This window comes from Lupinus angustifolius, chromosome LG16 (assembly GCF_001865875.1).
Source record: "Lupinus angustifolius cultivar Tanjil chromosome LG16, LupAngTanjil_v1.0, whole genome shotgun sequence".
In the NCBI taxonomy this organism is placed as follows: Eukaryota; Viridiplantae; Streptophyta; class Magnoliopsida; order Fabales; family Fabaceae; genus Lupinus; species Lupinus angustifolius.
The window spans coordinates 1,266,929-1,411,107 of record NC_032024.1 but is presented as its reverse complement, the minus strand read 5'-3'; the positions used below and the strand labels follow the sequence as shown (position 1 = coordinate 1,411,107).

Sequence of the window (144,179 nt, the reverse complement as noted above, 5' to 3'; positions counted from 1 at the left end):
TAATTTTTTAACCAACATGGTTGGTCTTACCGGTATCCAAATTTATGTGTTAGAAAAATACTACCAAAAGAAATAAAAATATAAACTAAGAAACAAAAAAAAACTGCTTCATTTTTAAGGCCAATAACTAGCCGAACTATAAATGGAAAATGAATTTGATGCAATCACTTTTGTAATTGCATGCAATCTCAGACCTAAAAGTTATACAGTTTGTGAGAAAAATTGAAAATGTGTGAACATTTTATTTTGAAAATTGCAGAGAGTTAATTCTTAAATTAATTAATAGTATAAAAAATATGAAAGTATAATTACTTAATAAAGGTAAAAGCAGGAAAAAATATTTTTAACTAAGCCTTGAAATTTAGAACTAATTTTTTTTGTAACAACATAAAAGCATAAAACTAAAAAAAAGAAATAAGGATATCATCAGAGTATACCAATTAAAGCTTTCTTTTAACTATGGCTAATATATAGTTTACGTAAACTATTATTATTGAGGTGTTTGGCAAAATTCCTAGGTAGTTAATTTGATAATAAAAAAATAGTTATTAAAGGTGTTTGGTTAACATATATAACTTATATGTTAAGGGCTGCATATATAATTCGTCCCTTTCAATAATTACAAAATTTGTAACCTTTTATTCTCTCCTAACATTTATTTTAATTCCACCCTTATGAACCACTTCCCACTTGACCACTCACCATAATATTTATTATTTTTATTGTCATCTTATATATATATATATATAATGCACGTTTCTTGAATACACACGCTTGTTTATTTGATTAAAAGGAACTTTCCACAACTTGTCTAAGACAACCATTAATTTATTTGTCGTTTTTAAATATTTGCTCTGAAAAACTGAAAGTAAGAAGATCTAAAAGGAGCTTCTTACTTTTATTTTCAAATGTTTTATTTTCTTATCCTAGATTTTTAAGATTGAGATTAATAAAATCACTATTCTAACTAGTTTTGATTTGACAAGTCAATAATGTGAAGTAACTTTCAAAGAAAAACAAAGGAAGCAGTCAATGCATTTAATTATGCACTAAAATTACTTTTTCTCTTACACAAGTGAGGAATAAAATTATAAAATTATAAAATATGAAGCGTGTATTATGTCAATTTTGACAAGGTAGATTGTTAGTATTTTTGACTAGGGACCAGTAATATAAGTAATTTGATATTTGGTATGAGTCTTATAGTTGATAATGACTATATAAATCTATAATAAGGTATGAAATAGTGACAAATAATGAAGACAAATGTATGAATCTGTAAATGGTATGACATAGTGTCACCGCTTCTTTTGGCTTCCATGATGTATATATTCGTCAGTTTCTTGTATGATGTTATACAATGTGTCTTCTATGTTTTGTTTTGTTTCGGACAAGGAAAAACATCATATCATATATATATATATTCACATATATATATATACATACATACTAAGTCTTGAATTAATAGTGAAAATTGGTAGACTTTAATTTCATGTGTTGTCTTAGTTATCGTCCTGTGTTCCCTAATAAGAGTTCTCTATAATTTTACTATATTATTTATTATTGTCTCTTACATAAAATAATATAAATACATGATAAATAATATATTATTGGAATCAGTTTTTGCGTTCGTGAACTTACTGAAATGATTATAGGGACTATTCTCAAAGTATTACTATAACTTCTTTTTTTTATGTTTGCAAATTGGTGTAACAATTTAAAAACTTGTATTATATTAACTTCTAAAAGATTAACTTTTGATCTTTGTCTTGTATTGGATTAGTACATTTTGTGTTGCTTTTAATACAATTTGCTTACCAAAAAAAATTATACTCTTTTTAGAAAAACGTGAAATTAGTGGTTTGAATATATAGAATGCCCACCAAGTTAGTTAACCAAAGGTAATGATCATCAAATAAGTTATAAAGTTTAAAATGATCATAACATTAGTCCTTCTAATGACTTAACAATTGGTGGTTATTTGAATCTTTCACAGAATAAATTTTTACACACATTATAGTCATTTTAAACTTTTACAGACTAATTTGATAATCATTTTATTTAGAGAATAAATTTGAATTGTTATTATATCTTTCAAGTAACAATATCAGGTTACTCAATTTCTTTTGGAATTACCTTGGTGAAGCATTAATTGGAACAACATAAATGACTTTGAATATTATTTTAGAAAATTTGAGAATAAACAACATCTGCATGACAAAACTTATTATTTATTCTTAAAATATATTTTTATTTAGCTTAGTTGTGATGGGTAAAATTTTGGTTTCCTCTTAATATATATATATATATATAGAGGATGACTTAAGTAAGAATAATTTTTATATAAAAATGATGAGAATAATAAATTTGGGTTTTACGACCAATCATGGATGGTTATGATTAAACGTTAGTTATTGATCACATAATAATCATGTTCATACATATTTTAATCTTAACCGTTTAAATAAGATTCAATGATTTATATTAATCGTTCTCATTTCTTATCATAATACATTTTTCTTACGTGAATCACTTCTTATAATATATATCAGAATATATATATATTTGTAGGCTTTTGACTAGAATATATACATTACATTTTTATGTAACTTCTATAATCCTCATGAAATCATATTTTATTGACTTTGATTTGTTGAATCAATTGTTACATAGACGGATAAAGCCACAATACTTGCTGAAGTTATAAGCCAATTGAAGGAATTGAAGAAGAATGCAATGGAAGCAAGCAAAGGTTTTCTAATCCCAACAGATTATGATGAAGTGAAAGTTGAACCACATGATAATAAAAATGGAGATGGGTCAATTTCTTACAAGGCATCAATATGTTGTGATGATCGACCTGGCCTATTATCTGACCTAAAACAAACTCTCGATACCCTTCAACTACAATTAGTGAAGGTAGAACTTTCGACTTTGGGAGAAAGGGTTAAGAATGTTTTTGTCTTTAAATGTTGCAAAGAGAACATCAATATTCATATTGAAACATGTCAACTTATTGCAATTTCTGTTCGTCAAGCACTAAGTTCTGTTATTAATAAAGCTTCTAGATCACAAGATTACTCACTAACATCATCATCACAGCCATGCAAGAAACCAAGACTATGCCTTCTTGAGACATCTACTTCCTCATGCAACCATGATTTTTGTTCATTTTGATGCCAATTATTTAATTTTCATTGTTGAACTATGCTTCATATATATTTGTTTGTACTTACTTTGATTGTGTGAAAATTATTTTATATGTAATTTTGAGGAAATTATATAATTTTACAACGTGCGTAGTATCAACGTAGATCCGTTGGTCCATGCACTCATGCCTCTGTTTTATTAGCAATTGTATTATATATTAGCAAAACCTTTCTTTTTAAAGTAGCAATGTAATCTATGGATCAAATTGTTTTATTAACTTTATAGTAAATATTTATTTCAATTTTCTCTTGTTTTTTGATCTATCAGTTTACTCCCTTTAAAAAACCAAAAATAGTACCCATAAATCAAATGTGAAACAAATTAGTATTTTTTTAGATTAAATTAATCTCTATCGAATGTTATAAAACATACTAAAAATGGATTGATTAAAGTAACATTCGATTTTTTCTGGAGACCATTTTGAGTTTTTAATTTTTGAGAGATTAAACCAGTAAAGTAAAGAGATTGAAATAAGTATTTATTCTTCATTTTATATAATCTTACTTTTCTTTTAAGATATACATTTTTGCCTTTTGGCTTTAGAAGCAAATTTACTTTAAAAAGGTTATGATTCTAGATGAAAGATATAGGTTATATATACACCCGAAAAAATGATATAGATTATATAATTATGGATAATTGTTGGATTCGAGTACGTCTAATACTCATTTAATAATAGTTTTGGCTTAGAAAAAAAATATAAATATGATGTTTGTGCAAATCAGTTGCATTATTCTTTAAAATGATGCTTGTTATCAACTTAAAATAGGAAATTAACCAAGTTATTATTTCATGTATGCTGATAAAACATGAATTTCCATACTTGAAAAGAAAGAACTCAATATAGGAATAAGAAGAGCAAAGATTCAAGCTTCATAATATCGAAGAATACTTCATAATATTTTCGTTATTAAATTGTGATTACAAAGGTATAAGACTCACATTTTATAGTAAAATCACAAACAAAACTCAGCTTAATGAAACTCATATATCACCCAAGTCGCCCAGCTTATTAAGGTTGTGAACTTTCTCTGTGTGGTTGGAGAATACGTCTTTCATATTGAATTTCCTAATATTGGTTATTTGGTTTCATTTGACAACTATCTTTTTTTTCCCACTTTTCTAAGCAAATCTTTCAACTTTTGCAGATTATGCATAATTTTTCAGCAGCCAAATTAAACATGAAAATAAATAAATGTGACAAGGAAATTTCCTCGATTTTTTAAGACATGTTTGAAGGCATGACATTTATAATTAAGAGCAATTTCCTTAGAAGATATTACATCAGTTTGTGTTTGGTTGTGTATATGCGTAGTTGAATCTGTAATATTGTATCAGAGCATATCAGCACCAGTGGTCTAGTGGTAGAATAGTACCCTGCCACGGTACAGACCCGGGTTCGATTCCCGGCTGGTGCATTATTTTTTTTGTTACTGTTCAAATTTGGAACATATAGTTTTTGAGTCATTTTTGTGGTCCGTGGGCACTTGAAAAAGATAAAGAGCACTTGGACCTTCAATTGTGTGCTTGAAATACTTTGCACACACTAGATTCTTGAACAAAATTAAGAAGCTAGTGTAGTAGTGTTGGACTCAGAAACCATGAAATAGTGTCAATGATAGTGGTTTTAGAACTTCTGATTATTCTAAGTGGGATGAGCTATTAGGAGACAATGTTCATATTGAGGCCATAATTTTCTCTTCAAGTTTATAGATTACTGATTATAAAATCTAGGGTGGTTGATTGGATTCTTTTGTTATATTCTTCATTATTATTTGTCTTAGATTAAGAATCACAATTAATATGTTTCTTTGTTAAATTTATACAAATGTTTATCTAATTGATCATTTATTTTTCTATAGTAAATGTAATCACTACATCCCACTCATTATCTTTCTTATTACCTATCCAGGACCCAGTGTAGAATTGTAAATAATGCTGTCTTGATTTTATAAAAGACAAATATAAAGGAACAAAGCTCCCCCAAAAAAAGATGATTAGAAAGGAAGATAATGAGTAATATTAAAACATTTGTTATGTCTTTTGTTGACCTGGCATTATTATTCTTTATACACAAATTACACCATTCCCATCACAAGAAGAAAAAATGGACCAAAGAAGGTACAAATGATTTGAGTGGTGTGTTGAATTTGGGTTATTGACTACTTAAGCTGACTTAGAGAATATTTGAAATAATAGTTTGTGGTCTAATTTTGACTGCTGAAACATGTTTTCCATCTTTTCTTCAGGAACAAGGCTTTGGAGGCAGGAATATATTATCTAAAGCTAACAGGTAATTGACCCTTTAAACCCTTTAGATGAAGAGAATAAAGTATCTCATAGTGTAAGGAGATAAATTATCTTCTTCGGTCACTAAAATCATGACATGTATCCTTTTTAATCATTTTCTACAAAAATATTTCTAAAACTAAACAAAACATTACACATGTCACACATGTCATACTTTTACTAGCCATATGAGATAAGTTATCTCCTTATATGAGGAGATACTTTATTCTCCATGAATCAACAATGTACATTTGCAGAGTTGCTCTTATCATTGTCATCTCTTGCAAACCAATTCTCATTTCCTTCATTAGACTTTCTCACATTACTTAGAGACATTCTTGATTCAGGCTCAAGTTTTGATACCAAAATATGATGTCTGTGTGCCTCATACAACATCTTTCATACTTTTTGGTTTACAGTGGAATTGTGCCTATCCTCTTGGAACTGTTCACAGTGAAATTTTTTCAGGGAAAGCACTTGTCAGTCTTGGGAACTTGTTGGTGACTATGATGGGAAAGAAAGGGAATAGAGAAATGTTCAATGGTGCTAGAAAGCTTTATTAGGATATTGTCAGTTTATATTTTGATGATTCTGGCTCACCAAAGCTTATCACACATAGAAAATGGGGAGCATATTTGCTGTCCCACTTTTTGTACCACTCCATGTATCATCACCTCTGATTGGTTGAAAAAATTGCAATTATTAAATATTTGTCTGACCAATCATATCTTCTAACACATGGGAGTGGCACAAAGGAGTGGACAGCAGATGTGTACCCGAGAAAATGGCACAGGCTGGGATTGTTCCTGTACTTCTTGAAGTGGTTCTATCAGGGAGCTCTTTATAGCTCATAAGAGAGCAATGAAACTATTGCAATGGGCTTACTTGTAAATCAAAGACATGTAAAAGAAGGGGAAAAGTTGATGAAGAGTTTGGTGAAACAAAGCTTGCATAGGAATATGGAAATAATGATGAAGAGGGCAAATGCAAATGGGGACTCACTCTAAGATTTTGTTGAGAAGTTAAAGAAAATAGTTGTCCAAATTAATACTTTTCTTTCCAAAAGGGGCATAAAAGATAAATACAGGGAGTTTTTTCAGGAAAAATAATTACAAACATTGTAAGCAATTATTGAAAGAGAAGATAAAATATCCAAGCAAATACAAAATTATAGAGTAGAATAATATTTACATACACATTTGTACACACGTCATGTCATATTTACAAAAAACTATCAATGACTATATCATTGATGCCCTTTCTTTTCCTACATTATATACACTTTGTGATGTCAAAACCATGCAAAGGCGGCATCCAGAAGCATTTAACTTCTAAGGAGAAGCATTTCTATATGCGTTCAAATTCCTAACAATATATCAAATCTATATATATACAAGTGTGTGAACATCTGTTTCATTGTACACAATCATTCCAAGTACATCATGCACTTCACAATTAAATCGTAAAATCATTACAAATAATTTTATTCATTTACAAAATGATACAACAAATAGCTTGTCTCCATCACTAACTTTTGTTTGGTTTTGTTACTTTATACTATTAATATTATTTTTGCCTCGTTGATATTTCTGTATATTTATATGAATAAATTACTTCAGAAAATGAAAAACATTTTTTGCACCTTATTAAAACTTACAGAGAACAATTAAGATGTATGCCTAGTCCTAGAAAATTCATTCTTCAGATGTCTAATCCTAGTTGTATGAGATATATTAAGAAGGAAAATGATATATTCTCCTAATAAATCCTCCTACCCACAAGAAAAATACATGTCACAAGATGATACTTTATTTATTAATGATTGATTTACAAATTACACGTGTCATTTTCTTGTAGGTATGAGGATATAATATTATTCATATTATCAAACTAAGCCCTACAATGATTTATTGAATATGTGAGGGATAAACAATTTATAATAATTTGGGCAACACTCTTGAGGTGGAGTTAGGACCAATTCTTTTAATATGGTACCAAATTTTGTGTAAGGGTGAGCTTGGGGCAATAATATGGTTGTTGCCTAGTAGTCATGAGGTCACAGGTTCGAATCCTGGAAATAACATCTCCGCTTGCGGAAGTAAGAATGCATACATCTACCCTTCCCATATTTCACTAAACCTCATGCATTGGACTGCCCTTCTTTTATGGCATTGAACTTTGTCTCAATGTTGAGTCACCTATAAATATTCAGTCCAACAAACTTCATGCTCCCGATGTCCAATTTCGGTCATGATATGGTTGTTTAAGATATTGAAATTTCATTGTTGCTGTACTATCCTATTATCATATGACCTTACATTTTATAAGGGTTTAAGTACCCCTTTATACTTATATTAGACATTAATATCTTTGTTTATAAAAATGTTATATTTTAAATGCTATATAGCTATCGCCCCACAGTTTAAAATGCATGGGTCCATTACTGTCACTAAGAATTTGGAGAGTAAAATTGCAATCCTAAGTCCTAACCTCAAAAGGACCATATGCAATGTGGCATCCACCGAACTACATCAAATAAAAAATGAACAAGAGAACTGACCTGGAGCAGAGATGGGCTTACCTGGTCTAGGCAGTTTCACTAGCTCCTTTCTCTACTTGAAAATTGGACTTGATGACAGAGTGCAGGGTACCTACAAAACACTCCGATGCCCTAGTCAGTGAACATAAGATGTAGGTGTAAGTGTTTAGGATTAGATAGATACCTGGGTGGCTGACCTAGCATTAAACAAGATGGTGCTATGCAGTTATGGAGATGCCTGTGAATCTAACTTGAACTCAAGTGGGGCCTAGGTGAAGGAGGTAGACACGGGCCAGTCGTCAACCATCACGTCTGATCTGTCCACTCCTGCCAGCTTAGTTGGCCATGGGTGACATAGCCTTGTTGCACATGTTCGGCCTTTAGGTAGTTTGGCCGAGATATGGAGTGGGTTGAGTATGACCTATATCCTGGAACCAACCAGTCCAGTATTAGAACCACCTTCCTGAAAAAAACATTAGCAATAGCAGTAAATAAGGAGACTCACAAGGTTAGAAACATAAGCGTCAAAATTAGAAAGCAATGGAAAACCATATCTACTTCCGAACATCAAATACTACAAGTGCAATAACTGATTATTTCACGGTAAGTAAAAACACTGTTAAATGTCTTAAATGCATGCAAGAGCTGAAGAGCATGGCAAAATATAACAGATATCTCAAGCCAAGATAATAACTCCAGCACACTAAGTCACTAAACAACTAGGTTTCATAAACGACAAAATTAGAACACGATGTAGAACCATTTAGTATCCATTTCCCAACATCAATACAAGCAAATAACTTATATTTAATACATATAGCATATTTCACGGTAAAGTAAAAACAATTAAGGTCTTAGATACAAACAAGAGCAGAAGAACATGACAAAAGATAACAGATTTCTTGAGCCAAGATAATAACTCCAGCACACTAAGTCACTGACCAAAAAGGTTTCATAAACATCAAAATTATAATACAATGTAGAACCATTTAGAATTAATTTCCCAATATCAAACAGGCACAATAAACGACACTTAATACATGTAGCATATTTCACTGTGAGTACAAACCCTCTTAATGTGTTATATGTGTGCAAGAGTTCAGCATGAAAAAAGATAACTGATTTCTCAACCAAGGTATATAACTCCAGCACACTAACCAATAACTCAGAAAAATCCAAAAAGTAACAGACTATCAAAAGTTACAAAAAATAGAACAATCCACAAGACAGCTCAGCCACACAAAAACTGATAAGGAAAATAATTTACACTTTCTGGCTTTGAATATTTGCTCCTACATTAAATTTAACAGTGCAATCAAAGGCATTCCAGAAGGGGGGGGGCACAGATGTGCCTTTGTAGTTTCTAGTTTAGACAATGAGAACACCTTTAGGCCAGCCCAATCATATAAATTGCTATTTGTGAAGCATCAGGAGTATAGAATAGTGCTTTACAAAAAATAACAGATTTCTTGAGCCAAGATAATACTTCCAGCACATTAAGTCACTGACCAATAAGGTTTCATAAACATCAAAATTATAATACAATGTAGAACCATTTAGAATTAATTTCCCAATATCAAACAGGCACAATAACCGACACGTAATACATGTAACATATTTCACGGTGAGTACAAACCCTCTTAATGTCTTATGTGTGTGCAAGAGCTCAGCATGAAAAAAGATAACTGATTTCTCAACCAAGGTATATAACTCCAGCACACCAACCAATAACTCAGAAAAATCCAAAAAGTAACAGACTATAAAAAGTTACAAAAAAAAGAACAATCTACAAGACAGCTCAGCCACACAAAAACTGATAAGGAAAATAATTAAACACTTTCTGGCTTTGAATATTTGCTCTTACATTAAATTTACCAGTGCAATCAAAGGCATTCCAGAAGAGGTCGGCGCCTCTTGCTGGTTGATGCATTGCCCGGGGGGGGTACACATATACCTTTGTAGTTTCTAGTTTAGGCAATGAGAACACCTTTAGGCCAGCCCAATCATATAAATTTCTATTTGTCAAACAGCAGATAGTATAGAATAGTAAGAATGCTTTACAAAAATAACTAATTGTTGGCCCATCATACAGCTAAGGAACTGAGTCAGAAGTCAGATGATGATTCCATTATAACTATTTCCCTGAAGAACTTAGGGTTTTCTGAATCTAGGTAGCTCATGTCTTTTTGAAATGGACTTTTCTAGGCAACCATGCCTATTTTAGTTATGAACTTTAATCTTTAGAGCATGTTATATAGTTATTGTCACACTTTATCACCTTAACATTAAAATCTTCTACTTTTATTATAAATACGTAGATTGAGAAGATAATTTATATGGAAAACTAATGCAAAACAGTCAAATATTTAACATCTTTCTTTTATAATGTTGACAATTTTCATTGTGGCGTGTGCTTTTTGATGCCTCTCACCTTAAAGTGTCAAAAGCACTTTTTGCTGGCGACTACCTTGAAATTTGCATAGCTATTCTACGTTTGCCCTACAACTCGTGACATTGTTGCAAATAACAGAAGGCCAGACGTGTCCCTAACATCAAAATAGCAGACTTGTCCATAATATGAAAAGAGAAGCTAACAGGGTCAAAATGAACTTAATTGTGAGGCACTGACTTTAGTTTAATCTATAATTCTATGTTCCAATAAGATTCTTTGATACTAAAACTATGTTTTAAACGATCATCACTCTTGAGTTGCAGAAATAAGGCACACACGGATGTTAAACACAAATAAATAAGTAGAATCCAGAGCAAAGCAAGTTGTTTATTCCTGTGAAAATACTTACTTTACAAACTCAAAGAAATGATACCTCTAACTCTAAACGAGGCATTTCATAAGTATCTAACATGCTAACAGGAGCCAACTATAGGACAAAGAAGGGATTTCTAAGGGAGTTGCCATTTCAGAACTGCATAGATGGCAGTCATTGTGCATTGTTTCTCTTGTGGTTTATTTGTTGTATTCTCTGTAATACTTCGGTAAGGATATCTTGTACTTATATTACTATAATCGTCTACTATGTTATAGAATCTTCTTTTACTGTTAAGAAAGAAAAAAGATCCAACAATGGTATCTCATCATACAACAGACGTTGCCTTAAATTATTGATGCCATGGTCCTATTGAAGATCCCTATAGCTAGCATACTAAATGAAAACGAAAAATGGTCATAATGGAATCTCTCCAAAAAATAAAAACGGATTGATCCTCTCAAAAAAAAAGAAACTACTCAGCATGCGATAGACAGAACTTGTTTGTGTAAGATGATAGAGAGTCTATATAAAAGAATGGATGACACATTTTCAAAGGACAACACACTGCAGGAGGCCAAAACTAACACACTATTCTATTTTGATTTTCATGCTTATGTTCTACTTTTAGCTCATTTATTCTCACTCTCTAGGGGGTTTATAATGGAATAAAGATAAGTAAAAAAATATAATTAGTGTTTGTTTCTTTACTTTTCTCTCTTTCATTTATTCTATAGGATGCGATCATGGAGGAGGAGCAAGGGTTGGTATTTTACGTGCACCTAGTAAGCTATAGATTCGGTAAACCATGCATGCGCACAACAAATCCAATATTTACTAGTTACATAAATGGCTTATAAAAGCCACTAGATGCAGGCTTAGATATTAGAAAAACAACCTGAATCTAATGTTTGAAATCCAAGCACTTGAGAATTTTCCAAAGGACAAGAAAACAACATCAATTTCAGGAAAAATCATTAGCAAAGCTTATCTCTAAGATGATACAGATAAGTTTATCAAAAATTGATTCAGCTGATATTCTCTCTAGAGACTTGATGCTAAATTTAATTTCAAAACAATTGGGACAAACATTTCAAGAAATACTCAAATATGCGAAGAACCCCGTCATAAAAAATGAACACTTGCAAGAGTTAGAGGTTGGAAGGCATGGAAACAAATACTTGCAGGGAACAAAAGTTGAAAGACGAGGAAATAAATACTTGCAATCCAAGGATGTCGAAAGATACGGAAATAAATACTTGCAATCCAAGGATGTCGAAAGATATGGAAATGAATACTTGCAATCCAAGGATGTCGAAAGATACGGAAATAAATACTTGCAATCCAAGGATGTCGAAAGACGTGGAAATAAATACTTGCAATGTGGAAGTTGAAAGACGTGGAAATAAATACTTGCAAGGCGTGGAAATCCAAAGCTGTACAAGTAAATACTTGCAAGCCATGTTGAAAGACATGAAGAAAGAAAAGGAAAGAAATTTCAACATTTCAAGTTGCACATACATGGGAACATGGATAGCAATAAAAGATAGAGGACATGCCAAAATGTCCAAGTTCACCACCTCAACTCTACTCAACAACTTAGAAACCTACCTAATTTAGAGAAAAACTCTCAATTAACAGCTCCACAGAATTTTCAACTTCGATATAAGTACTACATTCATAATCTATAAATTTATATAAGCTTTTAATGAACACCCATCACATATGGAAGCACAAAACATAGAAGCAGGGAGTAGCGAAACAGCAACAAATTTACAGCAGTCCATGAAACCAAAACCAAATATTTCATTGTCTGCAACTGCAAGCACGAAACCGGTAAAGCATTAGTGTCCGAGAAGCCGTCACAAACCTGAACCAAATACCTATTCAAAACTCAAGCAAATAGTTAACATTTTAATGCCACAATGAACTTTCAAAAGTTACAATCATTAATAATAATAATTTCTACCATTAATAATAATCACAATCAAAAAATATTGTTGAACCAGCATCCACTACAATAGAAAGATCCTACGACCAAATAATTTCCCAAAAAACATTAAACTTAGCTCATATCATCAAGCAATTTACAAAATGCAGATTGACAAGATGAAAGAGCCATCTGCAAGTTCATGTATAAATGCATATACATTTTAAAAGTACAATAAGATCTGATGGAGAGTGATAGAGTAATAGTTCCTCTAATGTATAAACTTGTAACAAAACTTCACTTCGTTGAAAACGATATGTGTGCAAAAAAGAGAAATTTCAGCTCTAAGGAACAGATTCATCAGCATTTATGTTATGCATGTATGGTTTCATAAGGAATTATAGTTAATGTAAGAGTGCTTCTTTTCCTTTCAAATCTTTCCATTACATCTCAGCCTTTCCTTTCTATTCCTTCAAACTAAACAAAAGGAAATATGAAATCCCCTTTACTTGTTGACTGCATCACCTGATGCGCAACCACATCATAATTGTGGTACGACACTGAATCAGTGATCAGACTGTATTTGGATTGCATTGGACCACATCAAATTCAAAAATATTTTTCTAATCACAAAAAAGTTCACACTGCAATGGCCACAATCACAATGATTGCAATCGCAGTAACCTGTTCCAATTTTCCAGTTACATCCAGCATTAGCAAGCCCAAAAAAACTTGTTCACTACACAAAAACTCATAGCTTGGGCAGTTTTCAGGATTGGAAAAAGTTTAAATGTACACAATCATAAGTGATTTAGAACTAAATTCTTTTTTTCTCTTACATAGGGCATGAAACAAGGAAACCTACAAGCACACAAAACAAACCAACAAAGCAAAAAGAAGCAAATGCACATAAAATAAAGCTATAATTAAATATCAAATAGGAAAATTTACCTCATAACTAAGGCGATTTTACATTTTACATCCCTCGGGGCAAACGTTTGCGAGCTGGCTTGGGCTGTGGTTGTTGTTCATGATGCGAAGAGCTACCTTGAGACTGAGATCCACTTGCAGTTGCAGGAGCTCCAACAGACGAACTTGGAGGAAGTGGAGCAGCACGCCTTGGATCAACATTGCTGCTACTGCCACCACCACGGCTGCTGCCGCCATAACCACCACCACTGGTATCACCAAACTGCGGCACCAGCACCATAGGAGGAGGAACATAAAATGCAGTATAACCCTGACCCTGATAAAATCCACCACCATATCCACCGTCATATCCAGCACCATATCCACTACCATATCCACCATATTCTGGTGCCATCATTTGAGTTTGTGCGTTTAGCTTCTTATACTCAACAGATAATCTACAATGCATTTTATACCCATCAATTACCTTCAAAGGTTCACGAATCGCCGCTTCCGCCCCCTCTTCCGTCTTATAAATGAAAAAAGCGAAACCCTTTTCTCTTCCACAAGCTCTATCAAAAGCAAGAGGCCCTTCCTCTACCTCACCATACCTTAAAAAATGATTCAACAACTTACCAGGAGGAATCACAAACGGAATATTCGCCACAAAGATCTTTCTAGAAGAAACATCGTCATCCCAATGTGAAACCCCAGCAGAAGCGAGATGAGAAATCGTCATTCGTCCGTTGATTCTCTTACTTGGATTCTTCAGAGCCAAGTATGCACCATCCATGTGCTTGAACGTTACGAAACCGAAACCCTTGGACTTCCCTGTTGATTTTTCAACGATCACAATCGCCTCCTCGATCTCGCCGAATGAGGAGAAGACACGGTGGAGCGTTTCGGAGGTGGTTTCGCCGCCGAGGGACCGGACGTAGAGTCTACGGAAAGTGATGTCGAGGTCGGAGAGGTCGCGAATCGCGAGGCGGACGTCGGCGTGGCGGAGAGCGGCGGAGTGGAGGAGGTTGAGGAGTTGGTCGTGGTCGAATTGTTGAAGCATTTGGTGGATGTCGTGTGGGGAGAGGGTGGAGAACGGTGGCGGAGAATCGGTGGCGGTGGTGTTGCGGTTGGCTTCGGCATTTGTCTTGGTTTGAGATTCCATGGCGAAATGGTGGCACACAGAATCAGTGACTCTCTGTGGAAAAGTGAGAAAGTGAGAAACTTAGGTGTCTTTGTCTTGACTTGGTCCACCTTAATATATAAACATATAAATAACTATCTAATCTGATAAAAATTTATAGACAATCACTATATTATATACTCTATAAATTTGAATTATTTTTTTGACAAATCAATAATAATTAAATATATTTATAGTGTATTAAATATATATTGTGGATATATAAAAAAAATTTCCTTATATATGTATACATAATTATAAAAATTTTGATAAAAATAGAGAAGAATAAATATGGATCATTCAACTACATATAAATAAATGATTAAAATTTATTGAATGATAATATATTATTTATATTTTAATTTTAGTAGGATTGAATGATTCACACTAATTATATTAACTTTTAAAAGCAAAATTATTTTCATTTAAGTAACTTACTGTATATTTAATAATAATGAAATAAATGAATTTACCTCTAGATATTACCAACCAAACAAAATATTGTATGTGGAAAAGTGAAAGTGAGGTATCCTTGTCTTTACTTGGTCCAGCTTAATATATGTACCTATGAATAGCTATTTAAAGATTTATAAAAAGTTCTCATATTTCTTATTTTAAAGTAATAAGTAATTAATTTTTATATATTTTATTTGTATAATTAAAAAAAATTATATTGTACATACTTTATATTATAATTTTTTATCTTTATTATAATGTGTAACTTATAATTAATGTATTTGATGTGATTATCTAGGATTATATGGTTTTTTTTATAGAAATTGAAAATTTTGAAGAGCAAAATAGGAATATATAAATTATTTCATGATGGTGATTACACCATATTTTAGTTTTATATAGTATAAAAGTATAGATATACATAATTATAAAAAATTGATAAATATAGATAAGAATAAATATGGATCATTCAACTTATATAAATAAATGATTAAACTTTATTGAATGATAATATATTATTGATAAATTATGTATTTATATTTAAAATTAAGTTGTTTATGTAGTTAGTATTCAATGATTCACATTAATTATATTAATTGTTTAAAGTAAAATTATTTTCATTTAAGTTACTTACTATATATTTAATAATAGAATAAATGAATTTATATTTTGATATTGCCAACCAAACAACATATTATATACCAATAAGGAGAAAATGATGTATGTATTTTGTCTTTACTTGGTTCACCTTAATATTATATACCAATAAATAATTATCAAATCAGTTAGTATAAGGATTTATAAACATTTGTTACATCCTGCATTGTTTTACTATGTATTTGTATATTTGGATTATTTATTTAGACAATTCAATAATAATTAAATATAAATACTAAATAATATATTGATAATATAAATTTTATATATTGTCAATACATACATCATTTGAAACATATAGAATTAGTGACTGTCGGTGGAAAAGTGAGAAAGTGAGGCATATGTATCCGTTGAACTTTGTCTTTACTTGTGGTCAAGCTCAATATATATACATATAAATAAATATGAAAATTTATACATTGTTAGTACATATATCATTTTCTCCTTATATATACATAATTATGAAAATTTGATAAATATAGAGAATAATATATATGGATCATTCAACTACATATAAATAAATGATTAAAAATTATTGAATGATATTATTTATAAATTATATGTATTTATATTTTAATTTCAGTTGTTTAAGTATGATTCAATGATTCACATTAATTATATTATTTTTAAAAGCAAAATTATTTTCATTTAAGTAGCTTACTCTATATTTAATAATGAAATAAATGAATTTATATCTAGATATTACCAACCAAACAAAATACTTTACTTAACAGTTAAGTGATTCTATTTTAAACTGTGAAACTAGTTAGATCAACCAAATTAAAAAATGTGATTGGATTCGGTTTACTTTTTAAGGAATCATTAAAGAATTGTTCAATTATGAAAATTGATATATTGTCACTACATATATTATTTTCTCCTTATACATACATAATTATGAAAATTTGATAAAGATAGAGAATAATAAATATGGATCATTCAACTACATATAAATAAATGACTAAAATTTATTGAATGATAATTTTTTATAAATTATATGTATTTATATTTTAATTTCAGTTGTTTAATTAGAATTCAATGATTCACAATAATTATATTAATTTTTTATAATTATGGCGAGATGATGGTACAAAATCAGTGATTGTCGGTGGAAAAGTGAGGCATATGTATCCGTTGAACTTTGTCTTTACTTGGTCCAGCTCAATATATATACCTATGAATAACTATTTACAGATTTATAGAAAAAGCTATTATTACATTTGCCGGTCGACTCATATTCTTATTTCAAGGTAATAAGTAATTAATTTTTATATTTTTTATTTTGTAGAATTAAAATATCTTTTTTATATTGCACATGCTTTATATTATAATTTTTTTGTCTTTATTAGAATATGTAACTTATAATTAATGTGTTTGAGGTAGTTATTTATGATTATATGATTTTTTATAGAAATTAAAAAAATCGAAGGATAAAATAGGAATATATAAATTATATCCTGATGGTGATTACATCATATTTTGGTTTTGTATATAATATAGAAGTATAGATATACATAATTATGAAGATTTGATAAATATAGATAGGAATAAATATGGATCATTCAATTTATATAAATAAATGATTAAAATTTATTGAATGATAATATATTATTGATAAATTGAATGTATTTATATTTTAAATTAAGTTGTTTATGTAGGATTCCATGATTCAAATTAATTATATTAATTGGTTAAAGTAAAATTATTTTCATTTAAGTGACTTACTATATATTTATATATTTAATAATGCAATAAATGAATTTATATTTTGATATTGCCAACCAAACAAAATATTATATACTAATAAGGAGAAAATGATGTATGTACTTTGTCTTTACTTGGTTCAGCTCAATATTATATACCAATAAAGAATTATCAAATCAGTTAGTATAAAGATTTATAAACAATCGTTACATCATGCATGTTGTACTGTATATTTTAATTATTTTATATTTGAATTACTTTTTTAGACAAGTCGATAACAATTGAATATGAATAGTGATTGATATAGTGATAATGTATAAAATTTATATATTGTCATGACATATATCATTTTGTCCTTATATACATAATTATGAAAATTTGATAAATATAGAGAATAATAAATATCGATCATTCAACTACATATAAATAAATGATTAAAATTTATTGAATGATATTATTTATAAATTATATATATTTATGTTTTAATTCCAGTTGTTTAAGTAGGATTCAATGATTCACATTAATTATATTATTTTTAAAAGCAAAATTATTTTCATTTAAGTAACTTACTATATATTTAATAATGCAATAAATGAATTTATATCTACATATTGCCAACTAAACAAAATACTTTATTTAACAGTTAAGTGATTCTATTTTAAACTGTAAAACTAGTTAGATCAACCAAATTGGAAAATGTGGTTGGATTCGGTTTACTTTTTAAGGAATCCTTAAAGAATTGTTCGACTCATAATACTAGGCGTTTAGGAACTACTCGAACCAAAATGTATTTTTGTAGAAAAATATTTTCATTATTTCATACAAGGCAAATGAGTAAAGAATTATTTAGTTGCTTTCTTTAGTTGTTGTGGACTTTTTCTTTAATAGAATTAGATCGATATTTGTTTGTATCAATCTTCTGCTAGGTTTTTATACATAACTAATCAATTCTATATATGAATTGTATTTTAAGTTCAAATGTTAGTTTGTTAGCTAAAATATTAATTAGAATGGTCAAATAATGTCTTATAAATACAATTTGAAGTGTTGGAGAACTACTTTTTTCAATAGAACAACTCATTAAGAAAATGAATCAAACATATATTTCCATTCGAGTTACTTCCTATATTGCAAAATAAAAAAATGAAATAAAATGGAATTATTACACCTCAAATTTTAACTTGCCTAGATGAAACTGTATTGTTATGTCAACTTCAGGGGACTTGCAGATTTGCTCAAGAGTCTTTCACCTTTATACTCAAGGTTTTTATTTAATTATAATATTTTTCTATTTTATCTGAGTTTAATTAATTTTCCAGTTTTTAAAACACTTGAAATTGGAATGATAATAAAAAGTCATATCCACTAAAAATAAGCAAAACACATTTAATTGCAATTACAACTCATTTTTTTATAACAATTATCAACATTTTATTCTTAAGATTCTATATAAAATAAACTTACAACGTTGAGAAGTTAACACCAATAGTATAAGGATAAGGATTATGAAATATTGAAAACATTATTCAATCACTATTATAAAATAGCTCATTTTTCTATATTAATGTCAATACTTGATTTGGTAGGCTTATCCTAATGTTATTAATAACTAATTTATAATTTATCATATAGTTGTTGATTACTTTTGCAAAGCCACTAATTAATGCTTTCAAAATCTCTTTTCGAAACACTATAGGACATTATTCAATTTCTTCATATACCTGAAAAAGTTATTTAAGGCAACAATTAAGATTTTCAAAAACAAAAATACTCCTCAACTTAACATAACCATTATGATAGATACAATACTTGATGTAAGTTGAGTGACCATGATACAACCGTCCTTTTATTACAACAACAACAATGTCATCAATATAAGCATATCTCGGATTAATAGCTTCTATGATTTGAATTGATATTAATTTGTGGGCTCTGCTATTATCACCTACATTCAAATGAGTTTGGGGTTAATTCATATCGTTTTTTATCTCTTTTTTTTCAATTTAAGGGTTGAAGTAAAAAGATAAGCAAATGTATTATAATAAATACAAAAATTATAACATGAAGTATATCCAATAAAAAATATTTTAATTCTCTAAAGTAAATCGGCGGTGGAGAACGGCGGCGGAGAATCAGTTAGCTTCTTGGTTTGTCTTTATTTGAGATTTCATGGCGAGATGGTGGCACAAAATCAGTGATAGTCAGTGGAAAAGTGAGGTATATGTATCCGTTGAACTTTGTCTTTACTTGGTCCAGCTCAATATATATACATATAAATAATTATCGTAATCTTTTAATATAAAGATTTATAGACATACACTATATCATGTACTCTATGTATTTGGATTACTTTTTAGACAAATCAATAATAATTAAGTATGAATGGTGAATGATATATTGATACTATATAAAATTTATATATTGTCAGTACATACATTATTTTCTCCTTATATTTACATAATTATGAAATATTGATAAATATAAAGAGGAATAAATATGGATCATTCTTGAATGATAATATATTACTTATATTTTAATATGACTTGTTTAAGTAGGATTCAATGATTCACATTAATTGTATTAATTTTTTATAATTATGGTGAGATGATGGTACAAAATCAGTGATTGTCTGTGGAAAAGTGAGGCATATGTATCTGTTGAACTTTGTCTTTACTTGGTCCTACTCAATATATATATACCCATGAATAACTATTTAAAGATTTATAAAAAGTTGTTTTATACTTGTCCGTCGACTCATATTCTTATTTCAAGGTAATAAGTAATTAATTTTTATATATTTTATTTCGTAAAATTAAAATGTCTTTTTTATATTGCACATACTTTATATTATTATTTTTTGTCTTTATTAAAATATGCAATTTGTAATTAATGTGTTTGAGGTAGTTATTTATGATTATATGGTTTTTTATAGAAATGGAAAAGAAAATGAAGGGCAAAAAGGAATATATAAATTATATCATGATAGTGATTACACCATATTTTGGTTTTGTATATAATATAGAAGTATAGATACACATAATTATGAAATTTTGATAAATATAGATAAGAATAAATATGGATCATTCAATTTATATAAATAAATGATTAAAATTTATTGAATGATAATATATTATTGATAAATTATATGTATTTATATTTTAAATTAAGTTGTTTATGTAGGATACAATGAGTCATATTAATTTTATTAATTGTTTAAAGTAAAATTATTTTCATTTAAGTGACTTACTATATGTTTATATATTTAATAATGCAATAAATGAATTTATATCTTGATATTGCCAACCAAACAAAATATTATATACCAATAAGGAAAAATTGATGTATGTACTTTGGGTTCACCTCAATATTATATACCAATAAATAGTTATCAGTTAGTATAAAAATTTATAAAAAGTCGTTAATCATGCATGTTGTACTGTATATTTGGATTACTTTTTTAGATAAGTGAATAAAAATTAAATATAAATAGTGAATGATATCTATATGTATACTATATATAAAGCCAAAACTTGAAATAACTTTCTTCATGGTGTAATTTTCATTTCCTATTTTGCCCTTCACATTATTTAATTTTTACAAAAAACTATATAATTCTAAGCAACCACTACCAATACATTAATTAACCACATATCTCACATTAAATTAAACATTATCATAAACACACAAAAATATAATATAAAGTACACCGAAAACAACAAATACATTCTAATTCAAAAAAATGAAATATATAAAAATTGAATATGTAATATCACACAATATTTGCCGGCAGACACGAAGTGTCTGTCCACACTAGTATTGATAATGTAAAAAATTTATATATTGTGAGTACATACATCAGACATGATAGTGACCGTCAACATGCAAGCATACATAATTATGAAAATTTAATAAATATAGAAAATAATAAATATGGATCATTCAACTACATATAAATAAATGATTAAAATTTATTGAATGATATTTTTTTATAAATTATATTTATGTATATTTTAATTTTAGTTGTTTAATTAGGATTCAATGATTCACATTAATTATATTAATTTTTAAAGTAAATTTATTTTCATTTAAGTAACTTACTATATATTTAATAATACAATAAATGAATTAATATCTAGATATTGCCAACCATACAAAACACTTTACTTAACGTTAAGTGATTCTAGTTTAAACTATGAAACTAGTTAGATCAACCAAACTGGAAAATGTGGTCGGATTCGGTTTATTTTTTAAGGAATCGTTAAATAATTATTCGATTCATGATTCTAGGCATTTAGGATCTGCTTGAACCAAAATGTATTTTTGTAGAAAAATATTTTCATGATTTCTTTCAAGGCAAATGAGTAAAGAATTGTTTAGCTGCTTTCTTTAGTTGTTGTGGTGTTTGTCGACTTTTTGTTTAATAGAATTAGATCGATTATTGTTTGTACTAGTCTTCTGCTAGGTTTTTATACATAACTAGTCAATTGTATATATAAATTGTATTTTAAGTTTTGAAGTTCAAATGTTAGTTTGTTAGCTAAAAATTTAATTAGAGTGGTCAAATAATGTCTTATGAAATACAATTTGAAGTATCGGATGACTGCTTTTTCAATAGAGCAACTCGTTAAAAAAGTGAACCAAACATATCTTTCCATTCAGTTTACTTCCTGAATTGCAAAAGAAAAAAATGAAATAAAATTGAATTGCTATACCTCAAATTTTAACTTGCCTATATGGACAATCACCAACTTTGAAGTGAATTAATTAAAAATGAAATTATATAGTTATGTTAACTTGAGGTGGTGACTTACAGGTTTGCTCAAGAGTCTTTCACTTTTATACTCGAGTTTCTTTTAGTTATAATATTTTTTTCCATTTTATCGGAGTTTGATTAATTTTCCAATTTTCAAAACACTTGAAATTGGAATGTTAATAAAAAGTCATATCCACTAAAATAAGCAAAACGCATTTAATTGCAATTACAACTCATTTTTAAAAAATTATCAACATTTCATTCTTAAGATAATCTATGATTCTATATAAAATAAATTACAAGGTTGAGAAGTTAACATTAATAATATAAGGAGAAGGGGTATGAAATATTGAAAACATAAATCAATCCCTATTATAAAATAGCTCATTTTTCTATATTGATGTCAATACTTGATTTGGTAGGATTATCCTATTGTTAGTAATAACTAATTTATAATTTATCTCATAGTTGTTAATTATTTTTGCAAAGTAGCCATTTGGTGGATGTCGTGTGGGGAGAGGGCGGAGAACGATGGCGGAGAATCAGTGGCAGTTGTGTTGTGGTTAGCTTCGGGTTTGTCTTTGTTTGAGATTCTATGGCGAAATGGTTGCACAGAATCAGTGAGTGTCAGTGGAAAAGTGAGGCATATGTATTAGTTGAACTTTGTCTTTACTTGGTCCAGCTGCATATAAATAATTGTGTAATCTTGTAAAGATTTCTAGACAATCACTATACTATACATTTTGTAAATTTGGATTACTTTTTTAAACAAGTCAATAATAATTAAATATGAATGTGAACAATATATTTATAGTGTATTAAATATATATTGTGGGTACATACATCATTCTTTTTAATTAATACATCTCACTTTAAGTTGAATATTATAATAAATACAAAAATTATAACATGAAGTACATCCAATAAAAAAACATTCTAATGCTCTAAGGCTTTGTTTGGGAGTTAGGAGAGAAAGGAAAGGAGAGGGATGAAAGGGTAAAGAGGGGTGAGGAAAGGAAGGAGAATGGAGGGCAAATCCAACTAAACCCCTCCCTTGTTTGGGAGTGTGAAATTTAGATAGGAGGGGATGAATGATTAATATAATACAAAAATACTATTTTATCCCTATTCTTCATTTAAAAAATCAATAGTATGTTATGTATTATATGTTATAGAATAATATTAGTAAGGGTAGTTAGGTAATTTGGCTTATTTTCCTCCCAAAACACCCCAATTTGGGGGAACTAGGTATTTTGGCATTTGGAGGGTTTGAGGGGGTTTGAAAAATCCTTCAAAACCCTTCCCTCTCCTCCACTAAACTCTCAGGCAAGGGAATCCCTCTTCTAAACCCTCCCATTCCTTCCCCCCCTCCCTCCAAAATGGTACTCCCAAACACACCCTAAAGTAAATCGATGGTGGATAATGGTGGTGGAGAATCGGTTACCTTCTTGGTTTGTCTTTGTTTGAGATTCCATGGTGAGATGGTGGCACAAAATCAGTGATTATGCGTGGAAAAGTGAGAAAGTGAGGCATATGTATTTGTTGAACTTTGTCTTTACTTGGTCTAACTCAATATATATACATATAAATAATTACTTAATCTTTTAATTTAAAGATTTATAGACACTCGCTACATTATGCACTCTGTATATTTGGATTAGATTTTTAGACAAATCAATAATAATTAAGTATGATTGATGAAAGATATATTGATAGTATATAAAATTTATATATTGTTAGTACATACATCATTTTCTCCTTATATATACATAATTATGAAATTTTGATAAATATAGAGAGGAATAAATATGGATCATTCAACTATATATAAATGATTAAAATTTGTTGAATGATAATATATTATTTATATTTTAATATGAGTTGTTTAAGTAGGATTCAATGATTCACATTAATTATATTATTTTTTTATAATTATGCCGAGATGATGGCACAAAATCAGTGATTGTCGGTGGAAATGTGAGGCATATGTATCCGTTGAACTTTGTCTTTACTTGGTCCAACTCAATATATATACATATGAATAACAATTTAAAGATTTATAAAAAGTTCTCATATTCTTATTTTAAGGTAATAAGTAATTAATTTTTATATATTTTATTTATATAATTAAAATGTTTTTTTTATATTATACATACTTTATATTATAATGTTTTTGTCTTTATTATAATGTGTAACTGATAATTAATGTATTTGATGTGGTTATCTAGGATTATATGGTTTTTTTATAGAAATTAAAAAATTTGAAGTGCAAAATAGGAATATGTAAATTATTTCATGATGGTGATTACACCATATTTTAGTTTTATATAGTATAAAAATATAGATATCCATAATTATAAAAAATTGATAAATATAGATAAGAATAAATATGGGTCATTCAACTTATATAAATAAATGACTAAACTTTATTGAATGATAATATATTATTGATAAATTATGTATTTATATTTAAAATTAAGTTGTTTATATAGGATTCAATGATTCACATTAATTATATTAATTGTTTAAAGTAAAATTATTTTCATTTAAGTTACTTACTATATATTTAATAATACAATAAATGAATTTATATCTTGATATTGCCAACCAAACAACATATTATATACCAATAAAGAGAAAATGATGTATGTACTTTGTCTTTACTTGGTTCACCTCAATATTATATACCAATAAATAATTATCAAACCAGTTAATATAAGGATTTATAAACAGTAGTTACATCCTGCATGCTGTACTATGTATTTGTATATTTGGATTACTTTTTTAGATAAGTCAATAATAATTAAATATGAATAGTGAATAATATATTGATAATGTATAAAATTTATATATTGTCAATACATACATCATTTAAAACATATAGAATCAGTGATTGTCAATGGAAAAGTGAGAAAGTGAGGCATATGTATCCGTTGAACTTTGTCTTTACTTGTGGTCCAACTCAATATATATACATATAAATAACTATTTAAATATTTATAAACAATATTTACATATATGTCGACTCATATTCTTTTTTTATGGTAATAAGTAATTAAATTTTATATATTTGTTTTCTAGAATTAGAATGTCTTTTTTATATTGCATGTACTTTATATTATAATTTTTTTGACTTTATTAGAATATGGAACTTATAATTATTGTGTTTGAGGTAGTTATTTATGATTATATGATTTTTTTATAGAAATTAAAAAAAATTGAACGAAACATATAAATTATATGATGATGGTAGTTACACATTATTTTTGCTTTATATATGGTATAGAAGTATAGATATATATAATTATGAAAATGTGATAAATATAGATAAGAATAAATATAGATCATTCAACTTATATAAATAAATGATTAAAGTTTATTGAATTGATAATATATTATTTATAAATTATATCTATTTATATTTTAATTTCAGTTGTTTAAGTAAGATTCAATAATTCACATTAATTATATTAATTTTTTAAAGTAAAATTATTTTTATTTAAGTAACTTACTATATATTTAATAATGCAATAAATGAATTTATATCTAGATATTACCAACCAAACAAAGTACTTTATTTAATGGTTAAGTGATTCTAATTTAAACTATGAAACTACTTAGGTCAAACAAACTGGAAAATGTAGTTGGATTCGGTTTATTTTTTAAGGAATTGTTAAAGAATTGTTTGATTCATGGTTCTAGGAATTCAGGAACTACTTGGACCGAAATGTATTTTTGTAGAATAATATTTTCATTATTTCATACAAGACAAATGATTAAAAAAATTGTTTAGCTGCTTTCTTTAGTTGTTGGGGAGTTTAGCAGCTTTCATAAAAAAATGTTTAGCTGCTTTCATACTTGGACCGGAAGGATCATTGTCGAAGCCTAAAAAAAAAAGAATTGTTGGGGAGTTTGTCAACTTTTTGTTTAATAGAATTAGATCGATATTTGTTTGTACTAGTCTTCTTCTGTTAGGTTTTTACACATAACTGATCAATTGTATATATGAATTGTATTCTAAGTTTTGAAGTTCAAATGTTTGCTTGTTAGCTAAAATATTAATTAGAATGGTTATATAATGTCTTATAAAATACAATTTGAAGTATAAGAAGACTGTTTTTTTCAATAGAGCAACTCGTTAAAAAAGTAAACCAAACATATCTTTCCATTTGGTTTACTTCTTGAATTGCAAAAGAAAAAATGAAATAAAATAAAATTGTTACACCTTAAATTTTAACTTGTCTAGGGGACAATCACTAACTTTGAAATGAATTAATTAGGAATGAAATTATATAGTTCTGTCAACTTGAGGTGACTTGCAGGTTTGCTCAAGAATCTTTCACTTTTATCTCAAAGTTTTTTAATTATAATGTTTTTCCATTTTATCTGAATTTAATTAATTTTCCAATTTTTAAAACACTTGAAATTTGAATGTTAATAAAAAGTCATATCCACTAAAATAAGGAAAACACATTTAATTGCAATTACAACTCATTTTTTAAAAATTATCAACAATTCATTCTTAAGATAACCTATGATTCTATATAAATAAACTTACAAGGTTGAGAAGTTAACACCAATAACATAAGGAGAATGGTCATGAAATACTGAAAACATTATTCAATCACTACTATGGATAGCTCAATTTTCTATATTAATGTCAATACTTGATTTGGTAGGCTTATCCTAATGTTGATAACTAATTTATAATTTATCTTATAGTTGTTGATTACTTTTGCAAAGCCACTAATTAATGCTTTCAAAATCTCTTTTCGAAACACTATAGGAAATTATTCAATTTCTCCATATACCTTAAAAAGTTATTTAAGGCAACAAACAAGATTTCAAAAACAAAAATACTCTTCAACTTAACATAACCATTATGATAGATACAACACTTGATGTAAGTTGAGTGACCATGATACAACGTCCTTTTATTACAGCAACAACAATGTCATCAATATAAACATATTTTCGATTAATAGCTCTTATGATTTGAATACATATCAATTTGTAAGCTCTGCTGTTATCGGCTACATTCAAATGAGTTTGAGGTTAATTCATATAATTTTTTATCTTTTTTTTTTCAATTTAATAATTAAATATTTTTCTAACCAATCACAAACAGTGACACATGAAATTATACAGTTTTTATGACAAAAGATGTTTATCCCTCTATTAGAAAATCATCTTTCTAATACTACAAATTAATAGATTATTCCCTCATTTGGAAGAGTATAAATAAGAGAAAAAGAGAATGAGATAAGAGAAGTTGAAGAGAAGTGATATATTTATCTTCTTTGGTTGAGGGAAGAGTATGAGGGGGAGAATGAAATTGATGTGGGATCCAATAAATTTCTTTTAGAGGAGAAAATAGGAGGGAAGAGTAATCTTGATTTGTTGTTTCAAAGTGTGTCACAAACCATACACTTGACCAATGAATTTGAAGTAAAAACAAAAAATAATAAATACTTAAATTTTTAGTTGACATGACATATATTCACTAATAAAAAAGTAGTTTAATATATAATTTGAGACAACACATCATTATCCAGGTTAGAGTGGGTGGAGTAAAATCACTTCTTTCTTTTATATTTCTATACAATCAAACAACACTAAAATTCCATGGCGAGATGGTTGCACAGAATCAATGATTGTCGGTGGAAAAGTGAGGCATATATATCCGTTGAACTTTGTCTTTACTTGTGGTCAAACTCAATATATATACATGTAAATAAAGATTTATCTACGGGTCGCTACTTCATACATGTTGTACTATATTATTATATATTTAGATTATTTTTTAGAAAAATCAATAATAATTAATTTTGAAAGATATATAATATTATATACATTTTATTTTGTAGAATTAGAATGTCTTTTTTTTATGTTCAACATATTTTATATTTTAATATTTTTGTCTTTATTCGAATATGCAACTTATAATTAATGTGTTTGAGGTGATTATCTAGGATTATATGATTTTTTATAGAAATTAAAAATGTGAAGGCCTAGATAAGAATATATAAATTATATCATGGTGATAGTTACACCCTATTTTGGCTTTATATATAACTAGCTTGTCGACAGACATTTCGTGTCTGCCGACTCACATTCTTATTTCCTAGTATTAAATATTTAAGAGAATCGTATTATATTTTTTATGATAAAAGAAATATGAAAATGAATTGTAATTCTTTTAAAAAACTACATTGATAATATAATATTTTTAGGTATGTAACTTTGTCTAACTCCTATTAATATTTTTTATTATGTATAAAAATATTGTAATAATAGTGAATTAGAAGGGTAAAATAGGTAATAAGAAATTACACCATATTAGGTAGTTATAGGATGTTTTGGCTTTATATATAACTAGTGTGTACATGCACTTCGTACCTGCCGGTCAATATTACATGGTACTACGTATTCAATTTTTATATATTTTATTTTTAGAATTAGAATATATTTGTTATAATTTTTATGTATATACGATAATGTTCAATTTAATGTGAAATATATAGTTAATTAATGTGTTGGTGATGTTTATTTATGATTATATGATCTTTTTGTAAAAATTAAATAATGTGAATGGCAAAATAGGAAATAGAAATTACACCACGGTGGAAGTTACACAATGTTTTGCCTTTATATATACTAGCGTGTTGACATGCACTGTCGTGCCTGTCAACCCGCTTTCCTATCGTTTGTAATGTATAGTTTGTATTTTATAAATTCAAATATAATTTTTTGCGCTAAATTTACTGTTGAATTTATTCAATTAGTCTAATATTCAATTTTTTAAATACAACTTTTAAAATAAGAAGATAATAAGGATAAAATAAGAAAATAATATTATATGGTTTTTTGGTAGAAATAAAAAGATATTAAGGGTAAAATAGGAAAACACAAATTACACCATGATGGATGGTTATTTTGTGTTTTCCCTTTATTAATAGTATAGATATAGATAATATAGAAGTATAGATATAGATTTTTTATAGAAATTAAAAAATGTGAAGGCAAATATATAAATTATATCATGGTGGTAGTTACACCCTATTTTGGCTTTATATATAACTAGCTTGTCGAGAGGCCTGCCGACTCACATTCTTATTTTCTAGTATTAAATATTTAAGAGAATCATATTATAATTTTAAATATGAAAATGAATTGTAATTCTTTTAAAAAACTACATTGATAATATAATATTTTTAGGTATGTAACTTTGTCTAACTCCTATTAATATTTTTTATTATGTATAAAAACATTGTAATAATAGTTAATTAAAATGGTAAAATAGGTAATAAGAAATTACACCATATTAGGTAGTTATAGGATGTTTTGGCTTTATATATAGTATAGATATATAGTATAGATATAGATAAATGTAGAATAAATATACATAATTATGAAAATTTGATAAATATAGTGAAGAATAAATATGAATCATTCAACTATATATAAATAAATGATTAAAATTTATTGAATGATAATATATTATTTATAAATTATATGTATATTCAATGATTCACATTAATTATATTAGATTTTTAAAGTCTTACTATATATTTAATAATGCAATAAATGAATTTATATATAGATATTACCAGCCAAACAAAATACTTTATTTAATGGTTAATGTGGTTGGATTCGGTTTATTTTTTAAGAAATCGTTAAAAAATTGTTCGATTCATGGTTCTATGCATTCAGGAATTGCTCAGACCGAAATGTATTTTTGTAAAAAAATATTTTCAAGGCAAATGAATAAAGAAGTTGGAGTGTAGTTGTTTAACTACTTTCTTTAATTGTTTTGGAGTTTCTAGACTCATGTTTTGTTTAATAGAATTAGATCGACATTTGTTTGTACAAGTCTTTTGCTAGATTTTTATACATAACTGATCAATTGTATATATAAATTGTATTTTAAGTTTTTAAGTTCAAAATGTTAGTTTTTAGCTAAAAAATTAATTAGATTGGTCAAATAATGTCTTATGAAATACAATCTGAAGTATAGGATGACTGCTTTTTCAATAGAGCAACTAGTTAAAAAAGTGAACCAAACATATATTTCCATTCAGTTTACTTCCTGAATTATAAAAAAAAAAATGAAATAAAATGAAATATTTTTTTAACTAATCACAGAAGTTATAAAGTTTCTATAACAAAAGATATTTACCCCTCTATTAAAATCATCTTTCCAATATTACAAATTAATAGATTAAAGGCACTTCAAAATAAATTTATTTTCCCCTGTTGTAATTTAACACAAAACATTTTTTATTTTACCTAAATCATTTTTTTTGCACAAATATTTGTGGACAATTCAATTATTTTTGAGTCTTGTGGATAAAAATATACACTAGAAGAATTAATCATTCGGTGGACATTCCCAACTAGTACAGGATTACCGAGAAACGTTTAAAATTTTTAAATTTTATTGTGGCACATTGATACGGTGTTAGAGTTGGATAAACAAAAAGGAAAGTGGTGAACACGCGCGGATATGGCGGATACTTGTTGGGGTCCCACATCCTTCTTCTTCTTCTGTAACACTTTTCCTCTCACTCACTCTCTTCACTCTTCTTCTTCCATGGCTTCATTTCCTTCATCTAATCGCCATCGTCGCTGTTACTCAAACCCTAACCTCGCCATTGACCCTCAGCCCGCATTGCTCGTCTTTTCCGGTGGCACTGCCTTCAACGGCGTCGTTGAGGAGCTTAAGAACTTCACTACACGTGTCGCTCACGTTCTTCCTGTTTCTGATGATGGTGGAAGTACTGCTGAAATCGTTCGCGTGCTTGGTATGGTTAATAGCAATGTTTTAGTTGTAATTATTGCAATTGCAGGAAGATGAGGAAATTGAAGCCAATGTGGCTGAAATTGTTGCCATGATGACAGATAAAACAACAATATTGTGTTCTGAATTGTGGTTACTGTGTGTTTTTTAGAATGCTGACTATTAGGGTTTGTAGATGTGGTGGTTTTGGTTGATTGTGTGGAATGTTGCGGTCTGTTATGAATTTGATTGATTTTGGATACTTCACAGGTGGCCCTGCTGTTGGAGATATACGTTCGAGGTGTTTGAGATTGTCTGATCAAAGTACAGCTGAAGCTCTTGCTGTTCGAAATCTACTCGGTCATCGGTTACCATTTGATCCATTGCTAGCTAAATCAGAATGGTATTCACTGTTTGTTATTCCTTCTTTCGATGCCTAATACTTATTTAGTTATTCTCTGTGCTTCAATTGGAAAATTTGTCATTTTGGTTCCTTTTCCTGTTACTGTGGTGATGAGGGTGATTTTTGGCCATTTGAAGGTTATTCACTCTGATTTGGCTTTGCTAAATGCAGTGTGAATTGGGATCAGTGTATATTTTTACAGGGATCATTTAGGGTAAATGTTATTTAGTGATAATATACTAACTTGTGTAATTCAGTGGTGGTGCTTTCTTGTCTAATGAGGCAGCTGCAGCTTGCAGTTCCCAAAAGTCCAAAACATTCTCGGTTAAATTACTATTTTGGTCCTTAAAAGACCTAATTAATTTGCAAGGACGTGATTACAGATTTATTTAAATACATAGATCTACTTAATTTTTTTTAATGTATAAAAACTTAAATTAACTGTTTTAAATATAAGGACCTTTTTAAAATCTGGGTGAAACTTCAGGCACTAAAAGATTAATTTGGACATCCTTTTGAATTTAACATTTCCTTATATTTATTGACCTTTATGTCTGTTTGGCACTCATAAATCTCTCTCTCTCTCTCTATCTATCTATCTATCTATCTATCTATCTATCTATCTATCTATCTATCTATCTATCTATCTATCTATCTATCTATCTATCTATCTATCTATCTATCTATCTATATATATATTAACTTAGCCCCTGGTGACATATATGTTGTATAGGTACTCTATTGTAGAAGGTGATCATCTTTTATGGAAAGGTGTGTCTAAAGCTTACAGGGAGACTATCCGAGCCTTTCTTGCTTATTTTCAGAATCAAGTGAGTTATTCTTTCTTATACTGTGCATAAATACCAATTGCGAAATTTTTCTTATATATGAATGCTGGTTTCATTATTTTACAATAACTTGTTACTCATATGGGTTATTGCTTAGATAGACTCTAGTGTGTTACTATATGCCATGCTAATCAGTGTGTCTTGTTGAGAATCTTTTATAATTTCACTCCTCCATGCGTTTTTTATAATTTTGCTTTGATACAGATTCTCCGTCGGGCTGAAGAATCATTTTGTTTCAGCAATGGCAGGTCCTTCATTCCTTCATGCGTTTATTTTTTGCTAGCACTATAAGCTTGCTTTGTTGATTATATATTCATTACACTATAACTATAATGACAAAATGGGCACCCATTCTCATTTTGCTTTCATTAATGGAGAGGGTGTAAAGTGTCTTGAATTGTGGCAGTCGCTAGTGGGTTGAGCTATGCATTTTATGTTCTGTTTTATAGCTGGTGCCTGGTGGCGAGAGTCATCAGAACTTAGTGATTTGTTCAGAAGAATTTTCAGTTTACCATAATGCAAATGTAATGGCGAAACGCGATAACTCAAACCAAATAGATATGCTTCTTGAATTGAAATAAATTAAATGTCAGAGACTTTATAACTGGTCAAGTTATTTCTTTCTTTCTTCACCTCAATGTACTATTTCTTTTTTTCGTATGATAGCTTAACTTTACAGGCTTTCAAAGAGAATTATTCTTTTCTGAAAGTGTGCCATCAATCAACTTCTTGTTACCTGAAAGAAAAAACTTTCTTGTTCTTTCAGCGAAGTTGGAAACAGTAAATTAAGAGTTGGTGGTGAGTTTAACTGCTATGAGTTTTATGTTTCTGAAGAATGGAAATAATTGCGGATCATGAGACTTAGGTCAGTTAGGTGTTTGACGTTGGAACAACTTTACTGACATTTATAAAGCATGCAGCATTGGAAATTTCTTTTTTGCAGGAGCACGTGTATTTTTTCAGTCCTTGGATGCTGCAATATTTTTGTTTTCACGTGTTTCAGAGATTCCCTTGGAAAGCTTGGTTCTCCCTGTGATTTCGACCAATGACAGGCTTACATTAGGCTGTGAATTATGGGTCTGTTACAAATCTATTTAACCATGCAATTTTCTTATGTTATCAGAGGTTAAATGCTAATTCTAAGAAGGAAACATTGTTTTCTTGTAAGAATTTGATATAGAAATTCGCAGATTATTGACCTATAATTTTAACAGTTGTTGATCTTACATTATGCTCCGAATATACATTTAGGATGGGACTGTTATACGGGGACAAAATGAAATTTCTCATCCAACCAGTGGAACAATCAAGGCAATTAATAAGGTATGTTATTGTATGTGTTGTGTGACATTATGCCTATTTTTGTACACTATTTTGCTTAAATTTTTACTGATCTGAAAGGAACTTGCCTGAAATAAAGCATGCATATATTTTCAAAACCTTGTTGAAAGATGATGAGCACTTGTTTTTCAAGGGGATATCAGAATCATTGCAAGGGTACTTTTTAGGTTAGTAATGATTTGATATGCATGCTGATGTTTTAGAGATGTTGGTATGGCATAGGAAATATTAACTGCTTGATGTTGATTGACTTTGAAATGGGCATGTGTACTTGCTGCTTTGAATTTTAGAAGATATTGATTTTCATAATTAGTTAGTTTATTCCTTTGAGTTTTCCTTTTCTTATATAAGTCCCGGTTAAGGAATTTTAGCTTCTAAACTAATAATGGCCTTTGATTCTAAATTTAAATGCAGAAAGGGTTTTTTATTTTATTTTGACTAATTATTACACAGTAGTGATTTGTCAGTTGATCTAGTGTGTATCTTAGTGTGCATGAATTTGTTGATTGACTTGATTGAGATTTTGCGTGGTGCTGCTGGTTCCTGGCATTTTTATCTTATATTTTCTTCTTTTGATGTTTTATCATTTCATGGGTAGGAAAGCCTTTCAGCCACAGCACTGCCTGCAAAAATAAAAAGAGTGTTCTACATGTCAAGTGAGGGGAAAAATTTGCTTCATGAGGTGAATGCTATGTCTTGTTTGACCTACTCCTTTCACATTTTGAAGGATTTCTGCCATGACTCTTGCATCATGAAAATTACTTTATGAACAGAACCATGCAAAGTAAGCCAAGTGAACTATTTTATTAGAAGCAGTTGTGGTATCATGATATATTTTTGAAACATCAACCATAGTCCTTCTATCTAGATGTTAGATTTAGAGTCTATATTATGTGGTGGATCTCTTTCCCCTCCTGCTTCATAAAATTGTGGGATTTTAGATTCTCGGTGGTATACTAGGAAATCCATGTTTATTCCAACTCCTCAGTCCACTTGAGGGAAATCTAAAAACATACCATTTAAAAAGTATAGAAGATAGAAGAAGATACAAATGCAGAGAGAAAATAGATGAGTAACTGAATCTTATATTCTGTTATTATATTGAATGAATCATAGAGAGATTACAGGGTTAGGTATTTATAGCTTGCTAGACACAGCTAGCTTTGCTGCTTAAAGCTGTCATTGAATAGGTGTTTATAGCTAACTGGAAGTCTGGAACTTCTTTTTCTCTTCTTTGAATAGGTCTTTCCCTCACCTAATGCAACTGTGTTAGAGCAGTTAAATAGTGTGGACTGCATTGTGTATGGCATGGGTTCCCTTTTTACTTCAATCTGCCCTTCATTGGTAAGATTCTTACAATCAGTATTAGTATGTGTTGCATTTCTTCTTGATGTTACATAACCTTTAGTTTTTTTTGTCGGGATGATGCCAATTTTGAGCATTCATCCCTCTTCCCTTTTATTGTCATTTTGATGCATGACATTCTTAATTGATAACTATTTTATTAAAAGTTTCTTGATATGGTAGTTTTCTGTGTTGTTTATCTACTGCCAAAGTCAGTGTTGTCGTTTATTGCAGCAACCTTTATGTTCATATGGACAAGAATGCACCATGTTTTTGTTATGAGAAATCAAAAGTGGATTGGGATCAGTGTTCATGTTTTGTCCTAGAGTGATATATTAGAAAGTTGACATTGTTGAATCTTTTGAAGAGTAAAATCTGGAGGTGCCCCTTAGGCGGTGGTTGGGAACATGATCCTTTACCCCCGTGAGTTGCTAAGTGCTATTCTATCTATATATGGTCCTTGTCTAAAGTGCTTTATTACTTGAGCTCCATAAGTTGAACAACTTCTGTAAGCTACTGATTAGCTGTATTTTACTCTTACTAAGCTAAACGGTAAAGAAAAAGTGCTGTAGCACTGTAATGCTATGGAACTTTTGCTAATATTTTGTGAGAATGGGTTGGGTTTTCTTTTCTCCCTCATGCTTTATTAGTGCAGCCCAAAAAGTCAAGAAATATTTGGTCTTGCCTCTAATATGATTTTTGCTATCACCTATGTCCGGCCTTTCCAATTGGCACTTAAAATATATTTGAGCAGTTGGGGTTTGAGCATGCTTGGCCTTCTCTTCTGTGGGTATTGCGAATATCATATTATATTTTGTGTCTGAATAACATGATTGTCCAACTCTTCCAGCATTTCGTTGAGGCAAATTTTGCTACATTAATCTGTAATTTTGTTGGGACAACAATTGTTTCATTCTGTAAGACAATTTAGTTGTCCCATTAGATGTTTTAATATGAACCTTGGGAATACTGTACCATAAAAAGTAGCCAATGTAGTTGGAGAATTGAGATCCCATGATAAAAAACCCTTTACTTCTGGAGTGGGACACAAGTCACATATTTGGTAATTGGATCCTAACATGTTTACTGACTTACAAATTCTTATAGGTATTATTGGGAGTTGGAGAGATTATTTCTTCGAGGTCCTGCCTCAAGGTATTTCCTTATCATGTTATGTTGCTATGCACATTTTCTTTGTTCATTGGTAGTGTAAGCCTTCGATCCTGTGATATTAGAGCTGCTTCTTTAAGTTACATGGACTCTTGTACCCTCTTTTGGAAGAAGTGAGTTGTTTAAGGTGGTCCAGCCTCTGCTTGGCTGGTGCATGATGGGGCAAAATGTTCATAAGCTGGCATCCTTTGATATGAACACAAATCCCTGGTCCCTTAATCCCTTGCTTTCTGATGCTGAACTGCTGATGAGATTTAAGCCTTATCTGTTTGAGTTGGTTTTTGAAGGGGAGGGGAAGGCTCAAGAACAATGAAATAGGAATAACTTGCGAGAGAGTTCTAAAACTTCCTGTTCCCCTTGAAAAACTAATTCACAAACAGCCCCTAAAAGTCCATCCATGTAATGGCATTAGTGTGCTGCCATCATTGAGCCACATGCCTCTGCTTTCCAATTTGTTGAGCATATGTTTCTAGATACCTGATGCTTGAAGTTAATACAACAACAATCAGGCCTTTATCCCACTAGGTGGGGTAGGCTTGATGCTTGAAGTTAATCAATGGAAAGGAATTATTGCCTTCTTGCTTAGTTTCAAATTATTTGATCCGCTCTTCCTTGCATGAGATTTGGAGTGTGCTATCTGTCATTGTGAGCCTTGTATTCTTGAATAATATTTGGCGATCTCAAACATTGATAGCTACCTCTACTTTCTTTTTTGAGTTTGTGCTAATTTGGTTTTAAAACAAATATGATAGGTACTGATGTTAAATGGCACACATGACCGGGAGACTAATGGATTTTTGGCTTCTTCTTTTGTAACTGCCATTACAGACGCTCTAAATCGAACATATGGAGATCCTTGCAATCACTTAAATAACTCTGTGAGTGACAATTCTTTCACAATTGAAACTTCTTGGTGTCAAATATAAGACTTTATATTGGTTTTGGTTCAAAATAAAGCACCTAACAGGCACATGATTCTCTAAAAAGAGCCAGTGTATAGTTTAAAATTCACACTTAACCCGTTCCAAGTAGAACACTGAATATGTACAAAATAATTTTAGTTAGCTATTTAGTCAAATGTCATTTTGCCCCTCTCTTTATTCAACTTAAAATATCTCATCAAGTGTCAATGCTATTTGTGAGCCACACTTTTCTATTTCTGTAACATCACTCCTTCCAATGAATCATTACTATCATTAGAATGAATTGTCATATCATATGAATTCAGTTCACCTTTTCTCATGCTTGTTGTAATATCCCTTGCCTATAGATGTATTTTAGCATTTGTCTGGTCTCCTTCAATATCATCTCATTACCTGGCTTGATATCTCACTATCTGTTTAATTAGTGTTTTCTAATCTTTCTCTGATACAAGATGAAATTATTCAACTTGTTAAAAACTTTCTTCAAATTAAGTACAATTATCAAAGAAAATGAAAACCAAAATGCAAAGTACAGGGAATAATGTGACCAAAGGAATTTATGTGCTGTGTATGATTCTTTTGCAGACAAATCAGTATATCAATACCCTTTTGGTGCCCAGAAATAGTGCAATTCAAGTTGATGTCGACCGCTTGGCTGCCCAAGGAATATTTGATGTGGTATGTGTGCCAAATTTGCTTATTATGGAAAATAGTGAGCAGATCAAAACTTATGCTGTTCAACTTGATGAAGATTACATTTTATCTTGGGAGTTAATTTTGATCTACTATGAGTGTAAAACTTGTTTAAACTATCATCCATTGATGCCTAATAATAAAAAAATCCCATCATGTGTTCATACATTGTTAAACTAGTTTGACTTCTCTGAAAGTTGTTATTCTAGTGAAGCTCTTCCAATGACATGAGTTGTGACTCATGATAACATGATTGATTGAATCATTGCTGTAAAGCAGCTTTACATGCCCATTTCTGGTCCCCAAGAGTCAAGTTCAGTTGCTAGAGTTGCCAGATATTTAATTGAAATCACCCAGGTTGGAATATCCCAAAGTGTGATGCCCCTCCCCTTAAAAAATGTTTGCCTATAAAAAATGCCCATATCTGTATTTTTATGATTGATCTGTGTATTATTATTTTGGTACAAAATATGGTCGTTATGTGATGCAACTTATTTTGTTTCCAGTCATCCTAAAGTTCTTATTTTTTTTATGCAGATTGTAGTTGACTCCCTACGTGATCCTAAAGTCGGTACAATATATGATCCGATGGCTTTGATCAGAGCTCTTGCTGACTTAGTAGACAGATACATGAAGACTCAGGTCAATGGCCTAATTGATATCAGGTGATAACGAGGGGCTGGTCAAATTATTATCATAAGATTGCATTTTCGTACTCTTGCATTCTTTTCTTTAGGAATTGTAGGTGAATTAGCCTGCTGTGCAAAATCTTATATCAGAAAATAATATTCTTTCCGTACCAAATTCAATCAAAAGTTCTCCCAATGCCCTATTTATTTTTGGCATAAATATTTGAGTATGTTGGGATGATCTAGTTTAAGATAAACAAAGACATGTAAATGTTGTGGTTGTGTCATTAGAATTATATATTGAGAACGAAGGAATCTCTAGTTAGTGTTATGTGCATATATGTGTACTGTGGATTATTTTTTGCTGTTCCAATAATATTATGCGTAGAGCTTCGGTCGTTCAGGGTTCTCCTTTCTTTCATTTCTTGTTCTGTATATTTTCTGCTATAATTTTCCTTTACTTCCATTCTAATTTGGTGCCGAGAGACTAAAGATTGAATTGCTGATGTTCAGCAATATCTTAGTCTTCATCAGTAATTAGTTATATCGTTTTCAAGTTGAGTTTTGGAGGAGAAAAAAATAGGAGACTTAAAAGCAATGAAGTATATTTGTGAGATGTTCAAGTCTTCCCTTTTCCTTTCTTCCTTGTCAAAATTTAACTCAAATGGATTCTAAAGCTTGGTTTGCGAGTAGAGTTTTGGGAGGAAATGATATAAATGAAAGGCTTGAAAGTCATGAAAGTCATGAAAGTCATCTGACAAGTGTATTTCATAACTCGCATTGGAAAAAACTGATCCGATGCCTTTTCTAATTCTAATAAGCCTAGAGGGGAAGAGTGGAAATCTTATTGTTAGATCTTGAGACGTTTGTCTACAGCACCCACTCGTGGAATGGGTTACATCTACATTGTTGTCAACAAACAATGTCACATCCGTTGCAACAAAAGAGAAAAAAGAAAACCACAATCAAAAGAACAATTACCGGGATAGTTAAGTTAACATAATATGAGAAATGTTACAAATGCAGGACTCGTTAGTCATACCATCAACTCAATTGGTCTCTTGTTTTTTGTACTATAATACTAAAGCTATTAAAGGTTCTTGTCTAGTCTATGTAATTATCCAATTTAGATCTAGCATACTTCCTCACATATTGAAGAATGATTCTGGTTATAAGGCTATATAGAACTTTGATCAATTTCATTTTGTAAATGACTAAAAGGACATAATGTAAATTATATTTGATTAGGGTGCAAATATTATTCTTTGAACAAAACGGCCCTGCATGACTTTGCCCCAATGGAACTAAAAAGAGCATTTCAATATTCCCCAAGTAATGCAGTAACTACTAACTACTGTAGTAAGTAACATTTGATTTTTCCCCATAAAAAACAACCTCTTCAATTTTAACCCCATATGTCACAAACACTACACTGACATATCCATCCAAATGAGTGTACTCTTGCACCCACCATGTGAACCCACCAAGGGCTTCTTTTCACTTTACTTTCTTTATTCACTCTATACATAGGACCCATAACCACACTCAACTTTTATTCACAACCATTCTTATCTCTCTCTCAGCTTTAACTCCTTAAATTATCCCATATGGGTTTCAACTTCAGGGTATATTCTCTGTTTCTGCTCTCTATGTTTATGTCCCTGAACCAAGCAATTAGAGCAGAAAAGTACTACAATGTGAGTGGCATAAGAGGGAGAAAAGCTATAACTGGGTGCAATTTGTTCATAGGAAATTGGGTACTTGACCCTTCTTTTCCTCTCTATGATTCTTCAAGCTGCCCCTTCATTGATGCTGAGTTTGATTGTCAAAAATATGGAAGACCTGATAAACAGTACCTCAAATATGCTTGGAAGCCTGATTCATGTGCATTACCCAGGTACTGCCAAAACCATGCTTTTCCAATATTCTATATTTGAAGTATTATCAATCAAATGGTAAAAGCCTAAATTTGTAGTATATGGAAACATGTTTGAATAGTATCTCATAGGCTTCATAACCTTGTTTCTCTTTTTTCTATACAAAATTCTTCAAATAGATTGAAGGAGTAATGAAGTTGGTTTTGAAAGTGTTTTGATAAATGAGGTTTGCTATTAACTCTTCCATTTGGTTTTGTGAATGAAACTAAATTACTTTATTTGGTTCAACATTTATAGTTTAATGTCACTACTCACTACTTTATAGCTAAGCAAAATGTTTCACTAATTATCTTACTAACTTACTTTCATCATGCAAATCAACCTACTAGCTATTTCTTTTTTGTCTCCATTATTCTCTGCTAATAGAAAGTGATGAGCTTGACATAAGTATTTATAAGTATCATACATTGTTAGATTATCGTTCAATAGTTTAGCCTAACAGCAACACTTGTTGTGAGGGACAGCCACGAAACCCAAAAAATATTAGTTACTTACCCAAAAGGATGAGGAGATATCGTTAGTAGTACAAAAAATAGTTTAGAAAATGTTTGATTAATATATGATTAGTGTGATGTTTTTGGTGCAGATTTGATGGGGTAGATTTCTTGAAAAGGTGGAAAGAAAAGAAGATAATGTTTGTGGGAGACTCATTGAGTCTGAACATGTGGGAATCACTGTGCTGCATGATTCACGCGTCTGTGCCTACTACCAAGACCAGCTTTTTGAGGAAAGAAGCACTGTCTTCTGTGATATTCCAGGTTTGGTTTGTTTTTCTTTTTTGTATAACTTTGTCTCATTTCATGTTTTTAGTATCCAAATCACCACTGTCCATTGCATACAACTCTTCCACAATTGTCTTCATTTGTTGGTTACTTGGGTATTTCAAACTCATAAACAATAAACAAGTCTCACATAATTTGGGTATAATAATAAGCTAATAAGGTTTTAGGGTAAAATATAGTATCAAATTTACTTATATATATTTTTATTTAGTCAATAAATAAAGACATTTCATTATTATAGATGAATATCACACGTTCTTATTTCTGTCCATACCCATATAATTAGAAAATCTCATTTTATTAAAAAATCAATATTTTTTTATTATTCTATGAAATTTGATTGATTCGAAAAATAAAGACGATATTTTTTCAGATTGTTCCATTATTTAGGACTCCCAATCCAAATAAATGGAATGCCAATAAGTAAGAACTAGGTTCTTTCTTGATTTTTTTTGTCAATAGATTCATCTAGTACTAAACTCTCAAGTATGAGTGAGAATCTGAACCCAATAATTACAAGACAAAAGCATAACAATTTAGGTGAGCATGTTAAAAGGGGAGGATATGATGATAGATTAGGGAATGTACATATAATAATAAAAAGTGGGATATTTAATAGTCCCACTATTAAGTTATTCTGTTTTAAGTGTTTCACCAACCCCAATTAAGTAAAATTTAAGCTTTGGTAACATAGATTGTGTGGTTAGAGGATGCAATGAAATAAAGTTTAAATAATAGACCTTTATCTTTATTGCATAAATAAATACACCTATGAATGAATAGTTCCAAAGCTAGGAAAAGAATCTCTTGCAATCAAAGATTCCAAATAAATAATAACACTAAAATTACTAAAACAAACCATAAAATTTGAGAAAATATCAAGATTTTGCACATAAAAGAACACACGTGGTTCTTAATTTAGTTTATTCGAAATCAATTTTTTGAGTTTTATTTTTAAGAATATATTAGTTGAAATAGTCCTTAATAACATCGTTGTCTCTATAAAATCAATCTCTAAAATAAATAATTTAGCTGATATTTGGAATTTTTGGTGAATAAGTTAGTTTCATTTTCTTATAGGGACAAAAAGGCACGTACATAACAAAAGGTAAATAATAGATAACGTATCAATATTAAAAATTTCACTCTCTATATATATTGAACTCTTTTTAAATATAGGAAGTTCTTTAGAATGTTTTTTATTTAATTTTTAAAAGAAATAATATGAAAGATGTAGTTTTTTATGTTGGTAAATCTTATTGTGATCGAAAAAGTAGACAAAACAACAAACATATATTTGTTTTAGAGCTTGTTATTTGTAGATTAATCATATCTAATATATACATTTATCTCATCTCGAACTTAGTTTTTGTATATAATTATTAGACATGCATTAAAAAAATATATTGAAAAATAGAGCTACTCCATATATTATCCCAATCATGGATGTACAAGGTTCCTTTTCCTTTATTTTATTTGCACGAAAATAATAATGTTATTTTAATAATTAAATTTTGATAATTGTAAGTTATTTTTAACTTTTGAAATGCATGAAAGTAAAAAAAAAAAATAGATTGTTTAACTTGTTACAAAAGAAGCTATTAAATTTATATGATAGGAGGCATAGGTATTGAATGAAATGAGTAATCTCCACAAGTTGACAGGCTGTGAAGTAGACCATGCCAACCTGTGATTACAAGTTGGAGGCTCCCCAATTATTTGTTGGTTTACATGAAGAGTTTAAAATCTATGTACTGATAATGTATAGTTTTTGTACATCGTTAGTATACTATCTATTATTAATTTATATTACTTTTGTTTTAGAGTAAATGGTGATTAGTAAATCAATGGTAGATGATCTGCTAACAGTATAAAAAATACTTACATTATCGATGTATATATATTAAATCCTTACTCAAATATTAATCACCCAACATAACATACCCTACTACTCTAAGTGTCATGTGGACATTGTTAAGCTATACTAGTTTTGAAACTTGGACAAATTTCAGCCTTCAATCAATGGCAAAATATTACTAACAATAGGTTGAAATATTCATATATAAATTCAGACATGTTCTTAACAATGCCCAAGGAAAAAGAGAAAATATATCAATATGATTGATCACAGTTTTCCAATTATCTAGTATTATGTTAGGGGGGAAATATTTTGTCAATATGATCATTTTCAGTGGTTCTTTAATTTTTAGATGAGTTTCTAGATATACATATAAGGGTAAAAAATGAAAAAGAAGTAACAAATAAAAGTAATTTAATTTATTATTTAGAGAAAAAAATTAAATGCTTGTTTAACGTTACTTTTTTTATCTTCTCGTCAAACTAATGAATGAGAAGTCCACTTTAATATCATTCACTTTAACCTACAAAGAAAATTATACAATATTATATTTTTTTGATACTATCAAGAGTATTATTATTCAGCTTTTTAGTAAAGAACTAATACTTTCGAGGCTTATGATTGTCCATCCTAATAAACATCGCTCATAAAAATTGAATCTTTAATATTTTGGTCATCTAAGAACTCAACAGGACAATATACTACTAGATCAACACTTTGTTGATATACAATAATATATTGATATAGAAACCCTACTAAAATACTCAGCCGTACATAACCCCAGGGATATTCCAATATTTCATAATTTATATCACATATTGATAACTCATTATTCCAAAATGTAGCATAAAGTGACAATGTGACAAGATTGCATTAATGTTTTGTTATCAACAACAACAAGTACCTCTCGTGAGTCCTCATTGTTTTGCACTTAATGTTTTGTTATCATGATTTGTCTATTACTACTTTTGTTGAGTGTGATGAACATTATTTAATCATGGCCATCCAAAATGGGTTAGTGGTGATGATAGTTGTTGGTGAGTTTGTGAAGGACTATGGAGTAACTATACATCTACACCGTACACCATACTTAGTGGACATTATTCCAGAAGATGTTGGTCGAGTTCTTACGTTAGACTCCATTGTCGCTGGAAATTCATGGAAAAACATGGACTTGTTGATTTTCAACTCTTGGCATTGGTGGACCCACAATGGAACTAAATCTCAGGGGTATGCTTTTATTTAATAAACAACTCAGTAAAAATATATGTGCATAGAAATATGTTATTTTGACCACTAATATATTGTAGACTTTTACAAAGATAAAAGATAAAGTTATTGAGAGTTAAAGAAGAGTATATGTAGTGAGGATCTACTTACTCCAAGAGTAAAAAACTTGCTCCTCATCTTAATCATCAATTTTATGGACATCTAATGGTTTAGATTTAATCACTAATTGAAACAATTAGATTTCCCTAGAATTGATGATTAGGATGAGGAGTAAATTTAAATAACTTACTGAGTAAGTGGATCCATCTTCATTTTAATAGTACAAAAAAATAGGAAAAAAATTATCTTTAGTACTGAAGAGCAAATTATTAATTTTCCTTTTGCATCTAAGGATAAAAATGTCATATCATTACATCTAAAGAGTAAAAGTGTCGTATCATACTATTTTTCCTTCTATTTTCTATATATTTCTATTACAAAAAAATCATAAGTTTTTGTGGAATTTGTAATTGAGTGGTTTGGCTCCTTGCTCATTAATGGTAGTACACAATGAATATGTATATCAAAAAGTTGATGCTTACCTAAGAAACCACCAAATTTTATGAGGACACTTATGTTGTTGGAGCTAGCATGAATATGGGTTATGCCTCAAACATATCAACACTTGTTCTTCCTAATTAAAAACTAAAAATTTGATACAATATTTTCTAACCAGTTAAACCCATAACATATAGTTATAATACACTTTCGGACAAAAGATGCTATGCATTATTATTACCTCATTCATTACTGTCCATTTTTTTTGTTGGTCCAACCTAATGGTTATTGATTTTCTTTCTTTTTTTGTATTCAGATGGGATTATATAAGAGACGGTCCTAAACTGGTTAAGGACATGGACCGTTTGGAGGCATACTCTAAAGGATTGAGCACTTGGTCTAGATGGGTTGATCTAAATATTGATCCTTCCAAAACTAAAGTCTTCTTTCAAGGCATTTCTCCTACTCATTATCAGTAAGTAACTCCTACCCTATCTTTATGTGTGTTAATTTAAAAGAAAAAAGATATAAGTACAGACAATGTAAGATCATAGGTTTTTTACTTTTTATATTTGGTAAATCTTTAGTATATAGATATTACATTCTTAATTTAATTGCAGACCATGGTTTTATTTATAATATGTAAAAATTGGTATATTAAAACTAAGAGTAAATATCTATTTGAGTCTCTCGTGTTTTTTTATATTACTAGTTTGGTCACCCAAAATGATCCCCAAAATTTTAAATGTGGATCAAATTAGTCATTTTTATTATGTTTTAAAGCACTTGGTAGGGACTAATGTGATCATAAAAGGACTAATTTGGCCCACATTTAAAAAATTTGGGATCATTTTAGATTTTTTATTTTTTTAAAGAACGAAACTGGTAAGGTTGAAAATCATAAGAGACTAAAATAGATAATTACTCTAAAACTAAAAGCATTAGACAATTTTCTATGCTAGAAAATAACTAAATTTCCTTTACAATTCTCTTTGTAGTTTATATGGTTGACATAATTGAAAATCTAGCAACATTAGTTACAATACATAATGTAAAAAGAGAGATTTAGGTACATACTATAAATCTAAATTGTATGTAATGATATCTTCTGAACTCAAACAGAGGCAAAGAGTGGAATCAACCTAAGAAAAGTTGTAGTGGAGAGCTTGAACCATTATCTGGGTCAACATATCCAGTAGGTCTACCACCAGCAAATAACATAGTAAACAATGTGTTAAAGAAAATGAAGAATCAAGTTCATCTACTTGACATTACTCTCCTCTCACAACTAAGAAAAGATGCACATCCTTCTTCCTACGGCGCCGATCGCGCCGGCAATGACTGCAGCCATTGGTGCCTACCAGGATTGCCTGATACTTGGAACCAGCTTCTATATGCAGCTCTTACAAGTTGATCCTTTTTTTTCAAACCTTGGTTATATATGTTCAGTTAGTGACTATAGGATTTCTTTATTATTTGGATAGTTGGTACTAAAAGGGGTGAAATCAATTGTAAAATTATGGCCTCTTGAAGGAAGAATAACTTAGAGAATTCTCAAATAAAATAAGTTAGTCAAGTGATTAAAATTGTTGCATATCAAGAACTTTATCATTTATGGTGTTGAACTTTATCATTTAGTCATGCATATAATGGTGTTGAACTTTATCATTTATTGATGCACATTCCATGTAAAACATTCCATACTTGTATTTGTATCAGCTACAAGCTAAGGTTATTTCTGTTAGCGAAACTGTTTCTTCTCTTCCAAGAAAGAAAAAGTGTCTTTTGCCTTTTACTACTATACATACATGATGCACCTAATAATAGTTTTACTACAATCATTTACAACTCTAGCAAGTAAACTCGGTCTTGAATGCGAGCACATCTTCTTTCTTAAAAAATGTGTCACTAAAAGTGTTATTTATTTGATTGATTAAAAAATTGTATTTAAATTAACAAATATTAATTAAGTATTTTTCTGATTAATCACAATTGAAGACACATAAATGGTAAAAATTGTGTGACATAAAATGTGATTTGATCGATTACAAAGTTTTTTTTAGCATAAGTAGGACTTTAGCTTTACATGCAATGGGCCAGACTACTAGAGTAATACGTTGATGGGTTGGGTTCAAAATAAACAAATGAGTTTGGTTTTTTTTGGGTTGACAATTGAGCTTGGTTTTAGTTTAAATATATTTGGATTGTTGTTCTTTATCGAAACAACTTTTTTTGTTTGGTGAAATAATAATATAAATAACTTGAAGTAATTCATAAAGTAGCTAACATATTTGAACTTTTTACATTTTCCTTAAATATTTCACTAAAACTGAATGGAAATTCAAATTTCAACAAGTTTTAGCTTTTAAAAGGAGAGAAATACTTGTATTCCTTTTTTATATAATTATTATTATTATTTTAATCATAAAAAAATGTATTTAAGTAATTGAATATGCATAAGAAATCGTATTTAAGGCTATGTTTGTGAGTTAAGAGAGAAAAAGAATGAGAGATATCAAAGAGCTAAGAATGAGAGGAATAGAAAGAGAAAAAAAGATAACCATCTCTCTTGTTTGTTTGGGAGTATGAAACTTAGATGAGGAGAGTAAACTAATGATAATATAAGAATATTTTTTATTTTTCATTTAAAAATTTATTTAACAATGAGAAATGAATAATAATACATAATTATATAATTTTACTAAAAATATTTAAGTACTTTGACCTTTTGTCTTTAGAAAAACTTCAAATTGGTGGAATTATAAAAATAGACATGTGAAGGGTTTTAGAAACCCTCTAAAACCTTTTTCTCTCCTTCATCAAACTTTCAAACAAGGAGAAGACTTTCCAAAGTCATCACATCGTTTCATCTCCAAAACTACACTCTCAACAAAGCTTAAGACTCAATTTTTTCAGTCCATGTGTCATGAGCTTTGATTGGTTGAAAAAAATAATTAATAATTAAACTTTTAACTTCAATATTTTTTTCTAACTAATAGAGTAATACTATCAATGTAGATTCCTTATCAAGTAACATCACATACTCATTCAAAAATAATTAATAATTAAACTTTTAACTTCAATATTTTTTTCTAACTAATAGAGTAATACTATCAATGTAGATTCCTTATCAAGTAACATCACATACTCATTCAAACGTGATAAAACTAACTCTAACTTATTTACATAATAAATGCTATATTAGGTAACTCATTGATTATGATAAAACTCTCCCAAAATGAATACTTCAAGATTAGAACTCCTAACATTTTAAATAAAATTTAATTGAGAGTGTAATCCACTTCTACCATTGAACCGGTTTTGGGTCGATATATAATTTGGGATTATCTCTTATTATATGCATATGATTTTGACTACATCGCTGGAATCTTTCAATTTATTATAAACACTTAAAGTTGAAAGGTGAACGTTTCGAATAGGGGTGGTTTCAAATTATGTTATAAATCATAACCCAAATGTAAAAATAAACAAAATAATGAATATTTGATTTTTTATTTGATATAGTATATTTTTATTGATTTGAAACATGATTTAGAATATAATTTGAAAGATAATGTGAATATCCCAATATTTTAATTAGAATAACAATATGAACATATGTTTAAAGAGTAATGATTTGATTATAGGTGGCACTTCAGCGACTTCTAAGAGGAATCTGTCAAATTATTAATAAAACCATGTGATGTGTGTGTTAATGTAATAGTCAAAGTTTAAAAAATAATAGAGGTGTTGGGTAAAATTTGCATTCTTAATTTAATAATACTGAATTTGAAAAATCTAGTTGAGAATTAAGAAATATGTTGGTATGATTAAAATGAAACAAAAAAGTTATAAAACCTAATCAAAAAACAAAGACATCTAACCTACATTACACCTTAATAGCAAAACAACAACGCTTGAAATTGTTATTCAATAGTGTTTTACAGGTGCCGTTTATATGAATACAGTAATATATATGGTTAGTTCAACAATGTTTTTGAAGCGTTGTAGAAAGTAAACATTTAGCTGTACTCACTGAAGCGAGCATTCTTAAATGTCTACTTAAGACAAAATATTTGTCAGAGATTATATTAAACACATAATAAACATGTCTAATTCTACTACAATTACAAGAGATTTGATAATAGAAACACCATTTTGAAAACTCAATTCATAAACCATAGAAAATCATAGTTCAGATTCAATATAATAAGAATCAAATCAAAATTTACATAGAAAATATGAATGTAAAAATAATAGCCAATAAAGAATTGTGAAAAAGATCTTACTTCTGACCTTGGTTAGGTTTTGATGAAGTCATTGACATAAAAAAATTGATTAAGAGCTTTAGAAAAAATGAAAACTATTTACCATCCTCTTACAATCTATACTTACAAGAAATTCATGCAATGAGTCCTCAACAATAATGATTGAATAGAGCAAGGTAGTCAACATTAATATTCATAGGAAAGACTATCAATACGAAATTGATTTAAAAGAATATTATAAATAAATTTTAGAGTTAAAAATTGTTAATGAGGAAAAGTGCTCTAACAAAGCCTAGCTTATTGTAGTATCAGAGAAGTTGATGATCGAGACTCCTATTCATTACTAGAAAGGACATTGAGATAAAAATATACTGGAAACCCAAAAGTCAATAACACTTTTATCTCTTTAATTTATATTAATATTATATTTTTTACCCTTAAAAATATATTAAAAATCTAACTGTTATCTCTAATAATGGAGAGAGCAGACTGACTCAAAATAGATATAGGAAAAGTATTAGAACTATGTAAAACAGTTGCCATAAACATTGGTATCTTAATGTGTATAGCATGGTAGGATAACAATACAAATAAAAGGCATTTTCTAAAATATTATGTTAATAAATTTATATTAAAAAATATATACATTAACTATATATAAATATATAAAACTCATATATTATCGGTATATACATTTTTTTTTTTATATTTATACAACAACAATAACCAAGGATAATTATAGTATTCTATATGTTTACAAGAAAATATTTGAATGAGTCACTCATTTATTATGAAATTTTCAATCTTTTAAACCTATCGTCATTTTTTAAAGCAATAGGTGTGAAAATAGTAGTTTAATATCATCTACATTAATCACTGACCGGGAACCTTGTAAGTAAGCCATGACTTGCGACAGAATTAAAGAGCAATATTTAATTTGGCATTATATCTTATTTTAAGCATATGATTTTAGTAGTTTATCTGCAAACATACTTACCAAAAAAATATTCGATGAGAGAGTTAATCATACATACCTATAAATATTCCTGACTCGAATATGATTATCTCTAGTACAAGAATACATGTGAGAAACAAAAAAAAAATCACACTTAGGAATGTCAAAGAAGATCAAACATTTGGGTACATGTTTGAACCTAACTCGAATCTAATGGAGAAAACTTGATATAATTAGGTTTGAGTTCGAATTTTACACGGATTCAATTTTCAGGTTCAAATATAGTAGGTCAATTTGCAATTTAAAATTTTATCTATGTCCATTTCCTTAACTTCCAATTTAACTTAAGATTGTTGTTGCTTCTTCAAACAAAAGTAAAATATTATTGGAGAAAATAGAAATGCTATAAAAAAAATGAAATGATAATTACTATCCTTGAATACATTTTATTTTTGGGTTTCCCGTGGGTTCAAGTTATTCGAAACCTAACACGTTCGAGAATAATACTTTTGTTTTTAACCCCATTAAATTTAGGTTTAGAGTCTAAATTTTAGATTCAAAATTAAGTAACTACAATCCCGACTTGGACGTGTATATTTGTTATTTCTAATCATAACATTGTCTCTTGTCAATATGTTGTAACATTTATTAACAATATAATAAAAAAAACTCTTTCATGCCACATGTCATATCCTCCGCACATGTTTTCTCTTCATGTCACATGTCATATCCTCCTCACATTTTCTCATCTTAAAATTGCCACATGTCACATCCTCCTCACATGTTTTCCCTTCATGCCACATGTCATATTCACCTCCCATTTTCTCATCTTAAAATGTTCTAAGTTATTAAAAAATTAAAAACATTCATGTCACATGTTATTACTATATACCTTCCCACACTATCCTTACTTTTTATATATTTTATATGTTAATAATTTAATATTAATTAGCGATTGGTGTATGTCGCTACCTCACCAAAATTGAGTGTTTACAATACCTATGTTTTGTTATGTTAAAATGTAATAGACATTGAGCATTAGATGAGATTGAAATCATTTTTCACATCTAAACTATTTCTTTACACTAATCTATGTATATTATTTAACGTTTACTATTCATCTAAGAATAATTGCATTTTTATACCTAATCAAAGTTTTGTAACACTTTTCCAATTAAATTTTAATATTTCAGATTCTTTAAATTTTAATTTTTCTCTATTTTAATTGAAAAATCACATTCCAAATAGAAGTTTTTTATAAATTTTAAATATATTTTTAATAAAAAAACTCATTTAGTAAAATGATTTGATTTCCATTTTTCCATTAAAAAATCGTATTTAAAATTGAAAAAATCATTTTATTTTCTATAAAGTTTAAAATATTTATTTTATTAAAAATAATATGGTATCATGATTTAGACTTTCACTTTGTTATTTCCATTGGATAATTCAAATTAAAAATTGTCATTTATTTTTCTTATGTGATTGAATATGCAAATACATAGGTAAGACGTGTATTCTTAATAATATGAATGTATAAGTAACATGTGCGTTTTAACTATGCGAATGCATGAGTAACATGTGTTTTCTTAGTAATGCGAATGTACAAGTAACATGTGTGTTTTTAGTCATGCGAATGTATGGATCACATGTGTTTCTTAACAATATGAATGTACGAGTAACATATGGTTCTTAACCATATAAATGTACATGTAATATGTATTATTAATCGTGCAGCAAAGAAGTATTGCCCCGTGCTGATGCACGGGTATGCTAGTTTAAAATTAATTATTTGATTACATAGCTGGCACTTCACCAACTTCAAGGAGGAATCTTTCAATTTATTAGACACGTATGATGAAATTGAAAAATTTAAGTGTCACATCTTCTGTTTAAAAGTTCTTTATTACAATATTTTATATATTCTTTCATTCTCATCAAATTTATATTTTATTTTTCTGATTAATAAAAAATAAGAGATATTTTCAAGTTTCTGATTATTTTCAAATTAAATAATCCAAAAACTTATAAATTATTAAAAACATGTGTTAGGATATTTTCCATTAATAATAAGACAAATACATAAAAATAGAAGTTTATGATATTTTTATCTTTTAAAATATAATAATATGATACTTCTATCAAAAAAATATATATGCAACAATTTACCTCTAAGAATAAAATCCTAATTCTAAAAAGTCCACTATGATGAGATCTCATTTCATTTAATTATAGTGTGGACAAGCATGACAGTATAGGTCATGGTATTTTATATAAATACTTTTGTATAGACTATTAGTGAAGGATGGAAGTGGATAGATCATGGTTATGTCTAAAGGCGAAAGTAAAGGAGTTTTAAACAGGTATACATATGTTATTTCATCAATTGTGTTACTATATGTACCATCAAATATGATTAGTCAAAAAATAATAAATTATTAAATTTTTAACTTCAAATTATTTTTCTAATCAACCGACCATAGGCTAATGGTACAAAAAATAACATAAGTTATAAGATATCAAATAAGCTCCCTTCTTCCTCACCTTCCAAAATTGGTGGTCATTCCCATCTCATGATTTGGCTAGGGAGTGCTCAAAACCTCACAGATACAGGTTTTTATAAGTGGGGTTGGATTATTTTTCTCTACAGGTTCAGGTCCAGCTCTGGAGCAATAAGTATGATGTAATATACAAAAATTGAAATGTGAAAGTTGAGGGTTAAAGTTAAAATCTGTGTTTTTTCTGCATTTTGCACTTCTTTTACTAAAAAAATATACAACATTAAAACAGAGTATATAATAAGTTTATAACAATAGACTTAATTTGTAGAAATTTGGGACTGAGGTACGCATAATAAGGCAAAAATGGGTAACTTTATTCGTCAAACAATAGGATAAGACTTCTAATTTTTTATACATTAGTTTTCCAGAAAACGTGTTTATTTATTAAACACTTAAATACATTATTGCTTACTATCCTCCAAATCGTCTAAGAACGAGTGTAGGTTTAAGTGATATATGTTCAAATCTTTTTAGGTAAGGTCTTGGATCCGAGTCTTATGGATGAAAAATCATATGAAGAGTTAGTCATATATACATATGGATCAGTTCAGAGAGAGGGCTCAACGATACTTATAGAAAAAACAAAAAATCCTCCAAATCACCTCTTTTTTCGGGAAAAGAACCTGGAGGATCCCGCGTGATCCGTTACCCATCAATAATATAATTGCTAATCTTATAAATATTTTACATTATTGGTAATATTAAATAGGCAAAAGATCGATTGTCCCTAAACATATCTTCATCAAATCAAAATAAAGCAAAAATAAAAAAGTTATAAATATTTAATTTTTTAACTAACATAATAAATTTTGATTGGTTCAATACAGACTTATAGACAATAGATTTTTTCTATATTAAATAGTCATGAGGTTGTTTAACACATTAATAATATTTGTACTAATTAGCTTATGACACATATAAAACATGAATAAAAACATATAATCTATATATACTATTAAATGATGAAAGAAGATCAAGTATCCAATGATCATGTCCGTATTCTTATCCCATCAAATCACGTGTTTACACATGAAATAAATATATGTAATTTTATATTCATAATAAATTTTCTTTGGCCTCACCACTCACCAGCTTCCTCCTTCTCTATACTTCACTTTATCACATTCTCTTTCTCTCTTCCATGTACACAACACATAACTTCTCTTTAAAATTTAAATAATGGAATAATTGTGCTACAACAATTCCTTAATAATAATTCATTACAAAATTTGACAACCACTTCATTGGGTTAGAATTGTAAAGAAGAAATTTCTATTCATAATTTGCAGAAGCAATTCCTGCAAAATAACATATTCCTCTATAATAATCCACAATGAAACAATAATTATGTATCAGCAATTCCTGCATAATAATCAAACTTCGCACAAATTTGGAGTTACAAATTAGGTTGAATAATTGAATCAAACTTTACAATTAAAATTTTAAATTGTTATAGCGGAAGTGCTTAGATGAAGGTGTGGGTGAGCTGCTCTCATGCTATCCACGATTGTTGATTTGTTTTGTTGTATATAATTATGAGTGGAAACAAGTCATGTCAGACTTTACCTTAAACAAACTGAATATAGAAGTCTAAGTCTGACATGTTATTAGCGTGTTTAAAAAAATTCAAAATTTAGGCCGACCTGTTTGAAAGTCTGGTCTGACCTGTTAGCTTGCGTAAAAACCTATTATACTATATTATCTTGAAATAGTTCATCATCTCTACATTTAAATATGCTAATATGCATACTTTTAACTAGACCCTTATAACCTTACTATTTTTAAATTATATTCAATGAATATTATCACAATATAGCTAAATAGTAAGACATGTTAGGCTTAATGGACCTTTTGGATGACCTGTTAAACTAAGTAGACTTTACCAAAAGCCTGAGTCTAACTTGTTTACGAAAAAAGTATAGTCTAACCTAACCTGTTATAGGTCAGGTAATAGGCCCATGATAGACGATTTGATCTGTTTCCACGACTAGATGCAATGCTAAAGATATTAAGGCTATGTTTGGTTGGGGTGAAAACAGAAAATGAGAGGAATGAAAAATGAAGGAAAAAAATCTTTTTCATTATTTGGTTGTATTGAAAAGATAGAAGGAAAGAAAAAAATGGTGGGATCCATATCATTATGTTTTCTCTCCAATATTGACAAGAAAACATTTAGAAAAATGGGATCAAGATCGACTGTACCAAAATATGTCTCGGACCATGTCCCAAACCAATAAAATAATAAATATTTAATTTTTTTAAATGATATGGCATGTTTTCATTGGTTTAGGACATGCATTGAGATAATAGATTTTTATCCCAAAAAATTAGTGACAGATTTTCTCATCACTAACTCTCTTTATATTTAAAATCATATTTCATGTTAGTCACACTTATAAATGTCGATAAATTTCTAAAATTCCAAAGAAAATAAACTAACACATGGATGTCAATGTCATTATTAATAAACAATAAGATGTTAGTTAAGTGATGTAAAGTCCAGCTAGATTCATAGGAAGACCAAAAAGTCAAATGTTCGATTCCTAAGATATATATTTGTTGTAAGAACAATCACACATCACAAAAGGATTAGTTCCATATTCTTTTAAGTAATAGACAAACAAATACTTATTTCTGTTAATGTATTCAATTATAAAAATATAATTTAATAATAAATAAAAGAACAAATATATCATTATATATTATCTTTTGTTTGTTAATATGTTATATTTGTCTATCCTTTTACCAAGTTATAGTACAGGGTCACCTAAAAAATGTACGACAAGTTAATATGTTAACACCAATCATGGTCTCTTATCTGGTTCCTCTATATAAAGCATGCAGCACTAGCATTGAAAACCATAAGTTTAAAGAAAAAAATATATAAAAAAAAGAGAGAAGAAATGGCGTTGGATAATAACGTAGCTAAGAAATGGAAAGAACTGAGTGGCCAAAATCAGTGGAAGGGTCTTCTAGATCCTTTGGACATTGATTTGCGTCGTTACATCATACACTATGGTGAAATGGCTCAAGCTACTTATGATGGTTTCAATACTGTGAGAGCATCTAAGTATTGTGGATCATGCTTGTATAAGAAGAGTGAATTCTTTGACAAGGTGCAATTAAAACATGGCAAGTTGTATACTGTGACAAAGTATCTTTATGCAACTGCATCAATCCCTTTGATCCCTGATATTTTCATGGTTAAGTCACTTTCTAGGGAAGCATGGAGTAAGGAATCAAATTGGATAGGGTATGTTGCTGTGGCTACAGATGCAGGGAAAAAAGTGTTAGGAAGAAGGGAAATTGTTATTGCATGGAGAGGAACAACACAGAACTTGGAGTGGGTTAATAATTTTCAATTCGTTTTGCTACCTGCTCCACAAGTGTTTAAAAGTACTAGTTTGCTCACTGGTTTGCTTACTGATCCTAAAGTACTCCAAAGTTGGTACAACATTTACACTTCTGCTAGTGGACGTTCTCAATTCAATCAAACTAGTGTCCGGGAACAGGTAAATATGATGCTCTTCATTTCTTGATTTTTTTTTATCGGCAATTGTTAGTATGTTAGTTGTTAGTTTATTCCAAGTGAATATTTTAATCTATATTATTAATTAGATGAGATCCACACTATTTTTATACTTAAATAGAGAGAATTTGAATCCCTTAAATATTAGGGCATTAACTTATAATTAAGTTGACCTAGATGTGATCCTCCTTTTAGATGCAATCTAATATAACCAACCCGCCAAGCTCTTGGCTTATCAAAAATGCAGAATCAAGTGATTCTAGCATTTCAGACATAATATTTTATTAATGGGTGATTATTGATATAATTCTAATATACTTATTAATAGCTACCATTAAGTTTACAATTGTTTATTTATTTATTTATTTTATGTGATGCAAAAATCACTAAAAGCTAAAAGAATATGATAATTAAATATGTTAAAACCAATAAATATAACATATATACACTTCTAAACATTTATTGTTGATTCTTTGTGGAACTTACGTGATTGTAACATCAATGTTTTGTTGATGCTGATAAATATGTTGTGCAGGTCACAAGTGAGGTGCAAAGGCTAGTTCAGTTATATAAGAATGAAGAGATAAGCATAACTGTAACTGGGCATAGTTTAGGAGGTGCAGTTGCAACCCTTAATGCAGTTGACATTGTTGCAAATGGCTTCAACAAGGGTGCACCAGTCTCAGCCTTTGTATTTGCCAGCCCAGGTGTTGGTGACATTAACTTTAAGAGGGTGGTTTCTGGCTACAAAGATCTGAGGATCTTTCGTGTTGAAAATACTTTAGATATAGTTCCAAAGTATCCCTCTCTTGGGTGTTTAAATGTGGGTGAGGGTTTAATTATCAATACTCAGAAATCTCAGTACTTGAAGCAGCCTGGGGGTATAGGTAGTTGGCATATGTTGGAGTCTTACTTGCATGGAGTAGCAGGAACACAAGGGGGAGGTTTACTTATTGGAGGGTTCAAACTTGAGGTAGATCGTGATATTGCACTTGTGAATAAATCAGCGGATTGTCTAGTAGATGAATATCTTGTACCTCCGAATTGGTGGATTGAGAAGCATAGGGGTGTTACTCAACAACCAGATGGTAAATGGAAGCTTGTGGAAAATAAGGATGACCGTGATGATTGGTTTTGATCCTTGAGTTAAGAATGCATGCTTGTGATTCTCAGTCTCACATTCGAGGTTGTGTCATTGTGTCTATGGTTTATTGCAACTTCCTTTAATGTATTTCTTTCTAGTATTTGGTTTGGTTTTTATTTAATGTAAGTTCCTAATAAGCTACTGAGAAATATGTACTACTCGAAAAGTAGTATGTATTATTGTGGCATGTATTAGATATCCTTTGTTCATCTTAATGTCATGTGTCTTTTCATGTTACTCTTCTTCCTATCCAGTTTATATTTGAAAAAGTAAACGTTTGAAAGGAATTTATTTTATTTAAGATGGATAAACTTGAGAACTATATCATCTCAAGTAGGAAAATATATCCCATGCACCAACATTAAAAGATGAGGACTCAACCCCAAGCAATATGATCAACTAAACAACCAACATGAAAACCACAAAATGAATAACACCCTTGAGTGAAATTTTAGTTTTGGATCAACGGTCAGTGGGGAAAAACTCAATTCTCTATTCCGACTAAATTGCTAATCTCCGAGCTTGGCTAAATATTGCATTGTAATTTTTTTTGGTTTTTCTTTCTCTCTTATAGCTCTTATTTTTTTCTAATAAAATTTTTCTTTTGCCTGATCAAAAAAGAATAACACCCCTTCACCTAATAATGAAGATTACATGTCTCAAAACCATGTTCTCAATCATATCTTATCCAATGAAATGTTGACGCATAATAAAAAGTTCACATATAATTTTAATTTTGTTTCTCATTATCCAATTTTTATAATAAATGTCAACATTTCATTATTGGATCAGACATAATTAGAGACATGATTTTGTAGTAAGAATTCTCTCCATTAATGGAGAGACAAATACTACAAAAAAAAAAAAATCTAATAAAATAGTTTTATCCTTTTATATATAATAAAATAACACGTTTGTCATTAAAAATACAAAAAAATCAAGAATTTCTCTTTCCATTAATGGAAATCATCTTTATGATCTTATTCCTCACCGGAAGGCTAGATGTATTAATAAGTCCTCCCTGTTCAAGCTTCAATCCTCACACGTCCCAACCAGTTATATTCTACTAGCAAGTTATATGCAATTGTATGGGAAGACAATTTTTTATTGCATAGTTAAGAAACATATATTATCTATATATTTAAATGGTTAAGAATACATATGTTATTTATGTATTCATATGGTTAAAAATACACATATTATTCGTACATTCACATTGTTAAGAATACACATGTTACTCATGAAATCGCATGATCGAAACTTTTTCTGACACATAAGAAAAATATATGACAATTTTGAATTTGAATTTTATAATGAAAATAAAACCAAAATGTGATATCATGTAGTTTTTGTAAAATAAATCTTTAAGAAGTTGTAGAAAACAAATGGTGATATTATAAGATTTTTTTATTAAAAAATAAATATTTATGAGTCCTTTTCAAATTCAAATTTTATTTTGTAATTATAATAAGAAAAAATTAAAATCCAAATAATATGAACTATGATGATTAAAATTAAGTGAGAAAAAGTATCACAAAATAAGAATAGATGTACAAAAAATCAATAAAAAATTCACTTTAAAAATAATTGGTTGAAGAGAAATAAAGTGATGAAATTAAGAAGCCGAACATAGAGAGGGTTATACACTTAGTAATAAAATGAGAGAGAAAGATAAGAAAGAGAATAATACAAACATGTTTTTGGAGAGAAATTATGAACTTCAAAAATAGTTCAAAATAATTTAATATGATATTATTATTATTTGAATTTAGAAAGAAGGGACGTTGAAACAAGTAATTGGGAAAAACAGAAATTGAATAAAATATAATTTGTATTTAATTAATTAATGAACAATAAATGAAATTGCAAATGATTATGGAATGAAAAAATATGTATTGTTTTGCTCACTCATTTAGTTAATTTAATAATGAAAAATTATTTTACATTTAATTATGTTGGATAAAAATGAATATTAATGCATGAGAGAGAAAGTGACATGATGTGTATATAGGGTTATGTGTACGTGATCTAAAAATAAAGAAGTGTATGAAGGTGCATGATAAAAAAATTAATTGTGCAATATGTGTGTATGAATGATATAGTGTGACAAGTTCTAAATGTTAGAGATGTACATATTTGTGGAGGAAAAATGAATATAACACCACCTAGAATGTTAATTAATCCCCCTCATGGAAATGTTTGTGCAAGTGTATGTACTTCACTAAAATGATGATAATTTTCACACAAATTGTAGTCCCTAATATTATGAAACTTTTACTTTAATCCTTAGCTTTGACAATTACTTATAGACATTTACCAGTGACACAAACGATTATTTAATAACATCAAAGTGCTAGGAAAATAAAGGAGTAATGATTTGATTACATAAATGGGATGTCAGCAACTTCAAAGAGGAATCTTTCTATTTACTATACACTCATGAAGTTTAAAGAACGTTTTCAGCGTGGACGTAATAGAGTAGATACACTCATACACATTATACTATAGGTGGTGCTATTTTATTCTAGTCCGTTCCATAACTTTTGTATACACTACTTGAGAAGGATGAGAGTGAATACATCATGGTCATGTTGGTTAAAGGCCAAAGTAAAAGGGTTCTCATACACCTTACAAAATTGGTTGTTATTCCCATCTCACTGTATAGATTACTCATGATTTGGCTAGGGAGTGCTCACAGATACAGGTTTTATAAATGGAGTTGGAGTACTTTTCTCTACTAGTTTGCATCTCGAGCAAGCAATAAGTATGGGGTAATCTACAAAATTAGAAACGGGAAGGTTGGTGAATGTTTTTCCCTTATTTGCTTAGAGCGGTATAAATTAAACATTACTACAAGAAATTTGTCATATATCTACAGTTGTTTTTAGTGACAATCATTAAAACCATTGGAATAGGTAAGATATACCTTTAAATTCATATTAGACCATGTGTATATATTTTATATACCTAGGTATGTTTAATGGTCGTCCCTATATGGCTATATGTCCATTGACAGATTTAAAACTGTGAGTATAGATAAGATATACTTACATATTCATATTAGACTATAGGTATATGTTACATATGCCTGTATATATGTTCAAGTATTGTTCCTCTATGTGTAGTGACACAAATTTTAAACTATGGGTATAGATAAGAATGTTTCATATATCTACATCCTACTAACCCATGTTGTCTTTTCCTATACCCCACACATTTGTTCAATTGAGAACACTCACACCAAATCCTTGCAATACCCTTTCACATCTTTGTTGCTATGGAGCGTCTAAGGTGGAGGTAGTTGATAGAGATTCCAAAGTTTCTTCTCTCTCCAATTTACAAACTTTCTACTTTTTTTTTGCTAAGCAAAGAATATATTAAAAAGCACAAGGGGTGCTAACCCAATACAAACCAACGAGAAAACTAAGAAGAAAGAAGGATACAAGACCTCGGATCCATACACCAATTAGAAAAGGAAACATCGTTGGACTTACTATTGGCCAACAACCAAGTCCAAGATCTAATCTGAATTAAATCTAAAATATGAACCACACTAAAATCCTTGGAAGAGAAGATAACCTCGTTTCTCATTATCCAAATAGACCACATAGAAGCAAACCATATCATGGACCACAGATCCGTCCCTTTTTTACACTTATACAAGTTCATATGAAGCTGGAAAAAATCAGTGCAATTATCCGGCAAAGACATCTGCTTCCCCAGCCAAGAATAAACACTCTTCCAAATATTCTCAGCAAAAATACAAGATAGAAACAAACGATTTAAAGAATCCGGATAGCTTTTACAAAACACGCAACTCAAATCATCATTAGAAAGAGGGAGAGATCTCTTCTGAAGATCACACTTGGTAGCCACTTTTCCTCTAATCACTTTCCAGATGAAGCAGCACACTTTAGAAGGAACACATTTAATCCAAACAAAATTAAAAATATTACCTAGAGGATGTTGAGGAGCATTTAACAACACATCATAAGAAGATTTAACTTCATAAACGCCAGAAGAGGTTAACTTCCATCTCAGATGATCCTCTTTACCAACAACACAAGAAAACGGGCTAATAGTTGCATACAAATTTCTCTCCAAAGCCGATTCCCACACAAAAAGAGGCCTCCTCCACCTAATCTCCCAAACCCACCTATCATTGATCCAGGAACCATTCTCAGCAACAAAAGAAAACCTGTTAGCAGCCACCAACCACAGGCGCGGAAAAGCAACTCAAAGCGGGACCTGACCAAAACAAATATCATCCCAAAAACTAGCAGATGAACCATCCCCAATCACCATACCAAAATTGGAAGAAAACCAATCCCTACTAGACAAACTAGACATCCCCACCGAACACACACCCCTCCACCAAGACGACACTACTAACGAACGCGAGGGCGTAGACACCAACCCATACTTAGACTTAATAACCTTAACCCAAAGAGCATCAGGATTAGACATGCAATCATGTCCGAGCCGGGCACATCCACAGGTAAGTGGGGCTAACTCTCCCAACGGACATTTTTTCCATCCACAAGACTCGAACCCGAGTTATTGCTTAAGGGGAATCAAGCATGTACCACTTGAACCAATGCCCGTTGGTAACATATTAGTTGTTTGATTTAATGTTTGGATGACATGAATCCCAAGTTTCTTTAAAGTCTCATATGACTAAGATAAAAGAATGTGGACTTTGGATAGTTATAGTTCCTTTAATTGTAAACACTTCTTTCATGTACTAATTTGTTCTAAGAACAAAGTTCTCAACTTTTTATCCTATAGCTCTTTTCCTTTAGAATCGTTAAACAAGTTTCTGTAGAGGACATACATGTATGAGACATGTTTACTTTTAGCAATTTGGGAATAAGATGGTACTTTGCTGATATGGTTAAATGATTTGTTTTGTCTAGTGAAGAAATCAGAAAAAATATTATCACTTTTAATCTTTGCATTGACCTAATTCTATTTTCCATTTATTGTCTCAATAGAAAGAGATATTCCAAGATTTACAAACATACATTGCATTTGGGAGTAGAAAATGTTCAACAGCATTTCCAATGGCATGGAATTCCTGTTAAGTCTTGACTTATGTCATATGATTCTTCAGAAAATGGATGCTCCTAACTAATGTTTATTTATTGTTCTAACTTAAGTGATTTATTTTATTATTTTAGGCAAATAATAATGTTGCATGTGTCCATACATCTTTGGGTGTAAAAGGGTAACCTGGAACTTATAATATTTGAATTTTATCTTGCAATTTTGTTTTTGAAGTGAAATATGAGACTATTTTTTAGTTTTTTGTTTTGGATTATAAGTTGTACTAATATTTATAATGAATGTTGAATTATAATTGATTTTATTATATTATGTCAGATTAGTTATTTACAATGAAAATTTATTATTACTACAATTATTTGCATTTAGTATTATAGATTAAAAATATATTACAAATTAATGAGATAAAAATAATATATTTAAGATTGTTAATAAACTTTATGCGGGTAGAAGAAAACTGTGCATATAGCCTAATCAAGACATACCAATGAAAGATAAACCGTAGGTATAACCTTAAGACTTATACCTACAAAAATAAAAGTGTAGGTATAATGATTTATTGACGACGGAAAAAGTATATGTAAGTATAAGTTTATGGAGCTATGACAATTTTTTTATAATGTAATTCAATGGAGGGTTCAAAGTAGAGGAATGTAGATCTCATGTTCCATCATATCCCTCATTTATGTCTCAGACTAATTAAAATATGTTATTTGATTAAATAAAAAATTCTAAAAATAAAATTATTTAATTTATATATACTTATTTTTTTGATAAACAGTGCCAAGGCACCAAAAATATATTAAACCATGGAGAATTACAAAAAGAAAGCAACTAAGATACAAATCTATAGTTAGGAAGGCTTAAACGGTTCCTATTAACCTCCTCCAATATGAAAGGAGGTGCATGATTCCACCAAACTATATTATGGATAGTTAAACCAAAATTAGCAAGTTGATCAGCACAACTGTTTCCCTCCCTATAGATATGAGTAACTAGCCAATTCATTGAAGAAAGGAGTTTGGTGCAGTGATTCCACTTGCTTAAGAGCTTCCAAGGGGGATTGGCTTTGTCATAGAAGATGTCTACCACTATCATTGAATCACATTCAAGCCAAATATTGTGCCACCCTTTTCCATGAGCAAACCTAACAGCAAGCATAGCAGCATTGAGCTCCACAAAGAGAGCATCATTGCAGCCATTAAAACAAGCAAAATAGGCCATAGTTTGTCCCTCATGGTTTCTGAAAATGCCACCACCAGCTGAAGGACCAGGGCTGCCTCTAGTAGCACCATCAGTATTGATTTTGACAGTTGCTTGAGCAGGGGGCAACCAAATCACCTCAATTATTTTAGGAGCCTTGGAGTAATTTATTTTAACCTGAAGGAGTCTTAGCAGGGCAAAGTCAGTAATGGAGTTGCTAGCACAAGCCTTGGAATTGTTTCCAGACAAAGAGATGCCCAGCTTTATCCTAGACAAAGCTATAGATAAGGATATGATTGTGTTGTTGAATCTAGCCTGGTTCCTGCAAAACCATATTGAACTTATAGCATGAATTATGGAAGCTGTGATTACAAGCTTGACTTGGTCACTCCACTTCCTTTGAGTTAACTTCAACAGGTTTGATAAGGAAGAAGTGTCTAGAGCAGTGTCCAGAGTGGTGCTCAGCCAATTCCAAACATAAACAGAAAAAGAGCAATTGAAAAACAAGTGTGTAGCAGTCTCCTCATCTTAGTTGCATATGCTGCAAATAGAAGCCATAACACAACCTCTTCTCTTGAGATTATCATCAGTAGGCATCTTGTTGTTGAGTAATCTCCAAGTAGTGAAAGATTTTGAGGGAGGAATAGCATCAGACCAGAGGATTCTGCCCCAATTGTGTTGAACTGAGCCAGGATTGAGATGAAGATAAGCATCCTTTGCAGATAGCAGACCATCATTGGAACTTTTCCAAGCCAGTTTATCAGTTTCAGAGTTTGGAATGATGTTGCAAATCTGAGAAGTGAGATTAGGATATTTAGTAGTCAGAGTTTGAGGAATGATCTAGGCTTCATTACTGATGAAATCAGCCACAGAAGCTTTCAGCTGGTTATGAAGATGCAGAGGAATGTTAAGAGTATCCACTAAAGGCTCCCCTAACCAATTGTCAAGCCAGAAGTTTGTTTTTTGACCATTGCCAATTATCTAGACAGAGTTCAGGTGCAGGGTATGCCAATTAGCCTTGATAGCAGACCAAATTGAGGACTTGAAGTATCTGTTGGATGGAGTAGGATTAGATCCAAATCTGTCCCTAAAGAAGATAGCCCATTCATGATTAGAGCTGACCATTTCCCAAGCAAGCTTTAGCAAGGCAACATGATTTATCTTTTTCAGAGATCTAAGACCCAATCCTCCATCCTTGAAAGGAAGGCAAACATTCTTCCAAGCCACAGTGACCAGCTTCCTGTCCTCAATATTTCCAGACCAAACAAAATTCCTTATGCAATTGTCAATGTGCTTAAGTAGAGAAGTAGGTCAGGCATAGATTTTGAAGCTGTACAGCAGCATACTTTGAATTACAGATCTAACCAGCTCAATTCTTCCCATGATTGAGAGCAACATCCCTTTCCAAGTGGCTAACTTGTTGATTATCTTATCAGCAATCCTTTGCAGATAGATCCTTCTTGGTTTGCCAAGGAAAATAGGCACTCCTAGGTAGTTTAAGGGCAAACTACCAAAAGAAAAACCAAGCACCTGAGCTATAGAAGCAATTTTCCTTTGAGAAGAGTTTGTGGAGTAGAATTTACTCTTAGCAGCATTAACACATTGACCTGAGACATTGGAGTAATTATTAAGCAGTTGCTTAATTTTGAGAAGCTCTCTTTTTTTCCCTTTGCAAAATATGAAGATATCATCAGCATAGAGCACATGAGATGAGTTTTAATGCCCTTAGGGCCCTCAATAGTGCTAATTTGCCCCTCAACTAACAGCTTGGACAACCCTCTACTCAGCACATCTTCAGCAACGCAGAAGAGAAGAGGAGATAAAGGATCACCCTGCCTCACCCCTCTTGTGCACTTGAAAAAGCCAACCATTTTACCATTCACATTAATGGATAGCCTGGCAGAGTCCAGAATGATTTTAATCCAGTTTCTGAACTTGTGGTTGAGGCCAAACTGTTGAAGAGTAAGCAGCAAGAAATCCCAATCAATTGTGTCAAAAGCTTTCTTGATGTCAATTTTAATGGCTAAGTTTCCACCAAAAATTTTGTGATCCAGGAGATTTATTGCCTCAGAGGCTAGACAGATACAATCATTGATTTGCCTATCTTTGATGAATCCTCTTTGCTGATTAGAGATAATTTTAGGAGCAATGCTAGCCAACCTATCAGCAAGCACTTTAGAAATGATCTTGAATTGGAAATTGGCCATAGCAATTGGTCTAAAATCATCCATTTTGTCAGCACCTATGACTTTTGGTATGAGCACCACATTATTAGAGTTCAAGTTAGGCAGGATGTAGTCTTGAGTGAAGAATTGTAGAGTGGCTCTACACACATCAGGACCAACTATGCTCTAGAAAGCTTGATAGAAGCTACCACCAAAGCCATCAGGCCCTGGGGCTCCATCCCCATTCATATCAAAGACAACAGACTTGATTTCCTTATGAGGAATGGCAGAGATTCTGGAGTTATCCGCATCATTAATCATAGTAGGAACTACAGTTCTAACCATATCATTATGCACAATGCTATTAGGAGCTGCAAAAAGATCCTTGAAGTGGTTTAACACCAAGGTTTCCATAGCAGATTGATCAGTGATTAAGGAGCCACCTGATCTGAGCATTGTTAGAGACTTGGAAGAGTTTCTGATCTTAGTGACTCTATGGAAAAAACTAGTGTTCCTGTCTCCACTGGTGTACCAGTTGAGTCTGGATTTTTGTCTCCAAAACTCTTCCTCAATTGTTAAGGCTTGCATGAGAGCCTGTTGAGCCACTCTATCATCCTCCAAGTTATCATCATTAGGGCCATTCCTAGCAATATTGTCTTGTATGAGGGCTACTGCATCTAAAGCCAATTTGACCTTGTGACTAACCAGACCAAAGACCTCAACATTCCAGACCTTGAACTCTTTCTTCAGCAACTTTAGCTTCTGAGACAAGATAGACATACTACAACCAGAAATGCTTCTTTGCCAAACTTCCTCCACCAGTCTAGAACAATCCTGGTGGTGTAACCACATTTTCTGAAATTTGAATTGGGCTGGGACCTCTAATTGACCATAATCTGAGCACAGCAAGATGAGATGATGATCAGAAGAGATCCTAGGCAGGGTACAGCAGGCAACTTGAGACCAAGAATCAATCCACTCCTTGTTGCACAGACTTCTATAAAGTCTTTTCTCAGTTAGGGCATTCCCTCTTCTTCTATTAGACCAAGTAAAAGCAGAGCCTCTTATCTACAAGTGAATGAGGTTAGCAGAGTCAGTGAAGTTTTTGAAATCAGCACAGGGACTAGAAGGGGTTAGCCTCCTCCCTCTGCATTCATGATTACCCAACACCACATTGAAGTCACCAACACAGCACCAAGGACCATGGTTGGCAAGAATCAAAATCTTGAGCTCCTCCCAGAGAATTCTTCTGAGCAATTGAGTAGTACCACCATATATAACAGCAATAAACAAGTCTTTGCCATCAATAGAGATAACCATAGAAACCTGCTGGAAGGAGTTAGAAATTATTAATGGAGCAAGATGCATCTTGCAAAGCCCCCAAATAGAGGGAATGAGGGGACCTCTATCATTTTCAAAGAAAAGCTTGAGGTTCAAGGAAGTCCAAAACCATTGAGGAATGCTAGTCTTATCTATCATAGGCTCAGCTAAGAAAACCAAATCTGGTTTATGAGAAGAACACAGATTTTTTAACACCAATTGAGTTTTTTGATTCCCTAATCCCCTACAATTCCAGTACAACACTATCATTGATTTGAGATTAAGTAGCTGCCCCTGCGGGTATTGTGAACCTTTTCCAACTTATCTTTTTTTTTCTACTTTTTCTTTTGAGATCTGGAGATAACATTTGTGAACCTACTATCATCATCCACTTCCTCCTCAATGCCCTCATCAGCCCAAAGCCTGCCAAGCAGTCTCATGTCATTAGCAGCTCTAGGATTGCTCAATTCTTCAACCATTTTACACTCTACTGCCTCATTGAGCTCAATTCCAGCCATTTCAGTAGGAAGATGTTGCTCTAGACCAGCTAGAGAATCCTCAACCACAGTTGCTTCATTATCAGTTATATCCTCCATAGTTTCACTGTCAGATTGATGTGTCATTGGAGTATCCTCCACCCTAGTAACCTTTTGAAGATTGATCTCTTCATTGTGGTTTATTTCCAAGTTTATTACAAAATCCTTGTCAGTGTTCTTTTTGAGAGCCTTATCTGACATTTGCTTCTTTTTTGGCAGGGGGACACTAGCAAGGGTCTCCTTCATTTTTTTCCTGCAATTAGAATGCAGATGACCTATTGTTTGGCAACCTGTGCAGAACTGAGGGAGCTTTTCATATTCAAGTTCCACAAAGAATGCATAACCTTCTCTTTCCACTAGGATCTGATTAGGCAACTCTGATTTCAGATCCATATCAACTAGCACCCTTGCAAAGTGTCCAAAAGCTCGATTGTTTGTGGCATCATCTAGGGAGATTGGAGCACCTATCCCCCCTGCAATAGAGAAAATGATTCTAGGGCTCCAATACTCTTGAGGCAAACCTATTATTTTTACCCAGCATTGAACATGAGAGAACTTCTGTAGTGCTGGGTTAAAATCAGGTGTCTTATTGGACAGAGAGATACATAATTTTTAGGAACATGATCATTATTCAAACTAGAAGGGTGTTATTGCATTTTTGATGAGAAATTAATCTCTTTCAAACTGTGATATTAAATCTTAATGAGTTCATATCATACATGCGGGGTCTATAACTTTAGGAGGTGTATGAGAAGTTAGCTACACATTTGGGTGTTTATTTGTGACATAAAATTTTAAAATGTACATAATAACTTTGTGTAGGACTCCTTTAGAAACTAATTATAGTATTGTATATGTTTACAAAAAAATATTTGAACGAGTCATTCATTTATCATGAAATGTTAGTCATGAACAAATGAATAATCGAATATTAAAAGAAAAAATGGATAAGAGAATAACATAATAAGGAATTTAGCATTTACCAAGATACTATTAAAGAATAAATATTATAAACTCTATCGTACCCATTAGCTCAAGTGCGTATAAGATGTTTCTATTGAGTGCTTCTGTTTGATGCGTATAATAACAAGAGACTTGAGTCTAATATATAACATTAATATTCTATTTTATTCTAATGTTAGGCAATGTAAGACTTCATATAATAACATATTTCATATATTTTCAACAATCTCCACCTTGATTGAAATAGACGATTATCTTGTTCTTTAAAAAATCTACACAAGAATTTAGACCTTAGCCAATATCTCGTTCTACCTTACTAAATGCCTAATTCTGTTTAACAACTCATTCACATGAGAGTCTACTCTTCCATAACATAAAGCTTCTCAGTATCATTGACGATGTTACTAAGAGTCGAGCTCTCCAAACTTGTAGTGTACACTACTACATTTTTGACCTATGGCAACTCTTTTACTGAGGATGGCAATAAAAATCGAACCCGTGGATATCCGCCCGAACCAAACCCGAATTTAACAGGGAAAACCCAATGTGATTGGGTTCGGAATTGGTTTGGGTCTTACCCAGGTTTAAATTTCGGGTTCGTGTTTGGTATAGCAATATTGAAATTTCTATCATTTGCCCATTGTTTTTAATTTCTAATTTCACTTTACATACTATTGGATCATCAAACATAAAAGAAATGAAATAATACAAGAGAAAATAGAAATGTTAGAGAAAAATTACACAAAAAAAAGAACAGTTTTTTTACATTTGGCAACAATTTTTAGCTGTTGTCGTACGCCAAAAATGTTGTAGTGGTAGTTTCTCGTACCGTCATCTAATGAAAAACTCCGCCTAACCATATATTACTAGGAAATCTTTCGATATATGGAACCTCTATATAAAAGTTCACCAACAAACATCTTCTTCAATAGTCAGTCAAATTGAACATTGGATTTCCTTAGAAAGTCTCAACTGCTACCATCGTTGCCTGGTCTGACAATCATAGTTCAAAAGAACTATATACTCCATCATAAGGAGTATATCTATTACACACACCTTGCTTCAATGCTAACTAATGCATGTGTCACATCCTTGCATCAAAGTCAATGTTCATGTCACACCCTATATATCTAACAATTTATGTGTTACACCTTACATCAAAATCAATGCATATGTTACACTATACATCAAAGTTAATCAGACATCTCTGCTTTTGTGCATCTACTAACAATTAATATATTTCACTATGATATAGCAAACACGTATAACAATTAATATATTTCACTATGATATAGCAAACACGTATAACAATTAATATATTTCACTATGATATAGCAAACACGTATAACAATTAATATATTTCACTATGATATAGCAAACACGTAAAGACATATTGTCAGCATCACGGGCCACATGCCTATGAGGTATTTCTATTGAGTACTTCTACTATTTGGTACACATAATAACAAGAGACTCAAGTTCAATATATATATATATATATAACATTTATATTCTCCTATTCCAATATTAATATTAAGTAATATAAAACTTTATATAGTAACATATTTTCATCACCCAAACAATATTCAATCTTCTAAACCTATTATCATTTTTTAAAGCTATTGGTGTAGTAGTTCAATATCATCTATGATAATCACAAGGGGAAAACTTATAATTTTTTTCTTCAACAATTTTAGTAAATTAGATACAAGATATTACAATACTGAAAAAAAGGATAGGAGATCAATTTAGAAAGAAAAAACGGAAACAAGTAAATGGAGAAATTTTAGACTTGTGACTAAATTAAAAAAGTAATTTTTAATTTGACAGTATATCTTATTTTAAGCATATAATCAAATTGGATGATTCCATTATTTAAAGGTATAAAATATTGTTGATAGCACCAATATTATAACATTTAAAGAGTAATTATTTGATGACATAGCTGTCACTTCAGCAAATTCAAGGAGGAATCTTTCAATTTATTATTATACACACATGAAGTTAAGAATATCAATATTCTAGCGTGAACACACATTTTACACTATTCATATATTCCATATCTTTTGTATATAGACTACTCGTGAAGGATGGTTCAAGGAAGTGAATAATACATCATGATCATTTCTAAAGGCGAAAGTGAAGGAGTTCTCACACACCTTCAAAATAGGTGGTCATTGGGATTTTTAGAAAAAATATTCCCTCACTTTTTGGTAAAATAGTGATCTTTTTTTTTATAATGTGTGGTCATTAATTTTAATAAGTGTCATTCTCAAAAATTAAACTATTGACATTTTAATTATTTTAAAGATCAAACAAAATTTTACACCATTAGATCAAAACTTTACTGGTTTCCAAGCCATCTGAATATTAGTAGACAACTATATTATTTTTAGAACTTTTGGGGGCATAAAATATGAAAATTATGGACTAAGGTAAGAGGATAATAAGAGAAGAAGGATGCTATTAAGTAATAAGGAGACATGTATTTGTTTTTTCCTTTTTTCAATGTCAAAACTAATATTTCATTCTATATAAAAAGATAATTACTTTTTCATTTATTTTTATAGTAATTATCTATATTCTTTTAATGGAGAAATCCTTGCTTGCAAAAAATGAGTAACTTTATTGGTGAAACAAAAGGATAAGACTTCTAATTTTTTTTACATTATTTTTACAGAAAACGTGTTTATTTAATTTAATAAACACTGAAATACACTATTGCTTACTATCCTCCAAATCATCTATTTTTTCGGGAAAAAGAAGTGGGAGGATCCCACGTGATCCGTTACCCATTAATAATATAATTGCTAATCTTATAAAAATATTAACATTAATGCTAATATTAAATAGCCACGAGTTCGGTTAACCCATTAATAATAATATAATATAATATTACTACTAATATTAAAGTACCACGAGGTTCAGTTAAAAAATGTACAACAACGTTAATATGTTGAACACTAATCAAAGTCTCTTATCTGGTCCCTCTATATAAAGCATGCAGCACTAGCATTGAAAACCATAAGCTTGAAGAAAAAATATATACATAAAAAGAAGATGGCTTTGGATAATAGCGTAGCTAAGAAATGGAAAGAACTGAGTGGTCAAAATCAGTGGAAGGGTCTTCTAGACCCTTTGAACATTGATTTGCGTCGTTACATCATACACTATGGTGAAATGGCTCAAGCTACTTATGATGGTTTCAATACTGTGAGAGCATCTAAGTATTGTGGATCATGCTTGTTTAAGAAGAGTGAATTCTTCGACAAGGTGGAATTGAACCATGGAAAGTTGTATACTGTGACAAAGTATTTGTATGCAACTTCATCAATCCCTTTGATCCCTGATATTTTCATGGTTAAGTCACTTTCTAGGGAAGCATGGAGTAAGGAATCAAATTGGATAGGGTATGTTGCTGTGGCTACAGATGCAGGGAAAAAAGTGTTAGGAAGAAGGGAAATTGTTATTGCATGGAGAGGAACAATACAAAGCTTGGAATGGGTTAATGATTTGCAATTTGTTTTGCTACCTGCTCCACAAGTGTTTAAAAGTACTAGTTTGGTTACTGGTTTGGTTACTGATCCTAAAGTACACCAAGGTTGGTACAACATTTACACTTCTGCTAGTGCTCGTTCTCAATTCAATCAAACTAGTGTCAGGGAACAGGTAAATATATATGACTCTCTTCATTTCTTATTTTCTTTTCTTCTCATATCAGATGGCATCATTTACTTAAACAAAATTTAATTTAATCAGATGAGATCCACTCTATTCTCTTACTTAAATAGAGAGGATTTGGATCCATTAAATGTTAGGGCATTGTCTTATAATTAAGTCAACCTAAATGTAATCTATGTTTTAGATACAATCTAATATAACTAATCAAATTTTTTTTTTTGGCAATTTTTTTTGGCTTATCATAAATGCATAATCAAGTGATTCTAGCAGTTCAGACATAATATTTTATTAATGGATGATTATTGATATAACTCTAATATACTTATTAATACCTACCATTAAGTTTACAGTAATTAATTTATTGCAAGTGATGTAAAAATCATGAAAAGCCAAAAGAATATGATAATTAAATATATTATCTAGTAAATATATACACACTTCTAAATATTTATGGTTGATTCTTTGTGGAACTTATGTGATTGTAACATCATTGTTTTGTTGATGCTGATAAATATATTGTGCAGGTCACAAGTGAGGTGCAAAGGCTAGTTCAGTTATATAAGAATGAAGAGATAAGCATAACTGTAACTGGGCATAGTTTAGGAGGTGCAGTTGCAACCCTTAATGCAGTTGACATTGTTGCAAATGGCTTCAACAAGGGTGCACCAGTCTCAGCCTTTGTATTTGCTAGTCCAGGTGTTGGTGACATTAACTTTAAGAGGGTAGTTTCTGGCTACAAAGATCTAAGGATCTTTCGTGTTGAAAATACCTTAGATATAGTTCCAAAGTATCCCCCTCTAGGGTACTTCAATGTAGGAGAAGGGTTAATCATAAATACCCAGAAATCTCAGTACTTGAAGAAGCCAGGGGATGTAGTTAGTTGGCATATATTGGAACCTTACTTGCATGGAGTAGCAGGAACACAAGGGGGAGGTTTACTTATTGGAGGTGGAGGGTTTAAACTTGAGGTAGATCGTGATATTGCACTTGTGAATAAGCAATGGGATGTTCTAGCAGATGAATATCTTGTACCTCCTCTTTGGTGGACTTTGAAGCATAAGGGTGTGGTTAAACAACCTGATGGTAAATGGAAGCTTGATGAAAATAAAGATGATCGTGATGAGTACTTTTGATCCTTCAGTTGAGATTAATTCTCAGTTTCACATTTGAGGTTGTGTTGTTGTGTCATAATGTTTCTGGTTTATTGCAACTTTCTTTAATGTGTTTCTTTCTAGTATTTGGTTTGGTTTGGTTTTTATTTAATGTAAGTTCATAATAAGCTACTGAGAAATATGTACTACTCGAAAAGTAGTGTGTGTTATTGTTGTAGCATGTATTAGATCTCGTTTGTTCAACTTAATGACATGTATGTTTTATCATTATGTTACTATTCTTCTTCCTATCCATTTTATATTCAAGAAGTAAACGTTTTGAAAGGAAAAAGTTTTATTAAAGATGGATAGACTTGAGATAAAGATTAAAGTTGGAAAATGTATCCCACCAATATTAAAAGATAAAGATTCGACCCAAACAATAAAATCAAACTAAACAATCCTTGAATAACTACTCAGAATAATAGAGAGAGAGGAGTGTTGTACAAAATAAAGCAAAAAATATTTTTATTAATACTTGTAATGATATTTTTGTCTAAAGACCAAGTGTAAAAAATCATTTTTCTCTATGGTAATGGAAGAATCCCTACATATGAATAACACCATATATGTAAATGAATTATTGTCTAGGACCAATTAAATATTGTCATATAAATAAAAAAGAAAACTTTTAAAAACAAATTAATATTTTTATATTATTTATTAAAATTTGATTGATTCATAACAAAAAAAAATAAATACCATCAGAAACATTTGATCTTTGTCCCAAAAAAAGTTTATGTATTAAGGCCTCCCTATGCTTCAATAAAATGTTGGCTCATGAAGCAATTTTAAGGTAAATTTGGAATCATTTAATTTCTTAATCACTTTGTTAACTTTCCGGCATGTTTAATAAGTGAGTCTATGGTGTCCATGAATATGGGAGTGTGGATGTGACTATGGAATAAATTAACATTATTGTTATTTTGATAATCAAATTGGAGAGTATACAAATATGAGAGATATAGATAATTTGATTTAGTTTAGGAGAAAATATTTGTTCAAATAACACTATCAATAAACTAATAAAATCAGTCAAACTTTCATGTAGTCACTTCTTGTTAATTACGCCATAAAATATATTTATGATTTAATTAGATAGGTATATATACTAATGTTTAAATCTAATTAGAGTAGATCTACTCAGTTTTTTTTTATGGACAGATCTACTCAGAGTTTAATTGACTATAAGTTAACGTTGTTTCTATCTTCTAATCCAAGGTGGATATGAATATCCTTCTTGGAGTATTCATTTATATTTTATTAAAAGAGTGGAGTTTATAAAATTCAATTACACATTTCACGAAACATAATAATTTAATTTATTAATAAGTTAATCTCGTGTTAATCCCCCTAACGGAAATGTTTATGCAAATATATGTACTTGAGTAAAATGATAATTTTTACAAAAATTGTAGTCCCAATATTATGAAAATTTTACTTTAATCCTTGGCTTTGACAATTATTTATGGACATTTATCCGTGACACAAACGATTATTTAACTATGTAATAGATGTTACACATGTGTTAAGTTTCAAGTAAAATATTATTTTGGTCCCTCACTTTGTAGACACTCGTTACTTTAATTCTTAAGATTGTGAAAATTTTACTTTAATCTTTGGCTAAATCATTATCTTCATTTGATGAAATGAAACGTAATTCTCAAACTCTGTAAATTGGACTCTTCATCGTTTTCTTCCTTGTTTATCAACATAAATTCAAAGCCTAAATTCATAAATTGCTAGTTTTAAATGCCAACTCAAATACCTTTAGCCTCAAATTGTAATTGTTTTCATCATCATTTATAAAAAACGTACTCCACCAACCATATAAATAAATCTACATTAGCCACATCATCATTTTCATTGAATTGAAATATCTAGAATAAATATCTCGAATAAGCTTAATCCTAAAGTTTCACGGATTGAAAAATATCTTCATAAACCTCACAAAATTGGGAATAATCCACAGGATGCTCCTTTCCAACTTTGTCTCTTGTGATGGAAAACGTGGGTTAGTTTCCTATATCTATACTATATATAAAGCCAAAACTTGAAATAACTTCCTTCATGGTGTAATTTTCATTTCCTATTTTGCCTTCACATTATTTAATTTTTACAAAAAAACAATATAATCCTAAGCAACTATCACCAATATATTAATTAACCACATATCTCACATTAAATTAAACATTATCATAAAAACAAAAATATAATATAAAGTACACCAAACACAACAAATACATTCTAATTCAAAAAATGAAATATATAAAAATTGAATATGTAATATCACACAATATTTGCCGACATGCACGAAGTGCCTATATACACTAGTATGCTATAATGGAAAAAGTGGATTTATCAAATTAATGAACACTTATTAAAATAACTTGCCACTCCACCCAACTTTTCCTATATATTATTCCTATTATTCCGCTATGAGATGGAGGACATGTACCATTGTATTGTATTTTATTGATGAAAAATATTAAATTATTTAATATGTAAATTAAACAATGAGAGGAGATTCATTTAGTAAAAGAGTAAATTTGGAAAATTTTACTTCACATCTTAGCTACCAATTCTATGAAAATCTAATGATTCGCATTATTTGAATTAGTCAGTAGATCTAAACTATTAAATTATCATAGAACGAATAGCTAAGATGTGAAATAAAATTTTTTAAATTAATATTAGAATAAATGAATCTCTCCAATAAATAATTACTACTTTGTTTTTTATTAACTAATCAAATATGATTTTGTAGAAGTGAAGTAAGTCTCACACACCTAGACTGCACTGTACAACATTTCATTCACCCATTGGACTACCTAACACACTGGTATAAAAATTGGTTGTTCATAGTCGTGGCCCACCATATATAATTAAAGAATTTAATAGTTTTATACACTATAAGCTAGTTAAGTAAGATATGAATGATGTAATATTTACATAAATAATTTAACATGTATATATTGACATTATAATTGTTTTTTACACTGTCAATATATCATACACCGTTTATATGTTAATCATTATTGACTATCAAATAATAGTAATATAAATCAACGATAAAACTTTACACCACGGTGGATATATATTAAACTCATACATAAATATTAAACTCTATTAAATGCAATCAAGAGTAAATATGTAAAAGTGTAGCATCTTCAGCCACTCATGAAAGTGCTTATTCTACATTTGCATCAAGAGTTACATATCAATGATGAAACGCCCACGACTCTCTTATCAAGATTCAACAGTATTAATACGCCATAACATTATTTCATTTTTGTCACATTTATCTTAAACATGTTCCAGTTTAAATACAATAATACACACCAAAATGTAAGAATTATAATAGTGCAATAATTGAGAATATATTTTCTATTGAGGATTAGGAGAACGGCAATTAGCAGCAGCAACACGGGACCCCCATTCTAGTAACTCTTTGCTGGTATCATCCTTGTGCACAAAAACTTCTATAAAACATAGTGAATCTTTCTCTGCCTCTGTTGCTGTTGCAATTGCTTCTGTTAGATCTTCCTCTGTACGTACCTGTAATCATGGAATAGTTGCATGAATTTGCATTTTACAGTCTCAAGATCAGCATCAACTTCAGATAGTATTCAATGGACTAACTATTTCTTTTCTTGTTTTACTATCTTCAGTTCAGAGTAATCCAAATAGAGTCACAAATCACAAACTATAAGTGTATAAGAACCATCCTGAAAATGGGTACAACCTTTGACCTGTAATAAACTATCCATTATCGTAAAAGAAGATAAATTGTTGTGTTCATGCTAACCTTAGCAGTCCAGCATTTGCCTTCTCCGTTATGAATGGCTTCCACTAAGCGAGTGTAGTCCCAGTTCTTGATCACGTTGTATGGGCCATCGTGAATCTCAACTTCAATTGTGTAACCTCCATTGTTGATGAGGAAGATGATGGTCTTTTGTCCACAGCGGATCATTGTTGAAATATCCTGTGCTGTCACCTAAATAAGGGAAACATTATTAAGTCTTCCTGCTTCATACAACAAAGCTGAAATTAATCTAATCAACAGGTTTTTCTTGCTGTTGATGCTTATTATTTTGCAAAATGTCATAGATTTTAATAATGGTTGAGATTCATCACGAACCAAAAGTAAGCATAACCTAAGTTCAAGGAACTCACTTTCAAATTTAAATTCTAATAATAATTAATCAAATATAAGATACCATCCTAACTAACTTCATTGATGCCAGGACTATCATATTCCTGCAAGAATACTTTATATCTTAATAAGTCCTCATTCCCCGGGCCTAATTTTTTAAAATAAACAAATATTGTTACATCCATCAGATCGATCATATGTGTGTGTATGCCCATTGTGTATCATGCAATAACATCCATTTTGCACAAAATTTCATAATATTAGCCAACAAAAACAGTTGTATAATAGAGAAAGACTTATATGGAGACGTATGTATATAGATACGACAATTTCGGTTTGATTTGGCAATAGGAAGGTCCAAGACATTGCCCACATGGCCAAGATAAACTCACTTCACAACACTATAAATAATAAATAAGGAAAGTCATCCATAAGGACATGAAGTGCATTCTCTCCACCCTCTCTCTACTCTCTCTAGCATAAATCTCTCTTCTATGCAACCGGATCACCTCACTCCTACAATGAAGAACAGTTTCTGTTTTTGTAATCTTACTAACCTGAAAACTCCCATCTCCTATGCAAGCAATCACACGCTTATTTGTTGCAGCCTGTGCATATCCAAGAGTAGCACCAACTGCCCAACCAATAGATCCATACTGCATCTGGAATTCATAACTGAAAAATGGAATCCATATTTGACATCATTAATTCCAACACAAAGAATTTGTAATTAGAATATTTCACAATGCAGAATTTGTAAATGACGTACCCACAATTCTCTGGCAGACGCAACTTCAAACAGTTGAACCATGAGTCTCCGGTTTCAGCTATTACAGCATTATCTCCACTTAGCATGCCCTGTTCAATATATTTTGTTGTAATTTTTAATTGTTGAACTAAAGGGGAAAACTTACTAAATATATTAATGCAATGAAAACCATACAAATAATATTATTTTTTAGAAATGTAAAGTGAACAATCTGAAATTGCTATCTTCCCCATGTTTAACACATTTAGAACTAAATATTTGTTATAAAGCAACGGACCACATGTAGAAATCCAATCCCATGAAAAAGAACCATAAGACCAAAAACATTGAAGGGATAAATAGAACATACCTGAATGTGCTTAAATAGAACATTAACTCTAATAGGTTCATCCTTCTCTAGCTTCAAAGGAATGCCCTGGGGAACAAAGATACGCCGGTAATTTTCCACGGCTGTAGTGTTTCTCTTCAACTTCTTAGACAGAGCAGTTAAAAAATCAGCCATGAAAACACAACCAAAGGAAGGACCATCGGCAATGGTCACTCGGTTAGGCTGCACTATGATGGCCTTCTCCTTCTTTATCAACAATGAGTATCCAACAGAACTATAATCATTGAAGATGGGGCCAACAAAGACATAAGCATCAGCAGACTCCACTATCTCCCCACAAAAGCCAGTACTGACAGCACCCCAGTATGTCCCAATGAAGTGTGGATGCTGCTCAGTTACAAGCCCCTTTGCAGAGGGCATAGCAGCTATTGGGTATCCACTAGCTTCTGCAAACTCTATAAATGCTTGTTGTGCCTTTGCTACCCTTAGTTTTGGACCACCCACAATGACTGGCTTCACAGCTTTGTTCAGGAAAGCAGCCGTTGCTTCCACTGCCGCTTTTAATCCTTCTTGATTGCTTAACCTGCACACACAAAAAGTTTAACCCAAATGCTTAATGTGGGTGCATTATGCAAGAATGAACACAAAATAAACCACTTAATCAAAACACCATGAGATATAACATAAAAAGGATGACTAGTAAAAACAGAAAAGGCCAAGACATACTTTATAATAATGTTTTAAATTGTGCTCATGGGGGTGGTTATGTTATGTTCGCTGCAATTAGGGACTTTTACCGGAAATTTTGGTTGTTTTGACGACAATTGTGGTAGCATACAATTACAAAGACCATAAAACCCACAATTTTGCAAGCTCAATTATAGCTGTGGGTCTTGATTTAAAACCATTTTCTATTAGTCTATCGTAAGTAGAACAATATGGTATATAACTTTTGGTAACAAGTAATCTAATAAAGGAAAGAGAATCGTGAAGAGAGACAAAACACAAGCATTTGTTAGCAATCTAAAGAAGGATTTGTTGTTTTCTGTGGAAGCATGCCGATCCAAAATCGTGGGCCCATACACAGTCTTGCAGTAGATTACTGCCTGACAGGCTGACACCAGTTGAATCTCCCCCATAGGTGGAACACCATGCCCCGGTATACGGCTGGGGTTGCCACTACGGCTTGCCTGTGTTCCTCTTTCGAACACTGCGACTTGGTTAGCTTCGAGAACACGGCCATGTGTCCCTACACGGCCTGCTAGTGTTCCTCTTCCTCTATCATGAGCCATACACAACAATAACAACAACAAAATTAAAAATAATTAAATAGAGAAAAGCGGAACGTACTTTGGAGCAATGGTGAAAGGAACAGGGTCAGTAGCAAAAGTATGATGAGGAATTCCAGGAAGATTACAACTGATACTAATATAAACAGGCTTGCTTTCTTTCAAAGCAGTTGAAATTGCATTGTCTATAAGTTCATGTGCATCATCCAAGTTATTCACCACTGCCTAAATCACAAATCATTCATCATTCATCAATAAACACTACAATTCTCAATAATCTCATAAATCTCAAAAATATCAAAAATCAAAAAACATCAATAACCTGAAAACAAGTAACGGTCTGAAAGCACCGTAGTTCTTGGCTGAAATCGGGTAACCCGATAGTATGATGGAGGATCCGGTTGGTACCGTAGTCATTGGAATTAGGACCACCGGCGATGCAAATGACAGGGAGATTCTCACTGTAAGCACCGGCGATGGCGTTGAGGATGCTGAGTCCACCGACGGTGAAGGTGACGACACACGCGCCGACGCCTTTGGAACGAGCGTAACCGTCGGCAGCGTAGCCGGCGTTGAGCTCGTTGCAGCAGCCGATGAGGTTGAGTTGCGGCTCGGCGATGAGATGGTCGAGGAGGGTGAGGTTGAAGTCGCCGGGGACGGAGAAGACGTCCCTCACACCGGCCTCAACCAAACGCCGTGCAAGGTGGCTGCCGAGAGTGCCGCGAACGGCGGAGGGGGTAACAATAGCTGGTTCCATATGAGTATTAGTTTGAGTAGATTCCAAACTGGTTGGTTTTGGAAAGTTGAAGTTCAGTTTTATATACAGTTTCAGTTTAAATAAGGAAAGTGAGAACTACTGCTTTTTTTTTTTTGGAAGATAGTAACTTTTAGAAGTTTGTAGCTACTACTTCCAACATGTATCGCTCATAAGATTTGAAACTCGACATTGAATATATAACGAGACCTTATTATTAGATTAATATTTTAAGATAGATATTTGCTGTCCCAAAATAATATATCACTCTATATGCTGTTTATGATTGATTAGAAAAATAATTAATTATTTAAATTTTAATTTAAATAAATTGTTTTAACCAATTATAATTACTGACACACATCGAGTGACATACATTATGGGAGGGACAACAGATATGCCTAAGGTTGGTGAACCCTACTAAATTTAAAAGTATAAAAGTTTTGTTGGGAATTTTGGTATTTATGTTTTCAAATTGATTTAGGGATTGTTTGAAAAAGCTTGGTCATATAGTTTAGTTGAGTTTATAAGAATGAAAATTAATAAAAGTTGGACATATAGTTTAAAAAAGGTAATAAAAAATAATGAAAATTGGTCATTGTTCTTACACATTGAATAAGTTCTCATTAATCATTTTGTGTCTTATGTTTTATGCAAAGATTATCACTCTCCATGTAGATAATTGAACAATGAAACATATTCTTTATATTCATAGCATAAATTAAATATTTGACATCATGGTTATTAGTTGTATCATTGAACTAAGTTCAATCATTAATCATATTTATATTTCAGTAGTCTTCTCTTAATATTTAAAGGGTGTAATACAATCATCCAATAATGTTTCTAAATAATAATAATAATAATAAGCATAATGACTAACCATGTCGGCTGGGAAAATTGAAGATTCCATGGGGACATGTCCCTCCACGTTCTTCAATTTAATTGTAGTTTTGTAGCTGTCATGGTTTTCATTAATTATTGTTGCTTTCTCCCAATGAAAAGTTTTATACCTTCTTTTTCTGACAAAAAGTGCAACCAATAATGTCATTTTTTCAACCTTAGACACACAAGTTTTTTAATGTAGGCATCTGTCTAATCATATAAAACTTATAGATTAAAACATCAAATCTTCAATTATTAGATAACATATATTTAATTAGAAAAAATTAATTTCTTACTGATAAGTAAATACTTATGGGTAACAAAAAAACAATATTTTTTTTACTAAATTGTGGATTTCTTTCACAAGGTGAGAGAATATGATTGAGTAAACAAAAAAAATTGTCTTTGTTAAACTATTTCTGGTTGCCACCACATGTTATCCGTTTTTTAATATTATAATTCTGACCCTAAGAAAATATGGTATTTAAATATATGAATTAATATTTATATATGATGAGGGTAAAGATTTATTCATAAATATTATATTATTTATATTTATATGGATTAATTTTTTGAATAGTAATAATAACTAAATATAAATGATAAATAATATTAATGATAATATATAAAACTTATATATTATCGGTATATATAGTTTTTGTTCTTAAATATATTAACAGTTTAGACATTCTAATTTTCTTCACTTGAAAATATATTTATTTTCCATTGACCGGAGATCAGATTGCACAAATAGGATACAGAATTCTTCCAATTAAAAATTTGAAGTAATTGCGCTGTGAAGAATTTTAAATTATTTTCATTTCTTGATAAAGGCTCTTAAATCAATCAGTAGTACGACCATATTATTTAATAAAATTTGTCCCTTAACATGTTAAGCATAAAGAGCAAAACTATATAATATGTATTTGAAATTGAGCATTTAGCTTAATAATACGTAGTATTATTTATTTTCACTTATATATAGAAACGCAGATAATTATTATGAGAAACAAGAATAATTAAAAAATAAATTCACGCAACTTTATGTATATATGCATAAATAAGAATTTAATTTGAAAAGGGAATTAGCTAAATACATCAAATTTCATATATTCTACAAAATAATGGTGATAATAATGCAATTTACATAATATTTAATATAAAAGTAAGTATTATTATAATTCAATCTATTTAACTGTGTTAGTATTTCAATCACAATATGATTATTTAAATTCGTGTCTCAATGAATTTTATGATAAAATATTTGAATTTTTTAGAAGATTTAATGAATATTGAATTAGATATACCGAATTGAAATTGATTATAAGTTTGGTGGAGCTCACAAAATAAATTCAAGATATTTGAAACTAAAGTAAATTTATAATATGCAAATAAATTTACTGAAGCTCATGCTGTTATAAATAGTAACAGATTCTAGACATAATTAAGAATACACAGGAGAAAACTAGAGTTAAATAAGGATACTGAAAAAATACAACATAAAATTTGAATGAGACAAACATAATAAAGATTAACATACATGAAACATTGCAATGAGATTACATGTATCAATGTTTTCTCTCACATGTCTAACTAACTCTATAGCATGAATGATAAGTTATTAGCATTGATATGTTAGATTACTTTTACTCATATTTTATATTTGATCACTATTGATTTTTTTCATGGATATAATTTAATATTAAATTAGTTTAATCATACTTTTTGATTTATTTTTACTGATGATTGTTAGTGAATATTATTGGATATCAATTGTAATTTCATGTTATGTATATAATTGATAATTAGATAATTAATATTAATTGAGAAGATAAAAACCTAATTTGAATATATCTAAGTTTTTGATTTTTTTTGTTTTCCATATGTATCATCGCATTGAAGGCAATATTGTCCAAGTTATGAATATCCACATGTATATGTAGTCAACTCTTCTAACGACATTTTTTCCATTTACAAGACTCAAATCTGAACCTTGCTAAAGGGGAATCAAGTTTTGGATGGATTACAATCCAAACAACCAAACCTTATAAATAAATTTTGGCCCAGCCCAATATTAACCTAAATCTTCCCTCACTGGTGGTACTCATCTTTTTCAGCCTCAAAAACCCTCATATCCTTCGATCTTCACACTCACTGTTCTATCTTCACTGTTCTTTCATGTACTTTTCTTCTTTGCTCTGTTGTTTTACACTATTTTGCATCTCTATTATTCTATCATTTGTTTTATGATTTTGATCCCTCAGCATTGTTTTTAATTTCATGTGGTTTCGAACGAGGACTATTTTTTGCGTGTCAATTATATTTTGGATTTTATTTTTTATGTTTGTGTTTGATTGATTATGTGTTTTTGTTATGATTGAAGATAACAGAATGCAAGGTGGAATACTTATGTTGATTGATTTATTAACAATACCTCTGTCAATTATGTTGTAGATAGTATAATGCAAGCAGAAAAGAATAAAAAGGAGAAATCTTCTATTGATAAAAAGAGGATGAAGAAAAATAAAAATCTAGTTCGAAGACGTAGGGTAAAGGATGAAGTTGATTTAGAACAAAAAACTGGTGAGTTGAAGGTTATGAGCTATGTGGCACATGAGAAAGATATATTGTTATATGTCGTATATATGTTTATCTTAATTGATTTCATTTTTTATCAGATGAAGTATTGGACAATTGTCCTTCCGAAGTTCGTGATACGGATACTGATATTGGAGCGGCTGGAAAGAAGAAAAAGGCGAAATCTTCTGTCAATAGAAAGAGGAAAAACAGAGATATTGGAAAACAAAAGGCAAAAGATGAAATTGATTTAGAAGAGAAAAGTGGTGAGTTGGTGGTTATTGGCTTTGTGGTACCATGAGATAGATATATTGTTCTATGTCATAGATATAATTTTGATCTTATTATTTTCCATTTCAACAGATGTAGTACTGGAGAATTGTCCTTCTGAAACTCATGATGATATTCAGGAGATTAAGGATCATGAAAATGCTGATACTGAAGCAGCTATTAAACCTTGTAATGAAAGCACTTTTTGGTTGGTTGATTGATTGGTTTCGGTTGCATAATGAAATGAAACTCATCTAGTTATCCATTCTTTCCCCTCTTTTCTTGTAGGTAAGTCAAAGAAATCGAAGAAAAAGAGGACAAAGGAAGAGAGTTTTGTAGAGGAGGCTCAAAATTTGCTAGAGAAGGCCGGGGAACCTGATAATGATCATGATCAGGAGAATATTTATATTATTTCATCTGGAGATGATGACGGCTCTAAAGGAATGAGAAGTATGGATCTTTAAAGTGATGGGAATTTTTACATTTGTTTAGAATGTTCAAATATTCTGTGCATTTGCATGATACATACATACATGGGTCATGAAGTGGCTTGTATTCTGCAATGTTGCTAGTTGCTGCATAATTAATCTTTTATCAGGCTGTTTATATGCCCTCCGGAAAGTTGGATTAGGATACATCCTTTAGTTGTATGCTATTGTCAATTAATTTTAATGTCTTGCGTAGTTTATGATTTTGTTCTACTTAAACTACAGAGTGGATCTCGGAATACCATCAAAGCAGACCAGGGTTGAATGTATTGCAACAACAAATTGATGACTTTATAACTGATCACGAGGAAAAACTAGAAGAGGTAAATGTTTTAAGCCTCTTATATGTATGTCATTGGTATTTAGACTGTAGTGAACATTCATTATTTCTCTCTCCATAAATGACAAGATAACTCACCCTCTCACCCCTCTTCTTATTTATAGATAACACATCTTATTCCTTAATTATCCCAGCTCCCAACTAACTAACTAGCAACACTAACAAACACAACTTACTGCCATGCTATTGAGTATTTTAACGAATTCCAATTAACTGTGGGGGTTGCTTATCAGAGTGATTCACTAAAGAAACAATACGATTAACGTTGCAGGCCTATTGGCCATGTTTTCAAGAGACCACTTTCAGCATTGCCATTACCTTTATCTGCTACTCCATGAGTCATGATTTTGGGTCCATCAACAGTCAACAACCACATTGTTAAACAATAACAATTTTAATAGTTCTTATGACATTATTCAGTTCCAATAATGTAGGAAATTGAATTTTATAATACATCTGTTGATTCCTTTTGTCTAAGAAACAGGATCTGCGTTCCTCATATGGTGAATCTGTTTTAAGCCTAAGCATATATGTTTCAATTTATATTTAGTCGATTTTTAGGATTTTTAAATATTTAACACTCCATAGTCAGACCGACTCAGACTTTAAGTTCTGAATGATCAAACATTTATTCTGCCCTGTTTTCTACTTTTTCATGTAATGTTGTTATGGTCAATACAGGAAAGAAAAGAGAGAGAAGCTCGTGCCGCAGACGGGGGATGGACTGTTGTTGTACACCATAAGGGTAGGAAGAAAACCACTGATGCTGAGAGTGGAGTGGCTGTGGGCTCTGTTGCCCAAGCTGCTGTGGAGCATAAAATGACCAAAAAGAAGCATAACGAAGTGGGGCTGGATTTCTACCGCTTCCAGAAAAGAGAAGCCCAGAGAAATGGTATGATCTGTTTGTACAAAATGTTTAGCTGTTTTTCTTATACAAGAATATTTCTTTTCTGATGTGTCTGTACTTTTTTTCCTGCCTGATTAGTTATTTTTTTAACCAGTACAAAAAAGAAAGTCATTAGGTTTTCTCTTTCCAATCTTTTGTACCATTATCTTTTTTACTCTCCCTTCATTCAACTGTCTGGGTCAAATGTTTTATTTTCGGTTTCTAGTACTTGAGATGTTTTACCTGAAGACACTATAAAATGATATTGGTTGGAACTTTTAAAGTACTGTATGATGAGATTTTGTCGAGTTGATCTCCTATTTTTTAATCTCCTATTTTATTTCTTACTTTAGATGCTATTATAAATCGCGACAATGTAAACTATTTGGTTTGAACTTTTATTTAAGACTGAGATAAACCAACCATTCATGATTTGCTTGCAGAGATCATGATGCTACAGAGCAAATTTGAGGAGGACAAAAAACGTCTTCAGCAGTTAAGAGCTGCTAGGAAATTTAGACCATATTAAACAGATTCTATAATACAGGGCCAGAGTTTTTTGCAGATCATGAGATACATGTCCTGGTGCTGGAGTTTATTTCATTTACCCTGGAGAATGCAAATCTTTAACATTCAAGTTTTGCCTTAGTAATTGTCAAAGGAACGTAGCTAATAGTTAATTTGTTATTGTAATATTTAACTATATTATTTTGAAATCTTTATTCAGTCCTTGACTGTATCTTCATTTCATCTTGTTTGCCATGATTTTGTAGCTTTAAAATTTTATTTCAATTTGAAGCTGGTATCCCAAAAGTAGGTAATTGTTTTGAAGCCAACAGTGATTTATGTCTTTGTCTTGAAAGGATTAATCTTCATAATAAGGTTAACCTTGGTACAACAGAAAAAATATATTATAGAAAGCATTTGTTTTTCCGGAGAAACTTGTGTTCAACTATATTAAAATAATGCCACTGTCATAAATATAAGTTTACACTGAGTTTTTTAATTTATTAAAAAATGTACAATTTATAAACAATTGTTAGCACCTAAATAGTATTGCACTATTAACAACTTTTCAAGTGCCTAATGGATTGGAAAAGAACACATGTTCAACTTATAGGCTAAGCTGAAAGTCTTAATGACACAGATCACCTTTTCCATTTTCCTATCCTGATCCAATTGAAAAGTGACACATAATTAAAACGAAAATTTCTAAAAACATAAAATAACGTATTTATATTGAAAAAAACTTATTGACTAGGGACATGAGGACACACGGGTATGTGATCCTCATTTGTTACCCTATAATGTATTGGAGGGAGTTTCATTTTCTTGAGTTTGGATGACCCTAATGATTATATCTAATATAATAGTTTTACATTGCAATTGTATTTCTTGGCTCTTACAATAATATCTTTCCCTAGTTACCGAACACTTTTAGGTCACACTTCTAACATTTTTACATATATACCCTAACTTGGATCTCTTGAAACTACATTAAGTACACATATATAGGCAATTTAAGTGCATAATATTTTTCTTCTCTTTTTACATTTTTTATCCTAGCAAATAAGCAACTACCTTCATATTTTCTTTATGCTCCAACAATAGAAATCATTCAGCTACCATCACTAAAATTGTAAGTAACCTCCAATGCAAGTGCTCAAACAATAAGGTAAGCTTTTTCACTACACATGAAGGTTAGCAATAGAAGAGTTAAATTGCAGTAATTGTAATATATGATTTCATTTGAATTTTATTTGCAATATCAAACATTGGAGTCCCAATTCCTTTGGTAATAATACCCAGACTCAAAAGTATTATTTAGGCAATTGATTTATAACTAATAATACATAACAATTTCTCACTATTTTTGATCAATGATGCTTTGGGTCTGGCCCAGAAGGACTAAGTCTTCCAAGCATAGGTGGGGTCCTTGCCTTGATTTCCATCAACCAGTTCCTTAGACCAGCATGGTTACTTAGAGTACGAGCTTCACAACTACATAATAATGAAAGTAGCACCACTATAACACATAGCCAGAACCATTGTTTCTTCATTTTCATGACAAATAATGTATTATCTATCTATATATATATATGATAATGTAAGAGCATGTGTAGAAGGTTCAAAGGTTCTGTTAGGTATATATAGAGAGACCCAGATGAAGGATGTTAAATAGAGTTCAATGTGTGTCATATGACATTAGAAAAATTCAATGGCTCAAAGCTTAGTTCAATAAAAATGATTGGGTTATCCAGTGATGGAGTAGTTTGGTGTACATTGGTGACAAAGTTGGTACAAGGCTCAAGGCATCATCATCTCCTATTTGCTTACACTAAAGGCAGATTCTCTTTCTTTATTAATTTTCAATTTCCTCAATGTAATGATTCTCTTTGTTTATTTAATTTCAAGTTTTCAACCATGTTTAAAATTTGCAATATATGTATAATATTTCATAAGTCATAACCCCTCCAAGGTTCGAAAGAGTTCCTCACTTTATTATTTATGTGAAAACTTTTAGTGCGATCTGAACAAGGTAATTTTATATTTTCATATCCTTATGTATGTAAACCACTATTATTACAATGAGAATAATATTATATGTACACCAAATATTACATATATAACACCAAGAAGAGTTAATTTAGTGGTATAAAATATCATTAGTTTTTTGTGTATCCAACACTCGCTAACAAAATATTAGTTTCTTAAAGAACCAATTAATAACCCAACACAAAATATAGCATATCTCATTGTCTCTCTTTCATAGTTTGACTTCTATGTTTTATTTTTAAGATACGTTTATTATAATAGAAGACAAAGAAAAGTACATTAATTATAAATTTGATACTTTTAACTAATTTTGTCAACATGATGTAGTAAGATGAGTTACAGTTTGGTTGATTATTATTTCGATGTATACAAAAAACATTGCAACTAGATTTATCAAGACAAGGATCTTATTCCACTTGATAACAATTGCAATAAAGATCGTGCAGGTCTTATTTATATTAATTGATTATATTGTGAATATAATAATTTAGTTCACCTGTTTCAGGTTTCAACTTTCAACCAATAGAAAAGCTGAAATCGTTTAAACCAAGATATGCTTATATTGTTTTTACTTTTTTTAATGAGTTTAAATCCTTTACGTATTACAAATTATTGGATAAAAATGGTTTAACATGTCTTATATAAATTTTTAGTGGTCCAAATTTTAAACTATTTTTAATTAAAATAATTTAAAAAATATCAATCTTATATTACTATACTGAACTCTTATGGGAGAGAATCTCTGCCCATATTTAATATGTACTTCATTGCTCATTAATAATTTATTATTGTTATTTTCAAAACAAAATTTATCTGATCAAAATATAAAAAAATGTGATTAAAATTTAAAAAGTAATGCAAAACAAGAATTTTCCTTAATTTTATAATTTATGTTTGATAGTTCCTTTGTAGTTTATAAAGATGAGTTGATGCCATCTTCAATTTGTTAGTTTGCATAACACAGAAAGCTGATTAACTTTTAGTTCATTGGTTTAGCTTTCTGTATACATTACTATTTGTTACTTACTTTGCTACTCCTAGAAAATAATATACAAAACAAAGAGTTCATTGATGTGTACATTCCATTAACATCTCTACTTTGTAATTAGGTCTAAAGTGATATCAACATTTTTTATGTTTTACAAATCCAACCAAAGATTGTGGCTATTATAAAGGCTAGGGCAAGTAGAGTATTGTTGATGCTGATGTAGTAGTTAATATGGCTAATACGCCATGTTTGATAGAAAAAGTAAAAATTTAGAGAAGTTTTAAAGCTTGTTAAAGTGATATATATTTATATATTTTGTAATAATTAACATATATAATAATTAATACATGAATAATTAAATTTTTATAGATGTTAAATTTATCATTATATTCCAGTCATTAAAATTTATTATAAAATAATAATAAAATGCATAAAATATAATTATGATATAACAAAAAATATAATATATATAAACTATTTAATTTAAAAATAACTTTATAAATATATAGTTAGCTATATGACATGTATTATGATACTTATATCCACCTATTAACTATATTTTTACGAGTATTTATTGCAGGTAATAAGGACAAGTAGCGTTATGTAGACATGCTTAAATAATTCATTGGTGAGGTCTATGGCAACAAAAGTTGTGCAAATGCAGCTCAGAAAAAACTGAAGTTTGATCGAAGGCATGTAAATTGATAGATAGATCTAGATTTGACTGAGTAAACATTTGTTGTCCCATAAATTATGTTACCGCATGTATTATTAGTTGTAATTAGTCATAAAAATAATTAATTATTAATGTGAGGCCCATACCATGTGTGATTCTGAAATATTATATATTTGTTGGTTTGGTAATGTTGAACAAGTAATCCAATTCCTAATCCATGTATTCAGTCAAGGTTTTTATGCCTAATCTGAACATCTTGTGGGTTATGAGAAATGCATTATTAATTACACTTCAAATTTGAGTCACACTCCTTCACTCTTGTTCTTTACAGAATGTTTCAAACATTAGTGTTTGTTTGTTTTGAGCATAGTTTTAAATTGGATTTTGAGAGTTGATATTTAGTTTCGAAATTTTTTAAAGCATTTTTTGCCTCGTTTAAATGATTCCATAGCTTAAATTTTTGTTGAAGAACTTTTTCACTAAAAAGCAGAATATTATTTCAATTATAATATCTTTTCAAAATTGATTGTTACCATATCTTATTTTAATGTTTATGTTATCATTTTTAATTTTTTTTCCATGGTATCTTCATTGACGAGAAAGTAATATCTTAGTATGATCACGTGCCTAGATAGGGACCAAGATATCTCTTCTAATATAGTTTTTATACATGCAATGTTAATCCCTGAATATTTCATCTACCCTTTTTATTTTATTCAATACTTGTTTTTAATGTTATCAATGTAATTGTTCAATTAAAAGTTGATTTCATCAATATTTTTCATCTATTCCTTATTATAAGATATTATCTACAAATTTTAATGTTTCATAATTTATATTTATATTTGATGTTGTTTCCCTGTATTTATCCATCTTAATTTTTTTTTTCATTCCTATACTTTCTTCATTTTTAATAAAAATATTAACTAAAGAGTAGCAATAAAGGAAGATAAACGGAAGAAAACATATCTAGTTATTTAAGGACTACTGAATTTTTAGATATATAAAAAAGTCAAATATTCAATTTCTGAGTAAAAATGAGGGTAAAATTTTTCTACCCTCAATTTCTACCAAAAAGATTAAAGTACTTAAATATAAAGTTTTTTAGTATTATCAATGACATCTCTCAAGGAACTAATCTCTCCTAAAGTATGCGTTTGACTCTCTCAACAAGTATCACTTATAAGAATCAAACTCTCAATTTTTTAGTCCTTTTGAGAATTTAGTGGAGCTTTACAACACTAGACAATATGTTGGTTCATTTAAAGTTTATTGAGTTCATTTATCAATTTAAGAAAAGCAAAGAAAATAAGAGAGAGAAAGAAGAGTTTGTGGGAGATAGGAATGAAATCTATCTATCTTCTTATCCAGAGGAAGAGACCAATAAGGAAGCTTTTTAGTCAATAAATTAATAAATCACTGCATACTTTCATTCTTTGCAGATATTGCTACCTATCTTCTTCAACTATGGCCTCTACTCTTGGCACTTCTTCAATTGCATTTCTTCCTTCACAATATCTATCTTCTAACCCTTCAATTCACTCACTCTCTCTATCCTCAGGTACATTCATTGCTTTGATGGATACCCTTTTCATAAATGGTGTTTCTTTGTGATAAAGTTATGATTTTTATTTGCTTTGTGGAGTTTGTAATTGGAAAGAGAAGTTGTGTCCTCATGGGCTGTGATTGTTAGCAATGTTAAGTGGTTTTGGCTTTGCAGGGTTGAGCTATGGGAGGAAGTTTTATGGAGGAATTGGAATTCATGGCATAAAGGGAAGGTCTCAGTTTTCAGTTGCTAGTGTTGCTACTGAAGTTAACCCTGTAGAACAGGTATGTTAGGAGTGTTTTATTTGCTTACATTTGCTTCATCCAAATCCAGATATTTGTAACATCAATATTTGGCAATGATAGATTGGAAATAGATTTTTGGATTATACTGTGGTTCTTTTGTTTCCTATGTAGTATCTATCAATACTTCAAAATGGTTATCATATCAATTCAGAGAGTGATACTTTTAGATACTTTTTTTTCTATATATTTTTCAATTATTTTGTGAAATTGTCCATCTTAACGTACTTGTTTGTATTGTGTCGAATGCTTCGTATCTGTGTCTTGCTCTTTAGGCATTTAGAGTGTGGTGGATATAAGGAAAATAAGAAGGTGAAAAATAAAGGATTGAGAATGAATTCATGAAAAATACCTAGTCAATTGGTTTTATCCATTGTTTACCTTCCCTTTTCGACTCCTATTACCCTTGATGTGTAGTTGTAGGTTTATTAAAAACATAGGTTTCAGGCATTCACACTTTACCTCTTATTTTTCGTGTGTATGCTTTTTTTGTAACATGTCAAGTGCCAACTCTTTAAACTTTTCATATTCAGGCTCGAAAGATTGCTTCTAAGGAAAGCCAAAGACCAGTGTACCCATTTGCTGCTATAGTTGGACAGGATGAGATGAAGCTTTGCCTTCTTCTTAATGTGATTGATCCCAAGATTGGAGGTGTAATGATCATGGGTGATAGGGGGACAGGGAAATCCACAACGGTCCGGTCATTGGTTGATTTGCTTCCGGAAATCGCGGTTGTTGCTGGCGACCCATACAATTCAGATCCACAAGATCCAGAATTCATGGGTGTTGAAGTGAGAGAGCGTGTATTGAATGGAGAGCAACTTCAGGTTGTACTGAGCAAAATCAATATGGTTGATTTGCCGTTGGGAGCTACAGAAGATAGAGTCTGCGGGACCATTGACATCGAAAAAGCCCTGACTGAGGGTGTCAAAGCATTTGAGCCCGGACTATTGGCTAAGGCTAATAGAGGAATCCTATATGTTGATGAGGTTAATCTTTTGGATGATCATTTAGTAGATGTGTTGTTAGATTCAGCTGCATCCGGATGGAACACAGTTGAGAGAGAGGGTATCTCCATTTCACATCCTGCAAGGTTTATCCTAATTGGCTCAGGGAACCCCGAAGAAGGGGAGCTCAGGCCGCAGCTGCTGGATAGGTTTGGAATGCATGCTCAAGTGGGGACTGTTAGGGATGCTGAGCTTAGAGTGAAGATTGTGGAGGAGAGAGGTCGATTCGACAAAAATCCTAAGGAATTCCGTGGTTCATACATAGCTGAGCAGGAGAAGCTACAGGAACAAATTTCCTCGGCAAGGAGTATTCTTTCTTCTGTTCAAATTGATCAAGATCTTAAGGTGAAAATCTCCAAGGTTTGCGCAGAATTGAATGTGGATGGATTAAGAGGAGATATAGTAACAAATAGAGCTGCAAAAGCTTTGGCTGCTTTGAAGGGAAGAGACAAAGTAAGCGTTGAGGATATTGCTACTGTCATCCCTAACTGCTTGAGACACCGCCTTAGAAAGGATCCCTTGGAGTCAATAGACTCGGGTTTACTTGTCAGTGAGAAATTTTCTGAGATATTCAGCTGAGGGTGATAGATATAAAATATACTTTGTCTGTTGTGGTATTTGGTGAGTAGTATACTACTTCATTATTTATAATTCTACCTTCTCTTGTTTTTTTCATTATCCTAAAACTTGAGCATGATTTAGAAATCTCATTTATACAAGAAATTCCAAGCCTTTTTTCGGCATAAAGCTTGACAAGTTTATGTGCCATAGTGAGGATAATTTAATTGTGGAAATGATAAATTAATTGTGGAAATGATAAATTAATTGTGGAAGTGATTCATTTTTGCATTTTCTATAAGTTTATGTGCCATATGCACATGCTTTTGATGGCTTGAATCAAGTTCAGAAAATGCACATGTTGCTTTTAATCACTTTCACAAACATCTGTTTTTTATACTACATGCTGCAATGTTTCATTATGCTCAAACCATTGCAAAGTTTTCCCTTAACAACCAAAGATAAGAGCAACATAAATCAAATGCATGAAGATTAGAACAACTAGAATTACATTCTAACCAAAATAATGGTCTCTAATAATATAGGCTTCAAGATTGAAACTAAGATAAGTTAAACAAAAAAAATCCCACACAATGTAGCAATTCCTTGGCATTCAAGAAACCAAGGTTGTGCATGCTTTCCCATCTAACAATCCCAATCTATCTCAACTCTCATGTTTACTTCAGCTTCAAGTCTTCAAATATTTCAATTTTCTTCACTTGCTGAAATACTAATACATCTTCATAAAAGACTCAGAGCTAGTCTTTAAGAAATGCAAATGCAATCTATCTATCCAAAGTTACTTCAACTAACACTAAGAAAACATGCCCTTTTTTCTACTTGCTGACATTGTTGGATTTCAATATGAAAACTAGTGCATCTTTATCTAAGATTCAGGGAAAGTCTTTAAGAAATGTAAGTGTAAACTCAGAGCTTCAACCTAAGATCAATTCCACCGCTTGCTTCATGCCCCCGGTGATTTGGACCGAGTGGCCCTTTCACCCTCTCTTCCTTCACATCTAAGAAGTTGAAGAAAGGTCTATGATCTGATCTTGATTCTGAATGTTGGTATGAATGTTCCATTCTATCCTGTAAAATTTAAAACAATGAAACAAGATATTCAGCTAGATAAGCATATCTAGATTTAAATTATCGTGTGTTGTGGTTTTGGGAGTTTCCGCAATTACAGCATGGTCACAACTACGGCACAGTAAACAGCATAATCACACTTGCAGCCGAAATTTAAAATCAATAATAAAACGAACATTGTTTAATACTGAACTTTCGAGAATTGCTTGCAACTTACTCTAGTAACTTGGTAAGGTAGCACATTGCCCTTGGAAAGTTCACCTTGAAACAAATGCATAGGAGGTGAAGGAACTTCTGGTGTAGCAAATGGTAAGAAATTTGCACCTTGACTTTCATTTGTTGATGCTTGGTGGTTTGGTCTATTGAAGTGACAGAACATTGGTGAAGCTTGCGAGTTGGATGACGGAATCAGCGAGTTTTCCAACGATGAAGGGTGCGGCGGCTTCATGCTAGCCATCTACAAATTTGTCGAATAATGAAAAAAAAAGTTAAGGGAAGAAATCAATTAGTTATATTATAGGCCTTGATTTCATCAATTACCAACTAAAATTTGTATGCCATTTTACATCAAATCAAATAGTTGTTTCTGCTCTGAAACCACCAGATACACTTTTCTGAAGTACTTAATAAGAAGTTATACTCAAAATCTGATACACAAAATCTACTTGACAAAAACTGAAGCAAAATATTTAAGTATATCTAGTAGCATATTTTATAACAAATGTAGGTGAAGCCTTAATAGAAAAGAAATAGGAGTGAAGGAAATAAAATGAGTTACCTTATGTTGCTGAGGGGGCCTAGATGTGGATTTGTAATGAGAACTTTGGCTTGAAGGGTGCTCTACATGATTATGCAGACCGATCGGCAATGGCGCTGAAGAACTTGTATTACCAGGTCCCAAAAATTGATTCATCTGCAAGCATAGGTTATACATATAGTGTAAGAGTTTCACATACACATACACACAAAAGCAATGGACAGAATCAAAGACAATATGAAAAATACCATAGGAGGTGGATACTGATCAGTTTTCTTTTGAATCATTGCAGGGAAAGACAAATTCCCGGGCGAGGAATTGGCGGAATCGGGCTGGTTTACATCGAACCGTTCATTAAGATTCATAGGAAATAGTTCCTGGTCTGGCAAAACAAAGCCAGATCCACTAATTCTTGGCAATAGTGTGTTATGACCAAAGTTACCATAAATAGATATCATAGATGGTGATGTAGTTTGGCCTAAGTGATCAAATTTTGGTGCTGATGGAACATGACTATGATGCACAGGAATATTATTACTTAATGAAGGGGCAGAGGAAAAAAGATGAGGATTATTGGAATAATGATGAGGAATGAAACCTTCAACAACATTTCTCATATCTGATATCCCTATACTTTCTTGTTCTCTTAGGATCTTCTCTAGTTCAGCCACTCCAGGACCTCTCTTAGGGACTCTAGGCCTTTTATTAAGCTGTTTCTTCAAACCAGAACACCAAATGCTAGCATCATTCTCACAACCACATGCACTATGTCCACTATTGCTGCACATGTCTAACAATAGAATTTTGGAATAATAAGTATCCAAATCCCATCAAACCCAAATATATATAGTTAAATACAATAGTACTATGCATTGATTGCATTAGAGAAAATTCAGACAAATGATATAAAAAGAGACATATTTGAAGGATCAGAATATATAATCTAAAAGGAGTAACTAAAAATATGCATTGAAAAACAATATAGTGTCATATATGGAAAGAAAATCTCATATTATTAGAGAAAAATACGGGTAGTAATTAACTAGAATAAAAGTTATGGAAAATCTTAGTGTATATGGAGAAAGAGAGAATGTTGGTATCTAAACTGAAGGTGTTCCCAGATTTTCTCATACCCTTTTGAATGTTTTTGAAAGACTTGAAATCCAAGCATTCATCAGAATCTTTCTTGTCTTGTCTGTTTTGTCGCCCATGTTTTTCTCACTCACTTGTGACTTCTCTTCTATGTAGGAAAGTAAAGCATTTATTAAGGATTCTGTACTGTAATTTGCTACTCTTGTTAAACACGTGTGAAAAATCTCTACTATTTTTAACCAACATGCATTGTTTTTTCCTTAGCAAGTTGGATTCAACATTTATATGTTGTCTCGAACCATATCTCACACTATCAACAAGGTGTTGGTGTAATATTGTAAGAGTCTACTAGATCTCTAATATCGAGAGTTTGATCATTGGGAGTGACAATTGTCAGGAGACAGTCACGAACCCTAAAAGTGATTAGTTTCCTATCGACAAATTTGAGAATATCCTGGTAGTACGAAGAAAAACATATCTCACATTAATAAAAACATTTCCATCTCAATTAAAAATTAAATATTCATCATATTTTTATTTTTACTTTAATATTATTAGTGTAAGATATAATTTGAGACATAACTTGAGACAAGTTGATCATTGTCCCTAGACTTATTTTAATTTTTTTACTTCTATATATAGTGATATTGTTGATGTAAAATTTAACTTATATTGTGATACAAGAAATTATTTTTATCTATGTATTATTTTTCATTAAGATAAAAAACTCATTCACAAATCAAAGAACAACAAAAAGTAATCATTGGTTGTCAAAATATCATTTTATACTTTGACATTAATCCAAAAATTCTATCATATAAAATTTAATGAGTTTAAGAGAAAAAATTAGTATGAACTTTAATATTTTATTCTTGATATCATTTACGATTCTAGGTAGAAGAACCACCTCATTATTTATTTCTGAGTTTTGGAAAGCTTTAGCAAAAACTGAAAAGACAAATATACAACGATGTACTATGATGATTATATTGAAAAGATTAATATTTGAAATTTTTATCTTTTGATTCAATCATATATATTTGTGGATAAACAAAGAACATGTTATGTATAAAATGAGAATAACATATCGAAATGTAGATAATGGTTTTACTCACTTTCTCTTATATATGTTTTATTGTTATAATAAGTATATGGAAAGAGTTTAATAACAAAAAAAAATTGCAGCCTTAAAATTTTGCATTTTTCGAAAATCATCAATTAAAGACGTATCTGCTGCATAAGACAACAATCTAGCCAAACAATCTCCATTAATATGCAAAATATGAAAGATTTGTTAAATGAATTTGAACTTAATTATACTTCTCTATACCAAATAAAAATTAGGCTTCTCCTCTTTAAAAACAATTTTAAAAAAAATACATTCTAAAGACCATTTTTGTCTTGAACCAAAAATAAGCTTTATTAAAATAAAGACATGCCAAAAGAAGGTGACAAATTTCAAATTATTATAGAAAGATACATAATTTTCCCCAAATATCTTGTCTCATAAGTATGTGAGGAGGTACTCACCTTTCCATGTATTTATTTATATTGACTTCAGTCTATTTTTATGTTCAACCAATTCTAGCTTAACATTGTTCCTTTATTAAAAATATATACTTTATTAAAAATTGTTAGCAACTAAATATTATTACACTGTTAACAATTTTTCATCTCTGTATTACTCTCTATATATGTGTATATATATTTATTGTGATGGTTTTTCATATATTTCTTCAATGATTGAAGTGAAATTAAAATAAGATTAGGAATCAAAGATAATTACTATAAAATATAATGCCTTTCCCTAATATTATTATTTTACTTCAGATATATTTAATAAATTTAACTTGTTACATAACTATTACTTAATATTGTATTCAACTAAAACAAACTAAGTTTATCCGTAATAAATTATTTAAAAAATTTTGAATAAAATAAGTCCCGTAGCTCAGTTGGTTAGAGCGCTGGTCTTATGAGCCGGAGGTCGCGAGTTCGAACCTCGCCGGGACTATTGTGAGATAGTTTATTATGTGAGTTGCTATTTTGCTGATAGTAAGTACCATTAAAACCCACAATATTTAATTAATTTATATCTGTTTTTGATAATATTTTTTCCACTATCAAAAAAACACATGTAAAATCAAATACTTTTCTCTCCATTAATGGAGATAATTCTTGTTCTATTGAGTGTGCAACCTGCTAATTTTTCGTTTAAACACTACAACTAAAACTGTATATGATTAGAACTATAACTGAACTAAAGAACCCGTTCTGTTCCAAAAAACCAAACCACATATTCTGGTTTTATATGGTTTAGTTCAGTTCACTTTCAAAAAAACAAAGCAGTTAATTATAACCAGTTACTTTTCCCACCCTCCCATACTTGTGAATTTTACGAATAATGATACTCTCTATAAATAGAGAGATAAATACATGTTTTCACTTTATTTTTAATGACAAAAATATAATTTCATTGTAATTAAAAGAATAAAAAAGTTATTGAATTCCTTTTGTTTTTTTTTAGTACTTGTCTCTCGGAGAGGATCCTAACTCGAATTTTACTATGGTAAAGTAAGTAATGCAGCAAAACCTATAGGAGAAATGCATTTACTGAGATGGTCCAGACAACATTTTAATGTGGTCACAGCAAAAAGGCTAAGATCACTTAAGACAGACCTGAAAAAGGAAAAGGAACTCAATATTTTGGTCCTAAGCATGCACAGAAGGAGATGAGTTTCCAGAAGTTCATTAAATTATCATGTAGTGGCTTCTTTTCTCTTGCACATGCCCTACATTTAAGAACTCATGCAGAGGCTGTGCTTATGTTACTGCCTCTCATGTGCACAACAACTACTTTATCTTCGTTTCACCAAGGTTGAAAATGTTACTTTCATATTACCTTTATAGTTTAAAATATATGCATTGTCGGTGTAAAGTTTTTTATACTATCAGTACATCATTCATCGTTGATTTGTATTACTTTGTTTGAAAGTCAATGATTATTAACATATGAATGATAAATAATTTACTGATAGAATAAAAACACTTACACTCTCGATGTATATATATATATTAAATCCTACCCTTTACTGCCTTAACCCTTGTACTGTTTTGTTTATACAAATGTTCACATATATACAGTTTATGGGATTTTTTGGATAAGTTGTATAAATTTTTTGGATTCTTTGGGAAATTAGTGTATTAATATTTTTTATGGAAAGAGATGAAATATATGTTAATTATATTGTTGATATAACACATGTAAAGTCTAAACATTTGTATTGTTATATCTCATTTAAATAACTCTGCAAAAATTTCAATAAGGTTATGGGCAGAGTTGTTTAAAACAACTTTCCCATATTATCAAAAGCGACAATATGCTTCTAGTTATATACAAGGGGCCTATATTTCCATTTGACCAAACATAAACCATTTATGATTTAACCAAATATATGTCATAAAGATATATCAGGTGAGTGAAATGCAAGTGTAATTTCATTGCATTCAAGGGTCTATCTATTTTTTTTTTGTATTCGTAACTACTTTTTCCGATAAGTGTGTCTCATACGAATAGAACCTTGAACATTTAGTTTTTCTGGAAATCTAGTGGAATCTTATAACACCTGACGAATATGTTGGTTCTTTCCTACTTTGTCACCACATGTCAGCACCTTCAGCTTCATATTTCCCATTCTCTGAGATTCACGGGTCTTGATTCCCTATAATATTAAAAACCCTTCTCTCTTTTCTCATTGGTAATGTGACCATAGAAAACGTTGAACCTTGATTTCACTCTCAACTTCTTTGTCCTAAACTACTTCATTATCTAAAACAATGTCTCTACTTTCTTCTTCTTCTTTGGTTCTACTAACTTATTTGTTTGTTTTGTTCTTCACTTTGACTGAGACTTCATTATGTGTAGCCAAAGTTGGCAACAACACTATCCACCCACATAGCCAGCTTTCAGTTGATTATTATGCCAAATCTTGCCCCCAAGTAGAGCAATTTGTTGGGTCAATCACACTTCAACAATTCAAAGAATCACCTGTTTCTGGACCTGCCACCATTCGCCTCCTCTTCCATGATTGTTTTGTAGGAGTAAGTCCAATTCCACCATAAAAAAATGCTCTACCTTTGCATGCATTCATTGATAAAGGAACTAAACTCGGATTTTCTGGCTCTCTTAGGAATCGAACTCTCAAATTTTTGTTCTTTCTGAGTATTTAAGATAACCTCATACTTTACTTACATTTACTATGATTGTTTTTATAAATAAAAGTATTATGATCATCAATAGGTAGGCTACATGGATGTGAAAAGATGTTGTAGTACCTTGGTGTGGTGTAAGGCCCCACTAGGATACCTAGATGACCAAAAGATTAAAAATTCGATTCTTAGGAACGACGTTTACTGAGAGGACAGTCACGAACCTCGAAAGAGATTAGTTTCTTACCCAAGAAAAATGAGAGGATACCTTTAGTATACCAAAAAAGAAACAAGGGTGTAGTAAACATTTTCCAATTTTTCAATACATCATCAAAGTTCTTTTTTTTATAATAAAATCAATAAGAAAAAGAAAACCCATTTTTCTGATTTTCATAAAATTATAAATGGTGATGCATGTTTGAATGGCAGGGTTGTGATGCATCAATTTTGATAGAATCAAAGGGTAGTAGCAAAGAGTTGGCAGAGAAAGATGCAGAAGATAACAAAGAATTGAAGGTAGAGAGCTTTGAGACTATAAGAAAGGCTAAGGCATTAGTAGAGAGTAAGTGTCCAGGAATAGTGTCTTGTGCTGATATCCTTGTAATTGCAGCCAGAGATTATGTACACCTTGTAAGTCTCATTCATACTTTCTTCCTATTCATAATACAGCTCCATTACACAACTTTTCTTTTCTTTATTCATCTCATTTTCTGTTTGCTCTTACCTTTGTAAAATGTTACCTTTTTGGCTCAAAATTCTGGGTACTTTACTAAAGTGTTGACATCATAGTTACTAGGACTAGCACTAGTAGATCACATCATTCACATGCAAGACCAATTCAAAATATTTCCTTTTTCTTGTCTTTTTGTTAGATATTATCAACAAGATGTTAGTCTAGTGATGTAAAGACTCATTAGATCTCCAGATCAAAGATTTAATATCTGTGAGTGATACTTATTGGGAGGTAATTTATAATGTCTGAAAGAAATTATAAAGCTTCTACCAAGAAAATTTATGGTTCTATAAGTTTAGGCACTTTGTTTTTGTAGTCAAAAGTGTGCTAAAATCTAAATATTTTGTAGCCTTCTTGTCATCGGTGGTAATGACATTATGTTTAAAAAATGATACTTTGGAAAGAGGTATTTTATAATGTCAAAAGAGAAAAATGGAAAAATCAATTATATTATGTTGGTAGGAGTTATGTTAGTTAAAATTCAATTACTCATCCTTTTGATTCGCTAATTTGTCTAGCTAGTAAAAAAAGATATGCAATGTGCTAGGCTATAGGCTGGTCAAGACTCTAGGTTATTCAAAATCACTTAATTTAGCTCAAGAAACAGACAAGTTGGTCTTACTTTAATGCTTATACATCCAAATATTGTAATGCATTTCCATAATCTAATGTTGTTGCAGTTCACTGAGATGTTTGTTTCATACAATTATTTTGGTATGTTATGCATCAAAAATAGCCAAACTCTTGTTTTGTCTAGTGGCTTGGATTATTTAGCTCCTACCACAAAAATTGAATGAGATAAATTGATTATTAGAAAAATGTTATTGAGTTCACATGGACCTAAGTTAGAAGAAAAATCTCATTTTATCTCATCACATTTTAAAATAAAATAAAATCATTTATATTGTTAATGACATATAATCAATGTTGTTTGGATCGGATCAGACGGCCCAACAAGTCCAATCGTAGACAAAATAGGGGAACGACTTCGTATAGGTTAGAAAAACGTCAAGTTAGTCAATCTGCTTTAAATCATTAAAAACTCGGTCGAATCGCTTTAAACTGGTGGTTTAATATCAACCTTGAAATTCTATCATGTCTCAACACTCATTTATCATTTAATTTGAAATCAATTTGCATTTTTAATAATATAATATATATGAGCTATTACGGTCTGACATATGATTTGACCAGTTAAATCGATTATAACCTATGAAATTTATTACAATTTAATGTCTAACTCGGATATCATAACATTATATACTTGTTACTTAACTCACAGGCAGGAGGACCCTACTACCAAGTGAAGAAGGGAAGATGGGATGGAAAGATATCAATGGCATCAAGGGTAGGCCCAAACATCCCTCATGCAAACTCAACCGTTGATCAAATGATCAAACTCTTCAACTCCAAAGGCTTAACCATAGAGGACATGGTTGCCCTTACAGGGGCCCACACATTTGGTTTTGCCCATTGCAAACACTTTCTGACCCGGTTATACAATTATCAGGGTATGGATCAACCCGACCCATATATGGACCCAAAACTAGTTCATGCATTGAAAATGTATTGCCCAAAGTATGGTGGAAATTCAGATATTGTGGCCCCAATTGATGCCACTACAGCATTTTTATTTGACCAAGCCTACTATGCTAACTTGGTTAACAAGTTGGGCTTGCTAGCTTCTGACCAAGCCTTGTTTTTGGACCCACGAACCAAGCCTTTGGTTCTAAATCTAGCAAAGGATAAGCAGAAATTTTTTCAAGCTTTTGTGGCTGCCATAGATAAAATGAGTTCGATAAAAGTGATAAGAGGGAGAAAGCATGGAGAGAAAAGAAGAGATTGTAGCATGCATATGTGAAAAAGAATGAGAAATTCTATCTATACAATTAATGCATTCATAATTGATATGCTAGATTCTTTGAGTTTTTGTTTACTAAACAATTCTACTAACTTATTGTGTATAAAAAAGGTATAAGATAAGATATAAGTTAGAGTTGTTAGACATTACCAATAACTTATAGCTAAACCAAAAGCAAAAGATTATTAAGAATGTAACCATTGATGACTATGTCATTTGTGTTTTTAAAAAAAATGTTATTACACAACCAATTTTTACAACTTTTTCAGCAAATTCAATGTTGGGTAAATGATAAGAGAAGAGGTAAAAAAAAAAAGAAGATGAGATGCTTGTCATTTTCTGAATATGGAAATGTTAAAAAAGTTGTAGAACATAGATGTTCAAATAACATGATTGTGTAAGTTTTGCAGAAAATGAGAGACTATAAATTAAGTTGTTGAATCAATGTATCATTCCAGAAATAGTTCATATATTTATAAAATAAAAATTTAAACTTTTTACTATAAATTTATATTTATATCACTCCCACAACCTAAAAGTTTTGGGTCAGTCGCAGACTACAATTATTTTCTGCCACAATTGCTATACACATCATGTGTGCACATGCATACACGAGTCACGTATACTTTCCCACTGTTTTGTGTCACTTCATGTGTCACAAAATATATGATTGACTAGAAAAATATTTAATAATTACAATTTTAACTTTAATAATTTTTTTCAACCGATCAAAGGTAATGGTACAAAAAGTAGGACAACAAATATATTCCCTACGTACATATGTTATTACTTTGACAAAATTTATATAGTTTTGTTTGTGAAAAAAATGCAATTACATAGATAGGTCATATATAATCATAAAGCATGAATTATGAAGTAAGAGAGAAATATATCTAATAAGAACTTAATTATTCTAGTTGTTAATGATAGAATCAATAATGGGCAAGCTAGCCAAGAAGAGGTGGTGATATGCTTTCTCTGTTGGGTGAATTGAATCCCAGAATACATACTTTGATGGATCAGTGCACAAATCTGAATTCTTGTTACACATAAATGATGCTTCAATAAACCCACTTCCACAACAACCACTACTAACCTCATCAAATCCTATCACAAAAAAATAAAAAAAATCAGTAGAAAAATGTTACAAGCTAATAAGAGTTTAATGCAGAAAGAAAATGTAATTCAATTGATTTAATTTTGTTAACTTACCAAATTTTTGGGGTGCTTGGATCATATCTGCTATGGGTCCATATATGTCAACATAATAGAGTTTAGCACCTTTGTTATTAATATTGAGCTGCAATTGCATTGCATGTAATTCATGTTGCAGAAGTATATTGTAATCTCTAGCAGTGGATGAATACTTGGCAATACAGTCACGTTTGAGAAAGGCACTAGGAGAATTTATGGTGATCATCACAGGGAGACACCCCATTGGAGGTACTCCAGCTATTACAATTTTTCTAGCACCTTCTGCTAACAAATTCTGAACAATTTTCTAAGTCATAATCTTTCTTAAATAGCAATATATAAATGTAAGTATATAACATTATTCTTTCATTAATTGGACACAGTTTAAGAATAACACTATTCTTCATAACTTTAGGGCAATAATAAAACTCAGAGCCATGGCTTATTATGTACACATCACGCGCTTCATATTTGACATAAGGTTGAGTATGATTCTGAGGTGTAGGGACCTCATTTTAATTAGAATCAGAAGGGGCCATGTTTCCTCTTTCTTATCCTATCCTCAGCCACAGTATATATATATATATATATATATATATATATATAAATAGAAAACTATTATTATTTATTCCATACATGACAGGCCACTTATTATTTGTGGTCCTGTTAATTAATTTTTAATTAACCCATTAAATATTTGTGTTTAACTTTTGGTTTGATGTAGTTATTTAAGTCTGTGTATGTTGTGGTTGTACATGAACTAGAGAGCCATCACCCTTATACTCTCACTTATGATATTATTTTTGTTTATATTTATTTTGGTTTGTAACAAGAATGTGTCTTCTAATCGACAAGTAAAAAATAACATAAAGTACTAAAGTGTGATTCATCTTTGTAAAAAGAATATTTTCCATGCAAGTTTGGAGTCTTAGGGATAAGAAAACCAACAATTTATAGTTTATATAATCTATAGTATTTAGGAGCTTATTTTGGTTTTTTTTTCTTCTTGTGTTCATCTAATTGTTAGGAATTTGGTATGATTTCTTGTGGTTATTAACAATGTCTTAGTTTTTATGAAGTCTTATAGTCATTTGAGGGAGTTTTTTTAATGCTATATATCTTTATCCATTAAATAAATATATTCATGTTTAGAAAAATATGTAGTTCGATAAAAGTGACTAAAATTCGAAATGAAACCAACAAAATTATCTTGGAATAACAACAATATAACATTGTTAATTTTAATTGATTTTTTGTCCAAGAGGTGTGAATACAATATAAAATCCAAAACATTATATAATGATATAATTTTTAAAACTCGAGAGAGTGTTATTGTTTTGATAAACCTAAACATGCATGTATGCATGGTATTCTTTTGTCGTTAAGCAAAATTAATGGCACCTCTTTACGGCGGTGATGCCAGTCATTTAAAGCTTTGTCTACTTCTTCTATGTACTATTTTAAATTTCCATTCATTTTCTTACTATACCAAGCAACATTTTTCACTAAATTTTTCTGTTTCTTACTAAGGTCAAGCTTTTTTCAGGTTATGTGGGGTTGAGTCTTTTATTAGTTCTGTTTGTTTATCTACCTCTCAACAACACTACCAATTTATACCAGCCTCTCTAGTTTTTATTATTGTGAGCCATAGTCTTTTACTTTTCTATGTTATGTTAGACAATGATTAATATATTAGTATTTGTTGTGAACGAGATTCAGAATTCCGAATCTCTTTCACTTCACCCCTAACAATGAAATCAACTTATAAGTTTTTTGTGTTTTTCAAATTTGCTATGGATGAGGCTTGAACCTACGAGTCCTTCACTTTATTATTTAAACTCCTTCACCTTAACCATCATACTCACTTCATCTCCAACAATTAATCATACTAGTTTTGAAAAGATTTCTAGACAAAAATGGGTAGTGAGAAAGTGGTAAAATATTTTCTTGACAAATATGAATCACTAGCTTGAAACTAGAAATTAAAATTGTTTAATTTCCTAACACATGAAAAACAATTTCTTGATTAGGGAGTGTGTTTGGTTAATAATTAAAGTCATCCAAATGTAATACTTAATAAGAAGTGTTTGATGAAATGCATAAGTGGGAGGAATAGAACCAAACCTGTATAAATTGTTTGACATGTTGGATCAAGAAGTGCTGGTAGGCTAAGAGAGTGTATCTGTTTCTTTGTATTGGAAGGGTAAAATAATTAAGAACAAAATCATTTGTACCAGCACTGATGAAAAACACACCCTTCTTTATATGATTTTCAGTTCTTTCCTTACCAATCACCACCTCCACTCTCTTTTTGCATTCTTTAAAATATTCCAACTGTTTCTCTATTGGAATAACATTCTGAAATAAATATACATATAAAACAATCAATCCTCACTATACTAAAAATTGCATTGTTTAATGATCACATGAACACTTAAAAGTCATAAATATTTATCTTTTAATCTCGATCATGCAAATAAAATTTACCAATTGTTTACATCTCTCACGATAATTAGTTAGTATTATCACTTAAAATGATCATTATCATAATTTTAAATCATGCTTAGCATTAGAGTCTTCAAACTCACCTCACCAACTAACTTACCACATTTCATATCTCATAATTTGTGTTACTCCATTTATTATAGGCTATAATTGGTCAGAAAAATACTTAATAATTAAATTTGAACTTAAATACATTTTTTTCAACCAATCATAATCTCATGTCAGATAGAGTGATTATAGTACAGTACAACAGATGTGTACCACCTCAATTATGGCCATAATTTGTGCTACTCCATTTGCCATAAGCTATGATTTGTCATAAAAATACTTAATAATTAAATTTTAACTTAAGTAGATATTTTTCAACCAATCACAATCTCATCACATAGAGTGACATTCATTATGGAGATATGCACTCCCTCAATTGTTTGTGGCCATATTAGTTGCATTTCTTTCATAATTGTAGTAAATGTAGCATAATCATGAATTAAGATCATGATTTGGATATCTAACTATGTTTATATATGAATATGAAAATGCATATTTAATTTTCTTTCAATCCTCCAAATTAATCAGATGGAAGCAGTAGTGAAAGAGACAGGTTATGTGACACACATGCAATATAATACACATCACACATGAACAAAAATAGAATGAATGAGAGAGGAGGCATTTCATACAGTCATGGTTGGTGTAAGTGGGTCAAAGCCAGAACCAGCAGAAGCAAAACTAACTCCTGTCATAAGCTCTTCAATGCTAAGGTTTGGTTCCAGATAAGGTGGAAGAAGCTCTTTCTTCAGACCAATATATGAAGCTGCAATGCAATATTACCTATATATTTATTTCTTATCCTTCAATATATATATATATATATATATATATATATATATTAATTTCACATAAATGAAAACAAGTTATATGATTACCAATGTAATCAGTGGAAAGCATTCCATTGGTAAACCTCCCTGTAGGAACTTGGTTAGGAAAATCTCTACCATATGGTGGAAAGTTGCTTCTAAAACTAGTCATTATATAGTCATTGTTTCCAGGGTCTACTGTTGAATCACCAAACACATAGAAGCATGAGACCTTTGTGTTGTTTAAAGAAAATCCTTCAACTTTGAGCTTGAAGCATAACATGGAAAGAATGAAAATCTGTGAAAGAGAAAGCATCAAATTATGTGTGTAAGAGGTCCCCATTGGGATCAGAGTGAGAGGTTTGAGATGAGATAAAATTGAGTGAGGTTTTGAAGGTGGGTTTGAATATTTGAACAGAGAAATGATGGTATATGACAGTGCTCATATAGAGTTATAGGTCAAGTACCACCCTAATATTTTATGACCAAAGTTACCCTTTGAGAATATGATATTTTCAGTCATTATATTATTTTATATGAATTTGTAGGTGAGTTATTGAGAACCAATTGACACCTATTTTTTATAGTAATCATAAATATAAAGGCTGTGAAAGAAAGTTTATAAATGTTAACAAATTTTTGTGCTTGGTGGATTGACTATTTTAAAGAGGTTTTGTCTAACTTCTTCAGTTTTTATTGAGCTACCAATGTCTCAAAAAAATAATATTGCTTGAGCTACCAATTTTTTATTCATACACACTACTTGAACTTCATCTTATTTAATAAGAACCAATCATGTATCTCTTGGACTAAAGACAGTTCACACCTTAATATTTGGTTTCTAGGGTGTTTTTTCTAAGGTTTGTAGTTCCCTGTGATATGGTTGGATCTGTAAAAATAGTGAGATTTTTCTTTAGAAACATTTCACCTAGTGATCTTTGCTATTTTCACATGCATACTTAGTTCGTTTTAAAGCAAACTGATTTATAGTTGTTGGATGGATGAAAAAATTGGTAATCGTTTATTATCTTTTAGAAGCTGTGGTGACATTATACAACTTTAGTATAGAACTTGTGATGACCTAAAACGACATATGGTGAGCGTAAAAACATGATGCATGGAAGTCATAAAAGACATCCACGACTTCTGTATCAAAAATAAAGTCATGCTAGTTGTTAAAGGCATCCACAATTTTTGTGCGAAAAATAAATTCATGCACAAAAGTCGTGTTGCCTTATTACGACTTCCGAGTAAGTTTAATAAACAAAATGCCTTGTAGCTCATTTGGTAAACAACAAAGTTTAATTTTCAAGTGTCTGGTTGTGGGTTTGAGTATCGTGTTCACCGGGATTAATCTTCCAAAAATATTTATAACAAGGAATTTAAAATGGTGAACATAGGCTTGAACCTACAATCAAACACTTAAAAAATTTATTATTTACCAAATGATTTGTAATGCATTATTTATATTAAACTTACTCTAAAGTTATAATATGGCAATACGATTTTCATGCATGACTTTATTTTTCGCACAGAAGTCGTGGATACCTTTAATGCTTTCCATGTACAATTTTATTTTTCGCATAGAATTAATTGTTAATGTCTTTCACAACTTTCATTCATGAGATTTTTATCCAGTTACCAATCGAAAAATAATAGCTAAGATTTATAGACAAATAATCCAACTGTTAATAATTAGTTCGCATGCATGTAAACTATCAAATAGTTAGTAGGTTAGCCTTAAGAGAAATCTATATATTCACTATTGCATATTCAACGATTTATATATGTTTGAGAATTATTTTAGTAGTAAGGATCTGAATATTAGTGAAATCATACAAATCATTTTTTATGTTTTTAAACATACACAAATCACTATAATTATATACATATATTACACTGACTAATTAATATGGTGAGAGAGATAAATGAAATCTCTTAAACAAAATATGGTGACGAGTGTAATTAAGTAAACAAAATATTGTGTATTTCAAAGACAAATATAAGAATCAATGTTATTTAATATTTTTTTTGTTAGTTACAAGCTTGATCAATAATTTTAAGGAGATACTTAAATCGCTCTTATATTATATTGTAACTAACTAAAATAATAAATAGACATCAACTCTTATACTATTTGAAATTGTCTTCACAATATACCATATTTTATTTAACGTAATTACATTCGTCAATATTTTTTGTTTAAAAATTACATTTACCTCTCTTATAGAGGTAGTCAATGTAATATATGTATATAATTAAATGTGGTTTTCATAAGTTGAGAAAATAAAGAAATGATTTCTATAATTTAACTAAAACTCATAGGGTGTCAATATAATTTAATGTAAAACAACCGAGACAAGTGAACCATTCGATATAATGGGATGAAATCATATATATATAAAAAGTTGTTAGAACAATAATTTTGGTTCTTAGAACTAATCATGGATGGTTATGATTAAAAGTTAATTATTGATAACATGATAGTCATGCGTATGTATCTTTTAATCTTGATTATTCAAATCAAATTCAATGGTCTATATTAATTATTTTCATTTATCAGAATAATACATTTTTCTCACATGAGTCTATATACATATAAAACATTTTATGGCAATATTTTTGTGATGGACAAAAAATTATAATTTACTAAATTTTGAAATTAAATTTATATTACTCTATTTCAACCAATTCCAATACACATGAAATGGTACAATATAATTTATCATCACCATAAATTTCAAAGAGTATAATATTTATGCAATTCTCAGTATAAAAAATTATATATAATTAATATATTATCCACTATTTATTTATATTACTTCTTTTAAAAAGTTAATAATGATTTAAAATGAATAAATAATATTGATAATGTATAAAATTCTTAAAATGTCAAAATATACATTTTTTTCTCAATATCATATGATATTTAGCTGCGTATATAACGTTGAACTAATGTAAAGCAGCTGATGATCTTAAGTTTCAACATAAAGAACATCTTTCAGTACGATCAATTTCAGTCAAATTTGGTATATTTGGGGTCTTTACAATTTAAAAAGAAATAAATAATATAAATATTAAATCAAAATAAATTGATGGGGCCAAATCCCACACCTCTTATTAATACATCTCTACAACTCTTAACCGCTGATCATCCAACTACAAATGTGTTAATTTGCAGCAACTCATTTCACATGTGACCCAAATATGCAACAAAATAGTGAAATTTGGATTAGATAGATTTTCACTACCTATTCGTTTTCATCATCGGATACAAATATTTGTTCTCATTAATTATCACTTACTAATTAGATATTACGGCCTGAATAAAAAAGAATTTTTTTAAAAAACAACATATAACATTTTGATTATTTTGAGATAAAGAATGAGATCATGTTAGAGAGATGCAGTTGCTGGTGCTCAAGCTTCTGAATTCTAGTGACCAATATATATGGCCTTAAATTCTTCATTATCACCTTCTTCATCGACCTTCAAATTCAAATCAAATGAGTTTGTTTTTTGTCAAGAATTCTTTTCAAATACATAAGCTAGTTTCTTGATATCTTCAAGAATGAAGTACCATGACCAATTTATCTTATACAAGATTACATCATTTTCTTATTCTTCATCATTTACGCCTCTTTCTTATTCATCATTGAAACATCTCATTAGGATCAAGATTCTGATATATTTTCTCTCTTTTATAATCAATGGTTGGTTCGCTTATGTCCATGTTGATTAAGCTCAGATATAACTTCATAACTTCTGTCATGGGTGGTTAAGCATTCGATGGGTAGCTGTTGTACATAGTGGTTATGCAAAGATATAGCTTCTGCTATAGATGGTTAAGCGTTTGATGATATAGCTTATGTCATTGATGGTTAAGCGTTGTTATTACTTCAAATCAATTTCAAGCCGGAGAATGACAATTTTCACTCACCAGCTTGAGCGGGATATTAAAGATATAGTAGATGATATTTTTGGAAGATGATAGTTAGTTAGGAAGTTAGGAATTAGCTAGTTAGGTTTGTGTTAGTTATTTGCTTTATAATCTTCTTTTTTTCTTTTCTCTTGTGTAAATAAGTCATATTGGCTCACTTCTTATTCATTCAATTCAATGATAATAATGAGAAAGATTACATTTCAATGAAGGTTTTGATTCTCTATTCCTTTTCTTTTTCTTTCTTCTTTCTTATTCATCTTTTCTTTCTCATTCACGCATGACTCCTGCCATTTTAATAATATACAAATTAATTATGTGCCATAACTAGATATGGATTGAATAACCACATTTTCTATAGCTTAATGTAAAACCTCTCAACTATCTCAACTATATTTTTGATTAAGATTTTACTTGTTCATATTTTCAAATCTACTATTAAAGTGCATGGGACCATCCATGTTGCATTGTCTCCATATTTGTTTGGTGTGTTATTTGCCACCGTGCAAATCCATCCACAATAGACAGCGATTTGATGAAGGTATTGAGCAATGACCCTAAATATTAAAGTCATGAAAAATAACATGACAGGCCCTAGCTAAGACACATAGGGTTACTCTTGAATTGACCATACCGTAGGTAGTTGTAATAGTAGATTATGATACAATAATATATTATTAATGTTTAAAGGTATTGTACAAATGGAACAACTCAAACTTTAACATCCTCCACATGTTCTTATACTATATACTACAAACCTTAATGTGAAGTTGTTAATTTGATATAGGTCCAATATTTCAGTTTAGTTATTATGTTTGTTGCATCAATTGTATGATTGCAAGAATCATGCATCTACTATGGCGGAAATTCATTATGATTTCATGAACTTGATCGCCTAGAAATGCTATCAATATCAAAAGGTGCTCATCTAGTCCAATAAACTTATACAAAGTTTAGAAGTAAATCTAACATATATCATATATATATATATATATATTGTTTTATGGTGCTATTTATTGGACTATTACTCTCATTATGAATTAATTTTGAGATGTAAACATAACACAATGTTAAAGTTATCATTGAACTTTTTTGATTTTTTAACATGAGCCAAAAGGTACTTTGGAATCGTTAGAGTCAATGTTCATTTTTGAAGGACAGAGTCAAAATATAATGTCAAACAAGTAGGTGTAACTGTTGAGTTCTATGGTGGCGAACTTAATAGAATCAATTATAATGATCCCGCTACTCTGATCTAAGAAACTCATGTGGAGAAGAATATTAGAAAATAAATCATCATATCCATTGCCTCCAAGATAAAAAATAAGATCTGTATTAACCAATTTTATGGGGTAATTAAACCTTATTATGGGTGCATTTATTATACGGTATGTATACCTCATTATGATATATGTATTTATGAGGAAAACAACTGGTTTGCTGGACTGGGTGAAGCCCTTAATTAGCCCATGCAATAAATCAAGCTGGAAAAATTTGCTGGTGGGGATTTGTAAATCAAGCATGCAAAATAAAATTATGACATTTATTAACTTATTATGGGTTTTGTTGTTGAATACCCCTTCATTTTATTACAAGGTATTTAAAAGAATTGCATATATCACTTATAAGGGTGCTTATTTTTTTTGGTTTTAGAAAGAGACTACTCCCTCCTCTGTCCACATATATATAACTTATGAGTTATGGGTCACTTTTAGCTAATTTACATAAATTTAGGAAATTAGGTAAAATTGATTATTATCTCAAATTTATAAAAAAAAAATATCAACATTTCAAAATTATTCCTATTTAAAATTTTATTGTTAATTCATTTCGCTTACTCCTTCCCTACATAATTCATATAATAAAATATTGAATTGATATTTATTTAAAAAATGGATAATCAAATATCCACCCATAAACTCATGGTATTTTAACTGATGACATATGGTGCCAAGAAATATTCATTATGTCTAATTTCACATAGGAATTAGAAACCACATCATATGCATTTTTTAAGGTAGGGTCACATCTTTGTGCACTAGTACCAATATAAGCCCAACACACAAATAGTCCAAGCCCATGGCTACAGGGAAATATTCAACAAGTTTGATGTCAAACTTTACAATTCTTAAGCGGAAAACTAGAATGCATTATGTATCCATCATTGATTAAGAGATATATATCATTTTCTGCTATTTCGTTCTACAAATTTTCTTACTCATATAAAGATAACATACTAACGTGTCACATGAAAAGTAGCAGGGATATCACATTATAATAAATGAAATGAATTGACAAATTAATATACTTTAAATGTCTACATACCCCATTTTCTTACTTTATAGTTAGTCATTGTTTTTTCAGCAATTAGGATTCAACCGTGTGCCTTATATTTTATATTATCCTTTTATTAATTAACCACTTTCTTAATCAAACCCACAATTCTTAGGCCCTAAGAAACTCTCCTAGATTCCTTCACGTCACCTTGTTTTTGATTTGGAACAGGTTCATGGCATTGATGCATAGTTTTGTTTTTCCTTTTTACGTTAAATTAATTACTAACCTTACACAAATACTAATTCTAAAAATAACTATAAGAAGTGAGAACCCCAACAACAATATACAATTCTTAAGAAGAATTAGGTCCTCGACTAATGAGATTAAAAGAAAACAAATACTAAAACAAAAGCATGATTATTATCTTATCTATATTTTTTATAATAAAAAAATCATATAGGCCATTTTTATTTGAAACTTGTGTAGGTGTTGAGAATCATAAAATCATGCATAAACTATGCTAGCCGTTGTATTAATCTACAAGTTTCCAACTGTGTTTCCATTCATCAATCTGATTAAAGCAAAACATAGCTGTCAAAGAAAGTCTTCACACTTCTTTTCTATCTTTATATATCTTCTTTCATAATATTCATGATAATACTAATCATGAATATTCATAACAACAACCATGCAAATTATGAAGGGATTCTTGAGAATGTATGGGCTAAAATCATCAATAGTGATGGAGCAGATAGAAGAGGAAATGAAGTAGCAGAATCTTCTAGTTCATGGGAAGAATTGCATAATCTTTATGGAAGAGATAGGTCTATGGAAATGCTTCAGAGACTACCAAGTTTAGGAAGATGGATATCAATGGGAGCTGATTTTTGGGAAGAAGTTTTAGATGGTATTATACCAACTACAACAAATACTGAAAATTCTTATAGCCATAACAATTTGGAAACTACTAGTGCTACTAAATCCAATAAAAAGTTAGAAGATGGTGTGAGAAAAGAGAAGAAAATAGTTGCAAAACACTATAGGGGAGTAAGGAGAAGACCATGGGGAAAATATGCAGCAGAGATTAGAGACTCTTCTAAGAAAGGTGCAAGAGTTTGGCTTGGGACATTTGACACAGCTGAAGAAGCAGCTTTAGCTTATGATAAAGCTGCTTTGAGAATTAGAGGTCCTAAATCATACCTAAATTTCTCACTTAAGACAGTTTCAAAGGCTTTAGGGTTTACTTGTGAAGAGGGTTGCTATGCATGCAGATATGTTGGGAACAAAGAAAATTGTTACAACTCAAGGAAGAGAAGATCACAGGATGGTGAAAAAATTGTTGATATGCTGATTATGAATGAAGAACCTGCATTGAAAAAGGTGGCAACATTGGAAGGTGTGTTAGAAAATGAAATAGATGTTGTATTTCAAGACCTAGGTAGTGATTACTTTGACAATTTGCTATCTTCTTTTTAATTTGATAGAGTTCTCACTATTAGCATTGTATATCTTCAGAACAAATTATCTAAGATCATTTATCTAAGTTTTTATTTGAAAAAATCACTATCACCATTGAATATTTTCACACATTTTTTTTAGTATTACCAATTATATTCTCACTCTCTCATTCTATAGGTAGAGAATTAATTTCTTTCAAAATATTTTGTCCATACATTTAAATTTTTAACAAATTTAAAATAGTCCTCAATAATCATAAATATAAATCAAAATAATATATAATATGAAGTAATGCATCTTAAAAATTAATCATAAAAATACTAAAAATGATTAATTTTACTCACACTTTTTTTTGTTGTTAACAAAATGGGTTTTAGTCCTTCAACTTTTTTTCTTGATAAGTTCTCAGTCCTTAATCTATTAGGTAAAATCTTATGGGAGGCACGTTGCTAGGACTAAGCCATCAAATGTGGGATTGAAAAATAGTCAGGCTAATATGTAAGAGTGAAAATATAAGTAAGGAATATAAGATATTGGCATCAATTACTTAATTATACACATATAAGAGTGAAAAATAAAATGTGGGTGAGAAAGATGTAGTATTCATTTGCTACGAAAGTTGTCAAAACTGAAATATATAAATAATTATGATTTTTTTTAACTCAAGTATGTATTTAAGAATATAGTGTGTCGAATGTGACCCACATTCTTATTTTATGATATTATGTATTAAATTTATATTTTTTATTTTAGAGAATTAGAATGTTTTTTATTGGATGTACTTCATGTTATAATTTTTGTATTTATTATAATATTCAACTTAAATTGAGATGTATGAGTTATAATTATCTATTATATGGTTTTCCTTCAGAAATAAAAAATATTAAAAGTAAAATAGGAAAATAAAATCATGGTGGTAGTTATTTCATGAGTTTAATAGTATATATATATATATAAAATGTTAGTTAAGATGAATCTTGGTATGACTTTTTTTTCATTCTTTTGCTGTCAAAAAATCTAAAGTTTGAGAGAGTAGTTTGGTCAATTTTTACAAATTTGAGAAAAGAATAGAATTCAAAACATGTGCTTTGACAAAGACATGAAGAGAACATTTTCTACGATTATTAAAAAATGACTGCGCACTGCGAGGTTAGATAAGATTGTTTCTCATATGTGTAACCTAATCAAATAATGTTGAGTTTCTATTAACAATTAGTCCCACTTTAACCCTAGAAGTCATACTTTGAATACCTATGTATCCTTACCAACTAGTTTTGAATTGGTTTTTTAAACATAGCAAATCAATTTCTTTATAACCTCCATCCCTATCTAAAAATTAGGAATGAAAATGAGATGAGTCAGAGTCGGGTTTGTGCTTACTCAACTCGAATTTAAAATTTAAAATCTGAACTTGAATTGAGCGGAGTTGAAAATAATGATACTATCCCTAAATCTGTCGGGTTTTAGATAACTCAAATTCATTGGATTTTGGGTAACCCAAATCCGACGGGAACCCGTCTTAAACATGTAATATATATATATATATATATATATATATATATGTTTTATATATGTATTTATGTGTAATAATGTAATTTAACATATACTAATCAGATTCGATGTAGGATATCAATTATATCAAATATGAACCTAACTCCAGAAGTTGAACTTAGGTGAAATCCAAACCCAAACCCGACCATATTAAATTTTCCCAATTAAATTCAAATTATGTTTAGGTAGGTATACATAGGTTCGGTTTTAATTGTCATCCATATTTTCCAATATTAAGATCAATAAAAAAGATTCTTATAAATCTTTCAAAAATATAATGTTTTAAGTTGTGGTTATTATTTTGTTGTTAGTGGAAAATTGAGGAAAATGGAAACTTTCAATTATAATTCTTAAAATCATAATATTACACTGATAGATAGTTGAAATCAGGAACCACCAACAAGAAACAAAAATATATATTAGTATGATATATAACACTTAAATTAACCATTATTTTACTAGGACTAAAAGAAGTAAATGACATTTTAACCTATTAATTAATGATCCTAATAACACATTCAATTTTTTTTTATTGTTTACGTGTATAGCAAACAGATACAATGAAATTATACAATGAAACATACAAACCAACTCGTTTATGAATAATAAAGTTAAAAAAGTTTCCTAGAATTGGTCCTCAATAATAGAATTTGTACTAGAAGTTGAATCAGAAGAATCTTGATTATTTTTGAAATCAAGTTTAGAAGAGAAGTTTATAGAAGAAGCAACAGCAACAAGTTCAGGTGGAAAGTTAAGCAAAGCCTTAGAACCTCTCATCTTAAAAGCAGCTCTATCATAAGCTATAGCAGCTTCTTCAGCAGTTTGAAACGTTCCAAGCCATACCCTTGCTCCATGTCGAGCCGAGTCGCGTATCTCCGCCGCGTACTTCCCCCAAGGGCGGCGTCTCACCCCTCTATAGTGTTTCTTGGTGATGTTACTTGATGGTTCTAGGCCATGTTGGGAAGAACTCAGAGCTTCATGGTGGTGGTGGTGATGGTGATGGTGATGGTGGTGGTTCTTTTGAGGGTTAAATGTGTTGCTCATAGCATTTGCCTCGTTCAGAACTTGGTATATCACCATGTCTTGTGAGTCATTCTCATTCAATGGTAACTCCATTCTTTGCTTTTTCTTTTCTTGGTGTTGTTGTGTAATGGGTTTGAAGAAATGGTGGAAGATTGTGTTAAGTGGCTATGATTATGCATTTATCTTTGAAATAAATGGGCAAGTGTGGGGTCAAAGATATTTTTTTTGGGTATAGAACAATATAACACTTCATGTATCATAAATTATGATTGGTTAAAAATATACTTAATAATTAAATTTTAACTTACATGTATTTTTTCAATCAATTATAAACTCATGACATATAAAATAACACACATAAATTTCATAATCTCGAGTGGGAAAAGTGCTCCACATTTACTATAGTTTTTTTTATTTCAACTTACTGTATTGTGCATGAAGAATATGAAATAAAATTGAAATTGAACTCCATTGGTGCCTTCTAGATGTTAATCGACATTGACTACAAGTCTTCATGCATGTTCACACCACGTGCTTGTTGAATTTCATTTCAAAAAAATCCAAGATGATATGATTAATGTGACATGATATGCAAATTAAGTAATACTTTATGTGCCAGCATTATTATTTATCCAAGACTTCAAACAATGAGTTTTAGTGAAATTATACAAATTACATCTACACAAACTTCCAATAGTTTTTATACTTTTGTTACACTGATTACCCTTGTATAAGAAATAAGTGTAATCTTTTAAACAAAAAACATGATAAATGAAATTAAGTTAAACAAAATATGATATATTGTGTAGACAACTCCAATATATCTTTATTATTTTTTGTTACAAAATGCATCAACATTTCTAAAGAAATATTGTTTAAATCGCTCTTATAATATAGTGTAACGAACCAAAAATAATAAAGAAATATTGACTCAAATATTATTTGGACTTATCTCTACAATATATCATGTTTTGTTTAAATTAATTGCATTTATCACATTTTTTGTTTAAAAGATTACACTTATTTCTTATGCAAGGGTGATCAATGTAATGAAAATATAAATATTAGGGAAGGTTTGTGTAGGTGTAAAAAAGTAAAGGGTAGTTTATATAATTTTACTAAAAAACTTAATGGGTGTCAGTATAATTTACTCATAATAAATTTGTCAATGGTTGGGATATGGCGGGAGAAAATGTCTAATATTACATGCTAGCTCTAATAATATCAACTTTATATAATATAAATATTAATGTATCCTAGAATTCACCTATATATAAGAACTTACTAGTAATTAGATAGAGGATTATGAGAAATGAAGTGATTTTTTTGGAGAATATTTTAAGTTATGTGCATCTATTTGATCTAATTTAAACTAGACTTTAGATTTGATTCACTTCTTTTGTTTTTAATAATGCTTTATCTTTTGCAAATTGGTGTATGGATCCAAAACTTTGTAAACAACTTTGCTCTATAAAATTAACTGCTGGATTTCTCTAATATTGGGTGGGCTTGTTTTAATACAATTTTCCTTTATAAAAAAAAAAGAAAGATTTATATATTTGGTTTTGCTAGCCATTATTTAATAGCATAGAACAATAAGAAATTAGAAAATAATTTATGATAGTGCCTTAGTATTGAGTAAGTGACGTCATCAACTTGGAGTTATTGATTGGTATGACGTAAGCGTTTGAGACTTTAAGTATTATTTGCAAGAATTGGTGATTTATGACGTCATCTTCCGATGACAATGGTTGTTAAGTAAAGGTGGTGGTGGGTCTCACAGTTAGCAGAAGTCTTATACCGGTCTTTGTTTTGACTTTTTGCCCCCTTTCTCACATGGTTTGAAGTTTTTTACCAAGGAAAAATAGACATTTTAGTTTATTTTGTGTTCTTTTATTTTTTTTGTTGAATGTTATAATTTAATTAGAATCTCTAATTCATTAAAATGTATTTATGTTAAAGAAATAGTAAACAACAACGCATTTATATTAAATATGGAAAAAGAGTTTTACTTGAGACCTTTCTAATACTTAATAAGAGTAACATGTGATTTTGATGATTTCTAAATTTATTTTAAAAAGAATTTAAAATCTAGAATATTAAACTTTTTCTAAAATATATGTATCATCAATGTCCATTCAGTGTTGGAGAATATCTAAAATAAATAAAATATATTCTCACATTAGGAGATAGATCATATCCTCCAACTACTAAAATTATAACATGTATACTATTTAATTCATTTTTATAAAAAAACTAGAAAGTAAAAATTTATAACATATATTTTAGTGATTAGAATAGATAATTTATCTTAAAATATTAATAGATATTTTATTCTCATATATAAACTTCAAATCTATAATTATATCATGCTATAATTATTAAATTATGACTATGACATGATAAGAGGAAGACAAATTCAAGTTTGGTTTTGAAGGTACTTCCAATCTTAGATAGTCAATAATAACTTTCCAGTCTATTTCTCTTTTAAAATGAAAAGCATTCAAAGTTGAATTGAAAAGTTCTTCTTATGAGTTATTGCTTTTATTTTGAGAAAGGAGACATGCTATGCTTATATATGATAGAGAAATTTGTATGTTAGAGAAATTTGTTTAATGTATTTTACATATACAAGAATTTGAATAATTGTCATTTTATTTAAAGCTTATGTATTTTGATTATTGTTATGACTTAAGATAATGTGTTATTTGGATCTAATTATACTCCAACAATATTCTAGACCAATTAAAATGTGTTACTAAATTAAATAGAAAAATCATAGAAGGAAAATTTTACTATTTAGTATAACTTGATTAAATAAAAACCGAAAGGTATGGGTGTAAAATTTCGGTTCGGTTCGGTTTTTGGTGCATTTTAGTTATCAAACCGACCAAAAACATATGATTCGGTTCCGCTCAATTAACCGCAACTTTAACTATAAGAACCGAACCGAACCGCGAAATCGAACCGAACCGCTCTTGAATGGTTCGGTCCGGTTCCACGGTTTTTACATTTAATTTTTATAAAAAAAATATTTCATCAATTGTGAAAATTCAAAATGTGTTACAAGAGATATTGTTTATCATAAAAGGATAAACATTACTACTATTATTATAAAAAATTATGAATCATATATAACAATACACTTCATGATTAGTAACATATATATCAATAAATATATGATATATGTTGGTTTCAAACTCAATATCACAAAAGTTGGAAAATATGTTCCAAATCATAAGACATTAGGAAACAATCTAGTAACTAATAACATATATAACACTAACTTAATAATAATTTAGTAACATATGTAACACTTCAATTCACACAAAAATTGATAATTTAAGCTAGAAAATTGGTTGAAGAATTTAAACAATAATAAAATATTATTTCTTAATCCCTAGTATATATTTCTTTAATATGCGGTTCAGTTCAGTTCTAACGGTTCCTAAATTTCTAAAACCATAAACCGAACCGAACATAAACGGTTCCTTAAAAAAATAACGGAACCGAACCGCGAAATCGAACCGAACCACATTTTGCGGTTCGGTTCCATCGGTTTCGCGGTTTAACCCGGAACCGCTTACACCCCTACTGAAAGAAAAGACAAAGTTTTTTGAAATATATGATCTCTATTCCTCTAACAATGTGCTCTAAATCGACCTATACTTTTTTAGATTAGTTCTATCTGCCAAATTAGTTTAGACACTTTTTAACACTCAACTAGGTTGATTCAGATTTTGAGTTTGGTCTTATTTGGATTCGAACGAACAAGTAAATTTATTGGACTCAAACACTAAAAATCAAAGCTACATAGATATATAATCTACGAAAATATGACAGGTAATAGGTTTTAGTGTCTAGGAGGTTCATGCAGAATAATCAATAACTGATTTTGAAGTTAGGCCTATTTTGAGAAAAAATATATTTTCATGGAGCAGTAATAGATAAAAGAAAAGTGCCAGAATGATAATTCATGCAGAATTATATACTTTTTCTTATTAACAATACCAAAAATTAAGTTGTATTTCTATTATGTTTAACAAAAAAGGTAAAGTAAAAGGCATTCACATTTGGGCTTTTCAAAAATCAGTGAACCCATGAAAAGGCAGATACAAACATAACCAAAAAAAATTAACTACTAAGAAATATAATTGACGTACACATCTGTCATCCAATAATGAGTGTCACTCCATGAGCCACCTTGTAATTAGTTAAAAAATATATATTTAAGTTAAAATTTAACTTTTAAGTATTTTTTTGACTATTCATAGCTTATGGGACATGAAGTGATATTCACTCCGAAAGCAAGACATTTACCAACAAACTTTCTGACTTGTTTTGCATCATATCTTAATTATATTTGTTCTATCATTTCATTAAAGTTTATTCACAAATGAAAGGTACTTATGCATAATATGTTATTAAACTTTCTATGTGTTTCAGAATGTTAAGACAGTTTATGATGCTGCAATAAAGGTTGCATTAAGGCCACCAAATCCAAAGAAATCACATAAGAAAAAGGATCTGCATTTTCCTCTAAATATTTTCAGATTCAATTTCCTTCCACACAAATCATTTATAGAACAGAATTTATAACCACTTTCTTTAATATTTTTTATTCCAATATATAGAGCCTCTATGATTATAGCTAAACTCTATGAAGGTAATGCGTTGTTGAATTAATTATTTGCTTATATTTTGGTTGTTCTGTAAAGTTGGTTTCACATTTCTCCACTAATAGAGAGAAACAAATAATTCTAAAAATAAAGGGAAATTCAACTTTCAATGACACGTTTATTATTTTGATTATAATAAAATTACACTTTTAATATTAAAACAAAGGTAAAAATATATATTTGTCTTTTCATTAATAGAGAAGATATATGTTTCATTATTTTTTAGAAGCACGTTAAAAACAAAAAATAAACTGAGGAATGAAGTAATTTATAACTAGTACAATGAGAGGGAAAAAAAACACATCAAGTACTGGGCCTTTCTGGTTTAGCCCATTGGTTAATTTAGTTCTAAAATTAAAAAAATACCCAATAGAAAATTTGTGTTAGACTTTTCAAGCATGGCACTGTCTCATTGCCTCTTTTGCTCATACAATACAATACTCTTAGGGAAAAGTTCAAAAAAAATGCTCTTCAATTTAGCTCGACGTACAATTTAGTCCATAGAATTTAAAATGGTGCAAATTACCAAACATGTTAAATTTTGATTAATCAGAAATACATAATTAGTAAAGATTGAACTCACGACCTTATAGGCTATGAGTCGATTCCTTACCAACTCGATCGAGTAAATATTTCATATCTTAAATCTAATCAGAACTATATATCTACACAAAACTATATATTGACCATCAACTAATTGTGGTGGTAGAGGAAATCCACCAGCATGCAAAAAATCAGTGAAGTAGTAATGGATTGGGTTCAAGGAATCACTACTTACTATACAACAAAGACGTCCTTCATTTGTAGGGTTTCAACTTTCAAGTCATGAAATAAATGTTACACTACCAAAAGCTAGGTGGCATAACTTTCTGTCTCTAACCCCAATTTTTTCTGTGCCAAGGCGTATAATATAAGGGTGCTTAGCCATAGTAAGGGTGCAACTATCTCATGTGCATGTGCAACAAAAATCAAAGCATTCAATATCCCCATCTTGTGTATTTACTCCCTGCATGTTAGCATTTAGTGACTGTCCTTGGCGCAATGGGCACTTTTTGGAACAAAACTAGTTTGTAATTGTGAACTTTGAAGATAACTGAAAGCGTATAAATATGTAGGTGAAAAATACTAAAAATATATATTAATCATATGTTTTTTTTAGTTAGAGGTAACTAATGTGATTTTTAAGCACTTTGAAGAGTAAAATAATAGATAGAATATTACAAGTTTCTTTCACTTGCTAAATGCGACGTCAAGTAGATTTTTGAAAATCAGCTTCCAAATGCTACAAACTTATTTTTAAAAACTACAAACTCTAGTGACTTATTGATTGATTCAAAACAATATAAACATACTAAAAACTATAAGTCCAGTTGCCGAATAGTACCTTTATCTACCACATACATACTCATCTAAGTTTTGCATTTGACTAATCCCAAACATTTATTAATATAATGTGCAAACTCAACGCCATGGATGGCAAAATTACAAATAGAATGAAGCATTTTGTTCCACTTATTATTGTTGGATTGTGTTTATGTTAACGTGAAGGTGATAAATTTAGCTCTAACTACCTTGCTTAATTTTTAGAGAAATATTAATGTTTGGGAAATACATATTAATTTACTACAACAAAGTATGCTTGTTCTATCTTCTGACAACTTGAAGGAAATATAGAAATTTGAGAGAGTCAAAGTATAATATTGAGATCATGAAAGATATGATAGATCAATGTATTTTGCATTTGCTCAAAAAAAAAACAAAGGCATTGAAAATACTTAACAAAAAAAAACTTTTATTAAATTAAACTCTCATTATTAAAATACTAGATATATATTAATTGGTATCATTTTACTAATCTCACCTCTTCCTCATTAGTATTTACAATAATGTTGTCTACACGTATGATTCTTGTACACAGGCCTATTATTTTGGGGTAAATGAAAAAAACACATTTTTTATTCTTATAACCATTTTCTTTTCCTAAATAAACAAATTAAATATACAAGTTAGATGTGTAACTAGACCTAGAGATAACATTATTGTTAATACTATAAGTAAAGTAAAGAAAAGTGATAAACTTTTTCATCAACTTGCATGGTTAGTGATTAATCTTTTAATCAAATTCAGCATAATATTTGAAACTCTTTCTTATCTATAAATTTATGTGTTACAATCTACTGAGTAGATACCGTTAATATTTTCACATCATAAAGCCCAATCCCTCACATATCAGTTATGAATAGTCACTAACTTGGAAACTTGCAAAATTTGTCTCCAATCATTTACTACTACTACTAGTATTTGTGTGATACTGAAACTATAATCATGGTTAATAAGAAACCTACAGAAAAGTGTTAAGACAGTTTCCATGAGAACAGTGAGTTGACAGAGAAAAAGATTATATTGGAAGAAAGTTGAAGTTAGAGGGTAGAAGAGTACAGTGTTCAGAGGTGGTCCAAGATATTGGTTACTGATTTTCCTCTCATTTTTGGTGTAGACAGAACGGTGGGAACAGAAAAAGTGATACATGATTAGAAAGGAAAATTAAAAGAGAAAAGTAAACAGATAGCAATAAATATAAACGTGGCCAGTGTGGTACACAACCTAGTCTTTTTATTTTATTTTAAAAAAAAATAGATAAATTAGGTCTCAAAACGTATAGAGGTTAGATAAGATTTCAGCATAAAAAAATTATCAATTAATAAGATCCTACTAGGGGGAGCATTATGCGTCTAATTGGATTTGATAAAAGTTTGTCTTTTACTCGACTCTAAATATTAATCGAGTTATTTTTTGAATTTTGATATAGACTCGAAGCTAACTTGACTCTAAATGTCGATTGAGTCAACTTTTAAACTTGAACTGATCATAAATCTTATTAAATATAATGCATATCCCATTTAGATATACTTTTCTCAATATTATTTATTATTATAGATATAAAATAGTATATATATATGTGATGAAAAAATAAAATCAACCATACTTGCAATCAAAGAGATGTCATTATTCTGTATATAATTGAATATTGACACATACAAATATGATGAGTAAGTAACTATGAGAGAGGTCAGGATCGAGTCATGTTTATCTCATACCCGTCTCTAAATATTGACCGTGTCTAATTTTTAAATCAGAACCTGACCCTAAACCTTATGAGACCTGACGCTATTCAGATCTAATCATAATTGGGACAAATCAGACAATCGGATATAGTCTCATGCTCACCCCTAGTTTTTACCATTTTTAAAGTATGAATGTAATTATTATGAATTGAGTTATAAAAAAATTATTACCAACTTCACTAACTGATTAATTAATAAGCTGGCTAGAAGCACTAAAAGTAAAAAACAAAGACATGTAGTGTAATTAATACCATAAGGAAAGGAATGGGTATAAGAATTGGCTTGGCCTATATAGGATTGTACGGATATGTTGATTTTGCATCATAATTGTTAACAAGGTACACACTTAGTTATAAAAAATATAAAAGAAAAGGGTACACACTTACGTGCGCATGAATTGCACCTTGCTAGGTATATATTAATTAAGTGTTGAGTAGTAGGAAGAGTGGAGTTATAGCCAAAGTTGTGGGCACTACACTAATGAAGCATAAGTATAGTAATGTTAGCTTTCAGGAAGGTCTACTTCAGTTTCTAAAGTTGTTTGATGCGATTGTAGTCCCAATTTTCTGCCTAGTTTCTTGTCTGTCTGTCCCAAACAGAGCATAAGAGAGATCAGTAGATTTAGTTCGCCATGCATGGTCCCCTTCTCATATGATGTCATAAACTATATACACAAGGAGTGATCTGGAGTAAGTGTTAGCAAACTTGCATCTTTATTAAATAAGTCATTTCAAATGAAAATGATTAATATATGAATCTAAATAAATAAAAATCGATTTTCAATATTACACTCAATCATTTGAAAATAGATTTTCAATGTAAAATCGCATTTAAACTTGTATATATAATGAATGTTTTTATTTTATTTTAAATAAATGGTTTTTTTATTTTAAAACTTTACTTACATTAAATATTATAATGCAACTAGGTAGTCTTAGTTAGTCCATAGAAGGTATAGGTTGTGGGTGGTTCAATGGTGGGTTACGTAGATTTTTAGGGAGTGACTTTTCTTTTAGATTTTAGACTGATTTATGGGTGGGGAGAGAACACCCTCAAAAGTTCTTTTACTATATTGTTTCAGGTGGCGTTGGATAAAAATGCAACTATTGACTCATTGGGTGCATGGAGGAATGACTTGTGGACTTGGAGCTTGAGATGAGAAGAAATTTGTTTTATTAGGAGGAAGAGGATCTTGACGAGCTCCTAAGACACATCAATGATTCTTTGCTTAAACAACATACTGTTGATTCTTGGACATGGATGCATGTTCAAAGTGGGCAATACACGGTTAGAAATTCTTACCAATTTTTTCAAAAGGTGGAAGCATGCGACACTATTGTTTTCTTCAAAAAACTTTGGGATTGCAACGTTCCGAAAAATATGAAGTGCTTAGTTTGGAAGATTGCATTGGATGGAGTTCCAACTAAAGTAAATTTTGCTGATAGAGGTGGATTAAGTGCTCATGACAACATTCTTTGTTCTCTTTGTAGTGAGTTGGAGGAATCTTCTAACCACCTACTTTTCACATGTTTTTTATCCTATGCTGTTTGACAAAAGTTTTATTCTTGCTTTGTACTAACCTCTATTATTCAAAATGATGTCAAGGCTCTTTTTTCTTTTCATGAATATGCCTTAAGGTTGGGTAACAAGAATCACCATCGGTGGCTGGCTCTCTGGTTTGTCACTATTTGGAATATTTGGCACATTAGGAATAAAATCATTTTTGATAGTTCGAGGTTCACCCTAGATGATGTGATAATCTTATATTTCTAAATTCTTGGAGTCTTCTCAATGCTCGATTTCCTTGCTTATCTTATTCTTTTGTTGATTGGGTGAGACACCCTTTAAATTGTCTTTCTCTTTGTTAATTTAGAGATTATGTGAATAGGAGTACTACTTATTCTCCTAATTTTACTTATCTTGATTAACAAAGTTTTTCATCACTGATCAAAAAAATATTATAATGTTTCTTAGTTGACAGTTTTGAAGTCAACAAACTTTTAATTTAATTTCTCTGTGTGTGGACTACTGATTTATCACACTATGTATGAAAAACACTTGTAATTTATTTTTAAGACAAAATGCTCTTAACTCTTAAGTCACCTAATAACATTATTTAAGAATTAAAAATACACAATGGTTAGACTCAAGTATAAGAAGCACAAGCTCATACGTCAAAAAATGTAGGAAATCAACTTGAGGACCATTGGTACGAGAAAGTACAAGCTACACTCTATTCAATTATTCTAAACTATGTATTAAATCAATGAAAAATATGTCATGTTAATTAAAATGTTAAATATTTAGGATATGGTTTATGACATATTTTAGGATAATATATCATTGTACAAATATAATATGTATGTTACATGTGCTGACGCACTCTTAAATTGGTAATACTCATTAATTCATGTATAATTAAGCACCCAAAATATTTACAATTACAATGTATTAATGAAATTTGGTTTAGTTAAGTTTTTTTGTAGGTAGAAAATCATGTTTTTTTAGTCTTTATAAAAAAATGATTCTAACTCCTTAAAATTTAAAATGTTTTATTAGAAAGCGCAACCACACATTACAAAAATGATTAATTCATTACCTAAAGGACAAAAGAATATTACAAAAAGAAAAGAAAATGTAAGAGAATCAACCTTTTTCTATTTGGATCGACACACATTAATTAATAGTTATTAATTTAGACTTTCTTCACAACACAATTATGTAAACAAATGAAATAAACAATGTATTAGTGAATGGTTGTGCCTGAGTCCAACTCCTTTCAAAATATTGGATAATAATAAAATAATATTTAAAAATTATTTTACTAAAACTTAAATTAAAATTATAATCATTAGATTTTTATTTTTCTCATATATTATAATTCTAATCATTTTTCTTGAGCTCTATTCCATGGCACATTTTAGAATAACTAGTATAGTATAGGGTCTTAACCTACCTATGCGTGCATCATTCAAAAAAACCAGTGTGTGGTCATTCTGAAAGAATGACAACTGAATCATGTATCATCATTTTTTTTTCTGCCAACTGAACTGATTAACATAATAATTAATCTCCTAAGAGGGTTTTCAAGAAAACCTTATATATAATTTATTTTAGCCTGCAAGAATAGCTACCTTGTTAATTAATAATGATATCCAATTTTTTCAAATTATTTTGAAGTTACATTCAAGCAAAATAATAATAATAATAAGTAGACAAATAGGAATAAATTTATTTATTATAAGGGAAAGTAGTACATCTGTATTTAAAAGAAGAAACGTCATCAAAAGACTTTGATTCATAGTGTTTCGTTAGTTTGGTAAAGTTTTTGACTCAGATTGACAAACATTGAACCTCATATATAATTTTACTTGCAGAGAGAATGAAAAAGACTCGTGTAAATATTTATACATGTAGAGACAAATAATAAAATTTTGATAATATATTAAAATTTTGATTCTAATTAAAATTTAATTATAAATAATAGTTGTCTCCAAATATAATGTGTGCACCCGAGTTTTTCTAAGAGAGAATTGCAAACCATATACATCATCAACTTACATAATTCACCAAACCTATATTCGCTAGCCGTTTCTATACCATCTTTTCGGTTTATGCACTACCCTAACTTTTTATTAATAAAGGGTTAGGTGATTTAATTTATTGGGGGTTTCCACAACTTGTAACATGATTCTACAATTGTTTACAAGATTATTTAAAAATTGCAATAAACATCTTAATAAAATAATTTGAATTATAACTATATGAGTCAATCCCTCACAAATCAGATTAACATGATTCTTTTGCATGCACTTACCTAATTTTATGGTGAACACGTATTTTTTTGGTAAATACCTATTTGATTAATTAAATTATTAATTTAGAATTGTAATTCTTTTTGGCGTTTTGAAGTTGTGCCGTATGGAAGAATTTTTAGTGGAGCTAAAACACAATAAGTGTTAATTACCTATTAAACACAAAGTGCTTCATAAAATAAAAATATAGAATTGAACGGAAAGTGTAAATCACCCAAAAAAACACCAATCGTGCATAAAATATGAACACAAAGTTTGACATATATAAAAATACAAATAAAAGTATCATCTTGATTTTTTTACCTAAAGTTTGATTTAGCAAAATGGAGAAAAAGAATAATATGGGAGGAAAAGGGAGAGAAACTAAACTAGTTTTTCTCATTTGATTTATTAAAGTAAAGGGGAAGATGAATAATAAGATTTATTTTCCATTCTCTCCTGTTTGGTGCGAAAGTATGAGTTCAACTCCTCTTCAGTATTGGAATATGAGAATGAAATTTTTTTCAAGATTTTTTATTTATTAGAAAATAACATGTAATCATAACTATTGAAACATAATTTGTCACATGTCTTAATCTTATTTAATACTTGGATTCTCCAGTACCGAAGAGCATCCCCACACTGAAAAGTAGAGGGAAAACACTTATTACCAAAAATATATTGTCATTTTTGGAGGGGATACAAAATTTTACTCATCCCTTCTAATATATTGAACTAAATAAAAAGGTTATCGTAAAAGTTTCCCTCATTGCTTTCTTTCCTCACTCGTTTGAAACCCTTTATCACAACCCAACTCCTATTAAATCATGCAATAAAAATAATGTTAAAGAAAGAAAAGTGATGAAAACCCTAACATTAAATACCAAGCATGTATTCCTTCTCATGTTCCCTTTGCCTCTCATGTGAAGGGAATTTCATTGTACTTTAATCAACTTTCCCACAACACCCATTATTATTTTTCTACCTTCCTACTATTTAATGCAAAAGATAGTGTAAGCAAAAGTACTACCTAGCAGGGGATGGGAGACATGGTAATCTCTCTTATCATCATTCCTTTTTCATATACCTAGTATTAATTTCTCTCCTACTTTTCCCTTTTCTACGTCCATTTATATTTATACTTATTCAACTTAACTAACATATTTTAATCTTATGCAATGGAAGGGTGGGAGATATAGGAATTTTTACAAAATGATTACATTCTTGCTCAGTCACAAGTCACAATCTCATAATCTCATATCTAGGTTTAATGGTTAGGTCAAGAGTCTAATAGATTTTGTATATACACATTATATTTTATGAACAATCATTTGTCACAAATTTATCCGAAACCATGTACCATACTAATGATATGAAAATAAAATAAAAAATAATAAATGTTTAGGACAACAAACCTTTGTTCATATTTTAATGGTAAAAATCTCATATCTCATTAAAACGATTAGCAAATTCATTTTTTTTTGGTTTCCCACAAATATCATCGCACAGATGACAATCTTGTCCAAGTCGGAAATATTCACATGTATGTGGGGCTAACTCTCTCAGCAGATGTTTTTTATATCCACGAGACTCGAACCCGAGACCTTACTTAAGGGAAATCAACATATATCACTTGAAGTAATATCCGTGGTAGGAAATTCATGTTTATCATAGGAGAATATATTATTTCGTGTATTATTATTATAATAAACAAATAAAAATAACAATTAGAATTATATGGAGAGGGGTACTGAAGTGGCTATATATATATAAGGTTATGTTATGTTGGTCCATTCAGTTCAGTGGAGACAAAAAAGCAAGAATCACAAAAGGATAACTTGTTATATTGTTTTCTCATTTGATTGCTATTTTTGATATTTCTAGCTTTCATTTCAGTAATATAATTCCAACCACCTTCCTTCAAACTAGTACCTTGTCACCATATCTAACAATATCATCATTTCATGGCTTCTTCAAACAGACACTGGCCAAGCATGTTCAAGTCCAAACCCAAACCTTGCAACCCTCATCACCACCAATGGCAACATGACATCACTTCTTCTTTCATCTCAAATGGTTGCCACAGAAGCCCTTACACTTCAGGTTTGTATGTCAAACTCAAAATCACATTAACCCTTTTCACCTGTCACCATATTTCAAAAGTCATAACACATAAAAGCTCTTTCCACTTCTCAAACCAAAACATGTACAATTATATATAACTAGTGTCTCCACTTATATATATTGGCATTTATGGATATATATTAAATTTTTATTATGATTTCCACAATTTAATTTTATAGCAGTGGGGTGTGAGGAGAGAAGTCCAGAACCAAAGCCAAGGTGGAACCCAAAACCTGAGCAAATTAGGATACTTGAAGCAATATTCAACTCTGGAATGGTTAATCCTCCAAGAGATGAAATAAGAAAGATAAGGGCACAGTTGCAAGAGTATGGTCAAGTTGGTGATGCTAATGTCTTCTACTGGTTCCAGAACCGAAAATCAAGGAGCAAGCACAAACTCAGACAACAACTCCAGAACTCAAAGAACAATTACCAAAACATTAACCAACCCGAACAACAACAAAAACATGACACTGTTTCTCAACTCTCTCAAGTCACTGCACCTTCATCTTCTTCCACTTCCTCTGATCAGAAATCCTCACGAAAAGAAGTAATACAACCTAAGGTATTCTCTATTGGCTTCTCTAGGGTCAGTGATGTTGTGTTGCCTAATTCTCCAACTCTTTCTGTGAACCAAAACTATTTACCACCACCATTATCTGAAGGGTTCTTATTCCCAGTGCAACATCATGGACAAGGATTATTACCTAATAATAATAATAATAATGATACCATATCTTCATCATCACAAGGATTTTGCTTTTCTGAGCTTTCTAGTGTTGTTCAATCTCAACAACCACATGGTCAGCATAATGTTGGTCCTTGCACCAGTCTCTTATTGAGTGAGATAATGAACCATGGTGCAGCTTCTTCCAAAAGAGATCGAGTTCAAGACAAGAATGTGAAAGTAATTCACCCTTATTCACACCTCAGTTTCTGTGTCACTCCTACTACACCACTTCACACCGCCACCACCGTTGTCCCTCCTCCCATCACAACCACCTCAGTTACTGTTCCATCCCCCATAAATTTCTCTCAACTTGAAGGTATAAACTATTTTTTTTATCATTTTCATTGAATTTGTTCGAGGTTTCAAATTTCACGTCTTTAGTTTAATAAATATAATCTTAAATTCCAAAAAAATTCCATCATTGAGTTCTTCTTTTTCTATGGAATATTTATAATTTCTTCTATATGTTAAAAATCCTTATAATATTAAGTAGATTCTTTATATATGCCCAAAACATTGAATATATTTGTTAAGACAACTTTAGACTAAAATATTTCTGCATTTTACAATTACTATTGTATTATAAATGAAACAAAGATCCTCTCCTAGGAGAAATGGAAGTTATTATTTTTGGTAAGATTATCATATCAAGTTCTTTTTGTTTTATTCTATCACTTTACCCTCATGTTATGAATAATGTGGATGTTATATATAACTTATAACCAATAAATTTTGGTCACGTGTGCATGGCTAATACTATTTGTTGACTTTGTTTGGAGTTGCTAATGATAGATGATTTAGTATATCTCAGGCATTGGAGATGCAGGTGTGACTCCAAAATCAATGGTGTTCATCAATGATGTAGCATTTGAAGTAGCGGTTGGACCTTTCAACGTTCGAGAGGCCTTTGGTGATAATGCAATGCTAATCCACCCTAATGGTCACCCTGTTCCTACAAACCAGTGGGGTCTAACCCTTCACTCACTGCACCATGGTGCATCTTATTACTTGGTGCACACGTTAACCCCTCATTTTTAACTTGCTTGTTTATGATTATATCTCACCACATATATAATCACTTATAAAATATTGATCTATGCTTATGTAACATTTTCACATATATCAATATCTTAATATATTTATTGTGTGATCAAAGCTTTTCAATTGAAAAGTCACTAACTATTTGTTTGCTGTACATTTATCATTTTGCAGATAATGTAGGAAAGCATAAAGCTGAAGGACCTATTAGTGAAGGGTTTCTTAGATATAGTGTTTTCTATGTCTCTATTTCGACCAGTCTTTCTCACTTTTCAGTTATTACAACCCTTTTTATTCTTAGCTTTGTCTCTATTTGCGTAATATTAGGATTGTGATGAACAAGAGATCCTAGATACTGCTCATGAGGATGACATATATGTGATGGGTCTATGTTGTTCAACAATTTATATCATGACTTTGTGGACCACAATATGTAATTTTATTTCGTTTTAAGGGGAGCTATATTTATAATTTCTTCTTTTATATGCTGCGGGCACAATATAAACTCATCTCAACCATTTACACACACATTCGATCCTACGGGTCCATGAATTTACTAAGCGTGTCAACTTGTAGTATTTTATTTCCCCTAAAGGGAGTCACCGTGACTCGAACTCATGACCTCAAACACTTATAATCATTGATTTTATTGAGTCGCTACCACTAAACTACATTAACTTAGTGGTAGCGAGTCAATGGAACAAATAACTATATGTCCCTGAGGTCATGGGTTCGAGTCACGGTGATGTTGCATGGGTATTTAACCTTAATAGATAACACGCTCAATAAATTCATGAGCCCGAAGGATCGCATGTCAATGTTGGGATGTTACACTATTGAGCAAAAACACAAGAGTTACTACCAATCGTGTCAATGAACTATCTCTAAGATTTCATGTGAATTAAGGCATAGATGATGATGTGATAGAGAACAAAGGAAGGTTGAGGTAAAAATGTATAGTTATCTAATAAAAGATAGTTTATGTTGACTTGATAAATTGTTGGACTATCAGTCTTATATTGAAGGTAAATTCAATGTATTATTGCTAGAACTCAAATGTATGAGACAATCCAACTCATTAAAAGATAACAAACTTGTTTACTAGGTAAGAGAACCTATAAGTAGAATCAGAAAGTTCTGACCCTAAACAGAATGATACTAAAGTTTTCACATAAACTGCCAAATTTTCTATTCAAGACTATGGCAGCTTCACATCACAACTACTCACTCACTCACTCACTGTTACTATCCTATAAATTTAACTCTCAAGTACTCAACCACAGAACTAGAGAATAAGAGAGGTGATAACAGCAATTCATGACATGCACAGTTAATAATTTTCAGACTGGTTTACGTGTACTTTGATAGCAACAGTGTTTGCTCTCATGTCTTTGATGCCTATATAGATTTGACTAAGCAATGAGAGAGTTATATATATTGATCTCTGCCAATTGAAATTCACCACAAAACATTCACTTTCTTTCTGCATGAAAAGAGCCATCACGTCTGGTATATAATATAATCATGACTTCTGGCTTGTTCTTTGCAAACTCATGTATATGAATTGATGTGAATGTTATTTGTCTCTCTCTTTATGTATATGTAAGCATGGTTGAGGAATAAAAAGCATGTCTGTCTAGCTCATACTTTTTACTCAGTCACATGTGATGGGATGTGATATTCAGTTTTGGAAGGTATTACATTTTACTAGTTAATAATGAGTAATTTGAAAACCTTATAAATACATAAAAATATAAAGCGAATCTCCTAAGGTTTTTGGTTAAGATATAGTATTAGATTTGTTTATTTAGCTCTTATAACTTGTTTGACCTCTCTAATTTTGCCCACAAATTTCTAATAAGTGATATCAAGACAATGAGTTAGTTGTTCTAAATATTGATGTATTGGTTATTTGTGTAGTCCCTTGTGTTGGAGTCTTTCTAGCAGTTTATTCCATTGGAGATGATTTACAATGATGAATATTTAGGGTTGGATAAGGATAAGCCTTAACCCGTCCCAATATTTAGGGTTAGATAAGGGATAAACCTTAAATCGTCCCAACCCGACTCATTTCACCCATACTTTATGTAATATATGTTTGATTTCTTGAATAGAAAGTAAGATTAGAGTCTTGACTTGTACAAGAAAAAACATTCCTAACTAGAATTATTTCAAAAAATTTATCGTTTCAGATTCGAACAAGATTATCTAATGTGGAAGATACATGAAGATGAACAAAAGAAACTATTTTAAAAAACATAAATAACTTAAAAGTCCAATGTGAAACAAGGTTGTGCTGATTGGTGACTCTGGTGATGAAAATTCCAAGTTTTTCTCAAGGTTCACATGATAATGAATTCAGCCTTGAATCTAAGTCCACCATGGGGATTGAATTTGCCACCAGAAGCATTAGGGTTGATAACAAGGTTGACCAAGGCTCAGATTTGAAACCCTCTCTTGTTTTGATAGTTAAGGAACTCTTCCTCCCAACAAGTATTGCTTTCAGAAATCGAACATTTGACCTCAAGAATACATTGCAGCCTTACACAACTAGACTAACGTCTTGTTGGTTTTAGACTTTTAGCCATTGATTATGTGCCTTAAAATTTGTTTGTTTTGTATTATGTCCTTTATTTGATTATAGGAGAAACAAAATATCAAATTCTTGTGAAATCCAACAAAAATGTTTTTTATATAACAATTGTGTACATAAAATGGGTTATAGGTACATCTTATGATATACAATGTGAAGTTTGTAAGTTTTAATTGAATTTCTTTACTTTATCTTTCTTTAACTGATCACAAGATAAATAAAATAAAACATATGACAGAATCAATTTTCTGATCTCAAGAGTTGTCTATGAAAAAAAATCAAACAAAATAACAGATATGCTATCTTTTGAACATTCAACACTATACTTACATTCAAATATTACAATCATTCAAAAATTGACAAAAGTATACAAAGTAGGAATGAGATTTGATCATCAAAACCATTCCTTTTTTCCTACCCTTCTGGAAAAACCATTATTAAAATGTTTATCACTTTCCAATGTACTAAAAGCCAATCAATATAAGAAGTTCAAAGAGAAATTGAAACCATTCATTTTCTATAGCACCATCCTATATATGAGGTCCAAATAGTACTTGAATCCAAAATTTACACAACAAACCTCAATGATTGCATATGAATATGTAAAGGAATTACAAGAGAAAAATATAGTAAACTCAATGAGGTTCTACCTTTGTTGATGGGAAAATTCCACTATAGTTAAAATCTTCATTGCTATAAGGATGTAATATATTACCTCCTTTCTCTACATCATAGGCTTCTGATGTTGAAGCTGATTCAGAATTAGGATTCAAACCAACATGCTCTATTATGTTCTCAACCTCTTTTACAACATCAGCCATTGAAGGCCTATCATGTGCATGTTCTTTGACACACTTCAATGCCAATTCCACAAACTTTTCTAAACCTTTTGGTTTTGTTTCTTTAATTATTGTTGGGTCTAGAATGGAATGAAGGTTGTATAAATCTTTTGATGTATCCATTATTCTATTTACCTCTCTTACAATAAACTTTCCTTGCTCTATTGGCCTTCTTGCTGTTACTAGTTCCAGCATCAATACTCCAAAGCTATATACATCACTTTTTTCAGTCAACTGCTGAGTCATGTAATATTCAGGATCCAAGTAACCCTATGAGAACAAATGGAAACAATTTTGTATTAGCTATGAATCTTGAAAGTATCAATTTTAAGCCTAAATATTGATTCAAATTTTGTTTTGAACAGAAAATTACTTCTACTAGTTTTAAGTTTGTTTAGATTCTAAGCAGTGTGCCAAGCACTCCATAAAGTGATACCAAAATATGAGCACAAGTACTGTTATCTTTTATCCTTAGAAATTTCTGAGATTGAATAAATTTTGGTTACTAATAAATTTCATAAGCCTTTTAAACAAAGATATATGCTGCTTCAATAAGTAGGAGTCTAAGGCATTTTATACAAACCATTGTTCCTTTGACTTGAGTAGTGACATGACCAACATCACTATCAGCAAGAAGTTTGGAGAGACCAAAATCAGCAACTTTTGCATTGAGGTGACTATCAAGTAGGATATTGCCTGATTTTATGTCTCTGTGTATGATTGGTGGGTTAGCAAGTTCATGAAGATAGGTTAGACCCTTGGCTGAACCCAATGTTACTTTCAGCCTCCTTATCCAATCCATCCAGATCCCGGACTTTCCTGCATACGAAATTGTCGGGTATATGTGAGTCTATGACACAAAATGGTACATATGGAGTGATGAAAGAATTGGAAGTACCTGTAAGACTATCCATTAAAGTGCCATTTGGAATGTACTCATACACCAACATTTGTTCACCCTTCTCAAAACAGAAACCGACAAGACTAACGAGATTCTTATGATGGACCCTTGATAGAAGTTCAATCTCAGTTTTAAACTCTGCAGCACCCTGCATGGATTGTTTTGCAGCCCGTTTGATTGCAACTAATTCCCCAGCGGGAAGAACACCTTGGTAAACCTTGTGAATGAGGACTAATTAGATCAAGAAAATACTCGATATGTTTTTGAAGCAAGTATCAGAAATGAAAATCTCTAAATGTGAAAAGATATAAGATAGTCGTAAGATGTCGTTAACACAAACCTGTCCATAGCCACCAGATCCAATAGTATTGGCTTCGGCGAAGTTGTTGGTGTATCTCCTTAACTCGTCAAAAGAAAACCATCTTGCTCCTTTCAACTGAGGAGCAATGCCATTATCCTTGTTCTGTTCCCAATTAACTGCATTTAAAATGACACTGGATCAGTAAAAGACCACTTCAAAATTTCCAAGCAAGGGACAAAATTGAACTATTTACACAAAGATTGCATTAATTATATCTCACCAAAAGGGTTTTGCTCTTTCATTCTTTGTGCTCTTCTTTTTTGTCTGATGGCATACATCCCTGCAATGACTGCTAGTACTAGAAAGGCCACAACAGCAAGTACTGCACCAACTATAACACCCGTGTGTACTGAGCTCGATTTTTTCGGTTCACCTATGCGGCATCAGAGTAACAGTGTTAGAGATGATAAAAGATTTATAGCGAAGATCAGACGAAACTTCAGCATTTGAGTAAACAGTCGGTTTAATCCTTCAAAGATAATAGTATCACCAGTTATGTTCTCCAAAGTTTCGTGCCATCAATTAAATCCTCCGAACTTTACAACGACCTGGTAATACTAATATCTTTGGAGGGCTACATTGAAGGTTTACTCTTTAGCATTTCAAGCTCATAATGAGACATTGAATCACCTCCATAGTATCCGTAATCGCCACCAATGAAGAAGTAAGGGGAGAAGAACTCCGGGGCTTTGTAGATTTGGTTGCTTAGCACAAAAGCAATTTGTGAGACTCCACTTCTATTGAAACGATCAGTTTGAGATGGGAAGACACTGAGAGTAAACTGAAAATTCTCATTAGATGAATTCTTCATTGGATCACTGAGAGAAACTGAATCCACGGGAAGATTTTGGGCTCGAAAACTATTCAACAGAGACTTCTCAATATCCTGGTAGTAACTTGTATTGAAGATTGAGATACTAAGAGCTCTAGAAATCAGACTTCCTGTATATGGATATGCACATTTACAGTTTGGGCTTGAAATCTGACTGTTACTGCATGTTTGAGGTGAACAATTATTTGCAGGTGTTGAATATGATGGAATTACTGTCGAAACTTTGCAGTAACTTTGTTGAGAAACTCCATTTTCAAGACAAAATGGATTGCCAGCAAGACTGCAAAAAACATTAATAACTTCCTCAGAGAAGAAAAGAAGCAGCTAGTAGTTTTGATTTGAGTGGTACTTTTCTCTAAGTACTTACACTAATGTTTTCCGATAAAAATATAACATGAATGAAAATATAACAACAGTAACATGTTATATTCGTATTAGAAACCAAAAACAACACATAAGTTTTGTGCAATACAAAACTGTGAAATTATATAATGAATCTTACATCACTTCAAAATTTATATTTTGGTTTCCCGGCTTGTAATCGGTTATTGCATTATTCTGCAAATTAATGAGTTGCAGACTAGTGCTGTATCCATTGCTGATATTAAATGTGCCACTGAGCTGATTGTCCCCTAGCATCCTGTTACCACATTTCAGCACAATCACCTTGTAAGTCATAACTATCATTTGTTCATATATCATATGAATAAGTTAGATATACATAATGTGTATTAACATCTTTTAGTGCTGTAATGTTTTGTTTCACAAGTCACCCCAGTAATGTAACACTTATGGACCTATTTTGTTTTTGAAAAGTGAACATACATGGTTAGATATGACAGTGAAAGAGAAAATTAGAGAACGGTAGCGAGAGGAGGAAGGATCAACTTACGCTGTTGTCAGGATTTCTAAACTTGTAACCCATGAAGGAATATTATCTGAAGAAGTGAAACTATTGTTGCTCATATCCCTGTAACATAATCATTGTCAGCATTTTTCCTAGGCTATACATTGAGAGTTTAGTTGATCCTAAACTTTCAATGCAATTAACAAAATAATGTAATCACTATTTTACTACTTACACATAGGTGAGACTATTCATTCCCGAAAGATCCGGCAGAGAGCCATTGAATTTGTTGTCAGATAAATACCTGCAAAAAATAGTCAATGCCTAATTGATTGTGTAGGAAAACATATATGAAGCTTAATAGGACATGTTTGTTTGGTTTTCTTACAGCTCACTAAGTTGTCCTAGATTGTTGAAGTTTGAAGGCACTTCCCCAGTTAATCCATTCCGATCGAAGCGCCTGTGGTCAAGAGAAAATATTCAATACAAGAAAGTCCAAATAATTGTGAGTGTAGTTACTAGACACAGGTGATAAGATACTTACACAACCTCCACTGTGCTCACAAGACTGAGAGTGCTTGGAATAGTACCAACTAGTTGATTACCATAGAAAAGCCTGTCAAAAAAATATATTAAGGAGGATAGACCGAAAGATTCGCGTTATGAATAAACTTAGACGTATATGAAGCATTATATATTCTTATGATTATGTGACATGGGAACCTGACTTCAATTCTATGTCTGAAATTCCAGAATTAATACTACAAGATATAATGAAGCTTACACATGTACTAGATTCATACTGGAGTTGAAAAGTTTCGGTGGTATATGACCAGAGAGCTTATTGTCGCCCATATGACTGCAAAAATCGACATAGTCTTAGATCATTCATTGAACTGAAAAATATATAGTATTATTAATGCAATAATACTGAAAAGTGAAAGACAGCAATGAGACTAGACAAGTAGACATACAAGTGTTGTGTCTTGAGAAGCAGGTCAAGACCTAGTTGTCCTTGGTCATCAGAGACAGGAATAGGTCCTCCGAGCTGATTATCAGAAAGATCTAGCCAATTAAGGTTGGATAGATTGCCGATGCTGTGTGGAATACTTCCGTTGAACCGATTAGAATTCAGCGCTCTGCATGAAAAAACAGTAATATGAATGGATGGTGCAACCCAGCACAATTGTTTAAGATGGCTATGAGTTTTGTGGTAGCATGATTGTTTAAGATGGAATCCTTACAGAAATGTGAGCTGCTTTAAAGATCCTATTGAATCTGGAATAGGACCATAGAAACCACAACCAACCAATGCACTGAAAAATGGTAATAAAAATAACATATCAAAGAGCATAATACATTTTGTAAAGGAAAAGAAAAGGTAAAAGTGGTAGAAAAAAGTATTATATAGCAGGAATTCAATCAAGGAACTTCATTTTATATTTAACATATTTATTACTAAGTAAACTTCCTTTCTTACAGGGATTTTAGCTTTGTCAAATTCCCAATTTCTTTCGGAATTGTTCCTGTGAAGCCAGTGTTGTAAGAAAGATCCCTACATGAACAAAAACAACCAGTTATTTGATTAGCTACAAATCACTGTTGCATCCACAAATATCCTAACAAAATAAGATGTCTTTTTTGAATGCTATTAGGCAACCTTCATAAAGGGTTCAACCCACACGGCAGCAACAACCTTACATTGCGTCAAGGCACACCTTTCGCTATTAGACAACTTTTATACACGAAAAACTACGACTCAAGAGAGCGAATCACAAGTTCCGCTTAATGGTAATTTAACCTTCTGAAAATTTTGTTTAACTAAGTATGAGAAATATAAATTTTACACTGTGTCTAGTTCAGATAATGATTGAATTGTTGAGGATAGCTGGCCTAACAATGCCAAGCCTGATAGTTTCCTGAAAATTTTGAGAGATAGCAATTTAGAAAGTAAGAAACAGTCTTTCAAATCAAATTGAAGGACCCAAAGAAACCAAGAACTACTAACAATTGGGTAATTCTTGAATTGGTGCAAATAATTCCGTCCCAATTACCGCCACAAGGATCTGAACCCACCCAATTTGGTGGTTTGTTAGTCCAGGATTGTGTGAGAGATTGCAGCCCAGAAACTGCAATGATACAATTTACATAAAAGATTGTAAAAAAATGCTAAATTATGAATCAGAACTACATAACTTCTCAGTATTGAATGTTCAATGATCTACCTCTTTCAGTGTTATAAACTAACTGCTTTGGACATTTGTATATGATATATCAGATCAGCTTTCAATTTTTCAAGGCATACAAAATTATACTTTTAAGATCTTAATGGTTGAATTTTCCACCTACAATCATTTCCTTATATTGCATGCATAAGCACATATTTTCATAGTCATTATGTTGAGATGAAAGCATTTTTCATCATATGTAGGAACACCCCAAAAGAAGATAAAAAACATTGCAAAATATTCCTTACTTTTTCCATGAGATGTGAAAGAATATACATCAAACATGAAATAGAGAGTAAATATATCAAAAGTTGAATTGAACTTACAGTCTTGACTTGATGTTTGTGCTGCTACAAGCATAACTTGGAAAAGAAGAAACATCATAAGAAAAAACACTCTATCTTGTTGTTCCATTACTCGAAAGATTATCACAACTTTCGGAATGATGCAAGGATCACGGAATTGTCAGAGCATTGAAATAGTTCATAATCCTTTAACAATGAAAACAAAAGCCTTAGTGGTATGACATAATTTAAATACTGAATCAACAAAAGAAAGTTAACTACTACATTTTACTAAGTCAATGGCCTTTGAATGTAACAATATAAATAATCACGTTCTTAGTAATGAGGCAGAAAAACAAACATGTCTAAGAACTTTTGATTAAGTCTTATCTGATTCTGATTGCTTAGTTCTCTGGAATATCCTTTTCAATGAAATATTCAACATAAGAAAGCTATAAGAAAACACCAACTTTTTTATTAAAATAAAAAATGACCAAAACAAAGGTTTCTTCTGGTAGCTTATTCAAGGTGAAATTATTGAGGATATAAAATGGTAGTGAAACCAACAAGGCGTTGGTCTATTGTAAGGTCCTGCTAGATCCACAGAAATACCAAAAAGTTCGATTCCTAAGAGTGAAACTTGTTAGAAGGGGCCAACCACGAACCCCGAAGAAACACTACACCTTGCATCTAGTGTATATGTATGTGGCACAATTAGAGAGTGCACGTCTATAAAACCATGTATATAGAACTAAATATAATAATATGGTCCAAAGCTCAACCTTCAGATATTGTAATACCAAATTGTGAATGAGGTAGTCTCAAATTGCCTATGCAGAATAAACAAAACTTTTCACTTTTATTTATTTATTTGAGAAGTCAAAAGCCTTTAGATAATTGTTTAGTTGTTTAGACAGGCATTAAATAGTTTCTGATCTTTGTATTTGAGCAAGTTGGTGAAGGAAACATATATGTAGTACTAGGTGAAATAACCTCAGGAAATACTAATATATATATTGGTTTAGATGTCAAAAAGTTCAACTTTTATTAAGTTTCTTGGTTTTGAAGAGTGATATTCAGGGGTTAAATTTGATCAATATAAAACTAAGGAAAAAAATATATGTACATTGTTACTGTATTATCCAACATTCATATTTAACATTTCGTGGAAGAAAAAAAGGAATGCTAACTTTTGTGAGTGATGGTATAATATGAACCTTGTTGCAAGTGGCCCTTTGTTTAATATTGATGTTGCTGCAAATTGGTCCTCTTCAAGAATCACTTTCTTATTCAAAAGTTGATTGGTTAACCATGACTTGTGATAGAAACAGTCATGTTCTTTGATTCAATTAAAATGAGGAAAGTGTATTGAACAATAATCTTGACATTAATATTTATGTTCACATACAAACTTTGTATGAATATGATTTAAATAAACCACATTTCATTTCATTATTATCCTTTTCCCTAAACTCCA

The 144,179-nt window shown here is 30.5% G+C and overlaps 17 protein-coding genes and 2 non-coding genes across 35 annotated transcripts in view; 12 read left to right on the top strand and 7 right to left on the bottom strand.

Annotated features, from left to right (window-relative positions):
- Positions 1 to 3,242, top strand: part of LOC109330217 (transcription factor bHLH30-like) — a 4,562-nt gene extending 1,320 nt beyond the window's left edge. Inside the window, exon 2 of the mRNA XM_019564315.1 lies at positions 2,674 to 3,242. Coding sequence (XP_019419860.1) covers positions 2,674 to 3,177 — 504 coding nt within the window. The 3' untranslated portion in view covers positions 3,178 to 3,242. The remainder of the gene's footprint in view (positions 1 to 2,673) is intronic.
- Positions 4,558 to 4,628, top strand: TRNAG-GCC. The gene has a single exon. It is a non-coding gene; the product is annotated as a tRNA-Gly (tRNA).
- LOC109330216 (UBP1-associated protein 2C-like) lies at positions 6,641 to 14,861 on the bottom strand. Of its 7 annotated transcripts, none has more exons than XR_002105643.1 (3): positions 13,685 to 14,861; positions 8,223 to 8,466; positions 6,641 to 8,150 (listed from the first exon to the last, which is right to left on the bottom strand). XR_002105643.1 is itself a non-coding variant. In XM_019564314.1 (3 exons), exons 1-2 carry the CDS (start codon positions 14,802 to 14,804, stop codon positions 13,710 to 13,712), a joined length of 1,059 nt encoding a protein of 352 aa, XP_019419859.1. In that variant the 5' UTR covers positions 14,805 to 14,861; the 3' UTR covers positions 6,641 to 8,466; positions 13,685 to 13,709. The 7 variants fall into 7 exon arrangements, 5 of the variants coding, with proteins under 5 accessions (XP_019419859.1, XP_019419855.1, XP_019419854.1 ...); XR_002105644.1 differs by having other exon boundaries at positions 8,236 to 8,466; XM_019564314.1 differs by having other exon boundaries at positions 6,641 to 8,466; positions 13,685 to 13,996; positions 14,033 to 14,861.
- LOC109328873 (uncharacterized protein YNL011C-like) lies at positions 30,863 to 38,925 on the top strand. 2 transcript variants are annotated; one of them, XM_019562496.1, is made up of 12 exons: positions 30,863 to 31,196; positions 31,442 to 31,574; positions 32,308 to 32,404; positions 32,627 to 32,670; positions 33,343 to 33,499; positions 33,674 to 33,745; positions 34,362 to 34,445; positions 35,006 to 35,107; positions 36,215 to 36,262; positions 37,030 to 37,155; positions 37,786 to 37,878; positions 38,431 to 38,925. In XM_019562496.1, exons 1-12 carry the CDS (start codon positions 30,899 to 30,901, stop codon positions 38,560 to 38,562), a joined length of 1,386 nt encoding a protein of 461 aa, XP_019418041.1. In that variant the 5' UTR covers positions 30,863 to 30,898; the 3' UTR covers positions 38,563 to 38,925. The 2 variants fall into 2 exon arrangements, with proteins under 2 accessions (XP_019418041.1, XP_019418040.1); XM_019562495.1 differs by lacking the exon at positions 38,431 to 38,925 and having other exon boundaries at positions 37,786 to 38,381.
- LOC109330314 (protein trichome birefringence-like 37) lies at positions 39,951 to 46,460 on the top strand. The gene is made up of 5 exons (XM_019564464.1): positions 39,951 to 40,419; positions 41,046 to 41,217; positions 44,151 to 44,329; positions 45,183 to 45,341; positions 45,989 to 46,460. Exons 1-5 carry the CDS (start codon positions 40,130 to 40,132, stop codon positions 46,278 to 46,280), a joined length of 1,092 nt encoding a protein of 363 aa, XP_019420009.1. The 5' UTR covers positions 39,951 to 40,129; the 3' UTR covers positions 46,281 to 46,460.
- On the top strand, positions 55,500 to 57,329 carry LOC109330134 (phospholipase A1-II 1-like). The gene is made up of 2 exons (XM_019564179.1): positions 55,500 to 56,162; positions 56,715 to 57,329. The coding sequence occupies exons 1-2, from the start codon at positions 55,554 to 55,556 to the stop codon at positions 57,315 to 57,317; spliced, it is 1,212 nt and encodes a 403-aa protein (XP_019419724.1). The 5' UTR covers positions 55,500 to 55,553; the 3' UTR covers positions 57,318 to 57,329.
- LOC109329190 lies at positions 65,942 to 68,004 on the bottom strand. The gene is made up of 3 exons (XM_019562863.1): positions 67,415 to 68,004; positions 66,926 to 67,319; positions 65,942 to 66,823 (listed from the first exon to the last, which is right to left on the bottom strand). Exons 1-3 carry the CDS (start codon positions 68,002 to 68,004, stop codon positions 65,942 to 65,944), a joined length of 1,866 nt encoding a protein of 621 aa, XP_019418408.1.
- Positions 71,542 to 73,399, top strand: LOC109329189 (phospholipase A1-II 1-like; the record flags this gene model as incomplete). The annotated part of the gene is made up of 2 exons (XM_019562862.1): positions 71,542 to 72,243; positions 72,780 to 73,399. Coding segments are annotated over 2 exons (1,311 nt in total), but the record flags the coding sequence as incomplete, so codon positions are not given.
- Positions 76,629 to 80,780, bottom strand: LOC109330058 (pyruvate decarboxylase 1). The gene is made up of 7 exons (XM_019564046.1): positions 80,271 to 80,780; positions 80,010 to 80,173; positions 78,681 to 79,242; positions 78,332 to 78,420; positions 78,120 to 78,237; positions 77,215 to 77,403; positions 76,629 to 76,964 (listed from the first exon to the last, which is right to left on the bottom strand). Exons 1-7 carry the CDS (start codon positions 80,703 to 80,705, stop codon positions 76,794 to 76,796), a joined length of 1,728 nt encoding a protein of 575 aa, XP_019419591.1. The 5' UTR covers positions 80,706 to 80,780; the 3' UTR covers positions 76,629 to 76,793.
- Positions 83,702 to 86,942, top strand: LOC109329822 (ribosomal RNA-processing protein 7 homolog A). Of its 3 annotated transcripts, none has more exons than XM_019563670.1 (8): positions 83,702 to 83,767; positions 84,042 to 84,170; positions 84,296 to 84,430; positions 84,528 to 84,623; positions 84,723 to 84,884; positions 85,148 to 85,245; positions 85,944 to 86,154; positions 86,592 to 86,942. In XM_019563670.1, the coding sequence occupies exons 2-8, from the start codon at positions 84,050 to 84,052 to the stop codon at positions 86,675 to 86,677; spliced, it is 909 nt and encodes a 302-aa protein (XP_019419215.1). In that variant the 5' UTR covers positions 83,702 to 83,767; positions 84,042 to 84,049; the 3' UTR covers positions 86,678 to 86,942. The 3 variants fall into 3 exon arrangements, with proteins under 3 accessions (XP_019419215.1, XP_019419214.1, XP_019419216.1); XM_019563669.1 differs by having other exon boundaries at positions 84,266 to 84,430; XM_019563671.1 differs by lacking the exon at positions 84,296 to 84,430.
- On the top strand, positions 91,736 to 93,952 carry LOC109329818 (magnesium-chelatase subunit ChlI, chloroplastic). Of its 2 annotated transcripts, none has more exons than XM_019563662.1 (3): positions 91,736 to 91,929; positions 92,101 to 92,198; positions 92,750 to 93,952. In XM_019563662.1, exons 1-3 carry the CDS (start codon positions 91,836 to 91,838, stop codon positions 93,800 to 93,802), a joined length of 1,245 nt encoding a protein of 414 aa, XP_019419207.1. In that variant the 5' UTR covers positions 91,736 to 91,835; the 3' UTR covers positions 93,803 to 93,952. The 2 variants fall into 2 exon arrangements, with proteins under 2 accessions (XP_019419207.1, XP_019419206.1); XM_019563661.1 differs by having other exon boundaries at positions 92,089 to 92,198.
- LOC109329820 (protein SPEAR4-like) lies at positions 94,257 to 96,860 on the bottom strand. 6 transcript variants are annotated; one of them, XR_002105586.1, is made up of 5 exons: positions 95,876 to 96,661; positions 95,649 to 95,783; positions 95,088 to 95,327; positions 94,622 to 94,870; positions 94,257 to 94,500 (listed from the first exon to the last, which is right to left on the bottom strand). XR_002105586.1 is itself a non-coding variant. In XM_019563664.1 (5 exons), the coding sequence occupies exons 2-5, from the start codon at positions 96,413 to 96,415 to the stop codon at positions 94,709 to 94,711; spliced, it is 1,077 nt and encodes a 358-aa protein (XP_019419209.1). In that variant the 5' UTR covers positions 96,416 to 96,417; positions 96,761 to 96,860; the 3' UTR covers positions 94,257 to 94,708. The 6 variants fall into 6 exon arrangements, 5 of the variants coding, with proteins under 5 accessions (XP_019419209.1, XP_019419210.1, XP_019419211.1 ...); XM_019563664.1 differs by adding an exon at positions 96,761 to 96,860 and having other exon boundaries at positions 94,257 to 94,870; positions 95,876 to 96,417; XM_019563665.1 differs by having other exon boundaries at positions 94,257 to 94,870; positions 95,876 to 96,148; positions 96,206 to 96,659.
- Positions 98,660 to 98,733, top strand: TRNAI-UAU. Its single transcript has one exon. It is a non-coding gene; the product is annotated as a tRNA-Ile (tRNA).
- Positions 100,478 to 103,571, top strand: LOC109329821 (peroxidase 19). The gene is made up of 3 exons (XM_019563668.1): positions 100,478 to 100,820; positions 101,358 to 101,558; positions 102,944 to 103,571. Exons 1-3 carry the CDS (start codon positions 100,557 to 100,559, stop codon positions 103,520 to 103,522), a joined length of 1,044 nt encoding a protein of 347 aa, XP_019419213.1. The 5' UTR covers positions 100,478 to 100,556; the 3' UTR covers positions 103,523 to 103,571.
- Positions 104,316 to 108,502, bottom strand: LOC109329021 (GDSL esterase/lipase At5g45960-like). The gene is made up of 5 exons (XM_019562681.1): positions 108,148 to 108,502; positions 107,902 to 108,035; positions 106,841 to 107,074; positions 104,735 to 105,011; positions 104,316 to 104,629 (listed from the first exon to the last, which is right to left on the bottom strand). Exons 1-5 carry the CDS (start codon positions 108,419 to 108,421, stop codon positions 104,436 to 104,438), a joined length of 1,113 nt encoding a protein of 370 aa, XP_019418226.1. The 5' UTR covers positions 108,422 to 108,502; the 3' UTR covers positions 104,316 to 104,435.
- Positions 114,962 to 115,771, top strand: LOC109329599 (ethylene-responsive transcription factor ERF091-like). Its single transcript, XM_019563291.1, has one exon. The coding sequence runs from the start codon at positions 114,962 to 114,964 to the stop codon at positions 115,769 to 115,771; it is 810 nt and encodes a 269-aa protein (XP_019418836.1).
- On the bottom strand, positions 117,819 to 130,992 carry LOC109329496 (pathogenesis-related genes transcriptional activator PTI5-like). Of its 2 annotated transcripts, XM_019563181.1 has the most exons (4): positions 130,975 to 130,992; positions 122,928 to 122,929; positions 118,322 to 118,421; positions 117,819 to 118,291 (listed from the first exon to the last, which is right to left on the bottom strand). In XM_019563181.1, the coding sequence occupies exons 3-4, from the start codon at positions 118,418 to 118,420 to the stop codon at positions 117,929 to 117,931; spliced, it is 462 nt and encodes a 153-aa protein (XP_019418726.1). In that variant the 5' UTR covers position 118,421; positions 122,928 to 122,929; positions 130,975 to 130,992; the 3' UTR covers positions 117,819 to 117,928. The 2 variants fall into 2 exon arrangements, with proteins under 2 accessions (XP_019418726.1, XP_019418725.1); XM_019563180.1 differs by lacking the exons at positions 122,928 to 122,929; positions 130,975 to 130,992 and having other exon boundaries at positions 118,322 to 118,502.
- Positions 131,801 to 134,267, top strand: LOC109329511 (WUSCHEL-related homeobox 9-like). Its single transcript, XM_019563196.1, has 4 exons — positions 131,801 to 132,028; positions 132,229 to 133,095; positions 133,591 to 133,790; positions 133,992 to 134,267. The coding sequence occupies exons 1-4, from the start codon at positions 131,890 to 131,892 to the stop codon at positions 133,998 to 134,000; spliced, it is 1,215 nt and encodes a 404-aa protein (XP_019418741.1). The 5' UTR covers positions 131,801 to 131,889; the 3' UTR covers positions 134,001 to 134,267.
- Positions 136,915 to 142,990, bottom strand: LOC109330350 (probable leucine-rich repeat receptor-like protein kinase At5g49770). The gene is made up of 18 exons (XM_019564519.1): positions 142,745 to 142,990; positions 142,199 to 142,319; positions 142,038 to 142,109; positions 141,671 to 141,745; positions 141,435 to 141,506; positions 141,165 to 141,329; positions 140,975 to 141,049; positions 140,735 to 140,806; positions 140,579 to 140,650; positions 140,426 to 140,494; positions 140,236 to 140,313; positions 139,846 to 139,983; positions 139,142 to 139,623; positions 138,732 to 138,884; positions 138,491 to 138,627; positions 138,148 to 138,367; positions 137,833 to 138,068; positions 136,915 to 137,519 (listed from the first exon to the last, which is right to left on the bottom strand). Exons 1-18 carry the CDS (start codon positions 142,830 to 142,832, stop codon positions 137,046 to 137,048), a joined length of 2,799 nt encoding a protein of 932 aa, XP_019420064.1. The 5' UTR covers positions 142,833 to 142,990; the 3' UTR covers positions 136,915 to 137,045.

Coding starts and splice junctions, on each gene's coding strand:
- LOC109330216 (XM_019564310.1), bottom strand. CDS start 14,804: ATGGAATCTCAAACCAAGACAAATGCCGAAGCCAACCGCAACACCACC.
- LOC109328873 (XM_019562495.1), top strand. CDS start 30,899: ATGGCGGATACTTGTTGGGGTCCCACATCCTTCTTCTTCTTCTGTAAC. Junction 31,197..31,441: donor TGAAATCGTTCGCGTGCTTG/GTATGGTTAATA, acceptor GATACTTCACAG/GTGGCCCTGCTGTTGGAGAT. Junction 36,263..37,029: donor CTTCGAGGTCCTGCCTCAAG/GTATTTCCTTAT, acceptor CAAATATGATAG/GTACTGATGTTAAATGGCAC.
- LOC109330314 (XM_019564464.1), top strand. CDS start 40,130: ATGGGTTTCAACTTCAGGGTATATTCTCTGTTTCTGCTCTCTATGTTT. Junction 44,330..45,182: donor AATGGAACTAAATCTCAGGG/GTATGCTTTTAT, acceptor TTTTGTATTCAG/ATGGGATTATATAAGAGACG. Junction 45,342..45,988: donor ATTTCTCCTACTCATTATCA/GTAAGTAACTCC, acceptor GAACTCAAACAG/AGGCAAAGAGTGGAATCAAC.
- LOC109330134 (XM_019564179.1), top strand. CDS start 55,554: ATGGCGTTGGATAATAACGTAGCTAAGAAATGGAAAGAACTGAGTGGC. Junction 56,163..56,714: donor AAACTAGTGTCCGGGAACAG/GTAAATATGATG, acceptor TATGTTGTGCAG/GTCACAAGTGAGGTGCAAAG.
- LOC109329190 (XM_019562863.1), bottom strand. CDS start 68,004: ATGGATCTGAAATCAGAGTTGCCTAATCAGATCCTAGTGGAAAGAGAA. Junction 67,320..67,414: donor TCCAGATCTCAAAAGAAAAA/GTAGAAAAAAAA, acceptor CTGGAATTGTAG/GGGATTAGGGAATCAAAAAA. Junction 66,824..66,925: donor GTGTTGGTGACTTCAATGTG/GTGTTGGGTAAT, acceptor ATTCACTTGTAG/ATAAGAGGCTCTGCTTTTAC.
- LOC109330058 (XM_019564046.1), bottom strand. CDS start 80,705: ATGGAACCAGCTATTGTTACCCCCTCCGCCGTTCGCGGCACTCTCGGC. Junction 79,243..80,009: donor CCTTTCACCATTGCTCCAAA/GTACGTTCCGCT, acceptor TTGTGTGTGCAG/GTTAAGCAATCAAGAAGGAT. Junction 77,404..78,119: donor TAGGAGATGGGAGTTTTCAG/GTTAGTAAGATT, acceptor TCCCTTATTTAG/GTGACAGCACAGGATATTTC.
- LOC109329822 (XM_019563669.1), top strand. CDS start 84,050: ATGCAAGCAGAAAAGAATAAAAAGGAGAAATCTTCTATTGATAAAAAG. Junction 84,885..85,147: donor CGGCTCTAAAGGAATGAGAA/GTATGGATCTTT, acceptor CTTAAACTACAG/AGTGGATCTCGGAATACCAT. Junction 86,155..86,591: donor AAGAGAAGCCCAGAGAAATG/GTATGATCTGTT, acceptor ATTTGCTTGCAG/AGATCATGATGCTACAGAGC.
- LOC109329818 (XM_019563661.1), top strand. CDS start 91,836: ATGGCCTCTACTCTTGGCACTTCTTCAATTGCATTTCTTCCTTCACAA. Junction 91,930..92,088: donor CTCACTCTCTCTATCCTCAG/GTACATTCATTG, acceptor TTGGCTTTGCAG/GGTTGAGCTATGGGAGGAAG. Junction 92,199..92,749: donor AAGTTAACCCTGTAGAACAG/GTATGTTAGGAG, acceptor TTTCATATTCAG/GCTCGAAAGATTGCTTCTAA.
- LOC109329820 (XM_019563664.1), bottom strand. CDS start 96,415: ATGTGCAGCAATAGTGGACATAGTGCATGTGGTTGTGAGAATGATGCT. Junction 95,328..95,648: donor GGCCCCCTCAGCAACATAAG/GTAACTCATTTT, acceptor ACAAATTTGTAG/ATGGCTAGCATGAAGCCGCC. Junction 94,871..95,087: donor TACCTTACCAAGTTACTAGA/GTAAGTTGCAAG, acceptor TAAATTTTACAG/GATAGAATGGAACATTCATA.
- LOC109329821 (XM_019563668.1), top strand. CDS start 100,557: ATGTCTCTACTTTCTTCTTCTTCTTTGGTTCTACTAACTTATTTGTTT. Junction 100,821..101,357: donor TCCATGATTGTTTTGTAGGA/GTAAGTCCAATT, acceptor TTTGAATGGCAG/GGTTGTGATGCATCAATTTT. Junction 101,559..102,943: donor CCAGAGATTATGTACACCTT/GTAAGTCTCATT, acceptor CTTAACTCACAG/GCAGGAGGACCCTACTACCA.
- LOC109329021 (XM_019562681.1), bottom strand. CDS start 108,421: ATGGGGACCTCTTACACACATAATTTGATGCTTTCTCTTTCACAGATT. Junction 107,075..107,901: donor CACTTACACCAACCATGACT/GTATGAAATGCC, acceptor TATTTATTTCAG/AATGTTATTCCAATAGAGAA. Junction 104,630..104,734: donor CCAAGCACCCCAAAAATTTG/GTAAGTTAACAA, acceptor TTTTTGTGATAG/GATTTGATGAGGTTAGTAGT.
- LOC109329599 (XM_019563291.1), top strand. CDS start 114,962: ATGAATATTCATAACAACAACCATGCAAATTATGAAGGGATTCTTGAG.
- LOC109329496 (XM_019563181.1), bottom strand. CDS start 118,420: ATGGAGTTACCATTGAATGAGAATGACTCACAAGACATGGTGATATAC. Junction 118,292..118,321: donor ACACATTTAACCCTCAAAAG/AACCACCACCAT, acceptor CACCATCACCAC/CACCACCATGAAGCTCTGAG.
- LOC109329511 (XM_019563196.1), top strand. CDS start 131,890: ATGGCTTCTTCAAACAGACACTGGCCAAGCATGTTCAAGTCCAAACCC. Junction 132,029..132,228: donor CAGAAGCCCTTACACTTCAG/GTTTGTATGTCA, acceptor TTAATTTTATAG/CAGTGGGGTGTGAGGAGAGA. Junction 133,096..133,590: donor AAATTTCTCTCAACTTGAAG/GTATAAACTATT, acceptor AGTATATCTCAG/GCATTGGAGATGCAGGTGTG.
- LOC109330350 (XM_019564519.1), bottom strand. CDS start 142,832: ATGGAACAACAAGATAGAGTGTTTTTTCTTATGATGTTTCTTCTTTTC. Junction 139,984..140,235: donor TTAGAAATCCTGACAACAGC/GTAAGTTGATCC, acceptor ATGTGGTAACAG/GATGCTAGGGGACAATCAGC. Junction 137,520..137,832: donor CTCAAGTCAAAGGAACAATG/GTTTGTATAAAA, acceptor TTGTTCTCATAG/GGTTACTTGGATCCTGAATA.